We start from the raw sequence: 121,896 nt of genomic DNA, 5'->3' as shown, positions 1-121,896 counted from the left end.
ACACAAATCGAGGGAGGAAGCGGGCTGGGAGGCGGAGGACGGAGGGCAGACGTTAGGCCCCAGAGTGTGGGAACTGAGGGAGAGGATTGCTCAAGCGTAGGTCGCCCCGTTTTCACCCCCTGAAGGAAATCAGCATAACTGGAGGGAAGCCGGGCGAGAAGGATGTTAAAACTGTTCTAAAATTGTAACTTAAATCCAAAGGCCAGGACGTCCCTACGAGGGAGCGTTTTGGAAAAATGGTACCCTAGCTGCTCCCTCACGTCGGATGCGTTTTGCTCTGCTGACGGGGTTTCCTCGGTGTCTGCGTGGCGGGTCGCGAGCCCGACTCAGGAGGCCGGGGAAAGCCCTCCGGTGGCTGGCGCGAAGCCGGGTCGGGGCCGGGAGGCGGGCTGGCCGCGCCGAGGGCGGGGCCGGGCGCGCGGGGGCGGACCTCGGCGCGCTCCCGGCCGCTCGCTGGCGGTGGGGCCGCGGCGGCTCCTCTGCCGGGTCGCGCCGGAGGACGGGCTTCGGGCGGCGGCCGGGGCGGCCTGCGGACGGACGGGTGGGCCGAGGCGCAGGGCCCGCGCCCGCCGTCTCCTCCTCCTGCCGGCGCCGGGCCCGCGCCATGGCCGCCTCGCCGGGCTCGGGCAGCGCCAACCCGCGGAAGTTCAGTGAGAAGATCGCGCTGCACACGCAGCGGCAGGCCGAGGAGACGCGGGCCTTCGAGCAGCTCATGACCGACCTCACCCTGTCGCGGGTGAGGGCCCGGGCCGGCGCGGGCGGGCGGCCACGGCCGCGGGCGGGCCCCGCGCGGCGGGTGAGAGGTCGCGGGGCCGAGGCGATGGCGGGGCCGGGCGGGGTCGCGCCCGCGGAGTGGAACCCGGGAGCGGGGCCGGCGCGGCCGCGGCCTCGGCGCTTGCCCGCCTTCCGACACCCGCTGGTGGTTTGCTGTCGCCGCGGAGGTGGGAGGGTCGCGGGGCAGTGTGTACGGGGAGATGGGAAGGGGCCGAGCCCGGGAAGGCGGGCCGCCGAGTGAGGGCGGCCTAAGGGGGAGGGTGACCGGGAGCCCGGGGAGGAAATCACAAACAGCTTGGAGGCGGGCGGTGCGGCTTCTCACTGCTCCGAACATCCACCGCCCGCGAGTCCTCCCGGACTGCTCGGCGTGGAGGGCCCGAGGCACCCACCCGCTCCTTCGGGAGAGCTCCGCGCACCAGTGGATCCAGGGCTGGCCCCGGGCTGGTTTGGGGTCTGTCTGGGTATCGAGATGTGATTCCGTGTCGAGTGTGGGACTTCGCTACTGTTCCTCCATGGAGGTGCTGTATCAGTCCGGTTTACTGACTTCAGCCCCGATGGTTCATGAGAACTGGGAAGGTGTACAGCGTTGCTGGTGACGGAGGAGGGTCCAGGAGGAGTAAGGCGCCAGCCTGGACAAACACCCGGCGAGGTTAGGTAACTGTCGAGGGAGGCAGTGGAGGATGGAGAGCCAACAGGAGTGTCCGCGCAGAACTGCAGAGAAGGAGGGTCAGCGTGAGCGGGGCAGGCAGGCCTTGAGGATCCTGAATGCTGACCTTCAAGGACCATCAGGAGGATGGGGGAGGATGTACAGAAGCGGGGGCGGGGTTGGGGGCAGCCTGAAGGAGAATTGAGAGCCGAGTCGCAAACTGGTGGTCCCTGGCTCGCTGAGCTGCAGACGCGATATTTTTTGGCCATTGGTGCTTGGGAAAACTTCTGGAATCTGTCGCCAGAATTGGGAGATTTTTCATAGAAATCAAAGTTGGAGATTTTAATGTACAATCAAAATTTCATTCTTTCTCTCTATTTTAAATATATATATTTATATACATTTATAATTGGGAGACCCGATAACACTCATCCTGATTTCCCATGTGACAGCCAGCTGGCTGGAGCTGGGTGATGGCTGCCCCCTCAAATGGAGCATGTATTCTCTGGTTGGCCACAGTTCACCCCACAAACTGTCATGATCCCCCACTCCTGAGGCTAGGTGTCACTTGCCATTTATCATACTTTTGATGGTGTTTTCTTTTAGCGAGGTTAAGGAGAAAGTGAAATATCTCTTGTACTTACATTTCTATCATGATGAGAAGAAATATATATAGATAGTGCTAAACCCTGTAGCTCAGATTCTCTTGAGTTTAGCAAGCCTGATCAACTCTGCCCCATATGATAACTCAATTCAGCCACCACTTTTCTCTATTCTAATTGCTATAAAATTATGATGTCATTTTGTCCTTCACCTTGTACAGGGCATTATTTACATGTTAATTCTGCCTGTGTTCTTTTCTACTCTCTACCAATTGCAAGTAAAATAATAAATACTGTTTGGCTCCACTGTGTTCATACACACAAAGGCAAACGATAACACTGAATTTGCCTAGTAATGTTTGCTCATTTAAAATTTTAAGGGTAACTTTCATAATGAAATTATAAAACTGAAACACTTCTTGTAGAGAACTCGTAGATCCCCAAGCATATGTCTGAACTTCCAAGGGTCCAAAGATCTCAGATGGAGAAGAATCTATCCAGTTCATTATTGATAACCAGATGGCAGACATACTGATTTTCCATTACTAGCCCATGGTGGGCATGCTTATAAATGGAACAGACATTGCTAATCAATCTAGGTACTCTTTCCTTCCTGAGTCTGTTGGGCTTTGACTTTTTCTCCATATAATCAGAGTCAGTCCTTCAGAGTTGGAGTTAAATCCTATTTGTTTAGTTGGTGGGGTAGATTAGATTATGGAGAAATTTTCATTCTAGCTTTAGGGGTTCAGTCTTACCTGGAAGCAATGGAAAATTTTTAGGAGAATGCTAAGAGGATCAGTTCAATGGTGGTACCTGGGATGATAAGGAGAGGGAAAAAAGTGGAGGCAGATATGCCTGGAAAGAGGCTGTTCCTTTGTTCACTCATTAATTTGTTGGTACTTGAGTCCCCAGTGGGGGGGGTGTAGGGGTGGGGGGAGGTGAAGATGTGGTACCTTGCTTCAAAGATCTTATTAATTTGTCTAGCAAATACTTTTTGAGTCTCTAGTGTGTGCTGGGGGTTAGGATGGACACTGGGGATATAGTAGTGTCTCGTCATAGATTTTAGGGTTTAATGGGGAGGACATTCATTTGACAAGTCAGGACACATTTTGATGAATAGTACGAAAGGGGAACAGTTGGGAGTGTATGGTAGGGAGTCCTCACCTCTTCTAGTGGCGTAAAGGGTTAGTAGGAGTGGGGAAGGCATGTGAGGGTATATGCTCATGTGTTGAGGGAGGGGAGAGTGTTTTAGGCACAGGGGACAGAGGTTCAGCAAGGGGATGAGGAGAGTAATTTGAGATGAGGCATTCATGGTGATTTGGGACTTGATCCTAAGGACAATGGAAAGTCATTGAAGGGGTTGAACCAGGGGAGGTTTGCATTTTGAAAGAATGCCTCTAGCTCCAGAATGTAGGATAGATAGGAGGAGGAGGTAGCGGGGAAATCCTTTGGAGTCTAGGAGATATGATGGTGGCATTGGCAAGGGTGGTAGCAACAGGGAGGCAGAGAGGTGAACAGATTGATAGGAAGTAGACAGGACCAGACTTGGTGAATGGATGAGGGAGTTGAGGGAGAGGGAGGACTCAAGGATGATCCCCAGCTTTCGGACTTGAGCCATTTCAGGGTATCCTCTGCTAAGAGAGGGAGTGCTGGCAGGAGCAAGGCGGGAGCTGACTCGGTGTCAGGAGGTGCTGAGTTTGAGGTGCCTGTGAGGCATTTAAGTAGAGATGAGCCAGCAGATAGTTGTATATATGGTCCTGGAGCTTAGGAGAGAAGTCTAGGCTAGTGGGAATCTTTGGTGTGTAGCAGCAGGAGCAGATTCTGCTGCCTAGGAAGAAATTCTAGAAAAGATCTTAAAAATTGGTGGCCTAAATTCTAATTTGGCCCTCTGATTTTTTTTTTTTTTTTTTTCAGTTAGGGCCAAGAGTGAATATTGTGATTTTACATTAAAATCTGGACTCTGGCTTCTTTTGAAAAAAGAGATCATCTAACAACACTTACCCTACATTTCCACATGGCAGCGATTGCCTGGAGTTGAATAGCCCCTGCCCCCCTTAGACAGGGCACGGTGTGTCCTTCAGTTTGCCACAGTCCCCGTCACTCCCTATGGTTTCCTCACAGTGATTCTAGGCTGCTTCGCTTACTTATCTTCCATACTTGGCACCCATAGGCTTTTGAGTTTGTAACCCCTGCTACACATAGAGTGAAACATGGAAAGGGCCTAGGAGAAGCCCAAGGAGCTGCACCATTTAAAGGGGAGGTAGAGTAGGAGGAGCCAGCAAGAAGACTGAAGAGCAACCAGAGAGGTAGGAGGAGAGCCAGGAGGATTATGGTTAAGAGGAGGGGATGTGGACCAGCCGAGCCCCGTGCTGCTGACTTGGTCTGATGTGATAAGGACTCGTTCTTTGGTCCAGTCATGTGGAGGTCGTTGGTAACCTTGGTGAGAGCCACCGCGTCCACAGTGTGCTGGGTGGAAGGGAGGTTGTGAGGCACTGAGGCCTTGAATGGAGGAAGTGGGACAGGATTGGGAACTTGTTCAAGAAGTTTGGCTTTGAAGGACAACTGGTAGTGTTGAGAAACCACATGACCAATAGCACATCAACCTGGAGTGTTAATTTTGCTGGAATATTTGGGAAAAACGATTACTTTTATATTAAAACAAACAGTAGATATGTTATGGCATAGTGAGGCCTCAGAGAAGAATAGAGGAGACTAGAAAGATTAGATTTGGGCTGAATATGGAGCGTTATCTCTTTGCCAGCCACTGTGCTGATCACTTTACATTCATTATCTCATGTAGTTCTCACAGTAACCCTGTGGACCGTGTATCTGGAGCGATCCTCATTTTGCGGGAGAGCAAACAGACTGGAGACGTAAGGTTGCATGGCTGGTAAGAGGCAGAGCTGGGGGTTAATTATCGTTGTCACACTGAACGTCTATATGCTCAACTGCTTTTCCTCCCCCATTAGGATATCTAATTGTACAGCAGCATTTGTTGAAAAGTTTTCTTTCCCCATTGAATTGCTCTGACACTTTTGTCAAAAATCAACTGGCCGTGTATATGTCGGTCTATTTTTGGACTGTCTCCTGTTCTATTGATCTGTTCATCTCTCTTGAACAACAGCACATTGCCTGGATTATGATAGCTTTATAGTCAGTCTTGAAACGAGGTAACTTAAGTCTTCCACCTTTACTGTTCTTAAAAATTGCTTTGGCTACTCTAGGTCATTCGCACATCTACAGATTTTAGAATTATCAATTTCTGTGAAAAGGCCTGCTGGGATTGTGTTGACTACTACAAGACTTTTTCAAAAGGAATTAGTGAGACTTAGATCTCATTTCATATAGACATTGGAGGAAATGCCACTAAAAGTGTGTGACTATAGGCTAAAAGTTGCTAACTCAAGGTACTGGGTGAGGCAGGTCAGGAAAATGAGTGGAGGGGCGAGGAATGAGATGGTAAATGGTAGCTGATCTTGGGCCATAGTGGAGGAGTAACAGGGTACAGTGAGGACACGGGCAAACTGGAGAACCCAAGCCCTGTCTAAGGGGGCAGGCATTTCTTAGCTCCACGCACTGTTGCCATGAAGAATATGGGTTCAGTGTCATTAGATCTTTCAATCAAGACAAGATGGAAATCCAGATTTTTGTGGCTTCTTGCAATTTAAAAATTTAAAACATTGAGTGGGTCAGTAGCATGTGGGTCAAACAGAACTCTCTAGGCTAACCATGTCCTGTTGCCTGCCAGTCCATGACCTCTGCCTCAGGCTAATCATCCTCTGGTCCTCATTTTCCTCATCAGTAAGCATGACGGTATTGAAGACAGTCTCTAAGTTTCTTTCTAGCTCAATGGCTCTAAATTTCAAAAGAGAAAAATGTCAGAATTACTCAAAGGTTTAGGAGGTAGTTGAGGATATCAACAATAAGGATAATATTTTGAGCAGTTGTCCTGACCTGTACACTTTACCCACCACTGTCATGTCTGTTCTCTGTTTTAATCCTTCCATCGTCTTTGTGAAGTAGGCAGCAGAATAATCTGTGCAACCACGTGGGAGCTCCGGTTTACAAAGTCAGGTCTTCCCGTTCCAAATCCAGTGCTCTTTTTACTGTAGCACAACTGTCTCTGAAGACTCTAGAAATGGGCAGTTTGGTAGGGACAGCAGATATGGACGACCATGAGAGGGCCTCAAGCTCAGTTGAAGGCAAATCTTTAGCTAGATTTAGAACTTAGCTTGGTTGAAGTGTCAAGGCTTTTGGGTAAGAGTTGAAGCCTTTGTGAGAACTCCCTGCAGGTAGGAACTTTGGCACGTATTCATCTTAGTAAGCTAGCGCCTGGCACAGTACCTGACACACAGTTAAACGTTTTTATGTAAGTGACTAAGTGGATGGATTGATGCAAGAAGGAATCAAAGGCTTTAGATCAAGGGGGCTGAGAATTTTGTCTAGAGACTTTCAAGGATAGAGTCAGATGCTTCTGGTTGAGAATGTCAAGATCAAAAGCTGAGACTTTATAACTTAGCTGATAGATGGGAAAAGCTCATCATGGCTTCCTTCTCGTATTTGGCTCTCAGATCTGGGTTTTGATTAATAGAGTTTTACTGTGCAGTATGTTTGAGAAATCAAGTACAGTGGGTATAAGGAAATTAAGGCTGCCAGAGGGTTTTATATGCCTTTAAAACTTCCAAACAGATACAAGTCCTTATCTTTGGAGATGCATATTGAAATATGGAATGCTAGGATGCCTGGATTTCTTTCAGTGGAGTGCAGTGGGTGATGGAGGAGGTAAAGGTGAATCAAGATTGGATGTAAGTAGATCATTGTTGGAGCTGGAAGATGAAGAGATGGGGTTTCATTGTACTCGTCTCTATTTTGTACGTATTTGAAAAATTTCATAATAAATGTAAAAACAAAAAATCAGAGTGCTTCATAGGTGCAGCGATGCTTTTGGTCAACCAAACTTCACTTTTCTCTGAGCTTGTGAATAGTATGATCATTGAGGGAGAAATGGAACAAAGGAAAGGTACATGGCAGAAATAAGAATGTGAGTTTTGAGTTAGCCATAGCTCAGCCTCCTCTAGCTGTGTGACCTTGGGCAGGTGTCTGAACTTCCCTGAGTCTGGGTCTCCACGTTCGTAAAAGCAGGATCATGTGGTCTCCCTTGGTGATTGCTGAGAGGGTTAGGGATAAAGTGGGCAGAGTGTCTGAGGACAGCATCTGGCTCATCTTAGAGGCTCATGTCTGGTAGTTTTTATTATTATTAGACAAAGACAGAGAGTAATGAAAGGGTAAAAGTCTGCCTCGGAGTTCCTATCTACCCTTTCTTCCCTACATGAATTACAAGTGCCAAGGGTTACATAAGCACAGAGGTAATTTATTATTTTAGAAGCAGAATTCTTAAAGACCAAATTGGACCACTCTGGGGTTTACAAGAACTGTAACCAGTTTACTGCCTTTTGAAAAATGAAGCAAGGAAGAACTTACAGAAGAAAAGCATATTAAAACAGTGGGATACCATTTTATACCTGTTCAGTTGACTTCTGTCTTTCCCCCAATTAATGATAATATCCAGTGTTAGTGAGTTTTTGGTCAAACCGTTTTCTCATGTATACATTGGTATACCCTCTGGGAAAACATTTTGGCAGTGTGTATGGAGAGCCATCAAAAGGCCCAAACCCAGAGACTTAGTAATCACTCTTTGCAATGCGTTCTAAGGAAATAATTCAGAAGAAGAAATGTTATATAGCCATTAAAAATGCTTATGTAATATCATAGAAAAGAGTTACGATGTAAGCATGCAAGATTGTACCTATGTTGTGATCACCCCTGTGCAGTTATTACACATAAATGTAAAAGGAGACTGGAAAAGAGCATGGAGAAGGGAAGATAGTCAATGTGTTAGAGTCATGGACAGTGGCTTAGTTTTTTTTAAGAAATTCTTTTGTTGCTGTGCCTCCACACACATACACTCAAAGACCGTGCAAGAGTACCTCACTGTCATGGCTGGGACATTTAGCACAGGGGTACATTCTTTCCAAAAACAGACTAATCAAAACCCAGAAAGCACTGGAAACCTGAAGGTTTTAAGTAGAGAAGAAATTGAAGCCAAGACTTTCACTCTTGAACCATTTTGCTACACAACACCACACTTTGATGCTTCTTTCAGATCTTTGCCGTCATCTCTCAACAGCTTTGAAATGTCTGTGTTCCCAGGTTCAATTTCAGAAGCTTCAGCAACTGCGCCTGACACAGTACCATGGAGGATCCTTACCCAATGTGAGCCAGCTGCGGAGCAGTGCCTCCGAGTTTCAGGTACCTGAGATACTTACTTTCTTTGAGCTGAGTGGAGTGTAAAAAGAGAAGCAAAAATTTTCCTTGAAAAAATTAGATCTTGGCTTCCCTGGTGGCGCAGTGGTCGGGAGTCCGCCTGCCAGTGCAGGGGACACAGGTTCAAGCCCTGGTCTGGGAGGATCCCGCATGCCACGGAGAAGCTGAGCCTGTGCTGTGGAGCCTGCGAGCCACAACTACTGAAGCCCGCGCGCTTAGAGCCCGTGCTCCGCGGCAAGAGAGGCCAGCGCCATGAGGGGCCCACGCACTGCAGCGAAGAGGAGCCCCCACTCGCCACAACTAGAGAAAAGCCTGCGTGTAGCAATGAAGACCCAACGCAGCCAAAAATAAATTAAAAAAAAAAAAAGATTAGATCTTGAAGATAAACTGGGCTTAGATACAGTTCAGTGTTCTTCTGGGAAGTCCATTGTTATTTTTTTCCTAGTTACTGCAGCATAAGATAGTGTTATTTCACAAATGGTCTAAGGCAGCACTGTCCATTGGAAATATAATGTGAGCCACATATGTCATTTAAACATTTCTAGTAGCCACATTAAAGAAAAAGAAACCAGTATAATTAATTTTAATATTATTTAAATGATTTAAATAATTATTTGACCCAATCTATCCAAAATATTATTGTTTAAACATAGAATCAGTATTAAAAAACATTAATGAGATATTTCACATTCTTTTTTTTCTTTTTTTTAAGTTAAGTCTTTAAAATCTGGTGTGTATTTTGCACTTAAAGCACATCTTAATTTGTACCAGCCATGTTTCACTACCTTCATGTGGCTAGTTTCTACCATGCTGGACAGGACAAATCTACAGCATAGATAAGTGGTCTATACTGCACTTATTTTTTAATTTTTTTAACTTTTTTTTTGGCTGTGTTGGGTCTTCATTGCTGCGCATGGGCTTTCTCTAGTTGCGGTGAGCAGGGGCTACTCTTCGTCGAGGTGCGTGGTCTTCTCATTGCAGCAGCTTCTCTTGTTGTGGAGCACAGGCTCTAGATGCATGGGCTTCAGTGGTTGCAGTATGTGGGCTCAGTAGTTTTGGTGCATGGGCTCAGTAGTTGTGGCTTGCAGGCTCTAGAGCGCAGGCTCAGTAGTTGTGGCTCACAGGCTTAGTTGCTCCGCGGCATGTGGGATCTTCCCAGACCAGGGATTGAACCCCTGTCCCCTACATTGGCAGGTGGATTCTTAACCATTGCGCCACCAGGGAAGTCCCTATATTGCATTTAGATTAGTGCAGTGTCATAGGGTGCTTTAATCATTCATATTAGTGAAGAGCCTTGTTCAAAACAATGTGGAATTGGTGATTTAGACAGTGGTATATTATACTGTTTTTAAGATCTGAATTAGATTTAGATATCCTAGTCTTTGAATAATTAGGAGGCTGACATTCTAATTATACAATTTAAGATTCGATGTTAAATTTCTTTGTTGTGAAATCTGGTTCACTTGTTTGATGATGTCCTGTAAAGCAGAAATATTATTTAAATGGATACTTCCATTTGGGAGTGCTAATAGGAACTCTTAAATGTAATGTGATTAGAAAAAGTACTATATGAACATATTTGTACCTTAGTACACTGGCATCTTGTCTTTAATGACTTTGGAATCTCACTATAATACTGCCTATATTAGAAATCTACCTCTATAGATCATACTATCTTACATGTTGGCCATTGGGTCATTCAGTATGCAAATAAAGTAGATCTCTGCTTTATGCTGGATTTCATGCTTCAGAAAATAGAACTTTGTCAAGATATGCTGTGTTTGAAATCCCGATTTTGTGGTACTTTCCTGTCAACTTTAGAGGAATATAGAATGTACTATAGTGTCCTTTTCCTTGTGTATTGGGGGATGGGATGAAGTGACAGCCCCAGGGCTTCCCAGGATTCTTTCTCTGAGTAATTTTTAAACTTTGAAACAATCACAAACTTACAGAAAAGTTGGATGTACAGTAAAAATAACTGTATTTTTACCCTTGAGAATAAGTTGCTGACTTAATGCCTTGTCAACCCAAAATACTTCACTGTGTATTTCCTACAAGCAAGGCTGTTGTTCTACATAACCTGAATAGAGCCATCAAAATCAGGAAATTAACAGTGATGCATTATTACCATTTGATCCTGAGACCCCATTCAGGTTTCACCAGATGTCCCATTACTGTCCTCTACAGCAAAAGGATCCAGTTCAGAGCACATACATTGTCTTTAGTCTCCTTCAGTCTAGAACAATTTTTCAATCTTTTATTTTTGACATTAAAGAAATTATTTTTGACTTTTGTGACCTTGCCACTTCTGAAGATCACAGGCCAGTTCTTTTTTAGAATATCCCTCTGTTGGGGTTTGTCTGATGTTTCTTCATGATTGGATTCAGATTATGCATCTTTGGCAGGAATAGCCAAAAGTGGTTCTGTTATTGTATCCCATTAAGCGGGTGATTTTTCATTTTCATGATGTTCACTTTTATCACGTAGTTAAGGTGGTGTCTGTCAGTCTTCTCCACTCTGAAGTTACTCTTCTCCTTTGTAATTAATAGGTATTTTGTGAGGAGATACTTTATCCTGATTCTCATCAAACTTTCTATTTATACATTTATTTATTTATTTCTATATTTGTGGTTTTGTGATTTCTTATTTTTTTCCATGGTTTATAATCTATAACTATTATTGTTATTTTGATCCTCACATTATCCCTGATTAGGCCAATAGGAGCTCCTTCCCAGGATTCTTGTCAAACTGAGAAAAAAAGGGAATCCCAGATGCATAAATTTTTTTTTAAGCAAACATTTTTGAAGTGTAATTTATATGCAATACAATTGACCTTTTGTAGATTTACAGGTTATGTTGTATAATTACCACCACAATCAAGATACAGAACAGTTTCATCATCCCCCAGAAGTTCCCTTAATATCCCTTTGTAATCTATTCCCATCCCCTACTTCCAGCCTCTGGAACCACTGATATGTAGTTTTGCCTTTTCCAATGTGTCCTATAAACAGAATCAGAAGGATAGTTCTTTCACTTAGCAATTGCATTTGAGACTCATCCATGTTGTGGCATGTATGAGTTTCCTAGAGCTGCCATAACAAAGTACCACAAACTAGGTGGCTTACATTTTGAACAGTAGAAATTTATCCTCTCACAGTTCTGAGGCTGGAATTGTGAAATCAAGGTGTCCATAGGGCCATGCTCTCTGGGGATTCTAGGGAAGAATCCTTCCTTGTCTCTTCCTAGCTTCTCTTGGTTGCCTCCAGTCCTTGGTGTCCCTTGGCTTGTAGCTCCATCATTCTACTCTCTGCCTCCTTTCCATATGACCTTCTTCCCTGTTTGTCTGTGTCCAAATCTCCCCCTTCCTTCTCTTATAAAGACACCAGTCATTGGATTTAGGGCCCACCCTAATCCAGTATGACCTCATCTTAACTTGTTTACATCTGCAAAGATTCTCTTCCCAAATAAAGTCACATTCATGGGTACTTGGGGTTAGGACTTGAATAAATCTTTTTGGGGGAATGTGATTCAACCCACTACATTGCAGTTATCAGTAGTTGACTCTTTTTATTGCTGAGTAGCATTCCATTGTATGGAGGTACTATAATTAGTTTATCCATTCATCACTTGATGAGCATTTGGATTGTTTCCACCTTTTGACAATTGGGAGTAAAGATATTCACATTCAGTTTTTGTGTAAACACCTAGTAGTGGAACTGCTGGATCAAATGTAAGTGTATGATTAACTTTGTAAGAGACTGCCAAACTGTTTTACAAAGTGGCTATACCATTTCACATTCCAGCAATGTTCCAGTGACTCTGCATTCTCTCCAGCCCTCGGTATTTCATTTCTTTTTTTAAAATTGTGGTTAAAAAAACACAACATAAAATTTATCATCTTAACCATTTTTTTTGACTTTTTATTTTATTTTTTTCACACACACACACTGTATTTTATTTTTACAAGAGATAAATAAACTGACACTAAACATTGTAAATGGATGACCACAACAAAAGCAACAATGATTGCAATTACCAAACATGAAACACACTTGTACTATGTCATAATATTGACATTCAGTCTAGTAATCCTCCACTGTAACAGCGCCTTTACTTTTTTTTTTTTTTTTTTTTTTTTTTGCGGTATGCGGGCCTCTCACTGTTGTGGCCTCTCCCATTGCGGAGCACAGGCTCCGGATGCGCAGGCCCAGCGGCCATGGCTCACGGGCCCAGCCGCTCCGCGGCATATGGGATCCTCCCAGACCGGGGCACGAACCCGTATCCCCTGCATCGGCAGGCGGACTCTCAACCACTGCGCCACCAGGGAGGCCCGCAGCGCCTTTACTTTGCAATGAAAATTGATTTGTATATTTTTTGCCTCTGAGTCCTTGTGGGATTATTATTATTATTTTTTATTCAAACAGAAAGTCACAAATATTTTAATCATCCTCATCGGTTCACTCAGTCCCATGTAATTAATTTTCTTTTTCATTGTGGTCTTTTGTTAGCACTTTTATGAATTCATCAGTTTTGCATTAGAGTTCTGAAAATGCTTATTCATTCAGTTCAGCAGTATAGTCAGTTTCCAGAAAGCTGTACTTGTCAGAGTCTTTTCCATGAATTCCTTGAAGATGAAACCCTTTTATAGGAACAATTTTGCAAAAGCTTCAGAGTACACCCAGAACTGTCTGTAAAAGACAAAGACTTAAAAATGACCACGGTTAAAGATTGGATGAAAGTTCATAATAATGCAATTGATGAGGAAATTTAGTTACTTCTGAGATATACGTTTTAAAGTAATAACTAGAATTATGACTTATAACATTATACCAGAACATATATAAGATTTTTAGAAATTTCATGTAATGTCTGAAACATTTATATTAACATATTTCCATACAAATAACCCAAAGAAAGTTTAGCATTAGTTGTTTTTTGTGTGTGTTTGTTTTTTTATACTGCAGGTTCTTCTTAGTCATCAATTTTATACACATCAGTGTATACATGTCAATCCCAATCACCCAATTCAGCACACCACCATCCCCACCCCACCGCGGTTTTTCCCCCTTGGTGTCCATACGTTTGTTCTCTACATCTGTGTCTCAACTTCTGCCCTGCAAACCGGTTCATCTGTACCATTTTTCTAGGTTCCACATACATGCGTTAAAATACGATATTTGTTTTTCTCTTTCTGACTTACTCCATATGACAGTCTCTAGATCCATCCACGTCTCAACAAATGACTCAATTTCGTTCCTTTTTATGGCTGAGTAATATTACATTGTATATATGTACCACATATTCTTTATTCATTCGTCTGTCGACAGGCATTTAGGTTGCTTCCATGACCTGGCTATTGTAAATAGTGCTGCAATGAACATTGGGGTGCATGTGTCTTTTTGAATTATGGTTTTCTCTGGGTATATGCCCAGTAGTGGGATTGCTGGATCATATGGTAATTCTATTTTTAGTTTTTTAAGGAACCTCCATACTGTTCTCCATAGTGGCTGTATCAATTTACATTCCCACCAACAGTGCAAGAGGTTTCCCTTTTCTCCACACCCTCTCCAGCATTTGTTGTTTGTAGATTTTCTGATGATGCCCATTCTAACTGGTGTGAGGTGATACCTCATTGTAGTTTTGATTTGCATTTCTCTAATAATTAGTGATGTTGAGCATCTTTTCATGTGTTTGTTGGCAATCTGTATATCTTCTTTGGAGAAATGTCTGTTTAGGTCTTCTGCCCATTTTTGGATTGGGTTGTTTGTTTCTCTAATATTGAGCTACATGAGCTGTTTATATATTTTGGAGATTAATCCATTGTCCATTGATCAGTTTGTGAATATTTTCTCCCATTCTGAGGGTTGTCTTTTTGTCTTGTTTATGGTTTCCTTTGCTTTGCAAAAGCTTTTAAGTTTCATTAGGTCCCATTTGTTTGTTTTTGTTTTTATTTCCATTACTCTAGGAGCTGGATCAAAAAAGATTTTGCTGTGATTTATGTCAAAGAGTGTTCTGCCTATGTTTTCCTCTAAGAGTTTTCTAGTGTCTGGTCTTACATTTAGGTCTCTAATCCATTTTGAGTTTATTTTTGTGTATGGTGTTAGGGAGTGTTCTAATTTCATTCTTTTACATGTAGCTGTCCAGTTTTCACAGCACCACTTATTGAAGAGACTGTCTTTTCTCCATTGTATGTCTTTGCCTCCTTTGTCATAGATTAGTTGACCATAGGTGTGTGGGTTTTCTCTGGGCTTTCTATCTTGTTCCATTGATCTATATTTCTGTTTTTGTGCCAGTACCATATTGTCTTGATTACTGTAGCTTTGTAGTATAGTCTGAAGTCAGGGAGTCTGATTCCTCCAGCTCCGTTTTTTTCCCTCAAGACTGCTTTGGCTATTCAGGGTCTTTTGTATCTCCATACAAATTTTAAGATGATTTGTTCTAGTTCCGTAAAAAATGCCATTGGTAATTTGATAGGGATTGCATTGAATCTGTAGATTGCTTTGGGTAGTATAGTCTATTTCACAATATTGAGTCTTCCAATCCAAGAACATGGTATATCTCTCCATCTGTTGGTATCATCTTTAATTTCTTTCATCACTGTCTTATAGTTTTCTGCATACAGGTCTTTTGTTTCCCTAGGTAGGTTTATTCCTAGGTATTTTATTGTTTTTGTTGCAGTGGTTAATGGGAGTGTTTCCATAATTTCTCTTCAGATTTTTCATCATTAGTGTATAAGAATGCAAGAGATTTCTGTGCATTAATTTTGTATCCTGCAACTTTATCAAATTCATTGATTAGCTCTAGTAGTTTTCTGGTGGCATTTTTAGGATTCTGTATGTATAGTATCATGTCATCTGCAAACAGTGACAGTTTGACTTCTTCTTTTCCAATTTGTATTCCTTTTATTTCTTTTTCTTCTCTGATTGCTGTGGCTAGGACTTCCAAAACTATGTTGAATAATAGTGGTGAGAGTGGACATCCTTGTCTCATTCCTGACCTTAGAGGAAATGCTTTCAATTTTTCACCATTGAGAATGATGTTTGCTGTGGGTTTGTCGTATATGGCCTTTATTAGGTTGAGGTAGTTTCCCTCTATGCCCACTTTCTGGAGAGTTTTTGTCATAAATGGGTGTTGAATTTTGTCAAAAGCTTTTTCTGCATCTATTGAGATGATCATGGTTTTTATTCTTCAATTTGTTAATATGGTGTATCACATTGGTTGATTTGCATATATTGAAGAATCCTTGCATCCCTGGGATAAATCCCACTTGGTCATGGTATATGATCCTTTTAATGTTTTGCTGGATTCTGTTTGCTAGTATTTTGTTGAGGATTTTTGCATCTATATTCATCAGTGATATTGGTCTGTAATTTTCTTTTTTTGTAGTATCTTTGTGTGGTTTTGGTATCAGTGTGATGGTGGCCTCATAGAATGAGTTTGGGAGTGTTCCTTCCTCTGCAATTTTTGGGAAGAGTTTGAGAAGGATGGGTGTTAGCTCTTCTCTAAATGTTTGATAGAATTCACCTGTGAAGCCATCTGGTCCTGGACGTTTGTTTGTTGGAAGATTTTTAATCACAGTTTCAATTTCAATACTTGTGATTGGTTTGTTCATATTTTCTGTTTCTTCCTGGTTCAGTCTTGGAAGATTATACTTTTCTAAGAATTTGTCCATTTCTTCCAGGTTGTCCATTTTATTGGCATAGAGTTGCTTGTAGTAGTCTCTTAGGATGCTGTGTATTTCTGTGGTATCTGTTGTAACTTCTCCTTTTTCATTTCTAATTTTATTGATTTGAGTCCTCTCCCTCTCTTTCTTTTTTTTTTTTTTTTTTTTTTTTTTTTTTTTTTGCTGTACGCGGGCCTCTCACTGCTGTGGCCTCTCCCGCTGCGGAGCACAGGCTCCGGACACACAGGCCCCGCGGCCATGGCTCGCGGGCCCAGCCGCTCCGCGGCACGTGGGATCCTCCGGGACCGGGGCACGAACCCGCGTCCCCTGCATCGGCAGGCGGACTCCCAACCACTGCGCCACCAGGGAGGCCCTCCCTCTCTTTCTTGATGAGTCTGGCTAATGGTTTATCAGTTTTGTTTATCCTCTCAAAGAACCAGCTTTTAGTTTTATTGATCTTTGCTATTGTTTTCTTTGTTTCTATTTCATTTATTTCTGCTCTGATCTTTATGATTTCTTTCCTTCTGCTAACTTTGGGTTTTGTTTGTTCTTCTTTCTCTAGTTCCTTTAGGTGTAAGTTTAGATTGTTTACTTGAGATTTTTCTTGTTTCTCGAGGTAGGCTTGTATAGCTATAAAATTCCCTCTTAGAACTGCTTTTTTTTAAAATTTATTTTTATTTTTTTATTTTTATTTTTTTGCTTTATAACAAATTTAATCAGTTATACATATACATATGTTTCCATATCCCCTCCCTTTTGCATCTCCCTCCCACCCTCCCTATCCCACCCCTCCAGGCGGTCACAAAGCACCGAGCTGATCTCCCTGTGCTATGCGGCTGCTTCCCACTAGCTATCTACCTTACGTTTGGTAGTGTATATATGTCCATGCCGCTCTTTCACTTTGTCACAGCTTACCCTTCCCCCTCCCCATATCCTCAAGTCCATTCTCTAGTAGGTCTGTGTCTTTATTCCTGTCTTACCCCTATGTTCTTCATGACATTTTTTTTTCTTAAATTCCATATATATGTGTCAGCATACTGTATTTGTCTTTCTCTTTCTGACTTACTTCACTCTGTATGACAGACTCTAGGTCTATCCACCTCATTACAAATAGCTCAATTTCATTTCTTTTTATGGCTGAGTAATATTCCATTGTATATATGTGCCACATCTTCTTTATCCATTCATCCGATGATGGACACTTAGGTTGTTTCCATCTCCGGGCTATTGTAAATAGGGCTGCTATGAACACTTTGGTACATGTCTCTTTTTGAATTATGGTTTTCTCAGGGTATATGCCCAGTAGTGGGATTGCTGGGTCATATGGTAGTTCTATTTGTAGTTTTTTAAGGAACCTCCATGCCGTTCTCCATAGTGGCTGTACCAATTCACATTCCCACCAGAAGTGCAAGAGTGTTCCCTTTTTCCCACACCCTCTCCAGCATTTATTGTTTCTAGATTTTTTGATGATGGCCATTCTGACTGGTGTGAGATGATATCTCATTGTAGTTTTGATTTGCATTTCTCTAATGAGTAAAGGTGTTGAGCATCCTTTCATGTGTTTGTTGGCAGTCTGTATATCTTCTGTGGAGAAATGTCTATTTAGGTCTTCTGCCCATTTTTGGATTGGGTTGTTTGTTTTTTTGTTATTGAGCTGCATGAGCTGCTTATAAATTTTGGAGATTAATCCTTTGTCAGTTGCTTCATTTGCAAATATTTTCTCCCATTCTGAGGGTTGTCTTTTGGTCTTGTTTATGGTTTCCTTTGCTGTGCAAAAGTTTTTAAGTTTCATTAGGTCCCATGTGTTTATTTTTGTCTTTATTTCCATTTCTCTAGGAGGTGGGTCAAAAAGGATCTTGCTGTGATTTATGTCATAGAGTGTTCTGCCTATGTTTTCCTCTAAGAGTTTGATAGTGTCTGGCCTTACATTTAGGTCTTTAATCCATTTTGAGCTTATTTTTGTGTATGGTTTTAGGGAGTGATCTAATCTCATACTTTTACATGTCCCTATCCAGTTTTCCCAGCACCACTTATTGAAGAGACTGTCCTTTCTCCACTGTACATTCCTGCCTCCTTAATCAAAGATAAGGTGACCATATGTCCGTGGGTTTAACTCTGGGCTTTCTATCCTGTTCCATTGATCTATCTTTTAGAACTGCTTTTGCTGCATCCCATAGGTTTTGGATCGTCATGTTTTCATTGTCATTTGTCTCTAGGTATTTTTTGATTTCCTCTTTGATTTCTTCAGTGATCTCTTGGTTATTTAGTAACGTATTGTTTAGCCTCCATGTGTTTGTGTTTTTTACGTTTTTTCCCCTGTAATTCATTTCTAATCTCATAGCATTGTGGTCAGAAAAGATACTTGATATGATTTCACTTTTCTTAAATTTACTGAGGCTTGATTTGTGACCCAAGATGTGATCTATCCTGGAGAATGTTCCATGTGCACTTGAGAAGAAAGTGTAATCTGCTGTTTTTGGATGGAATGTCCTATAAATATCAATTAAATCTATATGGTCTATTGTGTCATTTAAAGCTTCTGTTTCCTTATTTATTTTCATTTTGGATGATCTGTCCATTGGTGTAAGTGAGGTGTTAAAGTCCCCTACTATTATTGTGTCACTGTCGATTTCCTCTTTTATAGCTGTTAGCAGTTGCCTTATGTATTGAGGTGCTCCTATGTTGGGTGCATATATATTTATAATTGTTATATCTTCTTCTTGGATTGATCCCTTGATCATTACGTAGTGTCCTTCCTTGTCTCTTATAGCATTCTTTATTTTAAAGTCTATCTTATCTAATATGAGTATAGCTACTCCAGCTTTCTTTTGATTTCCATTTGCATGGAATATCTTTTTCCATCCCTTCACTTTCAGTATGTATGTGTCCCTAGGTCTGAAGTGGGTCTCTTGTAGACAGCATATATATGGGTCTTGTTTTTGTATCCATTCAGCAAGCCTGTGTCTTTTGGTTGGAGCATTTAATCCATTCACGTTTAAGGTAATTATCGATATGTATGTTCCTATGACCATTTTCTTAATTGTTTTGGGTTTGTTTTTGTAGATCCTTTTCTTCTCTTGTGTTTCCCACTTAGAAAAGTTCATTTAGCATTTGTTGTAGAGCTGGTTTGGTGGTGCTGAATTCTCTTAGCTTTTGCTTGTCTGTAAAGCTTTTGATTTCTCCATCGAATCTGAATGAGATCCTTTCCAGGTAGAGTAATCTTGGCTGTAGGTTCTTCCCTTTCATCATTTTAATATATCATGCCACTCCCTTCTGGCTTGTAGAGTTTCTGCTGAGAAATCAGCTGTTAACCTTATGGGAGTTCCCTTGTATGTTATTTGTCATTTTTCCCTTGCTGCTTTCAATAATTTTTCTTTGTCTTTAATTTTTGCCAATTTGATTACTATGTGTCTCGGTGTGTTTCTCCTTGGGTTTATCCTGTATGGGACTCTCTGTGCTTCCTGGACTTGGGTGGCTATTTCCTGTCCCATGTTAGGGAAGTTTTCGACTATAATGTCTTCAAATATTTTCTCTGGTCCTTTCTCTGTCTCTTCGCCTTCTGGGACCCCTATAATGCGAATGTTGTTGCGTTTAATGTTGTTCCAGAGGTCTCTTAGGCTGTCTTTATTTCTTTTCATTTTTTTTTTCTTTATCCTGTTCCACAGCAGTGAATTCCACCATTCTGTCTTCCAGGTCACTTTTCCGTTCTTCTGCCTCAGTTATTCTGCTATTGATTCCTTCTAGTGTAGTTTTCATTTCAGTTATTGTATTGTTCATCTCTGTTTGTTTGTTCTTTAATTCTTCTAGGTCCTTGTTAAACATTTATTGCATCTTCTCGATCTTTGCCTCCATTGTTTTTCTGAGGTCCTGGATCATCTTCACTATCATTATTCTGAATTCTTTTTCTAGAAGGTTGCCTATCTCCACTTCATTTAGTTGTTTTTCTGGGGTTTTATCTTGTTCCTTCATCTGGCACATAGCCCTCTGCCTTTTTATCTTGTCTGTCTTTCTGTGAATGTGGTTTTTGTTCCACAGGCTACAGGATTGTAGTTCTTCTTGCTTCTGCTCTCTGCTCTCTGGTAGATGAGGCTATCTAAGAGGCTTGATGGGAGGGACTGGTGGTGGGTAGAGCTGACTGTTGCTCTGGTGGGCAGAGCTCAGTAAAACTTTAACCCACTTGACTGTTGAATGGTGGGGCTGGGTTCCCTCCCTTTTGGTTGTTTGGCCTGAGGCAACCCAACACTGGAGCCTACCTGGACTCTGTGGTGGAGCTAATGACAGACTCTGGGAGGGCTCATGCCAAGGAGTACTTCCCAGAGCTTCTGCTGTCAGTGTCCTTGTCCCCACAGTGAGCCACAGCCCGCCCCCCACCTCTGCAGGAGACCCTCCAACACTAGCAGGTAGGTCTGGTTCAGTCTCCCCTGGGGTCACTGCTCCTTCCCCTGGGTCCCGATGCGCACACTGCTTTGTGTGTGCCCTCCAAGAGTGAAGTCTCTGTCTTCCCCAGTCCTGTCGAAGTCCTGCAAACAATTCCCACTAGGCTTCAAAGTCTGATTCTCTAGGAATTCCTCCCCCCGTTGCTGGACCCCCAGGTTGGGAAGCCTGACGTGGGGCTCAGAACCTTCACTTCAGTGGGTGGACTTCTGTGGTCTAAGTGTTCTCCAGTCTGTGAGTCACCCACCCAGCAGTTATGGGATTTGATTTTAATGTGATTGCGCCCCTCCTACCATCTCACTGTGGCTTCTCCTTTGTCTTTGGATGTGGGGTATCTTTTTTGGTGAGTTCCAGTGTCTTCCTGTTGATGATTGTCCAGCAGCTAGTTGTGATTCTGGTGTTCTCGCAAGAGGGAGTGAGAGCACATCCTTCTACTCCGCCATCTTGGTCCCTCCCTTCCATCTTAACCATATTTAAGTGTATAGTTCAGTAGTGTTAAGTATATTCACGTTGTTGTGCAACCAGTCTCCTGAACTTTTTTGTCTTATAAAACTAAAACTCCATACCCATTAAACAACAACTCCCTACTGCGTCATTCCCCAGCCCCTGGCAACCACTATTCCAATTTCTGTCTCTATAAATTTGACTACTCTAGGTACATTGTATAAGTGGAGTCACACAATACCTGTCTTTTTGTGCCTGGCTTATTTCATTTAGCATAATGCCCTCAAGGCTCATCCATATTGTAGTATGTGACAGGATTTCCTTCCTGTTTAAGGCTGACTAATACTTCATTGTATATATATATGCCACATTTTGTTTATCCATTCATCCATTGATGGACACTTGGGTTGCTTCCACATCTTGGCTATTGTGAATGATGCTGCTATGAACACAGGTGTGCAAATATCTCTTTGAGATCCTGCTTTCAATTCTTTTTTTTAAAATTAATTTATTTATGTTTTGGCTGTGTTGGGTCTTCGTTTCTGTGCGAGGGCTTTCTCTAGTTGCGGCGAGTGGGGGCCACTCCTCATCGCGGTGCGCGGGCCTCTCACTATCGCGGCCTCTCTTGTTGTGGAGCACAGGCTCCAGACGCGCAGGCTCAGTAGTTGTGGCTCACGGGCTTAGTTGCTCTGCGGCATGTGGGATCTTCCCAGACCAGGGCTCGAACCCGTGTCCCCTGCACTAGCAGGCAGATTCTCAACCACTGCGCCACCAGGGAAGCCCTGCTTTCAATTCTTGTTGATACATACCCAGAAGTGGGATTGCTGGATCGTATGGTAATTCCATTTTTTATGGCTTGAGGAACCCCCATACTGTTTCCACAGTGGCTGTACCATTTTGTATTCCTACCAACAGTGTACAGAGGTTCCCATTTCTCCACGTTGTTATTATTTTCTGTTTTTGTTTGCTTTTCGTTGTTGTTGTTTTTGATAGTAGTCATCCTAATGGGTGTGAGGTGGTGGTGTATCCGTTTTATTTATTTTTAAATTATTATTATTTTTAAATTTATTTTATTTTTATTTATTTTTGGCTGCACTGGGTCTTCATTGCTGTGCATGGGCTTTCTCTAGTTGTGGCGAGCGGGGGCTGCTCTTCATTGCAGTGAGCGGGCTTCTCATTGCAGTGGCTTCTCTTGTTGTGGAGCACGGGTTCTAGGTGCATGGCTGCAGTAGTTGTGGCATGTGGACTGCCGTAGTTGTGGCTCACAGGCTCTAGAGCGCAGGCTTAGTAGTTGTGGCACACGGGCTTAGTTGCTCTGCGGCATGTGGCATCTTCCTGGATCAGGGCTCGAACCCGTGTCCCCTGCATTGGCAGGCAGATTCTTAACCACTGCACCACCAGGGAAACCCCGGTGTATCCGTTTTAAAAAGTTGGTCATCCTAGTGCATGTGTAGTGGTATCTCGTGGTTTTAATTTGCATTTTCCTAATGACTTATGATGTTGAGCATCTTTGTGTATGCTTATTTGCCATTCTTATCTCTTCTTTGGAGAAATGTCTGTTTAAATCTTTTGCCCAGTTTTTAAATGGAGTTGTTCATTTTTTTATTATTGAGTTGTGAGAGTTCTTTATATATTTTGGATACCATTTCTTCATCAGATATGTATTTTGCAAATATTTTATCCCAGTCTGTGGCTTATCTTTTAATTTTCTTAAAGTTTTGAAGAGCAGAAGTTTTAAATTTTGATGAGGTCCAATTTATCAAATTTGTTCTTTTATGATTTGTGTCTTTTATGTTTTATCTAAGAATTCTTTGCTTAACTCAAGGTCACAAAGATTTTTTTTCCTTTGTTTTCTTCTAGAAGTTTTATAGTTTTAGGTTTTATGCTTAGGTAATGTCAAGTTAAATTTTTTTTTATGTGTTGCAAAGTATGGTTTGGAGGACCACTCTTTTTGCATATGGGTGTTGAATTGTTCCAGCATCATTTGTTGAGAAGACTTTCCTTTCCCTATTGAACTGCCATGGCACCTTTGTTGAAAATCAATTGAACATATATGTGTGAGTCTATTTCTGGACTCTGTCTTCTGTTCCATTGGTCTCTATGCCTGTCTTTTGCTAATATCACACCGTTTTCATTGCTATACCTTTATAGGAAGGCTTGGAATCAGGTAGCAGGAATCCCTCAACTTTCTTTTTCGAAGTTGTTTTGCTTATTTTAGTTCCTTTGCTTATCCATAGTTTTTATCTAATTTACCATTTTAACCATTTTTATTTTTTATTTTTTTTAAATCACAGTGCTTTATTTGTTTTGGCTGCCTTGGGTCTTAGTTGTTGCATGCGGGATCTTCATTGAGGCATGCAGAATCTTTTTTTGTTGTTGCGACACACGGTTTCTTTGTTGCAGTGCATGGGCTTCTCTCTCGTGGTGAGTGGGTTTTCTCTTTCTAGTTCTGGTGCGTGGGCTCTGTAGTTTGTGGCACATGGGCTGTCTCGTTGAGGTGCATGAGCTCAGTAGTTGTGGCGCACAGGCTTAGTTGCTCTGCGGCATGTGGGATCTTAGTTCCCCAACCAGGGATCGAACCTGCGTCCCCTGCATTGGAAGGCAGATTCTTTTTTTTTTTGGTGGGGGGTACGCCGGCCTCTCACTGTTGTGGCCTCTCCCGCTGTGGAGAACAGGCTCTGGACATGCAGGCTCAGCGGCCATGGCTCACGGGCCCAGCCACTCCGCGGCATGTGGGATCTTCCTGGACCGGGGCACAAACCCGTGTCCCCTGCATCGGCAGGCGGACTCTCAACCACTGTGCCACCAGGGAAGCCCGGAAGGCAGATTCTTTACCACTGGACCACCAGGGAAGTGCCCTCCATAGATTTCTAGACTCAGCTTTTTGACTTCTACAAAAAGTCGTGTTGGGATTTTAAGTGGGATTTCACTGAATCTGTAATCAGGTTGGGGAGAGCTGATGTTTTAATACTGAGTTTTCTAATCCATGAACATGGAACAGAAGCAGATATTTTTGATTCTAGTTAAGTTGCTTATAATTATTTATTTAAACACAGTCCACTTCCTTTCGTGTTTATAGATAATTTTGGAGTTTACAGAATGTTTTCACAACTCTTATTCTACTTGATCCTTAATACATTAGTTGGTAAGCATAGCACTGTATTAATATTGGCTAAAGACCAATTTTCTATCCTAATGGAGGATCTAAAAGTACATTCTTTTCATCTAACCATTGGGCCCTTACTCAGAGAACACAAACTTACCAGATGAGTAAACCAAAGTAAGCTTTTCAGGCTAATGTCTGATAATCCTTAGCAAGGGACAGGTCACTGGTCAGGGGTGGCTAGGGTTACAGCCCTCCTATTTCTAGGCAGGGCCTGGCGTGTGTACACTGAAGGCAGAGAGAGGAAGTGGGCATTATCTTCTTCTCTGAGGGCTAAGGCTGTCTCTTCTGGTTAGGGGAAGGCTTGCCGTTCTCCAGTGCATTCCAGCCTGCGTAACAGCAAGGGTGCCTGTTGGCTGTGCCACCTGATTGTCAGGCAGCTACAGAGAGAGGGACAGAGGGCATCTCTTTTTATAGTGCTATCTGGGTACAGTTGTAGCCTTTCACATCCTTCACGTAACCCCCCTAGTTCTTTCAAATTATTCACTAAAAACTAATCACACTTTTTTACATTTCTGACTACTACGTTTTAAAAAAATTGGGTCATCTTGTTTATAACTGAGAGTTTATAATTTAGGGAACAATCTGGCGGCCAAAGGGAGAAAGCCCTATTGCAAGCAGAAGGACTTGGCCAGATGCAAAATGGTGATTTTTCTGAGACCCACCACCAATACAAGTGAGTATAGTGAGGCCCAGAGTTTGCATAGCAAGTATTGTTGGAGAAGCAGAACTTAAAAATCGAGTCTTTGACTCCTAGTTCAATTTTAATGGCTTTCCTTTGCTGAATTTCCTTTAAAAGTTTTATAAGATTCTTTAAAAAATGACTGGCAGGGAATTCCCTGACGGTCCAGTGGTTAGGACTCCACGCTTTCACTGCCGAGGGTGCGGGTTCAATCTCTGGTCAGGGAACTAAGATCCTGCAAGCTGCACAGTGCAGCCAAAAAAAAAACAACGAGTGGCAAGGTACATTGGTTAAAAAATGGAAAACGGAAGTAGCAATATTAACCTCAAAATACTACTGTTAATAATAGCCAACATTTGTTGAGTATGAGCTATGTGCCACACACTGCATTAAGCTCACTACATAGATTATTTAATTTTCACAAAAACCCATTGGGTATATGTATTTGGTAATTGTCATAGCATTATTTGAGTTGTACATGATAAAATAACATAGCAACAAATTGCAAAAAGCAAAAACTAGTAAAATGAGGAGAATGTGACAGCACAATTGTAGATTTTTAATTCACTATAACAGTTGAGTCAGTACTCAAAATATAGAGTGATATCATTAGCAAATGAGGATTACTATATACAAAATGCTTTTTTGATAAAAGTCCCTTTTATTTTCTACTCAATATAAAATATGTAAAATCAGATATCATATCATTTCTTCAGCCTTCTGCCAGTGAAGCCCTGGTCCTTGAAATACTTTTTTATAATTTTTGTTGAAATATAGTTGATTTACAATGTTATGTTACTTTCAGGTATACAGCAAAGTGATTCATTTACCCATATATAAATATATATATATTCTTTTTTTACATTCTCTTCCCTTATAGGTTATTACAAGATATTGAGTATAGTTCCCTGTGCTCAAAAATTTATTCTCTATAATTTTTTTCTCTAAAAAGGTAAGATAACCTTTTTTACATATTCATAGACAAATTTTAAAAACAACATTTTTTTTCCTGATTGTAAAAGTGATGCTTATTATAGAAAACAGGTAACATTCCTGTTCACATTTTGACTGTTTTCTTTCAGTAGTTTTGTTGTGACTGTAAATATTTTTAACAAAATCAACATCATACTGCATGTATAGTTTTGTATCTTTTTGACGTCATGAACAGTTTCTTATGTTTAAATGGTCTTCAAAAACATTATTTCTAGTGATTTATGATATTCTATCACATGGATGCACCACAATTTATTGAACTGCTCCCTTATTGTTGGACATTTGGGTTGTTTTCACTATTCATAGGATATATGTATGTGTGTGTGTATGTGTTGTATGTATAAGTCGATCATATACTAGGCCAAAGAATTTCTCAGTAAGTTAAAAAATGTTCCACCGTGATAATCCCAAACACCTCCAATTTCTGTTGTCGAAGTGCATCTCTCAGAGCTCCTCCAGGCCCTTGTCCTCCTCATTGTGGGCTATGGGACCTGACAAGGGGGAAGAGGCAGCAGAAGCAGGTTTGGATGAAGGGTGGAGATCTGTGCACCCACCACACAGCACAGGGAACACTGAGCTTCGAGGAGCTGAATTCCAAGAAGGTGAGAAGCTTATGTAGTGAAACAAGAGAGGCTGATTCTCACTGAATATCCTCGCAGATTGTGCAGGGCAGAAAGATGAGATGATAGGGATCTGTCCATCTTGTACTTCTTTTTTCCTGAAGGAAGAGCTGAGGTTCCTGGATGCTACCTTGTCAGCTTGGAGTTAAATGACTGGCGGGTCTGCAGCCCATCCTCCTACTGAGCCTCCTCAGGCAAACCACGGAATTCTCTAAACCTCATCTGTGAATCATGATAATGACAGTCACTTGATGGGGTTGTTATGAGCATCTAGTGAATGCAGAATAAAATGCAGAAGAGCTTTGGAAACTGTCAAGTGTGAAACAACCATCGGTTATTAACACAAATAGTGCTCAGGAACAATTTTGAAGTAGGAATTTTGTATTTATCACTTTCTACCTCTATTTTTCCTCTGCTCTTCCCGTTCTCCCCACCCCACCGAGACCTGTGCTGTCCAGTATGGTAGTCACGAGCCAGATTTACATCTTTAATTAAGATGAAATAAAATTAGAGATTCAGTTTCTCGCTCACACTAGCCACACTTCAGGTCTCAGTAGGCGCCACGTGGCAGGTGGCTGCTCCTGCAATTGGCCCTCTTTATGCTGTGCCCAAGTCCCCATTTAAGCACTGGGTTAAGGCTTCACCTGCCTCTAAAAACCCAGTGCTTTCAGATGATCTTCCCCTCCTTCCTTTCCTTCATCAGTCAGTGAGATTTTTGTGTCTTGGCTAAAGTGCTTGTTTGGATTACAAGAACAGTTTTCTGGGGGAATTCCCTGGCAGTCCAGTGGTTAGGACTCCATGCTTTCACTGCTGAGGGCCCGGGTTCAATCCCTGGTCCGGGAACTAAGATCCTATGAGCCACGCAGTGCAGCCAAAAAAGAAAGAAAGAAAGAGAGAGAGGGAAGGAGAGAGAGAGGGAGGGAGAAAGGAAAGAAAGGAAGAAAGAAAGAAAAAGTATTCTGATTAAATTTCATATAAAAAATTTTAGGATGGACCTAGAGATTATCATACTAAGTGAAGTAAGTCAGACGGAGAAAGAAAAATACCGTATGATATCACTTACATGTAGAATCGAAACTATGATACAAATGAACTTATTTACAAAACAGAAACAGACTCACAGACTTAGAAAACAAACTTATGGTTACCAAAGGGGAGACGGAGTGGGGAGGGATAAATTAGGAGTTTGGGATTAGCAGATACAAACTACTATATATAAAATAGATAGGGACTTCCCTGGTGGTGCAGTGGTTAAGAATCCGCCTGCCAGTGCAAGGGACACGGGTTCGAGCCCTGGTCTGGGAAGATCCCACATGCCTCGGAGCAACTAAGCCCGTGCACCACAACTACTGAGCCTGTGCCCTAGAGCCTGTGAGCCACGACTACTGAGCCCACATGCCAGAACTAAGGAAGCCCGCGTGCCTAGAACCCATGCTCCGCAACAAGAGAAGCTGCTGCAACTAGAGAAAGCCCATGCGCAGCAACAAAGACCCAACGCAGCCAAGAATAAAAAGATAAATAAATAAATAAATTTATTTTTTAAATAATAAATAAAATAAAATAGATAAACAACAAGGTCCTACTGTATAGCACAGGGAACTATATTTAGTATCCTGTAATAACCATAATGGAAAATAATATGAAAAAAATATACATGTGCACATATGTATAACTGAATCACTTTGCTGTATACCAGAAACTAACACAACATTGTAAATCACTATATTTCAATTAAAAAAATAAAAAATTTTAGCTTCCACTTCACTACTCTGAAGCACATTTATCAATATTTCAAAAGAAGATGCCTGCAAAATCACATGTCTCCATTTGGCAGAATTCCACACAATAAATGAGGGAAGTTAATCTGAAAGGCTGTGAAGAAGGGCTTATCCTAAATTATTGGATGCATACACACCACACACACAAACATGTGTGTGTGAAAGCAGGTAGACATCTGAATCAGCATACTGACACTGGGAGGGCTTTGTGTTCTCCTGTTCCTTACTTCCTCTAAGAGAGGATTAACTACTCTTCTTTTTCACTTCTCATTAATTGATAGATAGATAATCAATAAATAAATTCAAAAATTTCTTGAGCACGTACTGTGGTGGCAGAAACATATTTCTGTATGAAGCAGAGGAAAGATGGAAATGAGTAAGTCGGCCCCTCCACAGATGAAGATTGTGGCCCGGTTAGTCCTTGTTGAACACCCCTCAGCTGTGGTCCTGAAGTCTGGGCAGCCTGCATTTGGCCACTGCCCCCATGGAAGTAGGGCTGCTCTGCCTTAAGCCAAGAGTGATCATGGTGAAGAAAAAGAAATAAAAGGAATACAAATTGGAAAAGAAGTCAAACTGTCACTGTTTGCAGATGACATGACACTATACATAGAGAATCCTAAAGATGCCACCAGAAAACTACTAGAGCTAATCAATGAATTTGGTAAAGTTGCAGGATACAAAATTAATGCACAGAAATCTCTTGCATTCCTATACACTAACAATGAAAGATCAGAAAGAGAAATTAAGGAAACAATCCCATTCATCATTGCAACAAAAAGAATAAAATACCTAGGAATAAACCTACCTAAAGAGGTAAAAGACCTGTACTCAGAAAACTATGAGACACTGATGAAAGAAATTAAAGATGACACAAACAGTTGGAGCGATATACCATGTTCTTAGATTGGAAGAATCAATATTGCGAAAATGACTATACTACCCAAAGCAATCTACAGATTCAGTGCAATCACTATCAAATTACCAGTGGCATTTTTTACAGAACTAGAACAAAAAATCTTAAAGTTTGTATGGAGACACAAAAGACCCCAAACAGCCAAAGCAGTATTGAGGGAAAAAAACAGAGCTGGAGGAATCAGACTCCTGGCTTCAGACTATACTACAAAGCTACAGTAATCAAGACAATATGATACTGGCATGAAAACACAGATATAGATCAATGGAACCGTATAGAAAGCCCAGAGATAAACCCACACACCTGTGGTCAACTAATCTATGACAAAGGAGGCAAGGACATACAATGGAGAAAAGACAGTCTCTTCAATAAGTGCTGCTGGGAAAACTGGACAGCTACATGTAAAAGAATGAAATTAGAACACTCCCTAACACCATACACAAAAATAAACTCAAAATGGATTAGAGACCTAAATGTAAGACCAGACACTAGAAAACTCTTAGAGGAAAACATAGGCAGAACACTCTGACATAAATCACAGCAAGATCTTTTTTGACTCACCTCCTAGAGTAATGGAGATAAAAACAAAAATAAACAAATGGGACCTAATGAAACTTAAAAGCTTTTGCAAAGCAAAGGAAACTACAATCAAGATGAAAAGACAACCCTCAGAATGGGAGAAAATATTTGCAAATGAATCAATGGACAAAGGATTAATCTCCAAAATATATAAACAGCTCATACAGCTCAATATTAAAAAAAACAAGCAACCCAATCCAAAAATGGGCAGAAGACCTAAACAGACATTTCTCCAAAGAAGACATACCGATGGCCAAGAAGCACATGAAAAGCTGCTCAACATCACTAATTATTGGAGAAATGCAAATCAAAACTACAATGAGGTATCACCTCACACCAGTTAGAATGGATATCATCAGAAAATCTACAAACAGCGAATCCTGGAGAGGGTGTGGAGGGAAGGGAACCCTCTTGCACTGTTGGTGGGAATGTAAATTGATACAGCTACTATGGAGAACAGTGTGGAGGTTCCTTAAAAAACTAAAAATAGAATTACCATATGACCCAGCAATCCCACTACTGGGTGTATACCCAGAGAAAACCATAATTCAGAAAGACACATGCACCCCAATGTTCATTGCAGCACTATTTACAATAGCCAGGTCATGGAAGCAACCTAAATGCCCATCGACAGATGAACGGATAAAGAATATGTGGTATATATATACAATGGAATATTACTCAGCCATAAAAAAAGAATGAAATTGGGTCATTTGTAGAGATGTGGATGGATCTAGAGACTCATACAGAGTGAAGTAAGTCAGAAAGAGAAAAACAAATATCATATATTAACGCATATATGTGGAACCTAGGAAAATGGTACAGATGAACCAGTTTGCAGGGCAGAAATGGAGACACGGATGTAGAGAACAGACATATGGACACCAAGGGGGGAAGGTGGGGTGGTGGTGGTGATGGGGTGAATTGGGAGATTGGAATTGACCTATATACACTAATATGTATAAAATAGATAACTAATAAGAACCTGCTGTATAAAAAATAAATAAAATTGAAAAATTCCAAAAAAAAAAAAAAAGAGTGATCCTGGAATCTCAGAGACCATCCCAAAATGGTTATGGCTTGGGTCACAGATGAAAGAGTCTCCGCAGAGACGTCAGAACAGCCTCTTGTGCCATCTATTGGTCTTCAGAAATTCCGTCTATCTCTACCTTCAGCTCCCTCCCAGCTCCTCATATTTCCTGACCGTCTCTCCTCTAGTTCCCTCTCCTGGAATTTTGGCAGTGACCTGCAAGGTGAACTTATCCTAAGCCTCTGCTTCCTCTGGGTACCACACAGGAGGAGGCTGTGGTGTGATGAGGAGTATGGCTTGGGTGTCCGGCTGACCTGGGCTTGAGTCCTGGCTCTATCACTCTTTTGATCTGTGATCCTGGGCTTTCCCTCAACCTCTCTAAGCGTTTTTTTGTTTGTTTTTTTTTTGGTATATAAAATAGGGATAATAATAATTATCCATAAGATAAACTGAGATAATAGGAGGCATGGAAGCACTGACCAAGGGATTTGGGAGCTGGAGTGAGTTAAGGGAACTAGGGTGTAAAGATAACTGACTCCTTCCCAAGCCACTAACTAAATTCTGTTTATGTATGCTCCTTCAGCAGAGTTTGTGGCTTTTGTGGCATAGTCATCTGCTCAAAACTTAAAAGTGAGAGGGAATTTTGTTCCCAAGGTCATAAATCTTAGCCAGCCCTGCTCTTTGGTACAGCATGGTCTCTGTCAGTCCCGAAACAATACCCTTTTATCCAAATACTACTAGGTATAATGAGATAGGGCAGTGACCTTGGGCTTATGCGTGAGATGTAGAAGCCCACATTTACTAATTATTTTAGCGTGCGTTATTTCCAGGAAAGATTTTCACTGATTACTAATATCTATTTTATGTTATGTCTTAGTTTCTTTTTCAGCGAATGTTATTTTTCTGAATTTCTCCCTAAACTCTATTTAGGAGTCTGTACCTCCCAAACTATGTGCACTTTACAACTGTGATTTTTTTTTTTTTTTTTTACTGTCTATCTCTGTGCTTGATTTGCTCCCTGGTTTACCTTTGATTTTGACTTCCAATGAGATGTTCTTCTCTTCTGCCTGAGGAAACAGTGAGAAGCACAGAAAGTTAGGGGCTTACTTAATAGTTTTGGAATGTGCATCTGTCCCAAAATAGGAACTGTGACCAAGAATATGGTTGTCGTATTTTTAATACAGATTTGAGTAGTACTTTTTTTCCCTTTTTATCTAACCATACGTGTTGAATAGAAAACTTAAGAGTGAAAGAGTAAAGTAGACAACTCATGAATCTCTAGTCATCCAGAATAAAGGCCTTTGATATTATATAAGGGACAAGGGAACATTGACTCCACACACTGAATTAGGAACATCTTCATCCATGAGAACTTGAACAAGAGACCTGGAATATTGCCACTTTCATTCTGCCTTTCACGTGCTCCTAAGTGTTCATGTAATGGAGGGTCAGAAATAGCGTGGATACTCCAAATAGTGCTTTAAAGACTGAACTGTATTACATCAATTTAAATTTTTTATGCCAGAAAAGTAGGAAAAGATGGGAATTTCTCCTGAGAAGTCCATCTATTAGATAAAATCAGGGGTCTGTTGGAAAAGAAATACCACGAGGACTGAAGTGCCAATGGACATTTTGCTTTAGAGTAAAAGCTTTAGTGCAACACAGAGGCTGCATAGTATGATGGCCAAAAGGTAGGACTGATTTCAAATCCAGTCTCTGCCACTTTCCAGCCTGGTGACCTGGGACAAGTCACTTAACATCTCAGCCTTAGTTTCCTTACCTGTAAAGTGAGGATGGCAGTAATGCTGATATCAGAGTTTTGTTGTGAGGAATAAGTGAGTTAATATATATAACACTCTTAGAGCAGTGCCTGGCACAAGGTGAGCACATTGCACGTCTTTCCTCTTGTTATTGGTTTTGTTCCTACCCCCACCCCCATCCCGCCGCTACCACCACTCTAATTACTTCTACCAACTCGTCTATGGCTACCTCTACGGCCATACTACCTCTCGGGCTTTGGCATCGGCTTGGGTTGAGTTCTAGCTCTGACTATTTAAGTCTAAAAGTCTCCGTGTCTGCATTTGTAAAATAGCAGTGTTAATAGTGTGCTTCCCAGGGTCCTGGTGAAAGTGACACCAGGATAGTGCGTGTGGGGCACTGTGCCCGTGCCTGGAGCCATCGGTGCTTGTTGCTGTCTTATCGTTACTGTGGTGTCTCGCAGCCAAGGTGTCACCCACAGAGCACTGGGCTCCGTGGTGAGTTGTGTCAAAAGCAATTTGTTCTTATTAATAAGCTGTCAGTGCTTGAGTATTATTTTTAAAAGGTAACTGGAACTAAGTCAAGGTTATCCCCACATAGCATTGCTTTTGGCTTCTGTATTGAGAAGTGGGCGAGCGCTTGGAGGGTGGGGACACCCTGGGTATACCTGCTGGAACATGGGTCCTGCATTTGAAAGTTGAGTGCTTTGTGTGAGGCAGAAAGCAAGCGCGAGAACCGCTGGCCCCAGGGTGCTGGCCCTTCTGCCATAGAGGGTACTGTTCACAGTCTTCCATGTTCATGGCAAACCTCTGTTTCTGTGCTTGTCAGACCAAAGCACCACCCTCCCCAAACCCAACCATTTTTATCCTGTCCAAGCGTATGTAGGTACCAAAGAAATACTTGTTTTGACTCTTAAAATCACTTTCCTTATACATTAAACAGCTACTGTGACTTGCCCTGACTTTACCCATTAATAAGTATCTACTAAGTGCCTGTTAAGAGAAAGCTATTATTGGGCTTATGAAGATAACTCAGAGAATGTCCGTTTAAGAAGCTTATAATCAAGTTTGAGAGACAGGTTGTGTACACAGAACTGTAGCAGAAAAACATTGGCTCTAGTGTTCTTTTTCTTTTTTAGCTTCCATTTTTAAACTTTTACATTCAGGAAAAGTAATACATTGTTTATAGCTTGGTTCTTAATTCTTTGTTGTTCAGTGTAAAAGTAATACATACTCATTGTATATAACTTAGAAAATATATAAAAATGAAAAAGGAACAGAAAGCATTATCTATATTTCATAAACTAGAAATAACCATTTGAATGTTTTATTTTAGTTATTTTTCATCTTTTATATGGGTGAGATCATTATCTGTATTTACATCCTTTAAAAAATTTTTAGCCATTATTAATCATTATTTCCCTAAGTTAAGATACTTTATAATTTTAATAGTTTAATAATATTTCTTCACATATGACTTATAATTCATAACTACTCTCACTATATGTTGGATATTTTTGTTGATTCTGATTTTTCTTTATTATACATAATATAGTAATAAACATCTTGGTGTGTGAGTCATCTGTATTTCTGAAACATAGATTCCCATAGGTAGAATTATTCAAAGAGTAGAAATATTTGTAATGTTATTAATACATGTGGCTTTGTTGCTTTTTGGCAAAGATATTTAACCTAACAAAAATTTTGACTCTGATTTGAATATTTATTGCCTTAGCCTGAATGTTTATTACCTTAGGTCTTTAGCCTTTGCAGATCTAAGATCCCAAGTATTGACTATTCAAGAATGACTCCAAAGGAGAGGGGGGAAATCTACATGTGTGTGTGTGTGTGTGTGTGTGTGTGTGTGTGTGTGTGTATCTGAATCACTTTGCTGTACACCAGAAACTAGCACAACATTGTAAATCAGCTGTACTTTGGTTAAAAAAAAACTAAAAGAAAAAAGAATGACTCCAAAGTTCATGACATAAGTAGTTTGCATATTTACTGAAGCACAAAATTTAATCACAGGGGCCTTGAGGCTGGTGTACACAGTTAAGTCCCTTGACTAGTGAGTGACCAAGGCTGCCTAGCACATTTCACTGGGGCTTCATGGTTCTTTCTTCAATACCTCTCATATATTGCTTTAAAAATTAATTTTTTTAAACATAGAGAACTTTTGTGAACACTGAAAAAGCCATTAATTTATAGTATACAAACATGCATAGAAAATCTATGACTGTCAGAGAAATGTGACTCAAGAAAAAACAAGTTTGTACAGATATTTTCATATTAGAAAATTGAAGATTTACTATTTAATTGTTTGATAGCGTGTATTAACCTGTCACTTCTAGAAAATAAATACAATTTCATTTTTAGTGCCAACTGAAGAAATTATTGTATTTATAATAAGTCATGGGATGGTTATATATATCTTTATAATAAAATATGAAAATAAGTACATTAATGAAGTCATCAGACAATGAGCTGCAACAGATATTTCCCCACTTGCATTAACTTTAAAAGAAGTTCTTTGTATTTTGGTGGGAATGTCTTATACTCTAGCTAGGAAAGAAAGTGTGTGGAAAACAATTTAATCAGTGTCTAGGAAGGAGTCAGAGAACACACGAGACATTGCTTAGACCACTCAGAAGTTAGTCTCTGCTTCATCTTGTACTTCTCAATGGAACCACCCACCCTGCCAGCCCCCAGCATCACAGTCTAGAGCAGCCTCCCCCCCTACCCACTTTGTTTTAACTATTCCCCTTGAGGTTGCTTTTTCTCCTTTCGGTGACAGGAAGGTGGTGGTAGTTACAGTTGCTTCCTATCTGGCCCCCCAAATGTTTCTTGCTTTTATTTCACAGTTCCTTGGCAAACTGTCACCCCCAACTCTTCGGATCCTAGGACCTGCCTTTTCCTCCCTCCCCCATAGGGTATCAGACATATGCGAAATGGGACCCCCTCTTGGAGGGACTCGTGTTTCTGCACCTTTCATATAGTGATCTGGCCTTGTGGCCCTGCACAGTATGTTAAAGGACTGGAATCAGTCTGTAACATGCCGACATCTCCCTGATGATACAGCTGTGGACAGAGATGGAGTCACGTCTGTCTGGTTTCTGGCTTCTGGTGGAGCCTTCTTCCCCAGGCTCTGAGGGCCACGTGACCTCTGGCTAGCCAGCCTCTTGCCGTCTCTAAGATCCAGCCAGAGCTGAGCAGAGGGACTGAGGCTGCCTCACACTCTGTAATTTGGCTTCAAGGCACCATTGTTGGCCTTGTGCCTCGGCTCTGATAACTGGACTCTTGTCTGGTTCCTGAGTGCCAGAATCCCATGGTAACTTGCCTTGTATCCCTGTGCCTTGTTTTTATCAGCCTCTCTCCCAGGGACTGAAGTCCTGCCCTGAAACAGTGACCGATGCACTTTCCTGATGTCAGCCACCCATTCTGCCTTTCTGGTTGGATTCCAGAGCGCCCTAGATTTCTCATTGTTCTACAGTGCCTACAGTCAGGAAGCCTCTGTTCTGGACACTTATCTCAGCAAATGGCAATTGTGCTCTTCCAGTCACTCAGGCCAAAACCTTGGACTCATCCTTAACTCCTCCCGTTCTCTCACATCCCACATCTGAACTGTCAGCAAATTCTTGGTTCTACATTAAAAATATAGCCAGACTCTGACTGCCCTGGTCTGAACCAGTGTCTTCTCTGCCCTGCGTTCTTACAAAGAGCCTCCCGACTGGTGTGCTGGCTTCTGCCTGATCCCCTTTCAGTTATTCTCAGCACTGCCATCTGAGTGATCCTTTTAAAAGATGAGCCAGATTGTATCACTTCTCTTTTCAGATTCCTCCCGTGGCTTCCCATCTCACAGTGTAAAACCAAAGTGCAAGGTGCAGTCACTGCCCCATAAGGCCCATTACCTCTCTGCTCTTACCTGCTGGACATCTGTCCAGCACCCTTTCTCGCTCACTCTGCTCTGGCCTTTTTCTCTGCTCCTTGGACCCTCCCTAGGATCTCGCTGCCAGGAATGCTCTCCCCCCAGAAATATGAATGGCTTACTTCCTCACTTCTCTTAGCTCTTTATTCAAATATCTCTCTTCAGTGAGGCCTTCCCTCTTTAAAATCATAACCCCTCACCCTCTTTCCTGTTTTATTTTTTTCTCCTTCTCATTATCCAACATACTGTATATTTCTATTTATTTATCTTATTTGTATTCTGTTTCCTCCATTGGAATGTAAGCTCCATGAGGTCAAGGGCACTTTGATTCACTGCTGTATTTCTAAAGTCTGGAACAGTGCCTGGCCATGATATGAGTTCATTAAATATTTATTGAATGAATGAATCAGGTAGTTGAATATTTGCCATGTGTAAGCACTGTTCCAAGCATTTTATAAGCGGTATCTCATTTAATTCTCACAATAACCTTATGTGATGGTACTTTTGTGAATCCCATTTTGCTGATGAGAGAAGTGAGTCTAATTAGAGAGGTTAAGTGACTTGACCAAGAGGATGTGAGCACACACAAATAATTGGATAGGGCAGCATGTTAGAACAAACATAGACTTTTTTTACTAGACAAATCTGCATTCAAGTCCCAGCTCTGCCAATTATTGGTTGAGTTAAAACCTCTTCAAGCTTCAATTTTCTCAGTTATAAAAAATGGACAATGATTCTACTTCTCAGGTAGAAGGACTGCATGAGATCATGGGTATGTTATTTTCAAACATTTTCTTGATTGCTGGTAAGGTTGACACTTTTTTCATATATTTATTGGCCATTCAGATGTCTTCTGGGAATTTCCTGTTTATAACCTTTGCCCAGTTTTCCTTCTTTTCCCCTTATCAAGTTGCAGGAGTTCTTTGAATATTAGATATACACATTGTCCTATGTATATCTAATATTATGTATATCTAATGTTACAATGTATATCTAATGTTACAAATAATTTTGCTCACACTGTCATTTGTCTTTTGATAATGTTTTTGGAATACTCTTTTATTCATATATAGGAATACGTCAGAAATATTGCAGGTTCAGTTCCAGACCACTGCAAAAAAGCAAATATTGCAATAAAGCATGTCACACAAATTTTTTGGTTTCCCAGCGTGTATACAAGTTATGTTTACACTATATTGTAGCCTATTAAGTATAATAGCATTATGTCTAAAAACAAGGTACATACCTTCATTAAAAATACTTTATTGCTAAAAAATGCTGACCCATCATCTGAGCCTTCAGCAAGTGGTGATCTTTTTGATGGTGGAGGGTCTCTGTGTTGATGGCTGCTGACTGATCAGGGTGGTGGCTGCTGAAGGCTGGGAGGCTGTGACAACTTCTAAGAGAAGACAACAGTGAAGTTTGCTGCATCAGTTGACTATTCCTTTCCCGAATAATTTCTCTGTAGCAGGCAATGCTGTTTGATAGCATTTTACCCACAGTAGAACTTTCAGAATTGGAGTTCATCCTCTCAGACTCTGCTGCTGTTTTATTAACTAAGTTTATGTAATATTCCAGATCCTTCATTGTCATTTCAATAATCTTCATAGCATCTTCACCAGGAGTAGATTCCACCTCAAGAAACCCCTTTCTTTGCTCATCCATAAGAAGCAACTTATGTTCAAGTTTTATCATGAGGTTGCAGCAATTCAGTCACATCTTCAGGCTCCACTTCTAATTCTGGTTCTCTTGCTGTTTCCACCAATATCTGCAGTTACTTCCTCCACTGAAGTCTTGAATCTCTCAAAGGCATCCATGAGGGTTGGAATCAACTTCTTTTTTTTTTTTTTTTTTTTTGCGGTACGCGGGCCTCTCACTGTTGTGGCCTCTCCCGTTGCGGAGCACAGGCTCCCGATTTGCAGGCTCAGTGGCCATGGCTCACGGGCCCAGCCGCTCCACGGCATGTGGGATCTTCCCGGACCGGGGCACGAACCCGTGTGCCCTGCATCGGCAGGCAGACTCTCAACCACTGCGCCACCAGGGAAGCCCGGAATCAACTTCTTTTAACATTGATATTTTGACCTCTTCCCATGAATCATTAATATTCTTAATGGCATCTAGAATAGTGAATCCTTTCCAAAAGGTTTTCAATTGACTTTTGTCCAGATCCATTAGAGGAATCACTATGGCAGCTATAGCCTTATGAAGTGTATTTCTTTCTTTTTTTTTTTCTTTCTTTTGGCCGCACCATGTCCACCATGCGAAATCTTAGTTCCCCAACCAGGGATTGAACTTGTGCCCCCTGCAGTGGAAGCACGGAGTCTTAACCACTGGACCACCAGGGAAGTCCCTGAAGTGTATTTCTTAAATAATAAGACTTGAAAGTTGAAATTCCTCCTTAATCTATGGGCTGCAGAATGGATGTTGTGTTAGCAGGTTCATACCTGCAAACACAACATTAATCTCATTGTACATCTCCATCAGAGCTCTTGGGTGACCATTTACCTTGTCAATGAGCAGTAATATTTTGAATGGAATCTTTTTTTTTTTTTCTGAGTAGTAAGTCTCAACAGTGGGCTTAAAATATTCAGCAAACATGTTGCCAACAGATGTGATGTCATCCAGGCTTTGTTGTTCCATTTATAGACCACAGGCAGAGTAAATTTAGCATAATTCTTAAGGGCCCTAGGATTTCGAGAATGGTAAATGAACATTGGCTTCAACTTCAAGTCACCAGCAACATTAGTCCCTAACAAGAAAGTCAGCTTGTCCTTTGAAGCTTTGAAGCCAGGCATTGATTTCTCTCTAACTATAAAAGTCCTAGATGGCATCGTCTTCCAATAGAAGGCTGTTCCATCTACACTGAAGATCTGTTGTTTGGTGTAGCCACCTTCATTAATTATCTCAGCTTTATCTTCTGGATAACTTGCTGCAGCTTCTATATCAACACTTGCTGGCTGCTTCACCTTGCACTTTTATGTTATGGAGGTGGCTTCTTTCCTTAAACCTCATGAACTAACCTCGGCTGGCTTCAAAAGTTTCTTCTGCAGCTTCCTTACCTCTCTCAACCTTCATAGAATTGAAGAGTTAGGGCCTTGCTCTGGTTCAGGCTTTGGCCTAAGGGAATGTTGGGAATGGTTTGATATTCTGTCTAGACCACTGAAACTTTCTCCATATCACATAAGGCTATTTCGTTTTTTATCATCCATGTGTTCACAGGAGTAGCACCTTTAATTTCCTTCAAGAACTTTTCTTTTGCGGTCACAACTTGGCTAACTGGTGTAAGAAACCAAGCTTTTTGCCTTTTCCGGCTTTCAACATGCCTTCCTCACTAAGCTTAAGCATTTCTAGCTCTTGATTTAAAGTGAGAGACATGAGACTCTTCCTTTCACTTGAACACTTAGAAGCCATTGTAGGGTTATTAATTGGCCTAATTTCAATATTGTTGTGTATCAGGGAATGGGGAGGCTGAGGAGAGGGAGCGAGATGGGGGAACGGCTGGTCAGTGGAGCAGTCAGAACATGCACAACACTTACTGCTTAAGCTTACTGTCTTATATGTGCACGGTCCATGGTACCCCAAAACAATTACAATAGTGACGTCAAGGATCACTGATCACAGATCACTGCAACCAATATAATCATAATGAAAAAGTTTGAAATTGCGAGAATTACCAAAATGTGACACAAAGACACGAAGTGAGCAGATGCTGTTGGAAAAATGGCACCAGTAGACTTGCTCAGTGCAGGGTTGCCACAAACCTTCAATTTGTAAAAAATGCAATATCCGCGAAGCACAATAAAAGCAAGGTGTACCTGTAGTTAGCGGTCAGGTGTTAGTGATTGATCAAGCTAATGAGAATATAGATTTATTGACTCAACAAGTACTGGCTGAGTGCTAGGACTTTGTGGGATTCAGTTAGGACAGCTCTAAATCCTGCCTTTCAATTTGTGTCACTGGTGGTGGCTCTCAGCTTTGGTTTTAGCAGATTCTTGAAAGAGAATGTGTTTTCTCAGAGTCTAGTAGACCCAAATATTTCCCAGACTTTGGCCACATAATCAGAAATTTCAAGTCTTGGAATTTGTGGGTGTGGCTCCAAATGATCAGGTCTACACTGTCTTCTCCGTGGTCAGAGTCTTCTTTCCCCCTGCAACTCCGCGGCATGAATAGAGCAGATAACGAGGACTTCAGACTTGCCCTGTGGGATGAGCTCAGGGCAGCGTCAGAAACTAGATGCATAGTTCATATGGTCAAAACCTGGGAGGCTCTTCTGAAATCGTGTGACATAGTATCAGGCCACCAGCTCTGCAGGTCCTCGAAGGTCAGGGTGGTGCAGCAGTGGGGACTGAGGGCAGCAGCCACATACCACCCACCCCAACTGCAGGTCTAGGTGCGTCTGAATAGTAAATGTCCCGTGAATGAGTTACCAATGCGGCTGGTTTCACCCTCCAGTCCAGGTTTAGTTTGTGGAGACGTCTCACACAAGAACTGTCTTGTGAGCCTCTTGAGGGTTAAACAAATGGGTCTCTCAGAAACCTTTAATAATACAAAAGTCCTTGTTTTGAAAAAAAGCATCTTCAGTAAATGTCTTCCATAAATCTCTACAACCTGCCATCCAGTGCATCAAAATAAACACAATTTTCACGCTCTGTCTTGGTATCTCAGTGTGCGGTCAACAGTGCAGTCCTTGGAGTCAGTCTGGGAATCTGATTACCAGTTTCCCCACTAACTGTCACTGTGACTTTAGACAAGATCCCTAACCTCTCTGTGCCTCAGTTCACTAGTCTGAGACGTGGCTACTAAGTAATACCTAAGGGACTTCCCTGGTAGCTCAGTGGTTCAGACTCCATGCTCCCAATGCAGGGGCCCGGGTTCGATCCCTGGTCAGGGAACTAGATCCCACGTGCATGCTGCAACTAAGGAGCTGGCGAGCCACAACTAAGGAGCGCGGCTGCCGCAACTAAGGAGCCAGCCTGCCGCAACCAAGACCTGGCACAACCAAATAAATAAAATAAATATTTTAAAATAACAATACAATAAAATTAAAAAATAGTACCTACTATAACGTCGTTGTGAGGATTAAATTAGTTAGTACACGTGTGTCTTTAGAACAGTGCCCAACACATAATTATTGCTCAAGACATGTTGCAAAGTTCCTGGTACAAACTCTCCTGTTGAGTGAAATACTGGAAGCTAGGCATACCAGCCTTCTAATTTAACTTCAATAAATTGTTGGTATCATTTTTCCCTCTTTCATTGCAAGTACCCTTTCTAGGGCTAGAGAACTAAGAATTTTTGCCTTTTATATAAAGCTGCTTAAATTCTGGACAGGCTAGTTATGTCTTACTCGTTCTTCACTGACTAGATGAAAACACTTTTGTGGAAAGTCTTCATTGGCCTCTCGTGGGGTCAGCTAGGCTATGTGTTGATCCCCTGACCCAGTGCAGCTTCCAGGAAAGGTAGAGGGAATATCCACATAAAGAAGACAGACCTGGGTGGTGTCAGAGCCAGCACCAGGACAGAGCCCAGGTCTCTGGATTTCCTTGCATTTTGATTTCATGTTAAGTTCATATCGTATTAATATGAAATAATCCTCTTACCTTTCTCCTTGTTCCAGCCTCTGACTGCTGAATCATAAAAGAGAGTGAGAAGAGGCACTACATTTAAAGCAGTGATTGTCTCTAACTAAACTTAAATTCTCACACTTTTTGGCAGTAGAAACAGCCAAAGTTTTGTTCTGATTCCCTGCAAAGTTTCACAATAGTCAGGAGTCAGAATTGGTCCCTATGTTATGAAACAGCCAGTTTTTATACTTTAGACTTTAAAAATGAAGCTTTAGTTGTTTATGATTACTTTGGATGTTTTCCAGGAGTCAGGATAACATCTGTAGAAGATTCTACACAGGCCTTGATGTCAGGTACCAAGGTGGTTTTCCCGTTCAAAGGCAATAGTCTGTGCTTCAGGGAACTCCCTGGGTATAGAAACTGGCTGCCTCAGCAACAGCTAGCTAACTAACATCTTAGCCCTCTTCCGTCTTCACCCCCAGCCTCTTGGGGACGTGACCTCAGAAAGGTCTCCCCTATCTATGTCCTCCTGTAACCTTGGCAGAGACAGTCACTGTGGTAACTACCTTCTTTTATGCTAGTTTGCTTGAGTACAAGGGAAAACACTTCCCCACAGGCGTTAATTAGATAGAAGTTTAGCGGTGGTGAGGAGAAGAGTACAGTTACTGAGTACCTGACTATGCTTTGTGAACCCCGTATCATTTAATCCTCTCATTAGCCCTCTGAGATAAGCATTATTATCCCCATTTTACTGACATTTAAACAGTAACCATACTCAAGGTCACCAAAGTGTTAAGTGTTGGAGTCTGGACTCAAACCAGTTTTATCTGTCCCAGGCTTTTGCTTTTATTTTGCAAATTAAACAAGTATGGACACACTAAATCAATTCATTTTCAGTTAGGAAAGTGGTTTGTTTTTTTGTTTGTTTGTTTGTTTTTTGCGGTACACGGGCCTCTCACTGTTGTGGCCTCTCCTGTTGCGGAGCACAGGCTCCGGACGCGTAGGCTCAGCGGCCATGGCTCACGGGCCCAGCCTCTCCGCGACATGTGGGATCTTCCCGGACCAGGGCATGAACCCGTATCCCCTGCATCGGCAGGCGGACTCTCAACCACTGCGCCACCAGGGAAGCCCAGGAAAGTGTTTTATTCTTTCTTTTTCTCATCTGGGTAGATGCCTTTTTCTAGTCCCCGGGGGCCAACAGGTGCCCATTTCAATGTGAGTTTTGCTTGGTTCCTTCTCTTAGGTTATATCTGTTTGTTCACTTGTCAGCCACCTGAGAAGTCTTTTGGCTAATTGAATCCTACTTTCCGCCCTTCCCTTGACTATCTAGGAAATCCCTCGTTGAGTTAGTCTTAAGTCTCCCCTGAACTGAGATTTTCATACTGGAACTTGGTCAGGAAAAGCTAGAACTGGGAGACTAGAGCCACAAAGAAAAAGGGGGCTCAGATAACAAAAAAAAGCACAAGACCAAAGGCAAGCAGGGTCCGAAAGATCAGGGAGCTAGTGAGGAAGGGGGCAGGGGTGGTCAACAAAAGCAGATACGGCCACACAGGTCGTGACTCTTCCCCAGCTGCCGTGGCTGCCGCATCTGCCAGGATGCCTATGACCTAAAGAGCTCAGGGACTTGCTGTTGCATTAGAGGCTGTGCTTATCTCTTCTCAGTATCTCTCACCCACCATCTTGTCGTTCATGAAATTGCTCAAGACATGCTTTCTACCAGTCTGTGCCTGTTGGTCTCTAAGTAGTTTTCAGGGTTAATTTAGAATTAATTAATTTAGAACTATCATTTGAAAGGTTTGAAGCAGCTTATAAATTAAAATGTAACTCAAAATGAAGCAGAGAGAAGGACATTAAAAGGGAAACATTTATGGGAAGCAAAGCATGGCCTTGACTGGGCTTCTGCCAATAAAGGACGGCTCTAATTTGGAACAGAGATCTTTCCATATTGACTGCTTGCCCTGGCAGATGAAGCAGAATTTTTAGAACCAGAACAGACCCTGTAGCTCTTTTGATGCAACACTCTTTTTTTTTTTTTAAATTATTTTTTAACACTCTTATGTTATAGGTCAGAAACTTGAAAGCAAGAAAAAGTAGATGATTAGCTTAATGTTTCTCATCTAGTAAGTAGCTGATACCAGAATCAAATTCTTCTTACTTCGTCTAGAGTTTTTTAGCCACTTCATACCATTTGACCAACATATTTACCCTTCATTTCTGAGTGCAGTGGAAAAGGAAATTTACTCCTTCCTCCTTCCCTCTCTCCCTTACTTCCTCCCTCCTTCCCTCCTTCCCTCCCTGCCTTCCTTCCTTCCTTCCAAACAAGATTACTACTGTTAGTATTTCAGTGCTATCACTTCTACCACTGCCTCTCCTGGTGAAAATGTACCGAATTTGTACCAGGGATCAGGCACTATTGCTAAGTACTTTGCATACATTGTTTACTCTTCCCGATAACCCGGAGGTAGGTTCTGTTACTGTCTCTATTTAAGGGGGGGACAGAGGAGGCTAAGAAGGATTATGAAGCTTCCCTAGATCTCACAGCCATAAATGGTAGCACCGGATTTCAAGTCCTGGCTGTTTGATTGTGGAGTTTGTGCTTGTAGCTACTAGCAATACTTCCGGCAGTTTTTTTATTCTTTTGTTGAATTACTAAAACAGAACTGTTTTCTCTAAATGCAGAAGTTGAAACCTGTTGAGGAAATTCAACCAGAGTATTTTTTGAAGAAAAAAAGAAACCATTTCCTGATTTCCTCATTTGTTAACCCTGTGACATCATTAGGGCTGGTACTAGCCGCCCTCTTGCCTTCACACCCCAGAATAGAGTGAGATGGTTCTTTAGGAACTTCTGAGGCTGTTTGGAGGGCCAGAAGCTCGACCCGCCTCTTTGATTCTCTCTGCCCTACATCCGGCCCTTGGAGCCTTACCATCCAGCCACTGAGGAAAGGCAGATGGCAAAGGCCCCATGTCTAGTCCCTGTAGTAACTGTAGACAGTCTTCTCTTGATTTCGATCTGCTTTACTACAGACTCTGTCCTGCCCATTGTCAAAACTTTGGCTCTAAAACCCTGACTTTTAAGCTACCTTTGACCCTTTGGACTTTGGACTTCTTTGTATTTGCCATGGATAGAAAAATCAAGAAATAGGAAATTCACCCAGCAAAGAGATCTTTGGGAGTGTGTTTGTCACTATAAGCAATGATACGTAGATTAAAACAATAATGAGATACCATGGGCAGGGGTGGTTGGCATATGGACTCAGGCTTTAGACAGCTTCAGTTCAAAGCCTGCTTCCACCCTTGCTGAGCTTTGCAGTCAAGAACATAAGCTTTCTAAGCCTCAGTTTCCTCATCCATAAGATGGGGATAACATTAATACCATCTCAAAAGGTTCTTGTAAAATTAAATGAGTTGATGTATATGAAGCATATAGCACTGTGCCTGGAACGTTGTAAATGCCAATAAAGGTTAATTATTATCAAAGTAGTAATTTAGCCTTTTTGCTCATTAAATTAGGAAAAAATTTGAGTTAATACTCAATGTTGGTAAGGAGATAATGAAATTTGTTCTTGTATATGTTATTACAGACATTGTAAATCGGTATACATCATTTTTTTAAAAATTTTATTTATTTTTGGCTGTGTTGGGTCTTTGTTGCTGCGCGTGGGCTTTCTCTACTTGCAGTGAGCAGGGAATACTCTTCGTTGTGGTGTGCGGGCTTCTTATTGCAGTGGCTTCTCTTGTTGCAGAGCACAGGGTCTAGGCACGTGGGCTTCAGTAGTTGTGGCGCACGGGCATAGTTGCTCCGTGGCATGTAGGATCTTCCCAGACCAGGGATCGAACCCATGTCCCCTGCATTGGCAGGCAGATTCTTAACCACTGCACCACCAGGGAAGTCCCAGTATATATCTTTTTGAAAGCAGTTTAAGAATATGCATGAAGTGTTAAGATATTCATATTCTTTGATGAATTCTACTTTTGGGACTCTAGCCTAAGAAAGTAATCCAAAGTGTGAAAAGAAAACTTTAGATATGATAATGCTGCAGTATTATTTGTCATAGTGAATAACTGACTTGAATAAAATATGATACATCTGCTCAGTATTAAAATTATGAGTGTGAAGACTCTGCAGCTACATGGAAAAATACTTGTATTACTATATTAAAGGAACAATTTAAAAGGAGGTACAAAATTGTATGCACTGATGGTTGGAGGAGTATATGAAGTTTCTACACAGCTGCTAGGACATAACTGGTTTGCCCCTAGGGACCTTTTGACACTCCCACTGAGACATTAGTTTTTCTTGTTTTTGTTTTTTTAATGTGGCAAAAAAAAAAAAAGTCAGGTAATGACCAAAACATAGAACCAGATCTCATGTCTGAGTCTTCTCCCCTGTTGCCAACCTTTAATCTCAGGCTGAGGATAGTGAGGGTTGAGGCAGGGCTCAGAGGTGCTCTGAGGAGTCACTTGTGCCTTACGTGGGCTTCTTCTCAGGTTCTCAAACTTCTCTTTATAGACCTGGGGAGGGAGGTGGGGAGAGGGGTGTGTGGGCATTAGTGTGATTTCTTATTCTTGACCTCACCACTGTCAGGGACATCATCAGTGAAGTTCTTAACAGTTTCTTCAGCCACGCATACATTATATTGATGTTTTAACACTTCTTTATAGTGATTATTTGGGAGAAGGAGTACTAAATTTTAGAAGTTAACCAAGTAAGCTGTAAGTAAATCATTGCTTTTTGTTTATTTGTTTGTTTATTTATTTTTTTTGCTGCACGCGGGCCTCTCACTGCTGTGGCCTCTCCCGTTGCGGAGCACAGGCTTCAGACGCGCAGGCTCAGCGGCCATGGCTCACGGTCCCAGCCTCTCTGCGGCATGTGGGATCTTCCCAGACCGGGACACGAACCCGTGTCCCCTGCATCAGCAGGCGGACTCTCAACCACTGTGCCACCAGGGAAGCCCTGCTCTTTTTTTTTTTTTTACTTTTATTTTTAATTTAATTTAATTTATTTATTTATTATATTTTTGGCTGCTCCGCAGCAGCATCAGCATGTGGGATCCCAGTTCCCCGACCAGGGATCGAACCCACGCCCCCTGCACTGGAAGGGCAGAGTCTCAACCACTGGACTGCCAGAGAAATCCCAAATCACTGCTTTTTAAAAAATTATAATAGTAATCCATCCTCATACGAGTTCAAACAATCCAGTAATTAATGGGGTACAAAGTAACAGTCCTGGCGAATGAGAGGTAGGTTAGTGATGAGAGAGAGTCTGGGATGTCTGTGGTCTCTTGTGCAAATTACTTGATTATAAAAACAGCAATCTTTACTTTGGCTGATAAAAGTCTCATGTTTTCACAGGGTGTAGCAAAACGTTCCCCGACCAAAATGTCTGTGTCAGGAGGGTCTTGTCAAAATGTCCAGCTTGGGAATACAGCTATGAAAAAACATGCACAGGGAACAAAAACACTGAGTGGAAACAGTGCTTTTGTTTGGGTGGTAGGATTATAATTCCACCTCCCCTCTTCTGTGTTCCTAATTTGTCTATAATGTGGTTATAGTTCTTTTGTAATGAAAGTCCAACTTGACAGATAATGTATCAAACACCATCTATGTGCCAGACATTGTGCTTGATGCCAGAGATAGGGCGGTGACCCAGACAGGCATGGTCACTGCTTGGAGGAACTTCAGTCCGGTGGGAAATTGCAAATGATTTTACAAGTCATTGTGAGACCATGTGACAAACCCAGGGCGGAGGGGTTTAGAGAGCGGCTGGAACACATCTGAGGGGTGCCTACCCCAGACTGGGGGTAGGGGGAGCTCCAGGGAAGATTTCCTGGAGGAAGAGATGTCTGAGCTGGGACTTGAGGGCCATGTGACTGAAGGTTGGAGTGGGGAGCGTTCCAAGCAAAAGAAACAGCATCTGGCAAAGCTTGGAGGCGAGAGAAAACGTGTCGTGTTTGAGGAACTGGAGGTTGGTGAGACTGGAGCATAGATTGCATGTGAGGTGGGGGTGGTGAGAGGTGAGACTGGAGGGTAAAACAGGGACCAGATTACGAAGGATTTTACTTTCTTTTTAAGGGATTTAGATTTTGTCCTAAGGGCAATGTAAAGATACTGGGGAAATATTTCTTTATTTGCTTGTCTGCTTGCTCACTTATTTATTCTTCCAAATTAATTTTTATGTAAAAGTAATACATATTTGTTACAAAAACTCAAATAAAATAGAAGTATATAAAATGAAAAGTAAAAGTCTCCCTTTCTCTCCTTGACACTCTCCCCCAGTCTAATCCCCAGAGGTACTTATTGCCAAGGGTTCCTTTTGCACCCTTCCAGGAGTTTTCTGTGTATATGCAAGCATGTATTGTGTGTGTGTATATATATATATATATATATATATATATACTTTCTCTTTACACAAATGGAACCATGCCATAATAAATAACTTCCACCTTGAAGGTAAAACTTGAATGTCTTGGACATCATATCCGTACATAAAGATATGTATTCTTTTCAATGGCTGCATGGTATACTTTCACATAGCTATCCCATCATTTACTTAACCAGTCTCTTACTGAGGTCTAGACACCTAGACTTTCTAGTTTTTCACTATTACAAAGCAAACTGCAGTGAACGTTCTTTTTTTTTTTTTTTTTGTGGTACGTGGGCCTCTCACTGTTGTGGCCTCTCCCGTTGTGGAGCACAGGCTCCGGATGCGCAGGCTCAGCAGCCATGGCTCACAGGCCCAGCCGCTCCGCAGCATGTGGGATCTTCCCAGACCGGGGCATGAACCCGAGTCCCCTGCATCGGCAGGCGGACTCTCAACCACTGCGCCACCAGGGAAGCCCGAACGTTCTTGTTATATGTATCTTTGGGTATTTATGTAACGGTAATACCTGTGGGATATGTTCCTAGAAGTAAAATAGCTGGGTAAGAGGATGTGTACATTTACAATTAAGGTAGATATTACCGAAATAGTCCCTATAGAGATAGTTACACTTTCTGCCCCCACCAACATTATGAGAGTGTCTGTTTTTTCATATTGTCTGCACCACAGAATATACCTACTTTAAAAAATTGTGGTAAAAATTTAAAAAAAACATAACATAAAATTTACCATCTTTACCATTTTTAACCATAAGTTCAGTAATGTCAAGTACATTTGCACTGTTGTGCAGTCAGTAGCCAGAACTGTTTCATCCTGCAAAATAGAAACTCTATTCTCATTAAATAACAACTCCCCATTTTCCTCTCCTCCCAGCCCCTGGTAACCACCATTCTACTTTCTCTCTGTGTGAATTTGACCACTCGAGGTCAAATTAGTGAAATCTTACAGTATTTGTCTTTTTGTGACTGGCTTATTTTATTTAGCATAATGTCCTCCAGGTTCATCCATGTTGTATCATGTGACAAGATCACCTCCTTTCTACAGGCTGAATAGTATTCCATTGTATGTATATACCACATTTTGTTTACCCATTCATGCAGGGAAGGACACTTGGGTTGCTTCCACATCTTGGCTATTGTGAATAATGCTGCTGTAAACGTGGGTGTGCAAATATCTCTTTGAAATCCTACTTTCAGTTCTTTCCAGTATACTCTTAGAAGTGGAATTGCTGGATCTTATGGCAATTCTGTTTTATATTTTGGGGAACAGCCATATGGTTTTCCATACTGTCTGTACCATTTTATATTCCCACCAACAGTGTACAGAGTTCTAATTTCTCCATATCCTCTCCAACACTTGTTACTTTCTGTGGATTTCATAGTAGCCATCCTAATGTGTGTGAGATGATATCTCATTGTAGTTGATTTGCATTTCTCTAATGAAAAGTGATGTTAAGCATCTTTTCATGTACTTACTGGCCACTTGTATATCATCTTTGGAGAAACATCTATTCAAATTATATCCATCTTTCTAATCTTGGCTAATCTATTGGGTAAGAAATGGCATCTCATTGTTTCAATTGACATTCCTTTAATTATGAGTGAAGTTTATTCATTCATTCAACAAATAAATATTGAGCAGCCCCTACTTGTCTGGCACTGTTCTAAGGTGCTAAGGACAATAACACAAAAGACAAGTTGAGCATCTCTATGTTTCTTTGACGGTTTGTCTATATCCTGTTCTGTAGACTATGTTTTTAAGTCTTTTGTCTGTTTTTCTGTTGAGTACTCTATGCTTTCATTGGTTTTTAAGACTTCTTTATTATGTATTAAGGAAATTGGCTTTTTGTGTATTGGGTTTCTGTTACTGTGTAACAAATTACCATGAGCTTCTAGCTCAAAACCACACACATTTTATTATCTGACAGTTTCTGTGGGTGGGAAGTCTGGTACGGCTTATCTCGTTTCTCTGCTTCAGTGTCTCACCAGTCTGCAGTGCAGATACTGGCTGAGTCTTTGGGCTCATCAGAGGCTGAACCAAGAATGCGCTTCCCAGCTCCCTTGGGCAGAGTTTATTTCCTTGTGGTGGCAGGACTGAGGCACCAGTTTCTTGCCTGCGACTCCCCTCAGCTCCTACAGGCCACCACACTTGCTTGGCACGTGGGCTTCTCCAGCATGGCCATTAATGTCAGGGCAGCTTACTTTTTCCAGGTCAGTGAAGAGGAGTCTCTCCAACGCCTCTGCTAGCAAGACAGAGACTTTCAAATATCAAAATGGAATCACTCCATTGCCATATCCTATTGGTGAGAAAAAAGTCACAGGTCCTGCCCACACTTAAGGGCAGGGAATTACACAAAGGCATGAACCAGGAGGTGGCGATCATCAGGAGACACCTTAGAGTCTGTCCACCACAATCTGCCATATATATTCCAAATATTTTCTCCATTTAGTAATTTTTTTTTTGTTTGGGAGTTTTCTGTTTGATTTTTATGAGGCAAATGTGTTGATCTTTTTGTGACTTCCGTGTTATAATCTGTATTTTTAAAATGGCCTTTATTGTGTCAAGATTTCTCAAACACTCACCCAATTTTTTTAACCCATATTAATACTAATACTAGTATTCTAATACTGTTATTACTTTGGGATTTATTTTGTCTTGAGCCTTGAGACAGAGATCCCACCCTTTTTCGTCTGTGTCCAACCTGTTGTCTCAGTTCTTGAATAATTTATTTTTTATATGATTCTTTCTGTTTTTTAAAATTTATTTACTTTATTTATTTTTGGCTGCACTGGGTCTTCATTGCTGTGCATGGGCTTTCTCTAGTTGCGGTGAGCGGGGGCTACCCTTCATTGCGGTGCACGGGCTTCTCATTGCGGTGGCTTTTCTTGTTGCAAAGCATGGGTTCTAGGTGTGCAGGCTTCAGTAGTTGTGGTGCACGGACTTAGTTCCTCTGAGACGTGCGGGATCTTCCCAGACCAGGGATTGAACCTGTGTCCCCTGTGTTGGCAGGTGGATTCTTTTTTTTTTTTTTTTTGCGGTATGTGGGCCTCTCACTGTTGTGGCCTCCCCCGTTGCGGAGCACAGGCTCCGGACTCACAGGCTCAGCGGCCATGGCTCACGGGCCCAGCCGCTCCGCGGCATATGGGATCCTCCCAGACCGGGGCACGAACCCGTATCCCCTGCATCGGCAGGCGGACTCTCAACCACTTGCGCCACCAGGGAGGCCCCGGCAGGTGGATTCTTAACCACTGCGCCACCAGGGAAGTCCCTTTCTGTTTGTTTGGTTACATTGATATGGCTGCCCATTTCCTCTGTCCATTTCCATATCAGTGTAGTTACTGTAGCTTTGTAATATGCTCTTCAATTTTAATTTTAGTTGTTTTTGAATATATATGTATTTATATTCATGTGGTTCAGAATTAAAGATAATCAAGAGTGTGCAGTGAAAATACCCCTTCCATTTCTGTCCTAGTCACCCAGTTCACTCCCTACAGGCAACCCCCGTTATCAAGTTTGTTTATTCTTTCAGGGATATTTTATGCAGTATTAGGAAATGTGAATATATAATTCAGTTCACCCCACCCTTTTACCCAGAAGTTAGCTAACCATACACAGTCCTGTACGTTGCATTTTTCACTAATTTATCTTAAAGATCTTTCTATATCAGCTCCCCAAGAGCATCCTTATTCTTATTTTGTTTTGTTTTGTTTGTTTCTGAGTGCACAGTATTCTATTGTATGGATTTACCATAATTTGTTCAATTAGTTCTCCAATGATGAACATTTAAGTTATTTACAGACTTTAAAAAAAATACAAACTAAGTTTCAATGAACAACCTTATACACATATAATTTTATACACATGCAAATATAACTGCGAGAAAAATTTCTAGGAGTGGAATTGCTGGGGCAATGAGTATATGCATTTATAGCTTTGATAGGTGTGTCAGTTCACACTCCATAGAAGTTGCACCAGTTTACATCCCTACCTGCCATGTATGAAAGTGCCTGTTTGCCCACATCCTCCCCAGCTCAGTGTTTCATCAACTGATATTTGTCAATCTTATAGATGAAAAATCATGTCTCTGTGTTCTTTTAAGTTACATTTCTCTTACTATGAGTGAGGTACCTTTTTTCTTATGTTTATGTATTACCTTTACTGTGAACAAACTGTTCATCTCTTTTGCCCTTAATTCTTTAGGGTGGTTGATCTTTTTCTTATTGACTTTTTAGGAGCTCTTTATATATTAAAAAAAAGTAGACGTTTATCTGTGTTATAAGTTGTAAATATTTTCCCAGTTTGCCGTTTATCTTTTTTTGTGATGGGATTTTTTTTTTCCATGCAGGCATTTACATTTTTTTATGTATCAAACTTTAATGTTTTTCAATGGCTTCTAGGGCTTTGTAAAAAGTCTTCTTCTCTTTGTTTCTTTTAATACTTTGTACTTTCATCTTTAGATTTAAAATCTTTGATCCATCAGGAGCTTATGCTAATGTAGGGTATGCAATGTGAATCTGACTTAATTTTTTTTCAGTTTGCTAGCCAGTTGTCCCAACACTGTTTATTGAATAATCATCTTTTCTCCACTAATTTGAAATGCCACTTTTATCATATACTAAATTGCCACATGTGTTTGCTTATATTTCGAGACTTCCCGTTCTCTTTTATTGATTTATGTGTCTATTCATACATCAGAATCACAATGTTTTAACTGATTACTGTAGCTTTATATTACACTTTAAAATTCTAGTAGGATTAATTCACTCTCATGCTTCTTTTCAGTGATTTTTTCAGGCTATTCTTGCATAGTTATTTTTCCAGGTGAGCTTTAATTGGCTTGTTAGGATCTATTTTTTAAAATCCTGTCATTAATGGGTTTTATGTAGCTGAATGATGTGATCAGATTTGTGTTTTAGGAAGATTACTCTGACTGCATTGTGAAAGCTAGATTGGATGAAACAAGATTAGAGACAAAAAGACCAATTATAAGGCTGTTGCAGTAATTCCGGGGAATGGGTAGATGGGAAATTGAGGATAGTAGGAGGTTTGAGAAGTGTTTGGAAGGTCAGAGTGACCAGACATGGAAATGCCTGGGATGGGGAGGGGCTGGGAGGAAGTGCTCAAGGAGAACCCCAAACTTCCAGGGCTCGGCTGTGGGGTGGTGCCTTTCCCAGACATCTGAAATACACGAGATAGAGCTGGTATGGGAGGAAGATGACAGATTCGTTTCTAAACATGCTGGGTTTGAAATGCCTGCCAGGCAGTCCTAGAAGAGTTGTCCAGTGGGCTGTTGAACTACAAGTATGAAGCTTTGGTGAGAGGTCCGTGCTGAAGATAAAGAGTTACACAACAGAGTCCTGAAGAAGGCCAGCACTTAAAGGATGGTCGGGAAGTTCAGGAGTCAGCACAGAAGACTGGAAAGAAACACCACAGTGGTAGGAAGGAAACTGGAGAGCATGGAGTCGCAGAAGCCAGAAGAAGAACATTTTCAAAAGAGAGTGAATTGTCAGTAATTTCAGATGGTTCTAAGAGGTCAGGTAACTTAAGAGCTGAAAAACGTCCAGTTGGATTTAGTAACAAGGAAAGTCAATGGTTATCTTGGGGAGAGAAGTTTCAGTGGAGTAGAAGGGTCAGGAGCTGAGGGGTGAGTGGGAGTTGAGGAGGTAGTTGAGGCAACTCCTTCATCAGGAAACTTAGCTGTGGAGAAGGGAAGAGACACAGGGGTGAGAGGAGAAGAACAGAGCATGAAGTTTTATTTCAAACACCACCCCCATCCCCCAGGGGAGAGGCTTGGCTGTGGTTAAATGGAGATGAGAGGGAGGCAGTGAAAGGGAAGAGGGTAGTGATCGTAGGCTTTGAGGACTAGGTAATCCTGAGATAGATATAAGGGCTTAGAGAAATTGGCCAAGATGAACTGTCTAGAAGGGAGTGATCCAGTTATAGCCTTGGTATATGTTCTCTGATGGTTTTTACTTTTAATTTTGTTGAGTTTTCTAATATTTTTGTTTGGCTATTTTTAAAATTAATTAATTAATTACTTTATTTATTTTTGGCTGCATTGGGTCTTTGTTGCTGCGCACGGACTTTCTCTAGTTGCGGCGAGCCGGGGCTACTCTTTGTTGCGGTGCACAGGCTTCTCATTGCGGTGGCTTCTCATGTTGCAGAGCGCAGGCTCTAGGTGCACGGGCTGCAGTAGTTGTGACACGCAGGCCCAGTAGTTGTGGCTCGCGGGCTCTAGAGCGCAGGTCCAGTAGTTGTGGTGCACAGGATTAGTTGCTCCGTGGCATGTGGGATCTTCCCAGACCAGGGCTCGAACCCGTATCCCCTGCATTGGCAGGTGGATTCTTAACCACTGCACCACCAGGGAAGTCCTTGTTTGGCTATTTTTATATCTTGAGAATTTAGAGAAAGAACTTCTAAGAAATTGGAATCAGGTTTAGAAATTTAATTGGCAATTAAGTTAAAAAGGTACAGAACAGTGTATTAGTATGCTACCATTTGTGTAAAAAAAGGAGGGGGGTACAAATAATAACGTATTTGCTGTACATGCATAATCAGTATTTGGAAGGAGTCACAAGAAACTAATAATGTAATTACCCATTGAGAGGTGGGAACTGGAGAGAGGGGAACAAGGGGTGGAGGTTGTCTCTTCACTGTCCATCTTTTATTTAAGAATGTAAATATATTTCTTATTTAAATAATTTGATCTAAGCGGGTTGGTTGTCTTTAAAAGTAATGGTTCCAGCAGAGCCTGAATTTTCTTAGTTACTGATGGCTCTAAGTGGGATCCATCTGTTCTTCCATATCTAAGAACCACCAAGAAGCAAATTCTTGCTTTATGCCTGTAAGGTGTGGATCTTTGCCTTTTCTCTGCTCTTCCTCACTGGAGAACAGCAGCCCTGGGGAAGTGGGCAGTCCTAGATTTTGGTTTAGGGAAAAGGACTGTGCCCTGGCCTGGCATGTCCTGGCCCTACTATCCATAGTTTGACTGAGTGAGTGGGCTATTAAGGGTTCTGCACCCAATTCCACCATGGGCAGAAGGGGGTTCCCGACACCAACAAGCAATTCTCCTACCATTCAACTCAATTCTGACACCATCTTCCCAGAGACAGCATCCAGTGATGCAGGTTAAGGGCTCAGTCCTATGTAAGACTGCCCCGCCTCTACACTCCAGACACCAGTTACAAGTCTAGGTCCCCGAGTTACCTACAACTTCTGTCCAACGTGGCTGTAAGTCGGAGGTTCCCATGACCTCCTCCTCCTTTGGATTCAATTAATTTAATAGAGCAGCTCATAGAATTCAGGGAAACATTTACTTACACTTACCAGTTTATTATAAAAGAATGTGATAAAGGATGCAGATGAACATCCAGATGTAAGAGATGTGTAGGGCAAGGTATTTGGAAAAGGGGCACAGAGCTTCTGTGCCCTCTCCAGGACACACCATTGTCTTCAAATCTCCATGTGTTCACCAACCCAGAAGTTCTGCAAACTCTCTCCTCTTGGGTTTTTATGGAGGCTTCATTACAGAAGCATGATTGATTACATCATTGGCCATTGGCGATTGCTTCAACCTCCAGTCCCTCTTCCCTCTCTAGTGGTGCTGAGGGGACACTAAAAGTTTCAACCCTCTAATCACAGGGTTGAATCTCTGACAACCAGCCCCTACCATTTGGTGTGTTCCAAAAGTCGCCTGATTAACATAACGAAAAACACCTTTGCTGCTCTCATCACTTAGGAAATTCCAAAGGAGCTCTGTGCCAGAAATGAGGAGGAAGACCAAATATATTTTCCTTATTAAAAGTCACAATCCCACAGCTGTAAAGCTGGTTTATAGGGAAGAGAAAGGAGAAAGGGGGCAGTCATTATCCTGACACAGGCAGAAGTCTCCCACTGGTTGTCCCCTTCCCAGCTGTGGCACATCTCACTGACAGTTAATCCTATGACTTGTCAGTCTCTCCATTACCATAAATTATTTCCAGAAACTCCAAAAATTTTCAAAACATGTCAAAAATTCCCTAAGCACAAACAAGTAAAAATACACAGAAAATGAAAAAAAAATTTTTTTTTTTAGCATTTCTCAATAAGTTTCTTGGTGGCTTTAGAGGAAACACCTGAATTATTGCATTGATGAAACATTTTACTTTTAATCTCTGGTTTTATACTCCATGCAGATTGCACACCTCCACCGTTGGAGCATTAGATGAAATACAGTCACCTCAAAACTTTGAAATCCCACAAAAATAACCAAATTCACTGATGATAATTTTCCTTATCCATTTTTTAGGGTGCCAGGTAAAGTAGTTAGTTAGGGCTGTGTTAATGGTGCCTAATCCGAGAAGCTGAACCATAACATTCTGGCAGTTGAGGAAGCTGATTGATCACCGTTCCCTTTTCTGGGTTCTCACTGGTGGGGAGCTGACTCAGGGAGCCGATGGAGGACCAGATCATTAGCTTTATTAGCTTTATTACTAGCTGCTGGGTAGCTCCAAGAGCCCTTTTGGGCGGGGCTCTGGGATCAAAATGGGACATCCCTCCTCACGCCTCCCTCTTCCTGGAAGTGAGGCCACCTGCGCCTGCGTAGGCAGGGCTGACCAGGCTTACCTCACCAGTCACAGGCCAGAGCTGGAGAAAGGCCCACCTTCCTTGTAAGGGAGAGACCCTGCCCTACTGTTGCGAACCAAGAAGCTGTCAGTAGCACATTCACCCATCCAAAGGAGGGGCCCGGTTCAGGATGGCAGCTCTCACCAGCTCTCACCAGCTCATGCCTGAGCGGTTGGATTTCTCTCCCCTGTCTGTAGGCAGAGGGGGGCACTTGCAGGTGAGAAGAAAAGACTTCCTCCTTATGAGCCCTGCCAGTTTTTGTATTAGGTGACAAAAGGAATGCCAAACCCACTTAACTTGGAGTCTCCAAACAAGCACCCAGACTCATTTGCAGTTTGAACTCAAATTAAATGGAGAACCTGGTCCCACAGACCAATCCTCCTACTTTTGGTAACTTGGTTCCTCATGGAGAAGAACGACCTTATAATGATGAATTTTTAGAAACCTCTCATCTGGGCAGATTCCCCAAGAGATTCCCCCAAGGATACTTTACAGCTCAGCCTAAGGGAAGATATACCAGAAGCAGGGCTGTATGAAAAAGGAGTGGCCTGCCTGGGAAAATCATCAGGTCCCATCTCCTGTGGGGTCTAGTAGAGGCTGGATGGCCGCGGCGAGGGTGCTGCGTAGTGGGATTGACAGGCCTGGAAGGGCGTTCCTAACTCTTGTGACTGACTGTATGGATCCAGGATGAACAGGACACTATGTGTGCCTCTTCATGAGCAAGTGGGTCCGGTGAGGAAAAGTACCCAAGGCTTTTTTTTTTTTGCGGTACGCGGGCCTCTCACTGTTGCGGCCTCTCCCGTTGCGGAGCACAGGCTCCGGACATGCAGGCTCAGCGGCCATGGCTCACGGGCCCAGCCGCTCCGTGGCATGTGGGATCTTCCTGGACTGGGGCACGAACCCGTGTCCCCTGCATCGGCAGGCGGACTCTCAACCACTGCACCACCAGGGAAGCCCCCCAAGGCTCTTTTAAATCAAAACCAGGATGTACATTTTGCTGTTTTTTTTTAAACTCAATATGATTTGTTTAGAATTGCCATGTGCTGTTATATCTAACTAAATATTCCAGATTATTTTATTCCCTCTAGAAACATTTTCTTTTATGATATACCTTCCTAGTTCCTTTGTGAAATTATACACTTATTTTGTCCTTTAAAGTCATGTGAAGAAAAGTATTTTAGTAATAATTTTTGCAGGCCATATGGTAAAACACTTAGCTTTCATCTCTTTTTTTGCATGTCTGTAAGTTATTGGGTTAAAGCTGAAAAAGACACCCTTAATTTACTATAGTGTCACAATTTTAATTTTAAAAAATTAAACTTTTTATTTGAAAATGTAAAATATACCCTAAAGTAGAGAATAGAATAATGAACCCCCTTATACTCATCACCAGTCTTAATATTTTCCAGTTTTATTGAGGTATAATTGACATATAACATTGTATTAGTTTAAGGTATACAACATAATGATTTGCTTTGTGTATATATTGCAAAAAATGATTACCACAATACACAGGGGAACAAGGTCATCAGGAAAGGAGGGCTTGGTGTGCCGCTGCCATTTCTTCCACCTTCAGTTTCTGAGCCTTTCGCCGAGCTTCCAACAGCACTGTGTTGGGACAGAGCATTCGGAGGTTCACAGCCTCAGTGGTCCGTAGCAGCCACGATGAGGAGGGTCCAGGGAAGAATCTACCATTTTCAGTGGAAAACAAGTGGTGGTTACTAGCTATGATGACTTTGTACTTTGGGTCTGGATTTACTGCACCTTTCTTTATAGTAAGACACCAACTGCTTAAGAAATAATCCATGAGACAGATATGAAGAGGAGCATTTTAAGATGTGCAGTCTCTTTGAAAAAAGGATCAAACTCTTGAACTCAGCATCCTAGATATGTTTGTAAATAAACTTATGGCATAAATCCTTAATGTCTCTTCTCTGAAATATGGAACATGATAAATAAGCATGTGCTTACTTTTATTTGGGTAATATTGCATTATTAGTTTCTTAATTAAATATGTATGTGATTTTTTAAAAAATGATTACCACAGGGCTTCCCTGGTGGTGCAGTGGTTGAGAGTCTGCCTGCCGATGCAGGGGACACGGGTTTGTGCCCCGGTCCGGGAAGATCCCACATGCCGCAGAGTGGCTGGGTCCGTGAGCCATGGCCGTTGAGCCTGCGCGTCCAGAGCCTGTGCTCCACAACGGGAGAGGCCACAACAGTGAGAGGCCCACATACCACAAAAAAGAAAAAAATGATTACCACAATAAGTCTAGTTAACATCCATCACCACACACAGTTACATATTTCTTTTTCATTGATGGGAACTTTTAAGATCTACTATCTTAGCAACTTTCAGATATTATGACATTATTAGCTCTAGTCACCATGTCATACATTACATCCTCAGAACTTGTTTATCTTAAAAGTGGAAGTTTGTGCCTTTTGACTACCTCAATAATTTTCAACACTTTGTCAGTTCTGTTGCATTTATCCCCCTTACTTTTTTTTTTTTAATTCCAAATTACAGATGACTTTTAAACTCAGTGAAGTATCTTACCAAGTTTAATCACAGTGGTGTATCTGGCGTGATTCAGGATGCAGCGAGACTGAAAGGAGAGGGAAGAAGGGCAGTCCCCGCCCACACATGACTCTTCCTCACCTCCGTCTCATACGGCAGGAAGAGGCAGGTGATGGGGTGAAGCCGCGTTCAGATGCTTCGACTCCTTTCCTACCTGACCTAAAATACCTATCTGACCCCTCTGGCCTCTGAGGACACAATTGGCCTTACTCTACTGGCCAGTTGCTTTCCTGTTTAACCTGCCTCTAGGCCAGGCACCTGCTGCCCTGTCCTGTCACTGCTCAAGTCTTAGCTCACAAAAATCAATTCCTCCCTTCCACAGTTCCTTTCCATCATTCCATCATCACATAAGAAGCAAATCAGCTTCTTCTGGAGGAAATAAATGGGCAGACCCAATTGACCCAGAACTAATTTCTCTAGTCATGATCATATTAGGAGCCAAAGGGGAACTGCACTCAACAGAAGGCCTGTCTTTCCACTGAAGACATTGCACCAGGCAGGAAGGTGGGGATGGGAATGGACAGTTTAAAACTTCTACCTCTGTGGGTGCTTGTGTGGTATTTCCAGGAAAGACAGTAATATGCCTGCAGGGGCTTGGGGTCTGCATTAACCTCTGCCGTGCCCATGCCCATCCCCATCCCTGAGGATTTGAAGTGGAAATTCTTTTTATTATGGAAAATTTTAGCTATCCCCCAAAGTAGAAAGAATATAATACTAAGCTCCCATATAGCCATCACCAGTTTCAATAATTCTCAACATTTTGTCATTTAAACTTTTTGATCATGCATCCTAGTAGTAAAAAAGAGTTTTGTATCCCCAATCTGGTTACGTTTTTGTTTGTTAGTTATATATACATACCCCTGTACTGTTATATTATTACACAAAAAAATAGAAAACTGAGTGGTGGAAACAGGGCTTCTAATATCTTCTCTACACCCTATATACATCACACACTCTGCTTTGGATCCTAATTATTTAGAAACATAATAATAATTCATCAAATGTGTGTTGGAACCCACTGTCACAGACACCATGTGGGGGCCGAGAAGGAAGGTGCTGGGGCAGAATAACAGGTCTCACCTCTTGCAGTCCGCTAGGTCAGCGGAATGCCACCCACCAGCCTCTCCAGGTGAGATGCCTGTGCGAGCCCCAGCTGGGATATTGACCTTCTCAACTGCCTCTTCCGGGAACAAGAGCCCCACCATGAACCCTAAACCCTGCACTCTGGGCATGTTTTATGCTTTGTTGTTATTTCTTATTTTTACAGATCATTCCTCCTGGTCCTCTGAGATAATTTTGACTGCTTTGATTTCTTTTTTCTGTTTGGACTTTTGCTGCCTTAAAAAACAAACTGTTTTATCACTGTCATTTTTTTTTTTTTTTTTTTTTTTTTTTGTGGTACGCGGGTCTCTCACTGTTGTGGCCTCTCCCGTTGCGGAGAACTGGCTCCGGACACGCAGGCTCAGCGGCCATGGCTCACGGGCCCAGCCGCTCCGCGGCATGTGGGATCCCCCCAGACCAGGGCACGAACCCGTGTCCCCTGCATCGGCAGGCGGACTCCCAACCGCTGCGCCACCAGGGAAGCCCTATCACTGTCATTTTTTAGAGTAATCTTTATCCTTAGTTTATCTTAGCTTTTCTTCCCTTTTACCTATCATTTAAAAATAAGGACTAGGAAGGGGCAACACATGGGATACAGATATGGTGACAGGCCAGGTCACAGGTTAGAAGGTTTGGGTGCCAGCACCTTCTCTGCTCTGCTTTGCTCTTTGTAGCTTCTTTTCATCCTCACAGCAGGACCCATTTGGTTCTTGGGAGAAGACTGGATCCCAAATTCAGTTGGCAAAAAAAGGCATAGTCTCAATGTTAAAAATAAAATTAAAACTACCCACTCAGGTGATTCAGGGGCTGAGAGTCAAAGTACCCTGTGAGACTGGACTAAGACCAGCCTGAAGATAGTGTAGCACTTGCCAACTGCTGGGAGAAAAGCCTGACCTTATTCCCAGAAGTTAGGAGCCTTACAGTTTTGTGAACTCAAGATCTAGCCCTCTGGCGTGGCTGAGCACCAGCTGCTGCCCAATTCTGACACTGCAGAAGGCAAAGGAAGAGCTGAGGTCAGGGAGGGCTGGCAGAGCGCTGGCACGTCTGATCCTGGAGATTTGTAAAGTATTTTGAATTACATTTTAAGGTTGTTTCGTTTCGTTTTGTTTTGATGGTGATATAATAGAGTCTCTAACCAAGCTATGAAATCCTTTTTATTCCGCTCATTTTGTAAGGTAGAATTAAAATGCTCCATTTAGCCCCCAGGGAGTGAATTAATAGCCTCTTCTTTGCAGTGGGCAGGTCTTCCTGACTCCCTCCCTCCCTTCATCATGAGAACCAGAGGAAGCCCTGGCTGTGGCTGGAATGATCTCCAGCTGGGTTCCCAAGAGAGGCACAGTTGTCCCTTTGTTCGACTCTTTTTAAAAGAGGGGACCTATAACATCGTCCATTAACTATAGCCTGCATATAAATAAGAAGCGCTGCAAACTCAGGGAATCTGCCTTCCTGCCCTTTTAAAGTCTCCACTCTTCCCCCAGAGAAATGTATTCAGAACCAGGGGTTAGTCTTTCATGAACGAAAGAAGAGCTAAACAGCATTGTGGGCGGGCTGGAGGTCCTGTAGAGCAAATTAGTGAGTGCGAGGGTGACCTCAGAGCCAAGCATTAACACACCATGTCTAGTAGTGCCTTTATGATCTGTTAAACTTCTACCCAGTCTCCTGTTCCACCTCTAGCTCTACTGGGGAGGAGGGAAACAGATGGGGGCTCAAATATATAGAGGAATTTAGAAGGATTGAGATAGCATTTTAATTCTATAGGAGGAAGCATGGGAAGGTCAATAAATAGCCTTGGGACTTGTAGCTAACCTTTATAAAATATTGTCGGACACTTACCCCAAATGAGACTGTTGGATCCAATATAAAAGGTAAGTATGCTGTTTATACTGCAAGATAGCCAGATACCCTAGCAGGGCTCTTACCCTTTAATTGAATCTTGGGTCATCAGTAGATTTATGAGAACATAATAGAATTTTGTCTGGAACATTTCTGGAAAAATATTTTTTATTTTTTCTGTATATGTCAGCAAAAATCCACTTACAATCTCAAAAATTTTATGTGGGCGACTGAGCAAAGGAGGCAAAATGGTGAGGTGAAGAGAACCCTGAAGGAGGCTCAGAATCCTGAGTTCAAGTTGCCAGGCTGTGTGACCGTGAGAAAAATCACTTCATCTCTCTGCGTCCTGGTTTCTCATCTGTAGAAGGAAAGCACGGAGCTGGATTCCATTATGGTCAGCAGTCCTTTTGCTTATCACTCTGATAAGCCAGCAGCCCCTGTTCCCTTGTGTTGCTCATCCCCACCTTATTTTCACCTGCTCTGGGCTGAAAAGCCAGGTGGTCCAGTTTATTAGGCTCAGGTAAGGTGTAGTGGAGACCCTGAGGGGCTCCCTTCCAAGTGCTCTCCTGGAGGGTTCTGTTTTTGTTGCTTGGAGACTCTCTTTGCTTCCTGGTTTTCTGCTGAGATGGGTGAAGTTGTCACATAAATGACCCCTGGTTCAGGCTAGCACATTGTCCTCATACCGTAAAATAATGGTATCATCACATCCAGTGCAACTCCTGTCAATATGTATTTCTAGTATTGACAGTGGTATTCCAGAAAAATATCTGTTGCTCTGACAGGAATTTTTTTTTTCTTGCGCTTTAGTTATCATAATGTCTACAAATGAAGCTGCTGAGAGTTGTCTTATGTAGAATTGTTTCTGTTTGAGAATAGTGATTGGGCATCCCCTTGTAAAGATACTGAGGTTATGGTATTCTGGATCAAGACTTTGCAAAGGAACCATTAATATGCTTAATCTCTGTCTTCTCAAATGTTTTAAATATATTTTTAAAAACTCAGTAGAACTTCTTACAATTCAGGAATGTACTTGGTCATCCTACTAGCATTTACAAGTCTATATTTCACTTGAGAGAAGTTGCAAATTACATTTTTCCTGCTTTTAATAACATCGTATAGAAATACAGCTGTAAGCGAGAACTGACTTTGCTGCAAGAAAGAAGTGTGGCTTGGTCATTCACGTATAAAGAATATGCTATAGCATATATACCTTCAATAATGACAGTCTCCTTGAGTTGGCAATAAACAACTCTCCAATTCTCAAACTTAGCTCATTTCATGACTAAACATGGGCTTAGTAGTAGGAATCTGCTTGTGGTTTGTTAGTCATGTAAGAAAGATCTGGGGTTTCTAATTAGCCACAAACTTAATGATCTGCCAGTGATGCGGTACGTCTGCTAAAAGAATCAATGCAAATGTAGGTCACATTGATAGATCAATAGTGTCTAATTAGAGGAAGTAATCTTCCTCCCAGGAAAGGTAGGGAAATCCAGCTGCCACGTTCAGCCATTCACCCCAGGCTGCAGCTTTCGCAGGTGATGTGAGGTGACTGCAGATGGTGCTGCATGTCAAGACACCTGCGTGAGGTCTCGGTCCTTGGGGGGAGTGCTCTGAGAGTGTGGTCCTGTCTGCCGTTGCCCTGCAAATCCACAACGCTGCTTCTTTTGGAGGATTCACGTGTCCTGTTTCATGTCGGAAAGAGTTCTGCTATCAGCATTAGCCATGTCACCCCTGCTCTATCAGCCACCGTAATACCTGGAAACCTGAACCAATTTGCCATCCACGTAGAGGTATTTTCAGAAACAATCAGGAGCATGCAGTCCTGCAAAGCGGGGAGAGCCTGAGACGGGGGCTCTCTGCAAGTGGACATTCAATTCCCAGAAGTACCTTGAACCGCTTTGAATTCGCCTCCTCCCCACAAAGCCCAGTCACAGAAACTAAGAATTGCCTATGGCTAGCTACTTGCCAACTCAGGAAGCACCTGTACCCTCCCGCCCCGGCCTCATTGTCCTTCACTGTTGAGGTTCATGGAACCTTGGTGTTTGGTCTGTGCTCCACCTAGTCTACCCTCTCTCAGATTTGGGGACCTAAGCCCAGAGTCCACCTTTCCCCTGCCTTGGGTTACCACTGGGTCATTCCTCACCATGCTCAGGCCCTGGCAGTTCAGTCACAATGTGAAACAGAATTCTCTGGCCACCCCTTCACCGCTCAGGTTCCTACTGAGCCTCCTGGTGCAGCCTCACCCCTGCATTATCTCAGACAGCCAGCAAGGACACTGCCGCTCCCCATGTGCCGTTCCCATCCACTTTCTAGTGCCTGGGGCCCTGCAGTAAGACCAGTGCTGGCCCGGGCCTTGAAGAGGTTATTGGATCTCCCATCCCTATGTATTTCAGAATAAAAACTATTAAGCCATCCAGAACAAACAAACAAACAAAAGGATAAGGAAATCCAGCTAAATTCTGATTTTTCCCACAATGAATACTTTGAATGTTATTGGACAGTCTCTCAAATAGAGTCTTCCTCTTCTGTGTTGCCCTTTTCTTGCTTGTATCCTAAGAATGTGCTCGGTCTGCCTATGCGTAGTCCAGCACCAGATCCCAGGTATCAGTGTGGAGGAGCTTTTGTATACGGGTGCGCAGGAGTCCTCTCTTCTCTGCTTAGTGTCTGGGTCCCACGTTTTCAGATAGGGTGGTGCTTGTCAGAACCTGAGCCTGAGGCCCTCCTTAAAACATGTAGGCACCAATTTGCAGGATCTTTTGACTTTACACTTGGCTTGTTGCTCTTCCTGGAAAGCAGGACTCTCCATCTCACTGCAGTCTCTCTGCTATCACTGCCATATCAGTCAGCTTTGCTCCAGTACCAACCAATTCAAAAACTCTGGGACTTTCAGCAAACCTTTGTTTTTCACTCATATTCCCTGCTGTGCCCTCCTCCCTGTATCTTCCCTTTCTGCAACTGAGGTTGAAGCAGCATCTGCTCTTTGGGACATGGCATTCTCATGGCAGAAGGAAGGGTGCGAGAGTTTCTGTTTGGACAAGATGTATATCACGTGTGCTCATGATCCATTGATGAAAGCAAGTCACAAGGCCCTGCCAACATTCTTTTCAGGCATTCATCCCAGGTTGCAGCTTTCAGAGGTGACATGGCATGGGCAGCAGATGGGTGTGGGAGGCTCAGAATGCTGGAGGATGCCCCTAACGATGATGTCACTCCTGCTGTCCACAGAAGGGCTCTGCAGGGTGGCCTCACCTTTAACAAGATGCTCTCCAGTGTCCCACCACCTGGATATCCATCCTCCTTCTGATGCCCAGTGTATTGGCCTGCTTGACCTTCCCTAATAGAATACCACAGACTGGGTGGCTTAAACAACAGAAATTTATTTTTTCATAGTTCTGGAGGCTGCAAAGTTCAAAATCAAGGTGTTGGTAGTGTTGGTTTCTATTGAGGACTCTCTTCCTGGCTTGCAGATGGCTGCCTTCTTGCTTTGTCCTCACATGGCCTTTCATCTGTGTGCGTGTCCTCCTGGTGTCTCTTCCTCTTCTCAAAAGGACACCAGCCCTATGGATTAGCTCCTACCTTATGACCTCAATTAACTGTAATTACTTCCTTAAAGGCCCCATCTCCAAATACAGTCACATTGGGGATTAGGGCTTTAATGCACAAATTCTGGGGGACACAATTCAGTCTGTAACACCCAGTATCCTTGGGATAAGGCAGCTTTCACACACATAATCTAATTTCGTTTTCTCAACAAGCCTGTGAGGAAGTTATCAGATGATCATTTTCACTTTACAGATAAGGAAGACGAAGTAACTTGTTAGTAAGTGAAAGATTCTGGACTGAGACTGTTTTCTTTGATTCCAAACCACAAGTTCTTTGAACTGTATAATGGAGTTTTGGCCTTATGAACGTTGGAAATGAAATACTGTATGCTTATTGAATTAATAACTGTAAGGATTACATAATATATGGAAGATTGTTTATAAAATGTTAAGTACGGAAAATAGATCACAAAAATAAATGTGCTATGGGTACCACCATGTAAAAACTATGGATAAAACTTGAAAAGGAACAGAAAAAATGAAGTACTTGACCTTCAGGGTGGTAGGGTTTTATTTCTTTTTTGTATTAAAGTTAGCTTAAGAAATACATTTTTAAATAACAGAATTTTAGCTCTTATCAAGGACGAGATTGGAAGTTGGTAGGAACAGGAGAACTGTGTGTCTGTTCGTCCCTAGCTTTTTGGGATCCAGAGACTTAGGCCAACTACCAAACACCATAGTGTTTAACAGACTCCTTCACTGTGAAACCTCCTCCAGTTCCAGCTTCCTGGGCTGAACTGCTCTAATTCATTTGATGGGCAAGGCCTTGTGAGTTGAGAGGGCTAAAGTCAAATGTAGTTTGGAAGAAGATCAGCTACTACAGGGGCAGAGAGTTGAACTTGTTCCACGGTGAGGAAGAGAAGAAAATTTCAAATGTGGCCAGAGATTTCCCCCCTCCACATACACACACACTGAGTCCAAGTAATAATAGAGGATCTGGGCCAGCAGGGGTTAAGGCAAAACAGGCAAGTGTAAATAGAAAATATATGTGTAATAGGAAGTCCAGAAGACATTCCAAGAGCTTTCTGCTTTTTGGATCCACCCCCCTTTATTTTTAATTTTTAATTTTATTATTTTGGCCACGCCGTGCGGCATGCAGGATCTCAGTTCCCCTGCAGTGGAAGCACAGAGTCTTAACCACTGCACCGCCAGGGAAGTCCCCTTGGATCCCCTTCTAAAGACCCTCAGTGCCCCTTCTGTAGGCTGGCCTCTGGGAGCTCAGTCTGGCAGTAGTTGTGCTCTATGACTCCTAGAGGAAAATGTTGTTTTCAAGTACAGTTAACATTCGTGTGATTTTATTACCAGAGAGTCCTCCCTTTTCTTTTATCCTGGAACAAAGTAATCTGTCTCTTAAAATTATGTCTACTGTGTAAGCAGGTCCTGATAAAGTGTGCCTTGGGTATTCATCCTCTTGATTAACAAAGATGTTTCAATTTGTCACTCCCTAGACTAGTGTACTCTCTTGTCTGAGATCAACATCCACCTTACCTATCACAATGGATATTTTTCTTCCAGTACCAGGGGTTGTTCCTCAGTAAGATCTCTTTATTTTAGGAGTTAATAGATTTGGATTGTAAAAATAGAGAAGAACTGAGACAGGCTGGGACCTGGGACCCTTTGTTGACAGAACTGTTCAACTAAACTAGTCCAGACATTTTATCAGTCCACTCGGGAGAAATAGGAGTCATTCCCAAGTCCAGTATGAGAAAATCTGTGTGTTTAACAAAGAAAAATTAGCTACCAATTCTTAACTAAAAGAAGCTCCCCCAGAAAGACATACTCCGTCAAAGGATTCCTTTCATAGTAAGCTAGGTATTTGACATATGATTCAATTTACATAAAAGAAAATCTGTTTTCATGTATTTCACAAACATCTCTGGCATAATATTGTATACACATTGCCCCATTATGTGAGGTAGAATGGTCAAGCCTAGGATTTGGTTTTTGCTTGCGACCACCTAGAGGGGTGGGATAAAGAGGATGGGAGGGAGACGCAAGAGGAAGGGGATATGGGGATATACGTATGCATATAGCTGATTCACTTTGTAATACAGCAGAAACTAACACAGCACTTTAAAGCAATTATACTCCAACAAAGATGTTAAAAACAAAAAAAAGGTTGCCTTTTATGATGCCAAGCTCAAAAATGTTAAGAATGTCACCCAAGCCTCCATTAATAAAAGACTTTGTATTTATTGACCATGGATTTATCTTTAATCTGTTTGTATTTTCATTTGTGCCATTTGGGGTGTAATGAGTTGATAATGAGTTGTTTCCCACTTGTATTCAGGTAGTATTCTTTTTTCTCACCTTGACTCGGGTCACAAACTCAGATGTCTAACGTAAGAAGTGAGTGGTCCGGTGTCCCACCTGCAGAGAGCAGCTACTCTCAATTTCAGTCCCCATTGCCAAGTGGGAATTTGGGACCAGTGTGGCCAAGATGTTCAGATTTTTCACTAGAAGCCCCAAACCTGAATTTTTAAACATTGTCGAGTCAATCAAAAATATAAAAAGACACCGTATAGAGCAAGTAGTCCCCAGTCCCCAGTAGGTATTCCATTTTATTTCTGGATGCCACATCTATGTTTCTGCACACTGCACGCTGTAGATACTCAGTTCGTTTCTGTCTTAAGTATACCTCTTTTACATTTCATGCTTATCTCCCAGTTCCTGGGATTGATGTATGAATCCATAGTCTCTAAATTGTGACAACTTTTAATATATCATTCTTTCAGCTTTCATCTTCACACCCTAAACACTATTTTAAATTATTCTGTAATGATGTAGAAATAGCTCCATGTGCTGCATTTTATTTACCTTGACTCAAGGCACAGTCATAGACACCAGTAAAATTATAAAGTCAGCCTTGTCATCTGTTGTTGTGATCAGTTGGTGTTCTTGAGGGTGAGTGGCAATGTCACGGTCACAGGCCAACTCTCTTCCTTCTCTCCGCAGCCGGCGTTCCACCCAGCTGACAGCGTGCGTGGAACCCGCCACCACGGGCTGGTGGAGAGGCCGTCCCGGACCCGCTTCCACCCCCTCCACCGACGGTCTGGGGACAAGCCAGGACGACAAATATCCTTTTTCATTGTCTGAGGAGAGGATAAGTTTTGAAAGGTTTTCAGGATGTATCTTCCCTGTTCCCCTTTGGCCTCAAAATCTTCATTTTATCTGATGAACGGAGGCAATAAAAATAAGTGAGTTGGAAACCAGAAACATCTCCACAGGTAAAAATTGGAAGGATCATTGTAGATGTTTACTTTATGAAAGTGTCAATAAAGTTCAGTTTAATGAAGTAACTGAACATAAACAACATGTAATTCAGCCCCATTGCAAGGCCTTCTCAGCATTTTCTTCAGAAATCAGCAAAGTCAGAATTAAACATGACTTTGAATCAGGTTAGATAGATTTAATCTGTCTAGCTAAAACAAACAGTCAGATAGGTGATTTGTTTTTATTTCTGTTGACCCACTGACCTGCTGCTAGAACTTACAGAAGAAATTTTATATGATTTTCTATTTATGGAGTTTCAAACTCAGTAGATGACAACTGAAATATAAAGCTGGTATTTAGGAAAATCTTACGTAGTGATATTCACTCACACCAAATTCTATGCTATTAAGTAGGAAGAAAGAAAAGGAGATTGTGAATTCATCTGACAATTTTATTTATGAGGCCAGAGTGGGGTGTGCTGCTGGGGGTCCAGCATTGTGCTCAGGGCTTTTGGAAACAGACCTGAGCTGGATTTTGTGGGAGGAGGGCCTGCATTCTCACTTCACTCTTCTCACCCGCAGGGGTGGAGGAAGACGAGAAAGGCGGGGTAAGTCTTACTGCAGAGCTGGATTCCTGGCAGTGATGGTAGAGTTCGCTTCACCAGCCTAGAAACCAGGAAGTGGGGGGAGGACGCTTATGTTTGCTGAGCACCTAACCATGCCAGACACTGTGCTGGGCAATTCATATGTCATTTAGTCCTCAATACTTACTGAGCAGTTTACTTTTTTTAACCCCCATTTTCCAATGAGGAAACTGAGCGTCAGAGTAACTTGCCCAAAATTCCACTGCTGAGGTTGGAGGGGCCCCGGATTCAGCCCAGGTCAAGCTGACCTCCCAGCCTGAGCCCCTCCCTCGCTACAGCACTCAGTGGTCCCCAGGACCACACTCAAGAGAGACCCCCTGGGAGGAGTTGCGGGCTGGGGGTGGGGGTCGCACAGAGGAAACCACTGCTTCTCTTGCCCTTGGGCTTCTTGCAGTTTTCTGTCAATGTGAGGCAATGAATGGTTACTTATCCTCTCTTCCACCCCCAGGGACACACCACATTTGGTCCATTGAGATACCTTGACTTCTAATTTTGTATATTATGTGACCATTATCAGGGAAAATGAAGTTGATAACTGATTTTTCCAATTTCTTTCTGGGAGGCGAGAATTCTACCATTTAACCACCAATACCCCTCAAATTCCTTTCTGGAATGTGTAATAACTTTTACATAGAATGCAAAAGGAAAGGAGAATTCAGGCAGTACTTCAGCTAATTCACACGTGTGGGGGTGGAGTAGTACCTGGAACCATTGTCTAAATTGCTTGGAATTTTCAAGTAAAAGAGTGTTTCTTGATGTAACTAACATTATATCTTTTTCTAATTCTCAATTCCCTCTTTCCCTTGTAGGTGTTCTCTCTAAATATTATAATACATATAGATATATTTATAGCTATCTCAAATCCTTTTTGCAGCAAGTATAGTCTAAATATATGCATGTACTCACAGCTTTTTAAACTAGAGGACTGTCTAGGAGAGGAGATTGAAGAAAAGCAACAGAGGAAAATGTTCATTCACTTAACAACAGTTAGTGTTAGGCACCATTTAGACACTCTAGATATCATGGGAAACGTAACGTAGTCCCTGCCCTCAAGTTGCTTGTTGCTCAGTGGGAGAGGCAGCTGGGCAAGCGAACGGTGTCAGCACAGTGTGGCAAGCTGCAGGTGATGCAGCGTAGGGGCTGTGCAAGCTCAGAGGAGCACAGCCTGCACCGGTCTTGGGGAGACGGAGAAGGCATCCCAGAGGAAAATCTGAGGCTTGAAGGATAGGTAACAAGTGAGGGGATAGCATGTTGATTTATTTAACAGGTATTCACAGAGCCCCTTCTCTGTACAAGGTACTGTTCTAAGCACTGGGGACTCAGAGCTGAATGAGACAGACGTGTCCCTGCCTTCTTGAGTTACAGTCCTGTGGGAGATGACAGACAACAAACAGGTCAAAAAAAAAAAGAAAAGAAAATAAAGGAAAATAACTTCAGGTGGTTGTGATATGCAGGGAGGAAGACAGCCGGGAGGAGATGTTTCAGGCGGAGGGAACAGCTTGTGCAAAGTGCCGGAGGGAAGACTTCACTGTGTGTTCAGGTGACTCTATCTCTTTTCAGGTAATAAGTCATAGGTTAGAACTTGACTGTGTATACGGGTCAACTCATGAGAGCAGCAGCAAAGCAGATCAATTCCTAAGGGCAGGAGAAGCAAGAACCAAATAAATATACAGATGAATTAAAGTTGTTCATCAGACAGTACAAGTCTGATTCACAGACCATGAGATGTCTCTCTGAAGCACCTAACGGGGGTCCTGAGACTGACATCTGCTGACTCAAAAGAGTTCTTTAGCGTAGGCCTGCCCAGGAATAAACAGCGAGTCTCTTGAAGAATCAAGGGACCTTGAGCTCCTAGTAAAATATAAAAGTGGGATGATTTTATGTCGAAGATATGAATATATTCAGGAGAAGATGGGGAAGAGGGCTGCAATTCCATCTTTCCTTTCCTGGCCTGCATTCATTTGATTTTGCAATAATCTGCTTAAAATGGTTGCCTTTCTCACCAGTCTATTACCTCCTTAATGAAGTTTTATTATTCGGAAGTATTAACACCGGTTTGAATCTTTTCTAGAACAAAGAGAAGAAATGTATTCAGAATTTTCTTCTTCCAGCTGTTTCTTGGCTTGGGTGTTATTTTAGAACGCGCACACTGGCTTAGAGAAGGGTTCAGTCCTATGATCTCAAATGAACATTGTTAACAGTGTGGGCAGCCACAAGCAGCGGAGACCTGGCACAAGGGCATTCCTCCCGCGGTAGGCAGTGGGCGGCCATCATAGCAGGGAAGGCTGGCACAGTGGGCTCTGGGCTCTGCTGTTGGCATGAGGGCCGCCACAAGCAGAGACCAGGGCACTGCCCACCTGAGATCTGGCCTGGGACTGCACTCAGGGCAGCGGAGAGGTGCTGCCTGGTCCCCAGCTGGGGGCCTGGGCCTGAGAACTCAGAGGAGAGGCTCTCCTACCTTCCTGCAGCTGCTCGTGTCTTCAGCAGCCCTTCTCACTCCTCAAAGGCAGCAAACATGTATCCCCAACACCATCCTGTTGAATTTCTGAACTATTAACATAAATTTACAGCAAATATAATATTATCTCAGACCTGTGGGTAATACATTGAAGAAAAGGGGGACACACTGAAGAATCATAAGAAGCACCTTCCTCTAAAAGAGATGTGTTTTTAGGAAGAAAGAAAAACAAATGTTTAGAAATTTTCTGATTTACATTCCCAACAAGGTTTGAGAGTATATTGTGTCCAGAAAACTAGGGTGAACAGTCATGAAGAGATGCCTTAAGATCCGCCAAAGTTAGGAATGGGTTTCCTCTTTGGAACAGGCCTTGCTTTGATTCTTTTCATACAATGAGATGAAAATTTTAGGATGTCAGTTTATAGAACACTGTTTCTTTGAAATGCACTGCCTATTATATTTGAGAAATGTTGGGTTCTCTGTATCTTCTTGAAGCTTCACAGTTTATATTAGGGCTCTGAGAAGCCTGGCAGTTAAGAAACTTCTTGTCTTTAATCCAGGGTTTCCAAAACTTACTTGATCACAAAACCCAGTTTTTACGTAACGCCCATTAAGGATTTCCATCTCAGAGGATAAGGAAATGCTAGTTTTTAGAGTTTTAAGGGGAAAATAGTTAGACTTCAAAATCCCACATGCCGCCTATTTGTCACTCACGTGCTGAGGTAAACAGGAAGACATTTTCATACACATAGGGACTCAAAAAAGATCTCACTCATGTACCTCCCTTCATGTTTGACTTTTAGATGTATTCTGGTAGGACATAGTTGGAGATAAAAGGACAAGAGGAAGTTGAGTGATGGTGAAGACATGGTTGAGAAATTAGGAAGGAACCAAATTGTGGTCAGTTTTATATGTTAAATCTGACCCTGGCACTTGTCTTGGTGGGTGGGTTCTATTAACCCACCAGACCTGGAGTTCACTTACCCCACCAGCTGCGTGGACCATAATGAACCTGCCCCACAAACTCTGTGCCTGGAAGAACATGGAGCTGCAGAGGGCAGGAGATAACATGGTCTCCCCCAGGCTGCTCAAGAAGGCAGTTCCTGAGCCCTTCCCCAGGTGCCCTTACCTCATGGGAACAGGAAGCCAAAAGAAGAACCTGGCTGTGCTCACCAGCCACGAGCAGGCAGCACAAGAAAGAGACAGGGTCGGACTTGTTTGGAGCTTCTGAGGCTCAGTGACCCCACCCACGGGGAAATGGGCCAGCAGGTGTCCTGTCATATCAACAGAAGGGCTACTCCCCTTCCTTTGGGAAAGAGTGCGTGAGAACTTTCCCTCTGACACTCCCCGAGCTGAGAAGGAGCAGGAGTCCCCTTGTCGATGGACTGAGGCAGGAACACGAGGGGAAGGATTTTTCACTACAGAACTGCAGGGACTTGGGGAGAGAGAACAGCCCGGGATGACTGGCATTTCCACCTGGAGCACCTGGGTGGACGGCACCCTCCATTACATACGATGGACTCCTAACAAGACAAGCAGGCGAGAGGCAAGATGATGAGTGGGTTTTAGGTACTTTTGGTGGAGAAGCTGAGTAGGCAGTTGGAAATTTGAGACTGAAGTTCATGAGAACTGTTGGGAGCTGGAGGTATGGATTTATGAGTTACTGGACTATGGATGATGGATGGAGCCAGAGGCATGGGTGGGACCGACCAAGGTGAGCATGGAAGGCAGGACACTCTTCCCAAAGTGGCTGTGCCCGGAGTCCCCAGCCTCTCGCCCTGCTCCCACTCTACATGGCACCCATGATACTGAGACCCTTCTCCCCATCCTGTCCTTTTGAGAGCAGTGTAAGCAGATGTGGGCTGAGAGGCTGTGAGGCCACAGAAACTCTGGACCATCAGGGTTGAAGGCAGAAGAGGAGGAGCCAGAAAAGGAGTGCACAGGTGGATAAATAAAAAGGCCCATTATAATGTGGGATTGTTTGTTTTTGTTTCTTTTTTTTTAATGTGGACCACTTTTAAAGTCTTCATTGAATTTACTACAATACTGCCTCCATTCCATGCCTTGGCTCCTTGGCAGCGAGGCATGTGGGATCCTGGCTCCCCAACCAGGGACCGAACCTGCACCCCCTGCTCCGGAAGGCAAAGTCTCAACCACTGGACCGCCAGGGAAGTCCCTGTGGGACTGTTTTTTGACCTAGGTTTAACTAATGTAGTACTGGGTGAGGAGCTGATCTGGCTTGTTAAAAACCCTGTCACCTCTGCTACTGTTCTGTTTGTTTGCTGGCAGCTAGCAAGCACTCTAGAAATGTTTGTTGAATTAAATGGTAAATTCAAGTTTACAGATAAGGGTATTTTTTCTGTCTTTAGGATGTTCTTTAGGACATATTAGCGTTGTAGAGTAATTAAAGCCACCTGAACAAAGTTTTCTGAAATCTTCAGAAGAACAAATAAACCTTTTCTAGGTTTTCTTCTGTTGAGTTTAGCTGTAAGCTATTGACATTAGTGGTTACTAACGTTAGTGGTTCTCTTGGTGCCAACAGTTGTTGGGTTTCCGAATATCCATTAAGTGAGATGTGAATGGTGAGAATTGGGAGAGCTCAGAGGTCACATCTTTTAACTTTTGATGCCTCAGCCTACTCATATTAAAATTTCAGGAATTTACTATATTTCCATGTTGTTAATATACATCAGAAAGGCTAAAATGCTGGCTTAGACCTCAACATTGAAATAATCGATGTTTGATCATTGCACTACTATTACACCACTGCGTTCTAATTTGTATTACAGGTTCCAGATAAATGGACTAAGGACTTTAAGGGTGGCACTGTCCTGAGGGAAGTGGTAAACTTCTGCTTCTGAAATTTATCTTTTCTGGACAGAGATTCATCAAACTCTGCAGGAAAGAGAAAGGCTCAATGCCTTCTCCCTAATGGCTCTGCCAACTGAGATACTGATGTGCTTCCTCTCAGAGGGCCTTCTTATTTCTTTATCACCTTTTCCTCTTCTGTCTCCTTCTGCAGTCTGTTCTCATCTGTACTTTGCATATATTCAGCCTAATATTTGGTGTTGAAGAAACATCTGGTCTCTCTTTTGAAAATATCTCTGTTTTATTGCCTTGACTAAGATTCAGATTAAGAAAGAAGGTAACTAGACATGATAAAACTAATACACAGGAAGTGAACCTTGTGATCTTAATGCTTCTGGCAAAGGAAATATTTCATGAAGAGTTCATTAGTGCCCATGTTTTACTAATGCCAGATTCTGTCTGTAGGATAGGGTCCTTCTCCGTTGGTTCCCATTTCCTTCTGAGCCCTAGCTGATGATGGCTTCTTTTTTTTTTTTTTTTTTTTTTTTGCCGTACGCGGGCCTCTCACTGTTGTGGCCTCTCCCGTTGCGGAGCACAGGCTCCGGACGCGCAGGCCCAGCGGCCATGGCTCACGGGCCCAGCCGCTCCGCGGCATGTGGGATCCTCCCAGACCGGGGCACGAACCCGTATCCCCTGCATCGGCAGGCGGACTCTCAACCACTGCGCCACCAGGGAGGCCCTGATGGCTTCTTTTATACAGAATCATTGAAGATTTTTTAGCAGGAGAATAATATGATTTAAAATGTTTTAAGAAGGCTATTCTATATGTATAATTAACTAAATTAACCAAAACGGCTCTACTGTGCTCAGCATGTATAGTGTAGCATCACATTTGTTTTTCCATATTTCCATTTCACCTGGAATATGTTCCAAGGCAGGCTAGACCCAATGAAGAATACAGAAATTATAAAACAGGGCTCCTGACAACCCAAGGAAGTTCACATTTCTCCACAAACCTAATGCTGCTCTCTTTTAGTTATAAGAAACAGAAACCCTCAACTTGGAAAAAAGGAAATTTATTGGCTTATGTCACTAGAAGCCCAAGGGGCTAGATCCAGGGGTTTGTACAATAGCATCGAGATTCAGTATCTGTGAGGTGCTACCTCTGAATTGACTTCCAGGGAGAGAAACCCAGGTCCACGTGGTCCTTGGGCTCACCACCTCAGCTGGGGGCACTCCTTTTCCCCCTTGTTTGTATCATGAGCCCACCCCTGAACCAGTCACAGGGGGATAAGTTACCTTGACTGGAAATACTGGGTCTGTGTACATTTTGTGGGGCAGGCAGGCCCACACAGAATGACAGCTTTACCAGGTTTCGGGTCGGGGTGGAAGCAGTTCTTGAAAGTAAAAGATGTTGGGCAGGCAGAAAAAAAAAAAGAAACACCCCATGTGAATCATGCAAAGATGGCACTGGTTAGAAGATAGAATAGATTTTTCCAGAGGAAGTTGATAAGACAAAGCATGGAGGAAGAGATGTCGGGTGTAGAGATAAAGATAAGAACCAAAAAAGTTATTGAACTCCCCCACGATTCCAGCCTCTTAGTTATGCTTCAACTTTCCATTCATTATATTTTTCCTTTATTGAAAATTCTACTTTGATGGTAGTACATTTGGAGCTAATTACGCCTCGCAGCCCCTGGATGAGAGTTGGCCAAGGTAAGCAAGCCTTATTTTCAAAGATAGGAGGAGCATGTGCTATTTTTGGATGGTTTCACTTTATTGTATCCGCCTTGAATGTTGTTTTAGAAATTTCTAATCTAAAGCACAGACTCTTGTTTTCTCATAAAACTTAAGTCTTTCCATGTATAATCATAGACTTATATGAAAGTCTAAAATTAAGTTATTTAAATCAATCTAGATCTTCATTTTAAAGACCAAATAGAAACACATTTCGAATACAATTACCAACATAATACTCTGATTTTTTATTCTTATATTTGAATATATAACGTGTCTTGATAAGCTACTGAAAGGAACATAAGGCTTTAGTAAGCTCCTAAAACTAATTTGCATAGTGGATTTGACCTAGGGCCTCTCTGAGTATTTTTGTATATAGAGAATATATACCAAAAAGTTGAGTGTTTTTGAGTACTGAGGGTGACAGAATATAAAATTAACTGAAAAGATTGTTACATCCGGTGGATACATGGTATCATTTTCAGATCACCTAGTCAGATTTAAGAGGCATTTGAAATGTACGTATTGAGAAAATTTAGCTCTCTGGGTTGAGATCTATTCTCCATCCATTCTCGGGACAAACCCTGGCAACACTTACTGTGGATAATGTAGTCAGGACCTGGAAAAGGTCGATATGAAGATGGGTGACAGCTGGCCCCTACCTCAAGTAGGTTTTCAGTAGCGCTTTAGAATCTTGGGATCCATGGTTGTAGGACAAGCACAATATTTTATTCTAAATCATAAAAGGATACCTCCAAATTGAGATTCTAAAAATTTGTATTCAAGAAAAATTGTCTTAGGCTTTCCAGAGCATGAGGATTAGTCAGATTCATAGTTTCATAAACTGGGCTACTGTAACAGTTACATTCCTCTTCATGGGCATCTGTGTGGGGTTGCAGCATTTCTGCTTCCAGTCTGGCCAGGCACCCGCAAGCACACACTCCATGCACTCGGGGTATGTGACAAGGTGTAGTTTTTCACACATCTGGAGTAAGACCTCACATCCCCAGAGAGGAACTGGTCATAGATTTGAAACATTTCAAAAGGCATTCAAAGGTGCTTGTTTAACCTTTAAAAAAAAAAAAAAAACCAAAAAAACCTTGTTATGTGCCCAGCTATCTCATTTGCTCCTGCTGTTCCCATGGATTTGTGATAGTTTTTATCATGGAAATCAGAAATCACAGGAGCTGGAGAGGTCAGCCGTGCAGCTGGGTTAATAGAGGAGCCAGTTCTCAAACCCAGGCTGGAGGTTCTCCTTTGCTCCCCGTGGATTGAACTTCTTTTTCTTTTTATGTTATTCTGGTTTTTAAAGGCAGCAGCCTCCTTGGAAGGAAGAGAAGCACCCTGGGTTCAGGCTAACATCTGCACTTAACAGGTACATGGCTTGTTTTCTAGTAGAAATAAACTCTAAGCCAGTCACCTTGATTGTCCTGATGTTTTCTAATATATCATCCATTTGCCAGAGTATGTTTATATCAGTTGTGTTTATATGAAGTGTTTAAAAAAAAAAAAAGGAACCCAAATCTCCCACCAGGTAGTGAACGTCTGCTCAGGACACTACAGCAGTGTGAGAACATGAGGTCTGAGTGGATAACAGGGTCTGCCTCTCTTACTCTGTGACCTTGAGCAAGTTATGTAGCTTCCCTATGCCTCAGTTTACTCATCTGGAAAAGGGAGATAACAGTACCAATATCAAGGGGTAGTTGTGAGGATTAAATAAGATACATAAGGAACTTGGGAATCGTAAGTATTCAGTATACATTAGCTATTAAATGATCACTTTGAGCTGGACCCCAGTGGTAAGTGTTCTACATAGGTCATTTTTTTCGATCCTGATAACATTCTACAAGAATGAGTAGTAGTTTCTGTTCTAAGAGGTTATAAACGACTTGTCCAAGGCCACTTAGCTAATATGTGATGGAACTGGGATTTAAAAAAAAAAATTAGTGCAAAATTTTAACATATACAAAAAAGAGTTGGAAAGAAAATAATTGTAAGAATTCCGTGTGCCCTTCCTTCAGCTTCTATTTCTACCCCGCCGTCCCCCACACCCCCATCCCACCACTGGCCAGATAAAGTATTTCACCTGTAAATATATCTAACAGTATAAGTCTGATAGGAACCTTTTTTAAAAAAGTATAACCACAATGCCATTATTACACTTAACAAAATTAACAATAATTTCTAACATTATTTAATACCCAGTCTGTATTCAGATTTTCCCAGTTGTCTCTCTGCATTTGATTGATATTCACCTGAGTCTTTTTGAATCTGTAAAGGAGCTAGCATCTGAACCCAGGGCTCTCTGATCCCAGAGTCCACACTCTTCCTGTTTTTCATGCAGGTTCTGAACCGCCTCTCCCTTTGTCTGAACACAACACAGCCATGGTGCACAATCAAGCCACATGGCTTGGTGGCCACAGGAGGCCATCACCTGGAACAGCCCACAAAGAAGCATTTTAGATTAATTTCAAGTCTCTCACAAGTTCTTTTAATGGCAGACAGTTTGACCCTTGGATGAGATAAGTAAATAATATCTCTTAGAGTTGAAGCTAAATATAAATTGGAGCTGTCTGGGAGAATTCCAGAAATTTGCTATAGTTCAACGGTTCCCAAAATGTTTGTCTTAAGACTCCTTTGCAATCTTAAAAGCCATTGAGGCCCTCAAACAGTGTTTGTTTGTGTGAGTATATTTGTTTGTATTTCGCTATTGATATTGGAAATTAAATTGAGAGATTTATAGAAGATACTTATTAATGCATTTAGAAATAAAATAATAATAAACTCATTACATGTCAATAAATATCTTTTTTTAAGAAGCACAGTTATATTTTCTGAAACAAAAAAAAATTTACTGAGAAGAGTGGCATTGTTGTACCTTTTACAAATCTCTTGAAGATAGCTCAATTCTCTGCTTGTGCATTCAGCCTGCGGTGACATCACAGGTCACAAGCCTGCTGGAAAACTACTGTGCTCATGAGAGAGCGAGAGTGAAAGGGCAAAGGACACATTAGGGTTATTTTGAAAATTGTCTCGACCTTGCATTCTCCCTGGAAGGGTTTGAGAGTCACTGCTGTCGGTGATCCTTCGTATAGGAGGAGTTATTCTCAGATGGGGAAAAGCTAGTGCAGCCACAGAGAATATACTGATCACCGTGATCTTCTGAGTTGCGAGGAAAACTGGGAAGTTTCTTAGAGGAAGCCATGAATCCAGGGTCTGCCTTGTTGAACCAGATCATTATGCCATTAGCTTCAAAGGAAAAGATCATACAAGTACAAATAACAATCTTTTGGGTGTGGGCCATCCTCAGAGGCTGTTACTGATCTAAGGGACTCCAGGTAGGTCCAGACCCCTCATTTTATGGATGATTGCAAATCTGTTATTCTTGCCTTCTTTCCTGTTGGTAATTTTCAGCAAAGAACATTGCATTTTCACTAAGGAAAAATGGATTTTCAGCCAGACTCTCTCCTCCCCCCATTAGGACCAATTCTGACTCTGCTCTTCACACGAGTGCTCTGAGCACCAAGCCCCAGGACCCCTATGGAGGAGGGGGCCAGTCGGCCTGGCCTGCCTCATACATGGGTAAGACATGCAGGCCCGATGCTAACAGCATCTGTGCCTTCTCATTCTGTCCTATGGGAACCGGGAGAGAGAAAAGCTTAAACCGCGAGTGCATTTCCCCGATTCGTGGTCCTCAGGGAAAAACTCCTGGCAGGGGAGATGTGTGTGTGCTCACGATGAAATAAGAATGGAGCTTCTCTCCTGCCTCTTGCTCTGCAAATTCTCTCTTCTTGGCATCTCTTGACCCTCCAGCTTCCTCTACTCCACACTCTTCCATTTTCAGTCCCTCATCATTTTTATAGGGACTCATAACAACTTGCTAACTGGTCTCCTTATTTCCAGTCTTATGTCCTCCCAATCCAGTTTTATGTTGGGTTCTCTGAAAGTCCTTTTTTCCCATCCAGAATCTGGACAAACTGAGAAATAGAAGTAGAAGTGACGGGTGGAGGTAAATACCACCTTTCTTCCTGACAAGAGGAAGTGACTTCTCTCTGGGTCTGTGGCTGTTAAGACAGAACCCCAGAGGGAGACTGGCTCCCCCAGTGGCCGGCAGCACTGGCCCCGCCCCCTGCAGGAGCACCGAGGTCAGACTGCAGGGCAGGGCCGGCAGGGAGGCTGCTCTCCGAGGGAAGGCGCGCCCCTGGCCAGGAGGAGCGCGAGCCAGAGTGGAGCCGGCACCCCCGCTCACTTGTTCCCCTCTTTGCTGCAGGTCATCGTTCCACCTCCCTGGGACCAGAGTGAGTAAAGGAGTGGAGAGAGGCCAGGGGGGACCAGGAGTGGGGAAAAGATTCATGCTGTCTGCTTCCAGAGTGAACCCACATCTGATCATATTCCTCTCCTGCTTAAAATCTCAGTGCCACCCCCTCACCTCCCAGAGAGAGTCCAAATCTCTCAGTTTGGAATGATGCAAACTCCAGGATCTGGCCCTTGCCCACCTCTCTCCCTTCTCTCCTCACTCACCAGCCCCTCCCCACAAGTGGGTGAACTACTTCGGTTTCTATTAATGTTCCATCCTCTTCCCATCTCCTCCTCTCTTAACTTACTCCGGCCTTACCTGACCAGGGCCCTCAGCTTTGTCCCCACGTCTGTGGAGCCATCCTTGACCTTCTTCCCTTTGCCAGCCAAGAACTCCCCATGTCCTTCTAATATCCCAAAGCTCCTACCTATAGATGGCCATCTCGGCACCTGTGTCACTTGACTGCCTTTCTCATGGATGTGCTTCTCTCCTTCTGCTCCCAGGAGGTTTCTTACAGTCAGCGTCTTATGGTCTTACCTTCCGCACAGTGCCTGGCACAGAGGAGTCCTCAGTGACGGAGAGTGTGGAGAAACTACTCAGTGGCTTATGCGTACAGAGCACACTAGTTGCTGAATCTAACCTGCACGTGAACCAAGTCTGGTTCTCTAAGACACAGACCAAGCCTGCCTTTCTGGGGCTTACAATCTAGTAGGAACAATGGCCCTGAACTATCCATTCCTTATGCACATTGACTCTTGTCCATAAATAGGGCTGTGTGTTTGGTCTTGAAATGGGAATAAATAAATCTTTGGCCAAGATAATGCTAGCTTTTCTAGTTTTCTTTACTTTTTAGGTAGTTTAAACCCTAAATAGTCTCTTTTCCTTATGAGGAGAATATTCCAGGTCTTATTTCCTTGCATATAGTAGGGATGGGATTTAATAATCCCTGTATCATTGTAATAATGCTGCATTTGTTCCCTTGGTGAAATTCAGAGATGCTACATTTACCCGAACAGTTTGTCAAGTATGAGCTCTTATGGAATTGGTTAGGACCGCCTAGCTATGTTTCCACACATGGGGATATGAGAGTAAAGCTGGCAGTTATGTTGGAATTGGATATGGGTCCACTGCTCACCACCTAGAGAAGTAGGATATACGGGAAGATAGAGTAGTTTAGCTTCCATATAGGTAGGGTTATAGGTAGACTATAGGCATGTATAAGCCTAAACAAGGTGCAGCAAGAGCTTAGTCTCCCCAGATTGGGAGGGAGCCAGGCTGATAGGCTTTAACCTGGAACCCCCAAAAAAGAGCTGCATTTCTGCCTCTGCCATTCCTTCATTCGTGTCACCCTCTGTTTAAAGTTTACAGTTCTCTAGAAAGGGCCAAAGGCCTAGAGAGAACAGGGAAATCATAGGTAACAAGATCTTGAGGCCTGCATGCAGAGAGAGAGAGAAAAAAAAAACCTAAAGAAAGTGATTAATTGAGTGAAGTATTTATGCCAAGAGTTATGTAGCCTCTGAGGGAAGAGGTGAGAAATGTCAGAAGGTGTGAGTGAGGATGAATAAGAAAAGCAGAAGAATGTCAGTGTTGATCCTAGTAGACAGAGCAAAACAAAAAGCAGAAAGAAAGAAATCCTGGAGCAGAATTCCTGGGTCACTCCTTTTCACATCAGCAGTTAGAAACCGTTGGGCCCCAATATCTCTCAACCGTGGAAGGTGGGCCGACCTCCAGCTTGAATGTCTGAACTGTGTGCCTGCTTCTGCAAAGTTGCCTTGCAAGTATAGCAGAACTCAGAAACAGATCCAAATATGGATGTGTTTACATGGGAAAGCCAGTGTGTTTAAAATATTATTCAAGTCTCCAAGGATAGGAATTATTTCTGGAGAATTATATTTGTTGGTGGGAGCTATTTTAAATAGTTTCATGTACTTTTCCCCCTGTCATTCATTAAAGTTTTTCATTTTCTTTCCTTTTGGACTTTAAAAATATCGACTAGCTTTCCAAAAGGTATTTCTTATTATAGGACCAACCAAATAAAGTAAAGATTTAAAAAGTGATGGGAAAATATAATTGAAGCCCAGAATTAGGCTCCATAGCAGAAGCAATAACTGCTCTTTCCCTGGGAATCTTTCCTGAGCATAATGATGTAACCTCAGTTAATGTTCCCATTATTTATTTATTTATTTGTTTGTTTGTTTGTTTGTTTTTATGAGCAGATGATAAGGGAGCATCTGCTCACAGCTTAACTACATAAACAATAAACTATGATACATTCATGAGCAGAGGTTTGTGTCCCAAGAAAATAAAGCCATTAGACTGATACGTAGTTAGTAATTTTCATAATGGTTATTGAGTTGCACGGCAATTAGGCATCCATGGTAAGCAGTTGATGTAAATGCTAGAAATAAACTTTTATACATCCAAACAAGGTTTTTATAATTTCTCTCTTCTTGTTTAATTATCCAGAATCTGTAAAGAGAAATACTGATAATTTCCCTGGCAGCATGTGCAGTTTAATTGTCATTTCACAGGCACACACCCACACCCACACACACACCCCCCAATGGGTAAGCATGAGGGTACTCTGTGACACTTGCCCCGTTGCCCTGTCCCATAGCCTAGGGACTGTCCCTGTCTCCCCTCCATTCCTCACCAGCGAGTGGAGGAGGGGGCTGCAGTGGTCCCTGTCCTTTCAGGGGGCAATCTAGAGCTACGGGCAGAAGAGGGCATGAGGGTTGTCGTCTTTGCACCCAGAGCGGTAGATGCTGAGTGTCACCAGCTTTTAGAACTACAGCCCTGAGCTCCTCCCCAGGGAAAGAGGCCTGCCTCCCACCTCAGTGACCTTGCCAGAGGCAACACCTTTGACCAGCGCAGTTAACTTTTTTTTTAACATCTTTATTGGAGTATAATTGCTTTACAATGGTGTGTTAGTTTCTGCTTTATAACAAAGTGAGTGAGTTATACATATACAAATGTTCCCATATCTCTTCCCTCTTGCGTCTCCCTCCCTCCCACCCTCCCTATCCCACTCCTCTAGGTGGTCACAAAACACAGAGCTGATTTCCCTGTGCTATGCGGCTGCTTCCCACTATCTATCTACCTTACGTTTGGTAGTGTATTTATGTCCATGCCACTCTCTCACTTTGTCCCAGCTTACCCTTCCCCCTCCCTGTATCCTCAAGTCCATTCTCTAGTAAGTCTGTGTCTTTATTCCTGTCTTGCCCCTAGGTTCTTCATGACCTTTTTTTTTTTTTTCTTAGATTCCATGTGTATGTGTTAGCATACGGTATTTGTTTTTCTCTTTCTGACTTACTTCACTCCATATGAGAGACTCTAGGTCCATCCACCTCACTACAAATAACTCAATTTCGTTTAACGTTTAAAATGCAAGTAACCCTGAAAGAAGCTTGACTGCACGGATAGGTGGAAGAGGAGGATGGCAAAAGCATCCCAGATCTAAAGTGGGGCAAGAGTGTCACCCAGATGACAGGAGGGCCCAGAATGGGGAGGCTGAAGCCAGAGGCTTCTTAAAGGACACACTCTGGTTAAGGGATCTACCCCCTGCCTCTGCCTCTATTCAGCAAATCAAGGCTGTGCTAGGAGTTATTTTAGATTCGTCAGGCATGGGAGTAGGGAGAGGGAACATGGTCTCCGTTACACTAGGTCAGCTCTCAGTGACTCTGAGACTTCGAGGTTTCTTGGAACACAGATGCAGCCTTGGTCATGGCTGTTCCATCCCCTGTGGAACTGATATGAGTTTCCTCTGTTTCTAGATATCCAGTCACAACTCGTTCCTTTTTATTTTTATCCCTTTGCTTATAGTTGTATCATATGATATTTTTTATCCAGTAGTAAAAATCCAACCGTGGATATTTTGGTTATACATTAGCTTGATGCTAACATATCAGTTATTGCCACCACCATCCTTCTAGTTACCTAAACTCTAAACCAGGAGTTAGTTGTCTTGAATTACTCTCATTCCCATACCCCTCACACCCATTCAGTAGCCGGGTCATGTTCGTTCTCCCTGCAGGGTATCTCAGATCTGCCGCCTCTTTTCTGTCCTCACTGGCAATAAATACCCTACTTCTTTCCTTCTTGCCTGGACTATTACAGTGGTTTTTCCACTTGGTCTCCCTGCCTTTAGGTTTTCTCCTTTCAATCCATCTCACACTACTGCAAGAACGGTCTCTCTAAAGCTTAGCTCTAATCATGTCACTTCTCTAACCAAAACCTTCTATTCCCTGCATCAAGCCAGATTACTCACAGACACCTTCAATCCAGCCTCATCTCCCCTTCCTCCCATCCTGAGCTCCAGCCAGACTACACCATTCTCCACCCCTGCTGTACCCTCCCTCTCTTCCTTCTCCTCCTATCTTTACACTGGGGCATCCCCTTCATCCTCATTCCTGAGTGTCTAAATTCCTCCAGGTGAAGCAAGTTGGATATTCTGAAGGCACACAGGCCGGAGTTGTGCTTCAAACTTCCTAGCATGTGATCTTGGGGGTGATAATAGCCCCTGCCTCATGGGGTTGCTGTGGGGATGACCTGAGATAATCCATGTAAGTGCCTGGCATGTAATAAGAGAACAGTCACAGTGGCTCTTGTTATTATCATCCCCGTCATTGTCCTTCCGTGACTAACTCAGGTGCCACCTCCTCCACGAGGCTTTCTTTCTGTCCCAGTCTGAGAGGATATTATGTGGGGTGTCTGCTCCCCACTCAGGCAGTTCCACAAGGTAGCCATCAGTTGAGTCTGTTCCAGGGACAGGTCAGACTTACTACTTAAATGGAAAACTGGCCTTATTTATTAAACCCAGAGTGATTGGTGCCTTAATGATAAAGAGATGCTTCAACATACTATACCAGATTGCCGTGTCAAACTTCGTTTTTTATCTGTAATAGAATTGTCACTTTTTAAGTGATCTGAATGGTCAAGTTACCAATATGAGGGTCCCAGGGAAGCCAAACTAGGAATCAGAAGCTTCTCCCCCTCCTTCTGATGTGCTGATTGTAAAGCCACACCTTTCGTCTATCCGCACCTGTCTCCTAGTGTTCTGTTCACACTGCCTGTCTTCAGTAGGCGTGTTAGATCATGACTAAGCTACAGCCTAGTCCAGGTCTCTCTAAGAGACCATCTGCAGTAAAGTCCTCTGAGCTGGTTGTTAAAAATGTAGATTCCCCGGGCCCATTCTCACAGCTTCTGAACCAAAATCTCTGCAGTTTGGTCCCATGAACTTGCATTTTAGCAAGCTTACCCAAATAGTCTTTATGTGCACTAAACAGAGTTTTAAATCACTAACTTGGATTCTGTTCTGTGGGCCTGAGAGAAATGCTGTCTTTATGAGTGTTCTTAATTTTTAATTTTAGTACTTCTGGGGATTCTCAGTATTGCCCAGCCCCAGGGCGCCACTAAAATTTTATATCTTCTGCCTGTGTTACAGAATTTGCTTCCGTGTTCTATCTTCTCACCTACACTGTATCGTCTGGCCACACCTAGCAGTCAGTGCAGGAACTTAATTATGTTCAGTGTATGGTTATTAGACATTTGGCTTAAGTTTTATAGACTAATCAGGTTAACTTATAGGTTAAGCTTATTCAGAACCATATTTAAACCTTAAGTAAGTTATATTTAAAGGCTTAAAACTTAAAAATTTGTCCTGATCTTAACTGAAAACTCATATGGTATATTTGATTGCTCCACAGAGAATGCTAATATATTACATTCTTGGCACAATTCTTTGGTTTTAGCTTAGAGCAATAGGATATACTCTACTTGTCATCTGCAATATATTTTATGGATCAGAATTCCTTACAAGTCAAATTTTTAAAACTTTGTGAATAGCTATCATATATACTATTTAAATTGACTGAGACTCCAGATAAGTTTCTTTTTAAAAATTTTTCATTTATTTATTTATTTATTTATTTATTTTTTGGCTGCGTCGGGGTGTCTTAGTTGCAGCATGCGGGGTCTTCGTTGTGACGCACGGGCTTCAGAACACATGGGCCCTGTAGTTTGCAGCACGCAATCTCTAGTTCTGACTCCCGTGCACAGTAGCTGCGGCGCTCGGGCTTAGCTGCCCCACAGCATGTGGGATCTTAGTTCCCCGACCAGGGATCAAACCCGCGTCCCCTGCATTGGAAGGTCAATTCTTAACCACTGGACCACCAGGGAAGTCCCAAGTTTCTTTTTAAAATGACTGTTTGCAAGAAATATAAATAACAGTACACAGCATGGAACTTCCAGTTTGTTTCTCTAGACACGCATGGTGAGTGTGAAACAGTGATGTAGACTTTTTTAGTTACCTCCCCTTCCCCGCACAATAAAGCATTTGGAAGAGAGTTTCGATCTATATACTTCTTTTCTTTGTGATTTGGTTAGAGGTTCTCAGACTTTGTAAATTGTTCTTCTTTCAGGACAGAGGCAGTAAAAAATTTTAAGATGGAGATAATTTTAAAGGAAAGTAGAGAGGCACCAACTTTAGACTTAAATTAGCCATATCTATTTTAATTTTATTATAAATGCTAATGTACACTGATTTGACCATCAGTGTACTGAAATTGCCTTGGAATTTTCGAAATTCTATTTTGAATCAGAAAGACTTACTTATTCATGAATAAATAAAGGTGAAAGCACCACATAAAAATGTTTTTTTTTTCTTTCCCACTAGGTTTCTGTGATGGTGAGAACGACGTACATGGGGAAGGTATGAATTGATTTCACCTACCTGTGCTGAGTGGGATACTGACTTTAGTATTCATAACCTTCATTCAACATCTGAACTAGTTAATACTCGTGTTTTCAGGACTTCCCAAAATGCTGACAACTGCTGATTGGTTTACTTTTCTGAGATGCTCTATAAAATTAAGGCTAGCCATGATCAAGGCCACGAGAAAGGAAATGTGTGGTTAGATTACAAGGCTCCTCATCATCTCAGTCCCACAGTCCCACAGTCACAAGGTTGTGCAGGGAAGCAGAAGTGGTAATCACATGAAAATATTAATAAATTGGTCACTTAAGCCATTAGTTGTTCCAATATCCTTCCTTCCTCAGCTGTCTTTCTCTGCCTGTTTAGAAAGTTTTGTGAGTCAGTAATTGACAGATATAAATAATGTGAGGAAAATGCAAACTGATTGCAGAATGAAATTGCAAATCTTGCAGAAGATAATGAGTTTCATAAAGCTGATTAAAGTAATGTTGGAGGGCTTCCCTGGTGGCGCAGTAGTTGGGAATCCGCCTGCCAATGCAGGGGACACGGGTTCAAGCCCTGGTCCGGGAAGATCCCACATGCCGCGGAGCAACTAAGCCTGTGCGCCACAACTACTGACCCTGCGCTCTAGAGCCCATGAGCCACAACTACTGAGCCCACGTGCCACAACTACTGAAGCCCGCGTGCCTAGAGCCCGTGCTGCGCAAAGAGAGAGGCCATTGCAATGAGAAGCCCATGCACCGCAACAAAGAGTAGCCCCTGCTCGCCGCAGCTAGAGAAAGCCCACGTGCAGCAACGAAGACCCAATGCAGCCAAAAATAAATAAATTAAATAAATTTTTTTTAAAAAGTAATGTTGGAGATCTACTAAATGACTCTCGAAGCCATTGACAAATGAAGGTCTGACACAGTGCATTTATTCATTCAGTACCAGGCACTGTTTTCTTTTCCCTAAAATTTTATAATCTGGAATTTAATTTTCATAATCTAGAAGTGAACAACTAAATTAGGTTTATGTATCGCAGCGGTCAGGACTCGTGGGGAATATGATAAATGAGGAGCATCTTGTGCCAGAGGCACAGTTCTCTTTCATCATCTTATATACTCGTTTCTGGGCAAGCCATTTTAGGCCATGAGTAAAACCATGAAAAGTTGAAACAGCAATAAATATCTAATCCACTAGGACAGAGATAAAGAAATGGCTTCAAGGTTGTTTGCATTCCCCCAATAACTTCTCTGAAGAATTCCCAACCAATCTTGGATATGAAGAGACTAAAAACAATGAACTACTCTAAGGAAACAATCCCCTTTACGGTGCTGGAATACACTCCAGCCATACTCCTGTGACCAAACTCTTACAAGAAGTAGCCTTGAGTCATGAAGCTACCTCACTCAGCCCTTGAAACTTTTCCTATCATCTAGCGGTACATTACAGAAAAAATTTTTAATTCTTGAGTCATTGTATGGCTTTATAAAGGCTCTCAAACCTATTATTCCTGTCCTCCAGTTTGTTGAGAGAGGGCTGTAGGGCCAGTGTTTACCAGGTACTATTTTAAGCACTGCCCACCAGTGCATAAAATAAAGGCCCTGCCATCATGGAACTTACATTTCTGAAGCAGTTTACGTTGACAGTTAGACAAGTTAACAAGGAAGCCAAGAAAAGGAAGAAAACAAGAAGGTTGACAAAATAAGCTTTTCCAAAGAGAGTGGTTTGACTATCAGGATTAAGACACACCTGGGATCATTGATAAAGCCTGGAATATTTGAGCAGAAATGACTGCTGTTGTGATGGTGCTGAGTAGGTCACCTGTAAAGAGCATTGCCTCATTCTCAGAATTTACTCTGAAACTTCAGTCTGTTTGAAGTGGCTTCTCTCTGGGGTCTGTCATCCTGTGTGAGGCTAAGACAGGACAGTCATGACAGTCACCCTGGAGCTTACATGGTCACCAGAACCTAACAGCATTCGTAGTTCTGAGCGTCCCCCGTCTCTCTAATGAATCCCCTTCCTAACATCAGATCCCTTAATTCCTGAGCGTTGGCCCTTTGTCTTCTTGTCTCTCTCTGAGAACAAGTTTTCCCTTTTTTATGGCTCAGCACTCCTCTTTTACCTGGCAGAATGTTGAAGCAGAAAGCTCTAGATTGGTCCCTTGATACAAAGCCAGGAGAGCCTTTAAGAGCCAGGAGAGGGCCCTTCAGCTGCCCAGCCTCAGTCCTCTGGGTTCTCAATTCCTCTTTATCCCCCAGTCCCAGCCTATGACCAGGTAGCTTTACTGCCACCATGTCTTCCATGTAATATTCTTCTCTCTTTGTTATCTTCCTCATTTCCTCTCTCCTGGATTTTTGTGGGTCTCTCCTCATCCCTTTCCTTCCATCCTCTCCTCACCAAGTTTGCAGGGCCCTTCCTGATCTCGCCTCGACCTTCCTACCCTTCTCCTTTACTTTCCCTACACTCCAGTTGAAAAGAGCAGCTCTGCTCAGTAGTCATCCACCACTTCCTCTCTCTCTAGGCCTTTGTCCTTATTCCTCCCTCTCTGGGGATGTTCATTTCCTATGTCCCTAAAGGACTCGCCTCGGTGCCAAGCCCCAGAGGCCGGCATGGGCTCTTCCTGGTCTACCCTTGAGCAACACTGAGCCTTCGCTCTTGTGGGCCTCCCCCCAGCTTCTCCTTCCAGACATGGGTATTCACATTTTGTCCTTTCCCCTGACTAGAGTATAAAGTCCTCAAGGGCTGAATCCATGTCTTACTCACCTATGCCACACCCATAATAACGCTCAAAACACCTTCCCTAGTAGACAGTCAATAAATATGTGTTAAATCCATCATTTTTACAAAGATAATTGGTTTGGCCAAAGGTGGGATGGCTTCCTTCTAACATAGTGAATGTGTTTCTTCTCCCCTTTAGTTGTGTCTTTCCCCAGCCCACTGAAGGAAGAGAATCTGCTAAACGTTCCCAAGCCACTGCCAAAACAGCTGTGGGAGACCAAGGAGGTGGGTGGACAGCTATGTTTGTTGTCACTGAATATTTGTACTTCAGAGGTCATCGTCAAATTCTGCTGAGGAGAAAACAAGAGGAATTGGGAAAAAAGGCAGAGCGGATGTCTGGGGACAGAGATAGGAAGAATGTACTAGGGAATGATGGTTCAAATAAAAATTATCATTGTTGTGTTGATGAATTAGTACAGCGATCTCTTGCCTTCCTAATTTTCTGAATTTACTCATTCAGAAAAACCTGTTGTTCCCTCACATCTCATTTGTATTACAAGAAGCACTGAAACCTGGTTACAAGTCACAGGCAGAATTTTCTGTTTTGTAGCCAACACCGCCTGCCAGTCACCAGCTTCTGTCCAGGATTGCTGGTTTACCAGATATTACTTTCTTTAATCAAGGCGATTTGACCTGAGTCCTCCAGAAGTCAGAAAGGAAGTCCTCTGTTAAATGGTTTCTAAGAGCCTTCGAGTACTTGTCCCTGTCTCCACCATGGCTCCCTCTGTGAACTCACCTGCTGTGGAAGAGAGGGAGGCCCCAGCAGTACCTGAGTTGGCCTTTCTTCCCATAGAGAAGCTGTTGCCTTTGAAAGAAAACAGTGTGTCTGCCCTGGCCCTGAGATGTGCTGTTGCAGTTGCTTGTATTGTCTCGTGCTTGACCATCACCACCTGTTCAGGCTTCCTTTAGTCAGTTCCAGTTTCTTCTGCCAAGTCTACCAAAGTCATCATTAGCATTAGGGTGGGCTTGAATGGTCTTTTGTAAAAGCAAGATGTTTTGATGTTTAGTCTTTTGGGGAAAAAAAGAGATTTAAAATTCACATACTTAAACATAGGAGAAGCAGCCCACTGTCTTTGGCTATGGAGGCCCAGGTGGTTTTGGACGCTTTTATCAGAGGACAACTGTATCTTCCCCACAAAGGGGGCAGTGGCATCCACTCTTCCCCAAGTACCAGGGAAGACGTGCTCTCTCTGGGAAGAGGTGTTCGTCTCCTCTTTTAGTTCTTTTTTTGCCATACCACACGGCTTGCAGGATCTTAGTTCCCTGACCGGGGGTTGAACCCAGGACCATGGTAGTGGAAGCGCCGAGTCCTGTCCACTGGACCGCCAGGGAATTCCCCTCATCTCTCTTAGTTCTTATGGATTTGCAGTTCTCCATAAATCATTTCTGGGCGAAGAGTTGAGTTAATAGGTTCATTCATTTTATATATATATATATATGGCACCTGTTGCCAGGCATCCTGGGTGCAGGGATACAGTAATAAACGAAATGAAAATCCCCCCCATCCTGGAATTTAGATTCTAGTTGAAATATTTTTTTTCTACTGTCATTAATTTCCTCTTTCTTCACCCTGTTTTATTTTTCTCTTTTCTTTTCCTCTCAGGCCAACTGGAAAATGAATGTTTATTTAAAAGCTCTGTATGAAAAATATTGGCCTTTTATAAGAAAATAATGTTCATCTAGAAGATAAATTAATAAAGCATCAAATTAAGAAAATTTGTTAATATTATGCCTCCGTTATGCCTGGAAGAGTCTAGTCAAAGCTTAAATGGCTGCTTTGTGGGGATGCTGTTTATATGTGCTGACTCTCATTTGCACTGACTAGAGTCCCAAGATACCTGCAAAGATACTTTTTAAAAACTTGAATTTGGCTTGACAGTGAGTAAGCCCAGCTTTCTGTGTCTCTCCCCAGATCCAGTCCCTGTCAGGGCGCCCTCGATCCTGTGATGTCAGAGGTGGCAGGTAAGCAGTGTTCTTTCAGTTCTTGGCTCAGAGGGCATCCTGAAGGTTTTCCCAAAAGGATAGTCTTACTGTTTCATCAGAGAACTCTTGGGAAATTTCACTTGTTATACATAAGTTGAAAGTCAACTGAATTTTCACAAAAACAACAGCTCCCTTTTGGTACTCATATTTCATTTAAAGTAATTATATTACATAATTGCAATAACAAATAAAACCGCCATAAATATATTAGAGAATAACACAGCTGACTCTCAGTAAACACACAACTCCATGGGTAGAAGCAGAAGCGTGTCCGCATTGAGAGGGGCCCACCAGCCTCGCACCTTTGGCAGCTGTGGGCCCCTGGCAACTTGCTGACACAGAAGTTAACTTGGAGAGTTTGTACGAATATACTGAATGCCACAGAACTGTACACTTAAAAGGGATAAATTTTATGTTATATATGTTTTACCACAATTTTTTTAATTAATGCAAGATGCATAAATAGGAAAATTTGCAATATAAAAAGAATTTCTATGGAACAATTAATTAACGTATTTAGGAGTATACAACTGAAAGATTTGAGACAGCTTTCAAAAATATATGTAGTACTAAAAGATTAAGACGTTCTTGAGGAAATTGGGACCAAGGAAGAACACGGAGACGACAGTTAAGGAAGCCCACACGTTGACAGACACCGTGAAGACGCGAAGACAGAGCCCATCAGTGCCATCACTTGAGTGACACAGACGCTGGGCGACTCTCGCGCAGGTCTTCGCAGAGAGGACTGAGCCCTTGGGACGCACGGCGGTGTCCCGAGAGCACCGGGGGGGCCACCTGGGGCTGTTGACCACAGCATCCCTCAGGGCTGCCCCGCGGGCTTGGAACCAAAACCCGCTCAGAAGCAGCAGCTCCTTCCGGGGCCAAGATCATGTGGTTTGAAATCAGGACCCTTGCCTGATCTAGCTGAGTGCAAGCACGCATTTCAGAGGGTCTGCAGAGGAACTAAATCTACATCAGGCCGTCCTATTTATCATTCCCCCCAGTAAAGCCTTCTCTGGGTATCTAACTGCAGTGAGTTCAGGGCACTCCATACTCAGTAGCTGTAGTGCAGGCATTCTTTTTGGCTAGTTAAATACAAACGCATGTAATTAACAGCCCGCTGAGCCGAGATGATCGGAAATTCAAAAAGCCAGCCAGGACACATGCCTGGAGAGAAGACCAGCACCCCTAGAGGTGTAGGATGTCCCCACAGATAGGGCTGAGATTCTTCTCAAGAGCTCATTTTGGCTCAATCCTCAGACAAGTGAGTGATGGAGGCCCCTAAGGCCTACATTTCAGAAGGGGGCTACGGTACTTTAAAGCCCTTGTCCCCACCCCCGAGAATCTTGAAGGAGCTGTTTCTTAGATAAGGAAAGTTGCTTTCTTGTTCTTACGTTAGAGATAGAATTCTATTCAGTGACTCCTATTCATTCAGGTATTGATTGACCCCCTAATTCTAGGCACTGGGGTAGAGCAGTGAACAAAACAGATCACGTCTCTGCTTTCAAGGAGCTAATGCTCTAGTGGAGCGAAATAGGCAAAAACAATTAAGCAAATAAATATATGCCCTGTGTTGGTAAATGCAGGGAAGAAAAAGCACAGTAAGGAGAGAGGCAATGATGGGTGTCTGGGATCAGATGATATGTCACCAGAACCTGGATGAAGGGGAGGGGAGGGCCGAGGGGGCAGCAAGACCCTGAGTGAGGCGGGAGCGTGCCTGCAGAGTATGGAGGCTGGTGTAACCTGACTCAGAGTAAGGTCAGCATCATCAGAGGGGTTTGAACGAGGGAGAACATAATCTGCCTTATATCAGATCCAAGAGGTGACTCCAGCAGGTCACAACTATATTTGGGAAGTTACAACTTGTATTCCTCTCAATTGGAGAGAAAGTGCTTTGAATGTCACTGGCGACCTGGGTCATGTTTGTCACAGTTACCTTCTCCATCCTTGCTCTGTGCCGCCAGACGCTGTTCAGCCTTCCCCCCGCCTCCTTCTGCCTTCATTCCGACCTAAGCACCCATGGAGCTTTCTTCTCTCAGTCAGAGAGCCCATCTGCCCTCATAGCAAGCAGCTCTGGGTTCTCAAGTTTATTTCCTAGTCCTTGGCCTTAACACTGCAACCAGCCATCCGAGAGACAAAGTATCACATTCAGTTTTTCTACAACCAAAATCATCCTTCTTCCTCATCCATCAAATCGGACACCTTTCCTGCTTCCCCATTTCTTTTCAAGCCTCCATAGTTATCCCAGTCCTACTTTTACTAAGAAAAGAGAGACCATCAGGAATGAATGCTCAGCTTCCCTCCTGCCCCTACTTCCCCCCTCGCCATCCATTTTTGTTTCTAGTCTTAGGGACACAGGTGTCCCTCTGTTCAAGACTGATAGCCTCACCCATGTCCTTGACCCTTCCTGAGGCCTCTCTCTCCTGCTTATCCTTCCCTCTTCTATGTTTTCAGCCTTTCCCTCTCTACAAGGTTTTCTCTCTGTGTTTAAATATACTTAAGGATTCTGCACTAAAAAGTCCCTCCGTGACCCTGCATTCCCTTTTAGTTACTTCCTTCTCATTTCCAGAATTCTCAGCCACAATTTCTGAAAGAGTATTTACTCTCGAGGGCCCCCTCACTGCTTGTCTATTCCTCAACCCACTGTGGCCGGGCTTCCACCCGCACTGTTCCGATGGAGCTGTCCTCAGGAGACATCCCATGACAGGTCCTCCCGTATTACAGAAACTCAGTGTCTAAAACAGAATTCGTTGTCTGACCCCACCACCTACCCTTATCCCCAGTCTACTGGTGTGCCTCCGTGTTCCCTGTCCTGGTAGGGGTGGTTCCACTGGTCCCCATGGCAGAAAATCGGGAGTCATCCTTGAGTACTTCCTTAAATATCTCCAGAACCCCTCCCTGTCTCTCCACCTCCATGCTCTCATTGTGTCTTGTCTGACTTTTCAGCAGCAGCATAACTCACCTCTCTGCCTCCAGGCTCTGCTCCTCACACCCTGTCTTCCTCCCCCAAGTCTGTCCTAAGAATGATGATGTCTTTTCCCTGCTCTCAACCTTCCACTGGCTTCTTGTCATCAACGCGTCAGTTTAAGCCTCATGTGCTTTCTCCCTCCTCCTCCAGGCCCATCTCGCATCATATCCACCCCTCCTAAACTTGACCTTCCTGTGGCAGCTAAGTTCCTAGGGCACACAATATAATCACGTGCCTCTCTGCTTTGCCTGTGCTGGGAACTCTACCTGAAATGATTTCCCTGTTTTGAGCATCTGAATTCTCGAGCCTTCCAACTCAGTTCAGACGTCCTCCAGGAGGCCCTCTCCAGCCTGCTGGTCATTCCCTCCATACCTTATACCATCAGGTTCTGTCACTGTACAGTAAGTCCCCTGCACATGAACCTTCAAGTTGCAAGCTCTCAAAGATGTGAACGTGCGTTCACGTGTCCAATCACGTAAGTTAGTTCACGTATCTGGTGTACATGGCCACGTGCGTGCATCCTCTACAAGTGGTTGTGCTTTTGTGTTCTTTACAGTACTGTATAGAGTACAGTACTACAGTGTCTTTATTTCAAGCCCAGCATGTCCGGAAGCAAGCGTAAAAGCAGTGGTATATAGCCAGTTGTGGTAGTTGGGTACCTAGGCTAACTTTGTTGGACTTAAAAACAAATTGGACTTATGAACGTGCTCTCAGGATGGAACTCGTTCGTATGTAGGGGACTTACTGCACTACTAAATGGTATTACGTTGCCGGTTGTTTTCTTTATGGCTCTTTCTCTCTGCTCCGTCCGAGTCTCTTGAGGCACTGATGCCAGTGGCTGGCCCCGGGAGGCGCTCTGCTGGTGTGCGCTGTACTGAGTCCGGTGTCCTCAGTCGAATTCATAATCTCTCCCCGTGCCCCATTCCTGGCTAACGGCACTTCCTCCAACCATTCTCCTCCTCTTCAGCCTCTCTATTCTCTTCCTAGATCAGACCTGAACCACACAGGCGCTTCTGACTGGCTCCCCGCACCTCTCGTTCTGCCCCCTTAAGCCATCCTCCACGCTGCAACCACAGTGACATTTCTAAAATGTGATTCTGATGCTCCAGCTTAATCCTGGGCTCCCTGTCTCCTGCCATCCCTGACCCAGACTCTTCAGAGCATCATGTCATCGTGCCCTTGTTTTCTCCCTTACCTGCCTCCCCCACCTCATCTCCTGTCCCCTGTTCCCCACTCTGCCCCGACGCCTTGGCCATGCTGCACTGCTTGCAGTTTCATGTGCGCAGGGTCATGTGCTTGGTCAAGGCTTCCCTTCCCCACCCATCCTCACAACCCCAACTCCCGCTTCTGCGTTCCCAGCGTCATTTGTATCAGACCTGGCCCAGCGAGCTTCCTGCCGTACTGCAATCGCTTGCCTTACCGGTCTGTCTCCGGCCTGCCCGTGAGCTCTAAGAGCAGTGCCCCCTCAGCCCGGGGCCACACAGCCCCTCCCTGGGCCCACATTTCAGAGGTCTCTGCTCCCGTGGAGTAAGGAGTCCAAGGAGCCACAGGGGATGCGGAGCTTGGCCAGAGCTGGCCCCTAGGCTGGGATATCCATAAGCGTGCCCTGTGGTGCAGAACAGGGCTGGGGGAGAGACGGTGGCGTGGACTGAGGGTCGGGGCTGCCTCTCTGCACGTTCTAGTGTGGAGCTCCAAGGAGTCGGAGAAGTCTAAACTCGAATCTGGCCTTCCAGGCTATGACAAAGGTACAAGTTGTCAAGACAGAAACATAGAACATAACTCATTTAAAGATTTATTGATTTGATTTATAACTTTAAAACATTTAAACTAGACGGTGTACTAGGCCTCCGTTTGTACTCTTGCTCCAGGCCTGCATACACCCTGCTCATTCATCATCCCACCTCCAGCACTTAGCCCAGTGCCTGGGCACAGAGTGACCACCCAACAGATTCTGACAAAGGAATGGGCACATCTCTTTCTCACTTTAAAGTTTATGAAAACTGTAATTGAAAAAATATATCTTGGAAGGCACCTGGTTGATACAGAGATACTTTTTTGGTAGGAAAGATAATTTAGCATTGTAGCAAAAGGAACTGAATAAATACAAAGCAGTGCCTCACATTGTATATAGTGCTTTATAATTTTCAAAGTACTTTTGCATCAATAATCTACTCTTATCTCGGAAAATATTCCTGTAAGGTGGGCATCCTTAGTCCAACATACCAGGTAAGCAAATTGCACTTCAGAGAGGTTAAGCCAAGGATGCACGTTTTCAGAACAAGGAAGAGGCAGAGTCTACACGAGGACTTAGATCTTTGGTACCAACTGCTTTTATTGAACAAGGAAAAGTATCATACATGTCCTATTCCCCCGAGCAGCGGAATGCATTTCAGAAAGTAATACTTATCTTTCTTTTCTCAGCGCTTTTCCACACAGTGGTCAAAACATGGGCCTCTCACCCTTTCTGGGAACCCTGAACACTGGGGGGTCATTGCCAGATCTAACCAACCTCCACTACTCAGCACCCCTGCCCGCCTCCCTGGACACCAGTGACCACCTCTTTGGTAGTATGAGTGTGGGGAACAGTGTGGGCAACCTTCCCGCTGCCATGACTCACCTGGGCATAAGAAACTCTTCTGGTAAGTATTCCCCACTCCATAAGGACCTTGTCTGTGTCCCCTGGTGGCTTAACCGTAGGTGGTACCTGGCCAGGTGGCATGTTAGTAAATTATAGAATGAGAATGACTGCATCTGAGTTAGAGATAATAATTCACTAGCTCTTGTAGCTCTCAACCCTGCTGACATTTCACTTTGGTGGTTCTATTTCTGCTGGATTTGATGAGCTCTGGAGAGCTCTGTGAAACCTCATTCTTTATTGTCTTCACCAGCCCGTGTGTCCCAGGGACTTGGAGAATAAGATTTGAGAGTCAAGGAATAAGTGTCCATTCTATTCTGTGTTAGCTGAACAATGTTTGTTGCTCTTATCAACATATGATGATCTTTAATCATTACAAATATCTCTCTAGATCCCTCCAACTTCCCATTGGATTTCAAAAGAGAATACCTTGAATTTTAGAAAATTTACAATGGATACAAGGAAAATGTTTATACTTAATAGATATGTATATTAAATAGAAATCTACCACAGTTCAAAATTCTTGGTTCAGATTTTCAGAAGTGCTTAAAGATGTAGCATCTAGCTGTACTAAAAAGCTACCCATAATGTGACTTGGCTGTTACTGTATGAGTTTGAGTGCCTGCAGCTCAGACCACATGTTGAAACATGACTACTTTTGTTTGAACCCTGACGGACACTCTTGTCAATGTCTAGGACAGGTATTACAGCCCTGGCCGTAAGGGGTCTGGGAATGATGGTGTAGACCATGTCCTTTAGAAAGGATCCTCAGTTATGGTCTGTCAGTGTGGTTACCTGGAAGATTCTCTGATGATTACAGCAATGCTGCCATTGTGCTACATAATTTTAGGTTTGAAGAATTGATTTCAGAGACCATCTTTTTTTGTTGTTTTTTTGGCTGCATTTGGGTCTTCATTGCCGCACGTGGGTTTTCCTCTAGTTGTGGCGAGCGGGGGCTACTCTTCTCTGCGGTGTGTGGGCTTCTCATTGCGGTGGCTTCTCTTGTGGAGCACGGGCTGTAGGTGCACAGGCTTCAGTAGTTGTGGCTCACGGGCTCTAGAGCGCAGGCTCAGTAGTTGTGGCGCACGGGCTTAGCTGCTCCATCGCATGTGGGATCTTCCAGGCCCAGGGCTCGAACCCGTGTCCCCTGCAATGACAGGTGTATTCTTAACCACTGCGCCACCAGGGAAGCCCCAGAGACCATCTTTATTTTGGGGTCTTTGGGGTCATTTTATTATATTGCTGCTTTACTTATGTGACCTTGGTGAAGGCTCTGAACAAGGACATCCAAGGTCACATGAGTAAAGCAGCATTGGCACTTAGCTCCCTTGGGTTTTGGGGAAGCTGGCATTCTCCAGTACAGCCTTTGTGCTTAAGTTTTTATAGTTTCTATGCACTCCTTAAAGATTCATGGTACGCAAGGTTGCACATACATTTTTTAAGATGTGTGTGCTTTCTTTCTGAATGGGTGGGTTTTTAAAAAGTCTAAATTCATATCTTTAGCTCTAATTTTAATTCTTATCTGAGCCAGCTCCATCTCTGACCTTTCCATGGGGAGTTGAGCGGTCGAAGAGACATTGTTCCTACCTTTTAAAAATCACTTGCCAGCTGAAAATGCTTTATTTTGTCATTTCTTCATTTCCATAATTTTAATCTAATGCTTAACTTTTTATCGACATGAAACAACACACAGTTCTGCTCACCCCAGCTGCTGGTACAGGAATAGTGGGCTGAGCTCTGAAAAATGGGGGTCACCCGCTGAGATGCACCGCAGCAGCAGCAGCAGCAGCAGCAGCATTCATTTATGGAGTGAAGCCACTCTGTCAGGCTCCAGGCCAGGTGCCAAAGAGTCAGCAGGGCATAGGACAGGGTCCCTGGCCTCGTGGAGCTTGTGCCCTTGCAGCATGTGTCATGGAAATGCCTTTCCCAAACTCTCTTTCTCTTGCTAAAATTCACACCCCTCCCTTTCAGATAAAACAAAGCACCAACAAAAGCTTCCTTTTCCCTGAATTGGAGTAGACCGTGATGAACAACTTCTCAGGAGCCAGAAAAACAAAGAGAAAGGAGCCCTGGGGCAGGAGACGTGGGAGAGTGTCCCTTAGCTGCTGTGATCAGGGTGTTTAAAGGGCCAGGCCCAGTGAGGCAGCTCCCTGAGAGCCACGAGTCTCAGTGAAGGCAGCTGAGGGTCCTGGCTGTGCGCCTGGGACAGAGGCTTCCAGGGGCCCTGCGCGGAATTGGTTGTCCAGCCCTGGGGTCTGTTCCTTGGGTGGGAACAGAGTACACTGAACATTCGCCTCTGCTGCCCACCCCGCTTACCTAGTCCTGCTCTCCCAGTGTGGTTTACACAGTCTCCTTCTTGAAAAAAAGCCATTCTCATCTTGATGGCATCGTCCCTCTCAGTCTGAGTGTACCTTTTCTTTGCTGTTGGTACCATTTTCAGTAGGAGAGTTGCCCAGAGCTCCTTCTCATACAGAATCATCATCAAATACAAGTAGTAGGAAGTCGAGTTTTCTTTAATCTTTGGAAAACAGAAGATTTGGTCTGAAATTATGACAAGTAACTTGTGAATGTGTTGTCTTCTAGGTCTGCAGAGTTCTCGAAGCAACCCCTCCATCCAGGCCACGCTCAATAAGACAGCGCTTTCCTCTTCCCTCAACAGCCACCCACAGGCATCTACTCCCAAGGCCTCTACGCTTCACTCTTCGCTCCGTCTCTTCTCCCTTAGCAACCCGTCTCTTTCCACCACAAACCTGAGCGGCCCCTCTCGGCGTAGGCAGCCTCCCGTCAGCCCTCTCACGCTTTCTCCTGGCCCCGAAGCACATCAAAGTTTCAGCAGACAGCTCTCTTCAACCAGCCCACTGAAGCCGTATCCTGCCTCGCAGGTAAAAGCAAATGAACAGCGAAACAGACTGAAGCAGTTAGGAATTGGATTAGGTCCTCACACCGAGCACTGTCTGGTGAGGTCTGAAATGCAGTCAGTTCTCACTTCTGTGCGAAATCAAATGATTCAGAATGCACTAATGATTTTCCAACAGCAGATTTGTTGTGTTGATTGCTCTTAAGCAAACGCTGAACAGTTTGCAGCACTCTGGTGAAGTTGGAGCTGGAGGAAAGGGTTGGGTATAGAGGGCTCAATCCAGGCATGTGTGAAATAGCTGAGGGAAGCCAGGTTGGGATTTTAAATTTGGTATGGAAAATCAATAATTGACTCTATGAGCACTTTGAGCCACAGAGGAAAGCCAAGGAAGACATTTAAATACCTTCCTGAAGCTTTGATATTGGATTAGACCTCTTCCCTAATTACAACAACAGATTTCATCAACAATACTTCTATTGTTGATGAAATACTAAGTACAATAGGATCATATCTCTGTAAAAGGACCCAAATAAATCTGTTTAGAAAGAGGCACATTTTGAAGTCACAAGCCTGTTACAGAAATTTAGGGTGGGAAGGTCATATTTTGACTTGTTGACTTTGTTTCTATTCTAAGTTCTTAGGGTGGCTCTTACTACCATCATGAATATGTTTTTAACCTGTTGGTCACTCCCTAGATACATTATAACATCACTTACTCACCACTTCACTATAAATGAGTAATGATTTAGCAAGAAAGAGTTGACAGAGCACAGCAGAAGGAGTTAGCAGGTCCAGTTATTAGTTACTCTTTACCAATTAGTAGCTACGGGATCTTTATTATATGAGTAATCCCTTTCGGGAGAGGGTAAGAGGGTATTTCACGGTTTTTTTAATGGTTATTTTCATGTTATTGGATTGCCTTTTATTCTATTTTGCACGATTATTTTATAGGATTTTAAATATTACTCCTGCTTTCTGGTTACATTTTAAGGAGAGATAAAAAGCATCCTTTTAAAGATATTTTCATTTTTTGTTTGCTTAATATTTTAAAATATTTTTTTAAAATCAATGTTATTCGTGCACATAATTTAAAAAGTCAAATACTTCTAAAGGGCTTGTTGTGAAATTACAGTTGTCTTCCCCTCCCTCCCCGACTAGCCATATTTCTCACTGCGTGGAGATGGCTACTTTTGACTAGCTACTCTTTTTGGTATATCAGCATTATTTCATGCTTATTTTGTTCTAGATTTTTAGTGTTAGGTACTATCTAATGACATCCTACCATGGAAGATTAGGGGTTAGTTCTCTTTCAACTCCCCCAATCCCCTCACTCCCCACTCCCCACACATATTTCCTACTCACCCTCCTCATCTTCACAATGTGGTTTATTATAGTTTTGATTAGAGCAATACTCAGTGTTTAGTGTTTTCATGGTTATAATAATGCAATCAGAGTTGAACCATAGTTTACTATGAAATAACAAAATGAACATCTTTTTCTCCTGGGAGTTAATAAATGTCTTACTTTTTTCTCTGTATGTATTACTTATTCAATCCCAAGCTCTCAGGGTTGGGTAGATCTCCTCTCAATACAGTTAAAAATGAATCCTCTAGTAGCTTTATAAGAAAGAGTACATGTGACCTGGTGTGACTTCACCGTGTCTTCATTCTGCCCACCATTTAACTAATAATTGGCTAAGCATACGATTCAAATTTTAAATAATTTTCTCTTGAAATTTTGAAGGTATTAATCCATTGCCTTTTAGTTTCTAGAGTTGCTATTGAGAATTCCAATGCCATTCTGATTCTTAATACTTTGAATTAAATTTCCTTTTTTTTCCCCTCGGGAGGCTTGTGGAACCTTCTTTTTGTCCCTAGTGTTCTGAAACTTGAAGATAATGTGGCTTTATATGAGTCTGGCTCTTTGGTGAGTTTCTTCAATCTGGAAACTCATTGCCTTCATTTCTGGGAAATTTTCCTTAATTATTTCTTCAACGATTTCTTCTCTTCAGTTTTCTCTGTTTTCTCTTGAATGTATGAATGTTGGATGTCCTGTACTTTTCCTCTAACATCTTATTTTTTCTCTCCTCTTTTCTCTCTCTGTCTTTTTTCTCTTCTTTCTGGAAGAGTTTCTCACCATTATTTTCCACCCTTATGTTGAGGTTTTCATGTCTGCTCTCATACTTTTAAATTGCCAAGAATTTTTTTGTTCTTCTCTGAATGTTCCTTTTTTATAGCATCATACTTATTCCATGGACGCCATATCATCTTTGATCTCTTTGAGGTTTTTAGTGGTCATTTTTATTCCGGTTTCTTTTATTTTTATTTTTTGTAATACGAATTTTCCAAATTGCATAGAAGTAGAGAACATAATATAATGAATCCTCTATACCCATCATCTAGCCTCAACAATCATCAGCATTTTTATAATCTTGTTTTATTCATATCCCTACTTTTTTTTAATATGTATATATTTTTTGGCTGTGCCGTACGGCACGTGGAGTCTAAGTACCCCGACCAGGGATGGAACCCACGCCCCTTGCATTGTAAGTGCAGAGTCTTAACCACTGGACCACCAGGGAAGTCCTCCATATCCCTACTTTAAAAAAATGTATATAGAGGTACATACTACAAATAGTTTAATATGTATTTCTAACAGATAAGGATTTTTTAATAGCTCTAAATATTATAATGATAATGTTGTTTTTCATGACTACTTCTTCCTACATAGACTTCTCCAAGTTTCTTTTCTCAGTTTGACTGCTTGGGTCTCTGACTTTCATTCACATGTTTTCCTCATGGTCTGGTGATCCTTGGCACCCTGCTCATGTTTATGAACAGGACACACACACACAAAAACTGACTGGAAGCTCTGTGTAGGTGGGTGGGCTTGTTGAATATGGTCTTCATGGTAGAGTGATCTAGCTCAGCCATTTCCTTGGGGAACCTCTGGTGTCATAAGTTGGATTTTCTCCCAACCTGGTCAGATCCCCAAAGGATGCTATCCCGATCTTGCTCCTGGCATGTGCCTGGATCCCAGCACTCTGAGAGCTGAGTTGGGAAAGAGAGGTGGAGGACTCAAGATGCAATAGTGGGCTTTCTCAGAAGCCCTGTGTTTTCAGGAGTGCCTCGCCTTCTACGGTGTGTTGCACCCCATCCAGAGACCCTGAGCTGTACTCTCTCCAGAGCACAGCCCTCAGTCTCCCGCCGTGCAAGGGCTCTGGAACCTAACTGCTGCCCATGAGCTCCTCCAGGTTTAGCTCCATCTTCACCCGTTGCTGCCTGCTGCCCCAGTTCCAGACCCCTTTAGGGATTCTGTGATGTAAACCAGAGTGTCTCTTGATTTTCCCCGCTGCCAGCTTAGCATTTGGCTTTCTCAGCTCTGCTCAACCAGCTACTACTTGTCCATCTGCTTTTCATTTTCCAAATTTTGTTGCCATTTTCTTCTTTCTCATTATCTTTGTCCTCGTGTTGTTACTTATCCTTTCATGTTGTTTACGTTTTAGTGTTGTTTATTAATGTTTATGGTTGTTTAATGTTGTTTTAGGGGTTTTAGGAGAGTTTTGGGAGACAGCAGAGCTAAATACTTTTTTCAGTCTTCCATTTTTAACTAGAAGTTTTGGCTGTGAAAACACAAACATGATTTTCACTGAGAAAACTGAGATGAAACTGGTTAAATTGGCTGGGTTTTGTTTTGTTTGTTTTTTAAGACAATAGAAGTTGTCATTGAATGGAAAATGTTTTGTGGGGAAGTGAGATTTGAGATATACTTTGAAGCATACAGAACTGGGCTTCTCAGAGCATAGTATAGACTATCAGGGTGAGGAGAATCTCAGGGTTTTTCCTCACTTTGACATTTCCTGATCATAAAGGACTTACTACTAGAAACTCAGAAGCTAAGTAGTTGGTGGCTTTGTTTTTCAGGTGGTGTCCTCAGATCGAAGCCCGCTCTCCTTCCTGCCCACAGAAGCTCAAGCCCAAGTGTCACCCCCGCCTCCTTACCCCACGCCCCAGGACCTCCCCCAGCCTCTGCTGCAGCAGCCCCACGCCCAGGAGCCCACTGCTCAGCAGCCCCAGGCAGCCCCATCGCTGCCCCAGTCAGACTTCCAGCTCCTCACGGCCCAGGTGAGTCCCACCGGGAACACCAGGAGGAGGGAACGCTTAGGTCTCCCCGAGTTCCAAGCTAAATGGTCCCCTCCTTCTTTCCTGAAGGGCTCATCTTTGACCAGCTTCTTCCCAGATGTGAGCTTTGACCAGCAGTCCATGAGGCCAGGCCCAGCCTTTACTCAGCAGGTGAGTGGTCGCCGGGGCCTGCCTCTTCCTCGGAGCAGGAACTGCTACAGTCAGGCCTCTTCCGTGGGTGGAACCCACACCAAACAGACTCAGTACTGCACTCCTCTGACCTCAGGTGTGCTCAGCGGCTGGGAGAGCCTGGCACCGCCCCAAGCCCTAGAGGCTGGTGCTGGCTGCCTTATTTAGTTGTCAGGCCTCAGCAGAGGACCTGTTTGAACAAGTGGTAGAAGACTTGTGATGACACTCTAGCCATAGAATTGTAGAGTCATTGATGCTGGAAGGAACCGTAGCAACTCACAGATCTGTCTGTCATGTTGAGGAGACTCAGACCTAGGGAGGGGCTTTGCCTCGGCCTGAGTTGCTGTGCCCCGCACAGTGTGTGGCCTCCTGGGAGCTCGTCCTGGCTGGGGCAGGGGTCAATCCCAAAGGTACTTTCGTTCAGGCTTTTGCTTTTGCTTTTTAGTTTCTTCCTAACACAGACCATTTTTTAATATCCCTAGATTTTATAATATTCAATAATTATGGTTTGGGCTCCAGGATATATTATGGAGAGAAGGAAGAGCACTTTCCAGAACTTAATAATAATAACAGTAAAATAAATAAAGACAGATGTTTCCTGAATAGGCCATGGGGAAGCCTCGTGGTAAGAACCAATAGTCCTTGCCTCCCCAATTTCTAAAGAAGCCATTTGAGTCTAGGTGAGTCAGTGTGTTTCTGAAAAAATGATGGAAACTCCTACTTTTGAAAGATTTTTTTAAATAGTTTAAAAATTAATTTCAGGAACGGCACCTAAAATAGGCCCCAGAAACTGGGAACTTCATGGTGATCTGTACATATTGAAGTTTCTCTGGTACTCAAAGGTTATATAGTTAATAAATTTTCATTAACAAAAAAATAAAAATAAAAAAAATAAATAAGTAAAGTAGGCCCCAGTTCTAACCCATCCTCATAGAGGCTTTCTCGCAGAGAGGGGCTTGCCTGTGGTTCCTCCCTCTGAGTGAGCGAAGGAGAAGGTTCTGCTTTCTCGTTTTTCTAGAAACCAAAGAGGAAAAGAGCCCATCACTTCCTTGGTTACAGACAGGGCTTTTGAAGGGCTCCTTCAAAGGTGGTAGTTTCCAGAGGCCTTTGTGTGCTGAGGAGGGGAGGTGGCTGAGACCAGAGGGCCCGCAGAAACCATGGCCCGTGGTGTCTCCTGGGATGGCATAGAGGGCCAGGCAGTGTGCAAACAGGGACAGGTGTGGCCCTCAGGGACCCCTCCTCTACCGCAGCATCCCCTTGCCTGAGCAGAATGTTCTGTGTAGGCTGTCGCAGCGGCCGGGTACCCTGGGATCCTAGAGAGAAGGGACTGTAAGAGAGCGTTCATGTCTGGTTTTGCTTCGGGAGCATGCACTGTTCTGTCCTTGGAAACAGAGATGGTCCCTTACAACGTGACCTTTGTTGCTTCCAGGTGCCCCTGGTGCAACAAGGTCCCCGAGAACCACAGGACTCCTTTCATTTGAGACCAAACCTGTATTCCAACTGCGGGAATTTCCCAAACACCATCCTGACAGGTGAGTGCTGCTTCTTTTATTTCACTGTGTTTCTACAGATACCACTGTAAGATAGTTTAGACAACATAACATTATATGAAGCCGAAAATGAAAGTCCTGCAGCTCAACTTGACCTTTCTGAGATGCAGGTGTCCAGCCCCAGAGCCTGTGAGGCGGTGGGGAAGGGGCCTGGTGACCCAAGCCTTTTCCGAACTACTTAACTTCCCGTGATTGACAACTGTTCCAAGGGAGAAAACCTGCAAAACTGGGAGTTGTGGGGCTGACTGAAAAGAGCATAGATTCCAGAGCAAAACCATAGGCCCAGGAGTGGTTGGGACACAGGTTATGACTGTCCTGGTCGGGAAGATGACAGGAACGGCATTTTGGGGGTTGTCATCAGTTGTGTCCTTTTAGTGACCTGGGCCCTCACGCCTCCTAATCCGCATTGTTTTCCCCTCCCGCTGCCCTTTCCAGAAGACTCGAGCACCAGCCTGTTCAAAGACCTCGGCAGTGCTCTGGCAGGCATGCCCGAGGTCAGCCTAAACGTGGACACTCCATTTCCATTGGAAGAAGAGCTCCAGATCGAACCCCTGAGCTTGGACGGACTCAGCATGCTAAGTGATTCCAGCCTGGGCCTGCTCGACCCCTCTATTGAAGAGGCGCTTCGAGCTGACCGACTGTGAACAGAAGGGAACGGGGCGGGAGGGCTTGTTTCTGAGACAGAACGGAATAGGACGGAGCCAGCTGCAGCCCTGGGCGTTAGTTATCGCGGGCTCTGACACCGAAGGAGCCAATTCCTTGGTTCCCAGCTCTCAGACGAGGTCCCATCTCAGATGCCGTGGCTCATTCTAGACCACAGAGCTGGGCGCCGCCCCTCAGGCCTGCGGCACAGGTCCTGTTGCTGCAGGCAGGCTGCTCTGGGGCTTCCGATGAATTGGTCGTCACCACAACCGTTACATCTTTTACTGGCCATCTAATCGGTCAGTGTGTAAAAATATAGCAAGAGGCCTCAGTAGCCTTGTGTAGTGCTCAGAACCACTGATCTCAATCAACACTGAAGAAAGGACCCGGAGTGGGGGGCGGTTAGGGGCCACAGGCCTTCGGAAGTTGGCTCAGCTTCCAGCAACGGTACCACAGCCCCACGATGCTTTCTCTGATCCAGCCATCGTGGCTTAGCGGCGGCAGGATGTTCCAGGGCAGAGCGGAGGGCCAGGGCTCTCAGAGGCCTCACTCAATTCTAACGTGAAGAAGGCTTTTTACCACAAGTCCAAGAACAGACTTGAGTTAAGCAAACTGAATTCTAATTTGTTTCCCCCCCCACCCCAGTTTGTAATCTCTTTTCTGCTGCTTCAGAACCCCTTTTCCTATGGACAAGAGGAAAAGGAAGACTATTTTATTCAGTCACTGAAAAAAAAAAAATCCCCTGGTAATAGATGAGCCTGAAGAGAACGGTGCTTCTTCTTGGAGGCTGGGGAAGAGAGAAAGGGGGCTGCAGTATCTCAGAGACACACGAAGTCCTCCAGACAAGTTCCGGACCATACAGTCCTCCCTCTCTACAGACCAGCTGGAGGGAGTGGCTGGAGGTCTGGATCGGGCCCACCCAGCAGCTGCACAGCAGCAAAGGGAAGCTGTTTCTCTGTGGAATGGGGGTGGTTCATGTAACCCCACTAGACTGTTAAGCTCCTTGAGGGCAGGGACTGTGCCTTAGTCATCATCGAACCCCTAGCACCTAACAAGTGCCTGGCGCTGGGCAGGTGCTGCAGAACCGTGCGTCAAATGCACACGTGAATGAGTGAATGAATGCACAAATGAATGAATCTGCTTTGCTGTGAGGCAGTCTAATCTTTCACTGTTCCTATCCCTTACCAAATCTTCTCAGAGCTTCAGCTTTTCTAACACTTGTGCCTGTGGTTAAGTTAAGCACGCACTTTAATATGCTTTTAACACTAGGTGACCAAATCCACGGTTAGACTGCACGCCCTGTTCTCCTCCAGAGTATGCAGGTAGGTGGAAACTGTCTTCTGAGTGCATCCAGAATGGCTCAGCAAACTGAGGCCTCCCACCTGCCGGGACCTCAGGGGTCCTGACCACCTCAAAAGATCTTCCGTCTCAGACCCAGGTTTTGCTCTCGATTGTGTTAGGAAGAGATTCATTCTCTGAGGTTGAAGAAATAGTCTATAGTAAAATGAAGGCCTAATTTATGAAACCATCATTAGTCATCAGTTTCTTAGCACAAAACAGTATTACTGTATTTCCACCACCACCTGCCCCCTCTGACTTAGTCCAGGCCAGCCCTTGACCAGAAACCTGATGGGTGGGTTTGGAAGCCGTCTGGGGAGGAGGGTGGGCAACGGGGCCGAATGCGGGCATGGGTGGACAGCACAGAGAGGACAGACACACTGAAGGAGGGGTGAAGATGTCGGAGCCTTTGCCCAGACAGCCGGCCAGTGTCCTTCCAGGAGACACCAGGGGTGTTGCTGAAGGGTCCAGACTGCTCCCACCCAAAGAAGCAAGGCTGCACCTTGTGGGTCTGAATCTGACACGTGTGCCTGGTGGCCGGAGGGGTCTGTCACAGCGTCCTGAGCTGTTAACCTCTCCAGACCTTGTCCCATTTCCTTCTGTCTTCAGGGGGATCCCTTCCCTCCAGTCTTTCCAGTAACCTCGATCGTGCACTGCTCCATCTTCACCGTGGAGCCCAAGTCTTCCCGCCTCACGTTCACCCTGAACCCCCGCTACTGAATTAGGAAGTCAAACCAGAGTCCTCCCTGCCTGAGCTCTGGCTCAGGGAGAGGCAGTTGGCCTCCCCTTCGAAGCCATATTCCCAGTTAAACTTCCCGATCTCAGAGGACAGTGACTTTTTGTTAAAGTAAAAGGGCCTTTCATCATACACAGCACCCCAGTGTGCCAAAAAAAGCCAGATCCTGGCTGCCTTTCCTGTGTCAGAGACCCCCACATCTGATCTGGCCTTTCAGACAGGGAGGAGTGCTGATGTTGTAAGAGGTTTTTTTGAAAACTGGAGGTTCCAGGATAGTCTGCTCTTTACACAGTGCCTTACCCACAGGGATCACTGGTGTCAGGGTCCCAACTCTTCGCACAGCAGCCCAGTCTTACAGCTAGAGACCCCGAGACCTACAGGACCAAGTGTGCTCCCCCTGGGCACTCACCAGGGACTCGTGGAAACGGAGGCTCTTGGGAAAAGTGACTTGTTTGGGTTGGTATAATGACAGTGAGGTTTAGCACTGAATTCAATTTGTCCTGAGGTCCATCCATCCCATCTTTTCCTGTGAAAAGGTTTTGGGCATTATATAACCCACGTTGCCTACATGGTGTCAAGGACACCCATGGACAGGGGTCGCCCTGACCTTCTCGCTGCTGCCTTTGCAACAAACCAGGCGTGGTCCTTGGCATCTGAAGTGGCTGCAGACTTCAGAGTAAACTATTTTTCAGTATTTAGTTTTTCACAAGAAATCGATGGTTGTACTACTCTCATTTACTAGCAGTTAAACAGCATAGCACTAAAAACCTATCTGTATTTTCTATTTTTCCCTTCTGTACGTTTGTGGTTTTCAGGACATACAGTGTCAGGAGAAACTTTGATGATGTCAAGGTCAACATGAATTCTCCATTGTCCTGTTTCATTTCTCCTAAGTCTACTGTATATTACCCGAGCTGAAATCTATATTCCAGTCCATTTGCGTATTTGAAGACATTTCCAACTCCGCCTCTCATCGGCTCTTCTGATTCATGCACAGACGGTTCCAAGCGTGTGTCTTCCACTGCTTCATGATGGAACCATCACAGCAACTAATCAGACTTCCCGCCAGTATCCTAGTTCCCAGGTCCCTTGTTAAACAATATTTAAAGATTGGAATTTGTATAAAGTAGCTTCCAAGTTTTATAATGCATCATTTTACATCTTTCGTAATTAAAAGCAGCACAATAAGGTTGTATGTGCATTTGGTGTTTTTCTTCAGCCTCGGGTGAGGTGAACTGGCGGAGAGCCCTTCTCGCTCAGCTCAGCCTGCAGTTAGAGATTTCTGGTCCGTGGCCTGCTTCTCACGTGTTCTTAATACTTGCTGTTGCGCCCAGTCCTGAGAGAAGTTCAGAAGGAAGTGGAGGCACGCTGTTCCTTTGAAGCCGCGTGGACCCAGGACAGAGACATCATTGTAGGGGCTCAGGATTCTGCTCCCCTGCTGGCGCCCCTTCCAGACCCCCCGCCTGCCCTCCCCTAAAACCCCTCCCCTTCTGAGGTTCAGGCCACTGACGCTACTCTGCCTCATGTACCGGGTCTTTAGCCCTTTCTCCCGTTTCACCAAAGACTTGGACTCTGTTTTCTACCCCCAGACCCCGTCCCCATGTCCCAGCAGGGCCCACAGCCCCGGCCTATCCAACAGCAAACAGCCTCACCTGCCTTCAGAGACCCACTTCCCCAGCCACACGCAGGGCTTGTCATAAAGGTGACTCTTCTAAAATCCTAGAAATCCCTTCTCTGACCCCAACTTCCTGAGCCACCATCTCTACTCTGGTCCACACACACCCTGTTATTTGACCCCACCGAGGATATACTGTTCCTTGTCCCTCCTCTCAGTCTGCCTGTCCTCTCCTGTCCCTTCCTTCCCCGGCCTGGCCCACTGGGTCAGAGGCCTTCATGACACTCTCATCAGCCCTCCTCTGCTCTGATCCTTAAAGTTTCTCTGCCAGGAGTCCCGCCAGAACCAACCACCACACACTGTCCTTAACCCCATCCCTCTCCTGCCATCCAGGGGCACTCCAGACCTCTCCTCTCCTCAAGGCCCTCATCAGGGCCCTGCTCTCCTCACGACCAGGAACTCCAAGCCTTCAGGGGGCAGCTCCCTCCGCGTCCCAGCTGCTTCCACCTGCACCCCACTCCATCCTTTTTCCTGGTAAACTTGCCCAAATCTATACCCATCCTTCCCACCTTCCCCTCTGCCTTACCTGGTTCTCATTTTTCATGTGTGATTGATCTGTGCTCCCTCCAAGGATTCCCTGCCCTCTGCCAGGCCTCCTTCTCATCCTCTCCAGTGGCTCTTTCCCCTCAGCCTGTAGATGGTCTCCTCCTCGCTAAAAACAAACAGTGAAACACTTTCCTCCAACCATGGCCCTGACTCCCTCCCTCCCTCCCTTCCTGGAAGAGTTGCTCATGCTCAGCTCCCTTCTCAACTCCTCTGGCCTGTCCAGTCCCTCTCCTCCTTGGCCCTCCCCTGACATTTGAGCCCTGTGGCCGCTCCCTCTCCCCCCAGATCCTCTCTCCGGCTCCAGTAAATCCTTTTCCTCTTGTTCTCTCAGGGCATATCCATCTCCGATGTGTACCCTCCTCCCCTGCCATCTCCTCTCAGACCCACTGTCCCCAGGCCGTCACCTCCAAGCTGATGACCTCCCACATCCAGCCTCCTACCCCACCTGCCTATCAGTGCAGGTGCACCCGCACTCCACCCTGTGCGGCCCGCTGCACCGTCCTTCACAGATCTGTGGACACCGGCAAGCGTTCATCATCACCTGGGACACCGGCCTTCCCCACGGGGCTCTCGACTCTACGAGGACAGGGGCCGTGTCTTCTACCTGAAATCTACAGCCATGGTGCCTGGCATGTAGTAGGTGCTCAATACAGTAAGTCCCCTACATACGAACGAGTTCCGTTCTGAGAGCTCGTTCGCAAGTCCAACAAAGTTAGCCTAGGTACACAACTAACACAATCAACTATATCGTACTGTACTGTAATAAGTTTATCATACTTTTCACACAAATAATACATAAAAAACAAAAAAACAGAACATTTTTAAAATTTTTTATTTTTGGCTGCCTTGGGTCTTTGTTGCTGCGTGCGGGCTTTCTCTAGTTGCGGCGAGCGGGGGCTACTCTTCATTGCGGTGCACAGGGTGCGCGGGCTTCACACTACGGTAGCTTCTCTTGTGGAGCACGGGCTCTAGGTGCACGGGCTCAATAGTTTTAGCGCGCAGGCTCAGTAGTTGTGGCGCATGGGCTTAGTTGCTCCGCGGCCTGTGGGGTCTTCCCAGACCAGGACTCGAACCTGTGCCCCCTTGGCAGGCGGATTCTTAACCACGCGCCACGAGGGAAGCCCAAAGAAAACATTTTTAATCTTATAGTACAGAACCTTGAGAAGTACAGTAGTACAGTACAACAGCTGGCATCCAGGGGCCGGCATCGAGTGAACAGGCAAGAAGAGTTACTGACTGGAGGAGGGAGAGGAGGTGGGAGATGGTAGAGCTGAAGGGTCGTCAGCAATAGGAGATGGAGGGCAAGCTGCAATTTCACTCACACCTGACGCTGATGGCACAGGTTCCTTGCTGCAACCAGATGCACGTTCGCATCTTTGAAAGTTCACAACTTGCAGGTTTGTATGTAGGGGAATTACTGTAAATATGTTCAAACTGCTAACTACTGTCCGCTTTCTCGGATCACAGCCTCTAACTACCCTGATGCTCAAACTGGAGAGTGAGCCCTTCCGCATAGCTCTCCTTCTCCCCTCAGATCCAGCCTGAGTCCCTAAGGGCTGTCTCAGCCCCCATTCTCCCTCTCCTGAGCTTGGCAGTAGCTTCCCATCTGGCTCCCTCCTCCTCTCTGGCCCACTAGGCAGCCTCTGCCTCCCCTCAGAAATGAGCAGAGTGACAGGTTTTACTTTTACCTTTGTGTGCTCCAGGCTTCTTATCTTAAAGCAAAACAGTAAGTACCTCCAACCCCACCCTGGTTTCATAGCTTTGTAGAGCAATGAACTCATAATGAAAGCACTTAGAATTGTGCCAAGCACATCGTAAACTCTCAATAAATGTCAATTATTATAAATATCATTTGTTGCACGAATTTGCTGTCCTATCAAACAAAGGATGCACACATCTTTATAAGTGCTGAATTTGTATAATGCTTGCTTTGAAATACCAAACCTTTGTATGGGAGGAATGTTTTAAACTGGTCGTATTTAGGTCCTGTTTGCCTAATGAGCCTTTTACCATTTGCAAGTATGGAAATTTTACCCTAAGCCAGTTATATGGGCCTGTGTCCCCATGTGGACACTAGATGGAGCTGCAGCATAGAGTGGCTGTTGGGACCTGGAAACAGCCGGCAGTGCCACCTGACCCTCTCCTCTCCAATTTAACCTTTAGCCTGGGGTGGCGGCACCGTGGCTTAGAATCGAATCCTATGATGGCAGAGTGTATTAATGTCTCTCTAGTGACCACTCCACTGTGGACACTCACACCCTGCACATCACACATCCCTCACAGCAACCTGGACATGAGGTAGGCCAAGGATGGCTTCTCGGGTTTCCGGATGAGGAAGTAGGCCCAGAGCAGCACTGAGTCACCCGGCGACACGTGGAGCACAGACCCTGCACGCGGCCGGGTCCCCAAGGTTCAAACGTGCTGGTGGAGCTGGGGAAGCGGCGCCGCCGGGCCTCTGGTGCCCGGGCCACGCACCCACGCCTCCTAGGGGCTGGGCCGCCCCCCTCACCCACCCGGGAACCAGACAGTCCGGCAACGCACGCAGAAAGAACGAGCCAGAAGGGAGCGCCCGATTTTCTCTTTTCCAGAAATATATTTTCAGTTTTTAAATAAAAGGCTTTGCTTCTACAAAATAGTGCATGCACATTATAAGAAATTCAAGGGGCTTCCCTGGTGGTCCAGTGGTTAAGACTCCCAATGCAGGGGTCCCGGGTTCGATCCCTGGTGGGGGAACTAGATCCCACATGCTGCAACTAAAAGAGCCCTGCAACTAAAAGAGACCACATGCAGCAATTAAAAGATCCCACGTGCTGCAACTAAGACCCAGCAGCAGCCAGATAAATAAATAAATAAAAAGAAAGAACTTCCAGTAACATTGAAGAGCACAAAAAAGAAAATTTTCAAGTGCTCTGGAAAGCCAGCACCCCCAGAAGCATCGATGGAGACATCTGTCTATGCACCTATTCAGAGAAAAGGACAGGTAGATTGATGGAAATTTTTACCAAAAAGTGTTCACACAGTACATGCTCTTTTTGGAAAAAGTGTTTAACAGAAAGGAAAAAAAATAAATAAGAAGCATAAATGTAACTAAAGAAATTGCCAAGCTGCAAATAATTAAAAGGAAAGAAAAATATCCAGAGACTGAATTCGTTCTTTAAATATGCTTCAACTGTAGATGGCATCTCTTGACAGCCTGTGGATTTAGAATGAGGAAATGAGCTCACCCACTTCCTATCTCTTCCCCCCTCCCAAATGTTGTGAGTTCTTATTTTTACATTGTCAAGGTTTGTAACTACCTGCATCCTGTCCTGTAACCATCCTTCCCACCATTGTTTGGCCCCTGTTCTGTGCGTGCGTGGGTCCCCTGCTCACTGCCAGTCCTTTTAGAATGGGTTTCCCAGCCCTCCATTCTTGAGTTCTTTACTTTGATTCACCTCATCTTTGACTTGACTTGTCCCCACAAAGTCTGTTCAGGGAGGGCTTTGGTGGTCACCGCCAAGAAGGGTGGCTGCTAGGAGCAAGGTTGGAGACCTCAATTCTGAAAAGGGGGTGGGCGGGCTATAAAATTGGCTGATTTATGCCCAGTGAAACTGGCATAAATCCCCAACGTAGGGACAAGCACTAATACTTTCCAGTATGACTTCTTGCTGAAAAGAGTCTTCAACTTGTATTTGGTGGCACATAGTTGAAGTCTTAGAATTTGGAAATAAAGAAAATGACTAGGGTGGGGAACCCAGAGGGTATTGGGTTTTTTTTTTTTCTTTTTTTTTGGCCGCACCACGCAGCATGTGGGATCTTAGTTCCCCAACCAGGGATCCAACCCATGCCCCCTGCATTAGGAGCACAGAGTCTTAACCACTGGACCACCGGGGAAGTCCCTTGTTTTCAAAGAAAGGACATGCCAGATTTCTGGCTCAGGGGGCCTCTATGACCAGGCCACCACCACTACCCTAACAGCACCCGCCTCCAACACACACACACACACACACACACACACACACACACACACACACACACACTTCATCCCTTTGACAGCAGTGCCTTATCCCATATTCACCTGGAAAAACCCAACTTCTCCTTCAAGAGCAAGGTCAAATGACACCTCCTCTGTGAAGCCCTTTCGTATGTTCTGGATTATTGCTTGGCAAATATTTACTTCTCTGCCTTCCCACTTTGGCAGTGGTATACCACCAGGCCCCTTTGCTCTTGGGCTCTGCTATGTGACTTGCGTCGGCCAATGAGATATTTGGAGACAAAACCTGGAGTACAGCCTTGGCATGAGCTGGTGGCAGAGCCCGCCCACTCATGTTTCTGCCATTGCCACAAGCACACCTTTCCCTGCATGGCCCAGTGGTTCCAGGAGAATGAGAGGCAGGGTAGACCTCCATGTAATCCATGCCCAGGAGCCAGTCTAACCAGGCCCAGCTGAAATTGTCAGGGCTGCCCCAGTCAGCGTGCAGACACATGAGCCAGAAATAAATGCTTGTAACAGTAAGTTATTGAATTATGGGGTCATTTGTTATGCAGCATTGTTATGACAGTAGTTGACCGATACACATTCTCTGTTCATTTCCTCTTTTGTACTTGAGATGCACTTTGTGCCCACAGCTTTACTTATTAACTGTAGGGCAGATTTTGTAGCAGAGTCTGCCCTCCCTCCAGCCTGTGAACAGTTTGAAGAAAGGACTGCATCTCATTCAATTCTGACTCCTCAGTGCCCAGCTAGATGGCACCCAATATCATTCTTTCCATCAGCACTCTGTCCAGGATAGCCAAGTCCAAGTGGAGAGCCCAGGCCTCTGCTTCCAGGACTCACCTGCAAGTATGGACAAGAAGGTTCCAAAGCCCTAATCTTCGGTACCCAACGCTGGAGAAAACACTCAGGGCATAGCTGCCCTTACCTGGGAGCACCAGGGACCACAGTGGCTGCTTTCCTAGCCCGGTAGTGTATGAAAACAGGGAGAAGACCCTGGTAAGTAGATGTAGGGGGGTGGGAGAAAACTAAGCTCTTTGTCCAAATAGAAACAAAGAGCCTTGGGGTATGGAAATCCTGGAAGCCTTCCTCACAAAGTGCCCGAGTATCCAGGGGCAGTGAAGGCCATGTCACTAATATAATACAGACCCACCCTGGGAGAAAGTACTGAGAGCCAGAGTTCTGGCACAATGAGAGCAGCTGTGGACTGGGTTTTCCAAACTCTGCCCATCAGCATCTTGCGATGCTAATCCTGGTTCCACCTACCCTACTTTCCTTAAAATTTGTCATCCAAACCAGAACACTTTGGTGAGTGAAAGGAGACGCTGTTAATAATTGTGCCAGGACAACCAGCATAAACAGGGACAGATGGTCAGCCTGTGTATCAGACCAAGACCTAGACGCAGTACTGCTCAGGGGCCAAGGGTGTAGGCTCCAGAGTTAAGAGACCTGGGTTCAAATCTGCCTCTTTGTGAGTCTGAAGCCAGGGCAAGCGAGTGGCCTCTGTGTGATTCAGTTTCCCGATTTATAAAATAGAGATGATGGGGTTGTGCCTGCTCCTGGTAACCACTTCCTAAATGTTAGCTGTCGTTTTCACTGTTACTCTTTTCACTAAATGGGACCTTTATTGCTAGATCTCAGAAACACAACAAAAGGATTTCTTGAGAAGAACAAGCCCACATTCTGAAAGGAGCCCTGAATAGTTTTCGCCACGCACAGAGGGCTCCTGTGGAGCCTCCACCCTCCTCTCTAAGGAGCTGGTGTGACTGACACTGACCAGTCTGGCCAGGGCACCTGCAGCCAAACTTGGATCTTCTGGACGCACCAGCTTTCCTGATTCAGGAGCCTCAGGACTAACCTCAGATGATGCTTATTCTTCACCTGCTCAAAACCTGGCCTTGTAAGTACTGAATCTTCCTTAACTGCTTTCTGCAGGGCCTTGGTTTCCCTCCAACAAGCCTGGCACACTGCCAGGGGCCCATTTACTGGTTGCAGGAGGAGCCAGGCAAACTGGAGGCTGCTGGGCCCTCCCCTCCCAGAAGCCAGACCAGCGCACACAGGGTCCCCTGGCATGTTGGCTTGATCCACTTGGCCAATCAGATGTTCCCTCCCAGGACTTTGAAGCTTGAATGGGAGAGCCGGGTGGGGGTGGGGTGTCAGTGAAATTGAGCCACATTAATGGCAGTGCCTTGGAGAGAAGGTTCCCCAGGCCCCTGCGCGGCCATTATTCTGCCATCGGGAGGCCTGGTTGTTCAGCAGTTCTCCCAGGCTGTGTGCTGCCCCACTAACTTTCTCATAAGTCCCCTGGAGCGAAGAGTTGCTTCAGTTCACCAGCTTGTGAGGCTGAACTTCCCAAGAAGCAGCCTGGGAATCCCTGCAGCTCTGTGTCTTCCCCGGCCCGGGAGGCTGGTCTGCCATCTGGCTCCTGCTTCTGACTCTGCCTTCTCTTTCAGATCAGCCGGTAGCCGTGGGAGTTGGTGAAACGTGTCACTTCTGGCTCCAGGTTCTTTCGGAAGAAAGAACTCCCTGGGCATCCACGGTTACACCAGCACACACCTCTAGCCACTGCAAACAGCGCTGTTTAATCACTTCCCACCCAGGGGCCTGAGAACCAGCGCTCCCCATGGCAAGGCCTGGCAAATGCTAGTTCTGCAGAATGCTGATAAGGGGTGCACAGAGCAGTGCTCCTGCAGGCCTGGGGTACTGGCTGCTTAAGCACAGTGAAAAGCTGTCTTCCCTGAAGGACTTTGCAAGGGGCCCTCACGTGCCAACCCACCTCCAAGAGGTTGACTAAGTCAGCATTGCTCAAATGTGTTCGACCCCTGAGTCCTTTTTGTCAGGACCATCTGGTGAGTCTGATGTTCTGTGTAACACACTGGGAAAGGCATGGAGACAGGTAGAGATGGATGAGAGCAGGAGAATCAGACTTTGAGAGGACCAAAGAAGGAGAAGGGAGAGGATGGAGCACAGAAAAGAGCACAAGAAAAGGATGAGAGGGCACCCAGAGTTTCCAACATGGAAGATCCAGTGGGCCCAGGCTCCGGGAAGCCTGAAAGATGCCTCTGACCAATTCAGGGATATTATTATTACATCTATTGATGGCCACTATTAATACAAATAAATGACTGCCCAAGAAGCCACACCTGAGACTTTAGTATTAACTGGAGAAGGGGCTGTGGCCTGTAAAGAGCGCTCCCTGGCATTCTTCCACCTCCTTGTGGTCAGGGTTACCGGGCACCCAGCCCAGGATGGGTTGATTGGCAGCCTCTGGTCTAGAAGCTGATTTTATTTATTTATTTATTTATTTATTTATTTATTTACCAATACAAAAACGTCTCCGTGGTCATCTGGTTTGCGTGAATGAGAGTGTGGCTTGACAATGCAAGCTTGTTAAAATGTCTTGGGTAAAATAAACATTTTACCAAATGATTTTAGACATGAAATCTTGGAGAAAATACAGTTTAAAACGAGAAGAAACAGACTTCCCTGGTGGTGCAGTGGTTAAGAATCCGCCTGCCAATGCAGGGGACACGGGTTTGATCCCTGGTCCAGGAAGATCCCACATGCCATGAAGCAACTAAGCCCGTGCACCACAAGTACTGAGCCTGCGGTCTAGAGCCCGCAAGCCACAACTACTGAAGCCCACGCTCCTAGAGCCCATGCTCCACAAGAGAAGCCAACGCAATGAGAAGGCTAAGCACTGCAACGAAGAGTAGCCCGCACTCACCGCAACTAGAGAAAGCCCGCGCACAGCAACAAAGACCCAACGCAGCCAAAAATTAATTAATTAATTAATTTTAAATATATATATATATATTTTTTAAAAATCTATCATGGGCTAGAAACTACAAAGGTATATCCTCATTATCAGAAATTATGAGGAGTAAAGGATGCTGAAGAGTGAAAGGCAAATAGCTGGAATTGAGTTGAAGGTGAAAATCTACCCATAAATGTTCAGAAGAGGATTCTGTAAAGGGAGGGGCTGGCCTTTGGGGTGCACCAAGGGCAGGGCAGGCAGGCACAGGAAGCAGGAGAGGCCCAGGAGGCTGACAAGGTGACCAGGGGCGTGTGGCTCCTCCCCCACCCCACTGCACCAAGCAGCTGGCAACGGATGCTGCTAGCAGACAGCAGAGATATGAGGACAAACCGGGGGCACTAATTTACCACACGGGGCCAGACTGTTTCCTTAAGAAACAGTGAGCGCTTTATCAAAAGATAAAGACTGACAGCCAACAGAAAAACCAAGGTGAAGATACCATCAGGCAGTTCACAGGAAAAGAAATACAAATAACTAATACCCATATGAAAAGATTCGGGATCTCACTGATAATTAAAGAAATGCTAATTAAAACAACAAGATACAAATTGTTCACTCCTGGCAAGGATTTGAAAAGATTGCGGATGCTCAGGGCTGGTGAGGGTGTGGGGAAGGGCTCATACACACGGCTGATGGGATGTAAACTGGTAAACCTTTCTGGAGGACAATTTGACATCAGTCATCAAACAGAATTATTAAGGCACTGGAAGAAAATATGATATTTTTTATATTCTTGGAGTGGGGAAAACTTTCCTAAGCAAGACAAAATCTAGAAGCCCTAAAGGGAAAAGTGGACAGATTTGACCTCATAGAAATGGAAAACTTCTGTAGGGCTAGAGACCATATCAAAGACAAAAGGCAAATGATAGACATTAGGTACAACATGCATAATAACCTGAAATATGCAGAGTCCCTTCATATCAAAGGATGAAGCTTTATTTTCCAAGATATAAATGGTCAAAGAACAAGAACAGGCAATTCGTAAGAGAAGAAATTCAAATGACCACTAGTTGAGAAATGACATTTATGCTCACTAGGGATCAGAGAAATGCAAATTTTTAAAGTGATAATATCTAACGTTGGAAAGAAGAAAGGCGTGCTCCTGTATAGCGTGGGCTTTTGTGCTGGTACAGTCTTTTGAAGGACAATGGGGAGAACCCATCAGCATATGTAAAATGTGCAGATAGACTTCTAGGAATCTATTCCTTAGAAATATTTGCTCAAGGTTTCGTGGAAATGTGAACAAGTATGTGCATCACAGAACCATTTGTATTAGAGAAAAACCAAAGATAATCTAAATAATCAGAGAGTGGGAAGAGTAAGGGGAGTTCACTTTTTATATTTTTGTATTGTTTGAACTTTTTCTATTTAGTGTTTTTTAAATTAATGCCATGTGTCTGATTTTCAAGAAATTATTTAGAGTGAGCTGAAATTCCAGCACCTCCCATCCCTAAATCCCATTAAAATGTCCTTGAAATCAACCCCAACAGGAGCCCGAGTGCCTCAACTAAGGAGCCGGTAAGCCACAGCCAAGAAGCCCGCCTGCTGCAACTAAGACCCCGCGCAACCAAATAAACAAAAAAAAAATTTTTTTTTAAAGAGGAGCATAGCTCAGAATCTGAGTCCATATAATCCAGCCCCTCCTAATGGAAGGAGATGAAGAAATGGATTCCCTTCACACAGCCCCTCTCCCACCTGGCTGGGGAGGCTGACGTGCAGTGAGTATGCGGTCATAACTGCGTGGAGGAAGCTGGCCGGTGGCCGGTGCACATATCTGGACGGAGCGCTCTACTCGGCCCAAGAGAGGGAATCAGGACAACAGCCCCATCCTCCAGCCTCAGGTCTGAAAGTGCTCGGAGTGGAATAAGGAAGAGAGCTCACCCATCTCACCCGAAGTCGTGGGGCATTTACAGTGAGGACACAGACTTGGGAACCCAGGAAAACAACCTGGATGCAGATCTTTGCTCTGTCCTCCCCCAAGTAGCACGAGTGGCCCAGCCCTCCCCAGGGTGCTGCCCTTCTCTCTGCCTCCACCGTTTGGTCTCCCCTCACCCATGACTCTACCTCCTCTCTGTGTCATTACTCCTACTCAGGGCTAATAGCCAAGATACCTAACAACTACTAAAGCATGGGCATCTGCCAAGCAGAACAGACACCAGCCGTAACAATGGGTACAGGTAGCAAATTATCCCAAAACTCAGTGGCCTAGAACAACAAATATTTATGATCACACACACGTATGGGTCA

The 121,896-nt window shown here is 43.7% G+C and overlaps 1 protein-coding gene across 2 annotated transcripts; it reads left to right on the top strand.

Annotated features, from left to right (window-relative positions):
- The first annotated feature begins 469 nt into the window (after positions 1–469).
- CRTC3 (CREB regulated transcription coactivator 3) lies at positions 470–110,826 on the top strand. 2 transcript variants are annotated; one of them, XM_060097437.1, is made up of 15 exons: positions 470–736; positions 8,233–8,331; positions 68,944–69,063; positions 76,765–76,826; positions 78,160–78,222; positions 80,329–80,429; positions 87,818–87,853; positions 90,759–90,844; positions 92,532–92,581; positions 97,992–98,209; positions 100,789–101,087; positions 104,986–105,186; positions 105,274–105,354; positions 106,802–106,904; positions 107,361–110,826. In XM_060097437.1, the coding sequence occupies exons 1-15, from the start codon at positions 605–607 to the stop codon at positions 107,564–107,566; spliced, it is 1,857 nt and encodes a 618-aa protein (XP_059953420.1). In that variant the 5' UTR covers positions 470–604; the 3' UTR covers positions 107,567–110,826. The 2 variants fall into 2 exon arrangements, with proteins under 2 accessions (XP_059953420.1, XP_059953419.1); XM_060097436.1 differs by having other exon boundaries at positions 471–736; positions 107,358–110,826.
- The last annotated feature ends 11,070 nt before the right edge of the window (positions 110,827–121,896 follow it).

This window comes from Mesoplodon densirostris, chromosome 4 (assembly GCF_025265405.1).
Source record: "Mesoplodon densirostris isolate mMesDen1 chromosome 4, mMesDen1 primary haplotype, whole genome shotgun sequence".
Taxonomy (NCBI): domain Eukaryota; kingdom Metazoa; phylum Chordata; class Mammalia; order Artiodactyla; family Ziphiidae; genus Mesoplodon; species Mesoplodon densirostris.
This window is presented reverse-complemented; position numbering and strand designations above follow the sequence as displayed.

What these genes read in the sequence shown, in the direction of transcription:
- CRTC3 (XM_060097436.1), top strand. Translation starts at nt 605, where the DNA reads ATGGCCGCCTCGCCGGGCTCGGGCAGCGCCAACCCGCGGAAGTTCAGT. An exon ending in CTAACATCTGCACTTAACAG is followed by an intron (nt 78,223 to 80,328) that starts GTACATGGCTTG and finishes TCCCCCCATTAG; the next exon opens with GACCAATTCTGACTCTGCTC. An exon ending in GAACGACGTACATGGGGAAG is followed by an intron (nt 87,854 to 90,758) that starts GTATGAATTGAT and finishes TCTCCCCTTTAG; the next exon opens with TTGTGTCTTTCCCCAGCCCA.